The following is a 121,896-nucleotide window of genomic DNA, read 5'->3' as shown; positions in this document are numbered from 1 at the left end:
TTTACAATTCAAGGAGTTTGCGACGATAATTTAAATATTTGTAAGGTACTGATTATTTTAAGCCTTAGATTATGTTATCTGATAAAAAGTAAAGTTAGTTGAACTACCACTAAAATTATATTAAACGGTAAGAATTTAAAAATAGGCTAAGTTGTTAAGTTAAGTTAAGTATATGTTTAAGTTTGTCCAAAAAGTCATTAAGTAGGATTAGCACTTAATCTAGAAACCAAAATCGTGGTACCATTATAAATAATAAGTAGCTCCCAAGGTGCAAAGAGGTTTTACTCTACACCTCTCACCTATATTTCTAACTGCATATACTGCACAATGCTGGAATATCGGTTTACGTCAGTATATTGTCAACGCGGCGTGGCATCGGTCGTGCTGTGAATCGTTTTCGCGCCTTTTTACGAACTTTTTACGGAACTATTGAACTTTCGTGTTGTGTGCATTTTGACTTTTGTGAATTGTGATGGATTATTGTATGTAAATTTAGGTATGTTTTAAATGATTGTAAATTACGTTATATTTTATATTCTTTAATATCACTATAATACTGAATTAAGAAGGAAATATTTTTTACTTACATAAGTAATAATTAAATTATAATCGAATTTTTTTTGGTTATGTTTTTTATTACGACATAATATGTGAACGGTGCATATCATTTATTTTTATAACTTAAATATAACATTTATATTTTATCTTAAAAATTCTTCTTAAAAACTTGATTGTACAACTGTCGATTAAGAGTTATTTCATTAGCATTCAATTGGGATATTTGAAAATAACGGTTTCATCAATATTTTTTTTATTTCTATATTAACTTCTCTGGTACAACTTTGTATGTATATGTATTTAGACTTTTCTCAAAGCCTGCAATAGATGGCGTTGTATGTCGGGTTTCATATTAACTTAAAATTTTAAAATTGGTTAAAAGATCGAATTTTTTGTCTTTATTTAAATAAAAGATAACTGAAGATGAAATTGCTAAAAACATTATTAGATATGCGAAAAACATAATTTGATTTTTTGTTCCTTTTTCTTTTTATTTTCTTATGCTAATAAATCTTGTTTTTATTATACGAAGTATTAAAAGTAGCAAGTAGTGAACTTCGATATAATTATTTTTACAGTGATTTATTGATGTATGGTTGTGGTTGGTAATATACGTGAAATGTATTTTTAATATAACGTTTCAAACCCTTTCTATATGAGAAATATTTTCATCGGAACTTGTAAGACGGATTCAATTTCCGTTTCTGCACTATTTCTATTTTAGGTTTCAGAATATTGAAACGTATGTTGCCCTTATGTACCTCAGTTGTCCATTGGCTGTAAGTCACGTTAAAATCTATTTTTAACTTCCATATCTGTGTATAATATTCAAAGGAATTTTTAAAGTCAATTCTATTCCAATTAGCTAAGCTTTTGAATTTTTATTCTAATGCGTTAATACAGTCAACGAGGGATGATATAGGCTTCCTTAGTACAAGTGATTCTTCCCAGTATCGTCGCACTGTCTACTATTAAGCGTGATTAGTACAAATGTCTTTAAGATAATATATATCTTTCACCTAGCGCTATAAACCATCATCAGTCAGGGGAACATCACTTCAGATGTCATTAAATACAAGAAAAAGAAGCCTAACGTTTAAATCGTTGTATTTTTTAGATAAGAATTTTTGCAAGTATTGGTGTCTAACTAACTCTGCGCTGTCATTTTTCTAAATGTAAGATTTAATAATTAGTCTTGTTATTCAATAGATCAAATAAATAAAATATAAGATGACATTTGCATGCCTATTCATATGTGGCGGATTTTTGTAATTTATGTAACTTCAAAAAAAATAAATACGTGTCTAAATTATAATCTGCTGTCACGTTTAAGAGGGTTGTGGGTTGGTTGTAATCGTGATTATCATATGACAAAAATGTATTGAATACTTGACGCAATGTGTCGACTATGAATGTTCCCCTCCATCTGTTGTCACTGTCAAAGTCTTAGGCTACGCTAAAAGGGTTTTAGTTTGTATAATTTTCATGACAACAGTAAGATTCCAGACTTAATTGCTAACAACAGCTTTGTATACAAGACTCTACTGAACCTGAACAATTTTCATACTCTTAATAATAATTGATATTTGGTTTTATTTATTTGAGTTACCCATCAAGAATCTGGCTGCAGCGGTTGGTACTTAACTTCATCAATATAAAAATAGTTTTATTTTTTATTTTTATAAGAAACTGACATGAGTTCACCTGATGACAAGTGATACAACCACCCATTGACACTCAATGCTAGAGTGCGATGCCGGACTTTTAGGAATCGGTACGCTGTTTTCTTAAGACTAAATTAAATTGGTTGGAAACACTTCAACAGCTGTTACCCCGTGGTGGTGCGCGACAAAAACTGCCTTAAAAGACGCTTCGTTGTAGAACGACGGACGTCGAGGTAATACGGGTAGAATTTCGTATTCTGCCTCGACGTCCGATGGTGAAACTACTAACTTCATCAAGTTTAAATTTTGCATATAAGTGCGAATTCATATTAATAGAAAACGCTGAATAGGTTTATTTTCCAAGTAATTAAATTAATTATGCATCTAATCGGCTTAACTATTCATCGTCCTAGTCAACTTAGGGTTGTCACAAGGTATTTAAGTTCAGAACGTAAGTAGTGTGGTAAAGCATGTATCTAAATAAATAAATATGAAACACCAAGACGGCTTGACAAAACTTTTTATTAATTTATTCAACTCTGTGGTAGGTTTATATGCCGAGAAAATTTTGTAGAATAAAGTCTTTGTAGTAGAGACCTACTACAAAGACTTTATTCTACAACTAGACAGTTAAACAATATATTGGACTACTAACATATTGGACATGATATGTAACATATCATGTCCAATATGTTAGTATGTAGATACTAGAGAGGCTGGCTACGACTAAAAAAATATATTAAGGCGAAACAAACTTCGCGCAGCCAATAGTTTTTAAATAGAAACGATAAATATTTATATTTGATGTTTATAATACAAATACGAAACGAGCCTTCAAAAAGTTTATGAAATATTGTATAAACAGTCAGAATCAATTGACAATTGACTGAGCACGACTTTAATAATATTATTTTAGGTATTTTTCTTAACTTTCAAAGCAGTCAAAATCTGTACATTTTACTCAGAATTTTATTCCGACCGTGACTTTGACTGAATATACTTTTTACTGAAAAGGTTTTTTTAATAAATGCAATATTAAAAATTAACTGTTGACAACCATACCTAACATGTAATAATTTAATTAATTTACCCCAAGTGCGCACTTTATTAAAAATTCTAAATTACTTAATTGGTTTTCCTTGATATTTGAAAAATAATGTGAGCTTTTACTTATTTCGTATACTTATTCTTCTTAGACGAATTTACAATTAAATTACTTTTGTGACGCTCATTTTACTAAGACTTCGATATAAATTAGAGACTAATTATTGTAAAATTTACAAATAGAAGTGATCTAGGAACATAGCTGGCCTAGTGGCTTAGGCGTGAGCGTCATCCCTGAGATCGTAGGTTGTGTGCATCAATGGACTTAAGTTTATATTTGACACTCACCATGCGTTATGTTTAGGGGCCGTTACTATAGGCGGGAGGGGGGTTTTATTATTTTCTTTTATGGGATTACGTCAAGAGTACTTATTTAGTTTTTTTACACATTTTACTTGTACATTGATCTATACTTATAAACGTAGTAATTATTATAAATTTATACGTCTATGTACGTATTGTATTTTGATATGCGGAACGGCAGCAGAAGATCTCGATTTTTCATTCAGGTGGGTTGGTAAACGAAGAGTGGAGGGCAGTGTGATAATATGTTTACTAGCTGTTTACTCGTGTATAAACCCACCATAAATTCGTGCGTTGTTTAATTTATTTTTGCGAAGTTTATAACTACGGTATCTCCTAAGGTATTAATTGAAATCAATTCAAGGGCAAGACTGTGAAAAATCTCACTAAAAAGAGTTTTGATGCTTTTAATGTTGTTAATGTGATATACAATCTACCTACATTCATTATTTTGATTGAGAGTAAATTTCTTTAATCAAAAGTTATAGAGTTCATTATTTTATATTTCTTAATGGTAAGATATATTATATATAGAATATTTGTAATTCTTATTAATGTAATTTTGTAGTACATATAGTGCGTATTTTTACGTTTTTACATTTAAAATTTATTGTTTAAACTCCACTTCATTTGTGTATCAAAGAAATATAATTCACATTCTAAGATTAAAGACAAGGACAGATTCATATTCTTCATGGGACAAGATCGAGCAGGTGTTTAAAACTCGTTTGATCCGAGATAAAAAGTAACCGAGTATGTTTAATGTGGAATCAGACTTAGATTACAATTTTTGTATCAAAATAGAGAAATACATTCATCAAAAGTATCTTTCTTAGTTAAGTTGCGGAAACTTTTAAAATAAAGATGGGGATGACATAATAATAATAATATTTTTTTCTTAATATGTCTGTAATCTATGAGTCCCATAGGTTTGTACAGTCGGAAGGGGTCTTGAAATGAATACAGGCCAATTATATATTATAGAAATTAATTGGTTTTATATGCAACAAAATATATGTAGTTTTGACACAAAGTTTTCTGCCAGTACTACTAATTACGGTTTATCTATTTATTAAATTACAAATATAGGAATATACAAGTTAAAAACGTATTGAGCTTTAATATCCAGGGTCACCACTGCTTAAGCAAAACATAGTTAAACGTGTATTGTTTAAATTTAGCTCGTTGTTTTACCATTGTTATCTGTTACTGTAACTCAAACCCTCTCGTATCGTTTTCCATAAACAATTTTGATGATTCGAATATGACACTTCGTCTCTTTGTTTCATTTGATACGTCTAATTATCTGCTACAGTGTGCACACATGCAAAAATCACAGTCAAAATAAAAGTAATAGTCCTTAGAAGTTGTCAGTGATTATCTATCGGTCTCAATAATAAAAATATAGTTCATTATGCGTCTTGGTCTTAGAGTTCTTCATTTTCATTCGTAATGTTTCTTTATATGGTTTGGAAAGTAGATCAGCGTTCTGTGACTTATACTTACGTCTTCGATTAGTGAGATTGCTTTGTCTTATGTCTCAAGTTCAAACGCACGATATCAGGATTCAAAGCCGCGCGATTAACCACATAACGAATGGGCGTGACTCTACTCTTAAAGTATAACCGTTACATAATACATTAGTATACAGTACCTGGATGACCGAGCCTAGCACGGTATTTTTTTTTATAAATTGTGTTTTTTGGAAATTATATTTAAATACGAATAACATACTTATAAAATTATGAAATATAATATAATTATTGAATAAAGATTATATTGATATTTAAGTTTTTATTTGACTGACATCTTTAGACGAGCAATTCTATGTTTAAGTTGATAAAACACGAATAAAATAACATTTTCTAGAAATGATTCCTAGCTAGATCGATTTCTCGTTTAAAGATATAAGATAAGATATATGTCATACATAGCTTTCAAAATTCAAAAATCTTAGGCAACCAAATGTAAACTTCAAAAAATAAATTTAAATGAAATGCTTCTAATTTACATTTACTGCCAGTTCTCAAATCAAGGGCGTAGAACGGAAGAGAACAACTGACAATAAACTCTCCGCCACTCTTTGATATAATGTAATAAATTAACATTATCAAACTATAAAATAAACATTACTTTAAAATCAAACGCCTCCGAAGCAAAATACTGTCTTAATAAGAATCAAGTAAAAACTCGTAAGACGAGATGAAACCAGCAAAGTTTGATTCCGTTCTAATTTTAAATTAACTCCATAAACAACCTTAGCTACTTGTTATAAAGGCGTGGCGTTTTATTAGAAGCGCAGGTAAATTATATTGTTTTTGTATGAGCAAGTTCTGATAGTTGATACGTTGGGGTACCGTAATTGGAGCAGGTGGCCGATAGACTTGATATACAGGGTTTGATTGTGGTTAACTAAAAACTTGGAAGATATTTTAAGACAGTACCGATATAATTATCGTATAATACAGTATACTAGTTAATGGTTTTGCTACGGCTATACTTGAGTGCACATAAGTTTCATCTATACTGGTGCTTAAGTATGATTCTGTGTTCTCCCAATTAATAACAATTAAAATAATATACCTAAAATAAAAATATGTATTGCTTTGTATGCGGATTTTGTTCAGTAAAATCTCAACGGCTTAATTACAAAACGACTATTAAAGTTGCCATAATGAGCAGTGTTGGCCTAGTGGCTCCAGCGTCTCTCATACCTGAGGTCGTAGGCTCGATCCCCGGCTGTGCACCAATGGACTTTCTTAACATTTGCTCGAACGGTGAAGGAAAACATCGTGAGGAAACCGACATGTCTTAGTCCTTAGACCTATAAAGTCGACGACGTGTGTCAGACACTGGAGGCTGATCACCTACTTGCCTTTAAAAATAGATCATGAAACAGATTCAGAAATCTGAGGCCAAGACCTAAAAGAGTTTGTAGTGCCACTGATTTTTTGTAAGCTGTGTTACCATGGTAACCATGTTATTATTACTATATGAAAATTATACCATGGAATCTAACGTGGTACTCTAATCAACCTTTTAAGACCAGGTATATAGTAGCGCAGACAGCAGTAACGATTCGCGGTTTCAGGGTATTTTAGTTCGTGGCATATTTTTTTTATCTGCTTTTAGTAAACGTGTAAACAGCCACACGGCTTTGACAGATTTAGATCGGCCGATGCACGCAGTCCCTTCAAATAAAAGTCCGAAAAATTCGGCCACACCAAAAAATGTTTTATTTGAAACAAAAACGAAAAAGCTCCAAACATCGAAACATCGCATGTTTGTCCAAATTCGACATTTTCTCTATTTCCAACTTTTCACGATGGATATTTTGATTTGATTGGTTTCATATAACTTCATTTTGCTGATACGCGATTTAATAAATCAAATTTCGATGTTCTATCAACAATATTTAATTTTCAGAATTCTTTATTTCAATCGAACTCGTGATTTTTGACATAGCTTTTTTTAAATGTAAGTTAAATCGTATCGTATGTATTTTATAAACGCATATTGCGATATATATATATGTGTGTGTTGCTTTAATAATTAATAATTAGATGATTATTTCTATTAAAGATTCGGCTAAAGTAGGAGTACTAATACAATGGGAAGAATCTCTTTTTTTTTATTGAACAAACAACAAACAAATAGGCATGAGGCTCCATTGACTTTTTGGTCGTGGTGACAAGCCGGTTTCCTAACGATGTATTCTGTCCATTAGTGCACAGCCGGGAATCGAACGCACGACCTCAGGGAGTCGCACGCTGAAGCCACTGGCTATTCTTAACCTACAGTTATTAAATAATTTAAAATGTATATTTGACGATTGTTGTGGATATCGTATATATTGAATAATATATGTTTTTTAAATTTCATTTAAAAATAACCACTTATCATTAAAATTTTCAAAAAGACGATCGCTAAATCCAACCGAAATTACCAATTTAAACCTTAACCATAAATATTTTTAGACAATAGACAAACTGTGACTGGTTGTTAAGAATCGTAAAACCGATAATTGATTATACTCAACGTAACACAGATTATAAAAACCCCATAATTGCACGGCGGTATTCTTGCTAAATTCGACTTTATAACTTGCTAATTAGGGTATAAAATAACAATATTTGTTAACAACCTACGCAAATTCGAAAATTACAAAAGAATGCGTCGTTATAGACACGACATGCATCCAATTTATTGTGACCCCAGTTGTTCTATCAATTTGTGTATCTCTCTTGAACAATAGAGGTCTTTTTGGTTGGTAATTGGACAGCTATTGTGAATAAAAATTGAGAAACGCGTATTGATTTTTGCGGAATTCAATAGTAAAGTTAACAAGAGTGCAAAACTGGGACAAATTAATATTTATCTTTGTTCAATCCGATAAAAGAGCTTTTTTGATTCTCTTTATGCATTAAAAAATATTTAATTTAAAATAAAATTATCTATATCAAACATTACCAAACCACATCTTTTCTATAATAGGATAAATGCAAGATAGACCATCGGTTCAATTGCCCCACACAATTCTTTCCCAGATCATCTGTTCGTTCAGTGAATTCTTCACTCACGGCAATTAGGTATGGCTTTCGACATGTCCGCGACAATCATTAATATGGACAATTAAACTGTATGGACGAATGTCGAAAACATGATTCACGTTAATCAACCTTTCCGCAGCGGACGTGTTAATATCGTTCAGTTTAGCTCTCATTTTTTAGGTCCTTTTCGATGTATTGTTTCGTTCATCCCAATTCTGAGCAAAATGTAAATGCGCACAATTTGATTTTCTACTTCGCAATCAACTGAACTAGCGTTGTACTCAGTCAAGTAGCAAGAACCTCAATAGCAATTGCTTTATCTAAATTTCTATATCGATTTTTATAGCAGCCTATGGTTTTATTACTTTCAAAAGAACTTATAGAAAATTAAGTATCACATACGCGTTTTCAATGTATTTACTTTTCAGTAGCCGTCCAAACCAAAACCAAACCCAAAGGATGCCGGTTTCCTCGCGATGTGTTTCTACGTGAGCGAGTGTTATTTTTTATTAAGACCGTTATAAAACTGTGGTGGGCTACGTCAAAAATATTAATGGTATAACGCAATTATTATAAACAGTAAAATTAAATGATTTTTTTTAAGTAATCGTTGTGTAGTGATTTATATAATAATTCTTTGAAAAACTTTGTGTTACTAGAACCAATTGCAAACGCGGTTTAGTATAGGTTAAGTAAGTATGATAGTAGATATATTAATAATTTATTTTGATTTCATTTAAAACCGGTTGCAACAAAATTTATAGGTGCATATTAGCAGGGTAATTGTTTAGCTAAGAAGCCGTAGACAGCTTACACTGGTCAAGTCTAGACTAATCCCTAGATAATTACATGAATTAAATTAGCTTATGAGAGAACAGTAATTGTCATCTATCCAAAATGTACTTTCATGTATCTAGTCATAGACGACATATTATTTAGAAAACTTAATATTAATAAACATATTTATTATATTATTTAGGTAGAATATATAATTAATAGTATTATTTTGAGTAATATAGTATTTAACACACACACATACGGGTGTATGTGTGTGTGTTAAACTCTCACCTTACTCACTTGAACACTTCACACCATACAATTACTACCACAATATATTTAGTTGTAAAATAGATAGTAAATTATAACATATAAGTTTCGCCAATGAGTACTTAATACAAGAGTTTTTGTCTGATATATTTGAGGGGTATATATGTATTTTCTCTGTATGCTGAAATACAGGTTCACACCTAGTTCAGCGTCAGATAAACCTGACTAATTTTATTTATATAACTAGCGCAATTAGATATAAGTTTTTCCAGTGAAACAAACTTTAAATAAATTATTATTAAGACCCTGCTCACTGATATGTATATTGGTTTAAGAAAAATAAAATGAAAAGTACTTACAGGCAAACATAACATAAAGTAATAATAAAATAATAACAAAGAAAAAATTATAAAACTAAACGAAATTCAATTTTCAAGTGTACGTACGTATACTTGGTAGTACGTACTCGTCTATCCAAACGTTGGATATCTGTAAGTTTTGACCAAAATGAGTTCTTCAGAAAGGGATAAAGACAATAAATTTTGTCTCTAATGGGATGCTTAGGAACTCAAATAACGAAAACATTTTATTTTTGGTCCTATGGCCAACACCAATCGGTCACAAAAAGCTCAAAATCATTAGCTTGCCTGGAGCTTTTTGCATAAGCTTATTTCGATAACCCCAAGTTCAAAGTTATTTTATAGGCAAGTTGTTCAACTAATTTAATTTTTTTTATTTAACTCATTAATTATTTACATTTGAATTATAAAATCACATAATTTTATTTAATAAATAACCACCAGCTTTCTTAACTCGTAATTAAAAATTGCGAAATATTGTGCGCAAAAAAGAAAAATATCAGCGCTAACATATAGATAGAATACATTCTTCTAAACACGTTTGAGTGGAATTCAAATGTATTGGAACCGGAAATCCTTGTTTTAAGTTATTTGCTGATCATAAAATTGTGAATGCAAAATGACATTTAATTGAATCATTTGTATCTGATTTAAACACAAATCTAAATATGAATTGTCGTGACCGTTATATTGTTAAACGCAGTTTTTCTTTTTCATTTATTTTCATTTATGAATACAGAAAATATACTTTATAAATCACATATTAACAATAAACATAGAAATCATACATACCTCTATTGTATTAAATAACGGTTTTACGTAATTAGTTCTGAACTTAATTGAACATTTTACATAATTGCACCTTCGTATTCGCAGCTTACTAACTTGGATAGTATTAAGGCTAGCACATACATTATGAATTTGACCAAACTATCATTAAAGTTTCATTACACCACTACAACGTTTTTAGATCAGACTTCTCTTTATGTTTCATGATCTTTTTTTAATTCTTATAGGTAAATACCTACTTGCCTAAAGATCAGTCTCCTGTGCCATGCCGTCGATTTTTTGGGTCTAAGTCAAGCCAGTTTCTTACAATGATTTAATTCACCGTTCGTACAAATGTTAAATGCACACATAGAATGAAAGTCACACAGCCGGGAATCGAGCCGCGAATCGAACGACTTCCGAAGACTTTCGCACGCTTAAGCCACTAAACACTGTTCAATTGCTAGGTTACAAGAGAAAAATAGGATAAAATATACAAGGCGTGGAACATATTGTATGTATAAGTGATACCATTACGATCCTATGTTCCAAAATAAACGTATTTTAATGTTCTACAACGCTGTGCTAGGAAAGCGAACACTAAGCGGAACTTATTATATTTTTTATTGGCGACAATGTCACCTTGAAATGTAGCCTATTTTATGGCACGAGGAGATCACACTTACCAGGAGATGCGTTTTTAACCGCTGCTTAAATGAACCCATTATACTGTTTAGGAATTATGGAATGGGCCAGGAGCACTCCTTTCCTGATTTTATAAGAAATGACGAACCTAATCTAGCTTTATATATATTATTTAAACTGGGCCCCTGATGCGCCTCGCTACTACGAAGTGCGAGATAACCTTACCTAGAAGGACCACTCATTCTGACGCATTTAACATCAGCTCAAACGATAAAGTAACGTGAGGATACCGGCTTGCTTTAGACCCAAAAAAATTCGATGGCGTGTGGCAGGCACAAGAGGTTGATCACCTACTTGCCTATTACGATAATTTATATGAAACTTTAAATAAATCTGAGGCCCACACCTAAAAAGGTCGTAGAGCCTTTTTTTTTTCTTTTTTATAGAACAGGGGGCAAACGGGCAGGAGGCTCACCTGATGTTAAGTGATACCGCCGCCCATGGACACCCTCAATGCCAGAGGGCTCGCGAGTGCGTTGCCGGCCTTTTAAGAATTGGTACGCTCTTTTCTTGAAGGATCCTAAGTCAAATTGGTTCAGAAATACTTCAGTTGGCAGCTGGTTCCACAGAGTGGCGGTGCGTGCCTCTGGTAACCTATTCATTGTAGTCACAGCTTAACGCATCAAAAGTTCCCACGGGGCGTGCACAAATCGATTATACGTTAAACTGTCTTACACTACACCTCACGTGCCATTATCCATTAAGTTTTATCAATGTTTGCTTTATCGCATTTTTGCATATACTATTAATTAATCTGTCCATATAGCAGACAACGGACGATAATTTACATAATATAGCGCGGTGTAGTAATTAGTTAATTAATTTAATTGAAACTGCAGTGGCTTACACGTGTGACTTGTGTGGGATAGAGTACGATTCTCAGCGAAAGGAATTGTTTATTAAAAAGGCTGATGCAACAGCATATATATATAGGTCTTATTGCGAATCTTGGCATGACTCTTAGGCTACAAAATACTGACACAGCAAATCCTTTAACAACTATCAAATACATGTGCACCCACACCCACACACTTACACACTCTCACATTCACGAGTACTAAATGTCTTATAAGACTTGTTTTTAACTAGTTGTAATACTAAATTACTATTTAAAACATGTATCATATATAATGTACCAGACGCCCGATTTGAACGGGACTGTCCCATTTTCCAATAACGAGTCCCAGTGTCCCCGAAATGATGGACGCAACATTGTCCCGTTTTCAGAAACCGCGCGAAAATTTAAGACCCAGTATATTAAAATAATCGTGCCAAGAGGTGCATTCTTATTTTAAATCATCACCAGCTACTGGTATATTAAAATGAATTTGTTCTTCTGATAAATATAACTAACATTTACAATACAATACATTTTGGGTACCTATATTTTCTGATTCGTAACTTTTAAGCCAACTAACTTTTTCCAAATATATATAATCTACTATAAATACCTTTAAGAAAGTGTTTTTAAATTAAACCAATGTCACGTTTTGAGCCACATAATAAATGCTCATTTAAACCACTTATAATTGCTATCTACTTACCCACAACACAGGGGCTCTCTCCAGTGAAGGACCTAGATAGATGAATTTTGTCACGGCCTATTTTTCATCAATATATTATATTTTTATTATTAAAAATATACATAAGTTTGGCCCATTCCACTGTACGTTATATTTTTAATCAATCTAATAAGTACTTATCATAAGTAAGTAATATAAGTTACACAAATTACAGTCAAAGTATATTACCAACTTAAATGCAAAATGCTTAATTACTAACAGGTGCATTCTAATACGTCGAAAATTTTGAACTAAATACTCTGGGAGAAAATAATTTATCTAAAAGAACCAGTTTTGTAGCCACCGGCTGCGAATGTATGGCTTCGTTTCACCTTAATAAGATTTTACACTATGGCTTCTTGAAGATGTAATTTGATTCGAAGAGCTCGCTCCTGGAAACTTGCACTATTTAGGAATTTAAAAGGCTTAAGAATTACTTTTTGACGCCTCAATTGCACTTAAGACTTTAAATCGATTTCTAATTGATTATTGCAATGACATTGCTTGTCCTTTATTCATTCTTTTGTTTGTCCCAAAACCACCCAGTTCATGTATATGAATCGCTTCATTTCGTCTAAATAGTATAAACTATTTTAATGATAAGCTAACATTTGGCCGCTTGCTACTATTTGTTTTAAATGGTTATGTAGTTTTTTTCTGTGTGATCAATATATTTTATTTATTTATTGTATACATAATCTTAAATAGAATGTAGTTGGTGTGGTGAAAACACAAACTGGACACAGTTTTTCTGTCCACCAGGACGTCGAACATATTTAAATATGTAATTAACTTTATATAAGTTAATTATTTAAATATACATACATACTAAGGCCAGTGACATAATATACATAGATATATAATATAAATACAAAGAAACAGTATTTTTACTTACCTAACTGCGAAAATGTATTTACGACAGTGTTTTATTTTTGAAAAGAGATATTTTTTTCAAATCCATGGGCGTTATTCGTTAGAAAAAGTATAAATTGATAAGGAAAATTTTAAATTAATAATTCGACATAGGGTACTTCAAGAAAAGAGCGTACCAATTCTTAAAAGGCCGGCAACGCAATCGCGAGCCGGGTGAACTGGGCGGCGGTATCACTTAACATCAGGTGAGCCTCCTGCCCGTTTGCATAAAAAAAAATACAGGCGTTACAATAATAAATAACATATGTAAACAAGGTCAATATCACTACCGGAACGGCATTATATTACTTGACAATAGCAGCTGTTAAACAAAACTTAAAGTCCATTGTAACCTTATTAATCTATTTCATTTAGAAATAAATGCTTCACAGCATATGCATGGTAAAAAGCCTTTAACGCTATTTGCATAGATACGTTCGCAAGAAAGCCCCACTTGTGTAGGTTGGCATTTAGTGGCTTCTGTTAATCTTAGTATAGTTCTTGCTAGCATATCTTTACGTATAATATTGAATTACATTATAAGGAAGGAGGTTTAATCCGTGCAATATTATAAATAGGAAAATTCCGTCACCATTGGAATGCAATGCACCTGAGTAAAATAAAAGTAGCTTTTGGCAGCAATATTACCAATGCCAGAGAGCTCGCGAGTGCGTTGCCGGCCTTTTAAGAATTATTATTATTTATTAAATTTTATTTAATACTAGTACCTACATGATTTCTGAAAGAGTGAAGAACATCTAAAAATTATTCAGTAGTCCCTCATCACGCTAGTATTTACTAATCGTTCATCGCTATCTCTTTTATTTTATCTTCCCTTTTTCTTTCTCTGGGATGGCCCGAGCAAAGACCATTTGGATCCACCACAAACGCGGGCCATCCCGAAACGAATTTATAAAATATAGAGTAATCATAATAAAGATTATCGTTACAATCCTACAACTAGTAATCTTCGATTAGATAGAAAAGGTTTAAAAAATATGTTAATCTTATCAACACATCTTCAAACGGCCACAACTCAAGTGTTTTCTATGTAAAATAAGAAAGTTGAAAAATCTAATAGATATCGATGAATTGACGTGTTTTAAAAATAAACAAGATGAAAAATAAATTCTTAAAAAGTTTTTTTTTTAGAAAAGGCGGTAAACGGGCAGGAGGCTCACCTGATGTTAAGAAATACCGCCGCCCATGGACACTCTCAATCCCAGAGGGCACGCGAGTGCCTTGCCGGCCTTTTAACGCTCTTTTCTTGAAGGACCCTAAGTCGAATTGGTTTTGAAATACTTCAGTGGGCAGCTGGTTCCACAAAGTAAAAGATTTCTTTGAGACCTCTTCGACAATCTGGGTACAACTAAAAATCTATAAGCCTATTGACGGCCAGGATTCAAACACACGAACTTCCGAGTCCAGAGTGGTCCGCTTAGCCACTTAACCTTTAAATTTATGATTAAAATTGGGTAATTATTGATATTTATACTTAGTAAGGCGCCATATAAATCTTACAATTAATTAATATTCAAAATAGTACTCGTATGTAATAAATTAGAAACAGTTGTGTATCCTGTCCTAGAACCTAATTAAAATTCTTTGCTAGAATAAAATAGAATTTGAATATCGCAATTCTATTTATTGATGTCAAAATAGTAATCTGGAAAAACGTTATAAAAATCTGCGTGGGATTAAGTTTATATATTTAAAAAAAAATGTTTTATTATTAATATACTGTGTTAGGAATAAATAGCATACTAAAATTTTTCATTGTCTGTTGAGTAAACAGGCAAAAGTTCTATTATTTATTAGTGCCAATAGTAGTTAGTTAATTTCTTGTATTTAATTATGTAATGTTGTTTTTCCTAATTAATTTCATATGATTTTTTTGTTTCGTCTTGAAATTTTATTCACTTATTGTTCAGTCTTGTCAATTTAGGGTCACCTGTTTAGGCAGGAGTGTTTTTATACATAAATAAAAAAATCTCATTGCTATCTTATTTTTTATTATTTATTTATTTATTACAGAAATACATACATTATCCTTACAGACTATGCCAATACGATAATGTCGAGAATCATTTAATAAAATATAATAAAGTGCATATATAATATTTAACACATGTTATACACAATATCGCTACTGTGAATTCACTCTGCGAACATACAAATATGTCAATAGTGTCGGAGATATGTGTTGTATATGTATATAAATTATTGAAATAAAAAGATTCTTACCTAATCATTACACATTAAACAACTAATACCAAACTGTAAGCAATCGTTATACAGGATATTATATTTTGCAGTTTTTAGTGTTCTCCCCGGTCGCACCTGCATTTCTGGACGAATACAATAAATTCAAATATCGATAGTCTATTCCAGTTCAGTTTTCATCTAAAGATATCGCCAGGAAGTTCTTTAGAAAACTCTAGATCTATTCATTATACATATGTAAATGTATATAGCAATTATTGTTAGAAAGGTCGCAAAAATCTTCCTCAATCGCGCAAAGCCAGCGAAATTGACCGACACTGTAGAAATCTGAAGTTAAAATTCACGATCTTAATTAATTTCCTTGCCGAAGCTGGATCCTAGCTGAACTCAGCAGGATATTTATGTAAGTACTAACTACTAGTTATTGTAAATATGGTCAAAGCCTTAAGTGGCTTCAGCCGGTTTTTGAGCAAAAAATGTTTGGAATTTGGATTTTCAAGTACCTGTTACGATCTCAAATAGTTTTTGTCGTTTCATTTCTGCGAGTGTTGATGCTCATCTTATAGATTAATCTATAACGGACATTTAAAAGTGCCACTTTTAATTATGCCTAATATATAATATATGTTGATTTGATGTAAAATATTTAGATTTATTTTCTATCTATTATCGAGTTTACGGCTACAAAAGAAACATATGTTTTATATTATTTTAAATACAATCTACGCTTAAGTTGAAGTTTTTTTCATGCTAACGAGCAGTATAATAACTATTGGATAGCATTGAATATTCGTCCTGGATATTTCATTTATGATACATCAAGCCAAGCCGCTGGAATGGCATTAATTTTCGTCTCAGACCGCGCCGTCGTACGCAAGTTAGAGATCAAGAGAATTACCAACCCCCATATGCAGCCCAACAAAAAAGGCATGGTCAGTAACCAAAGGATGGCAGAGAACAGATGACGATGCAAATACGTTGATGCGTATTCACTGATGTTACTGACCCGAGAGAGATGAGAGAATCCTTAAAAATCTCAAGACAATATATCTCTCGAGCCCTCTGGCATTGAGAGTGTCCATGGGCGGCGGTATCACTTAACATCAGGTGAGCCTCCTGTTCTGTAATAATAAAAAAATCTGGCATCGTAAACAAATATAAATTGTCAGAAACACTGAGAAGTGTCCGATATCGCAGTAAAAACTTGTATTTAAGTTATAGAAAATGAGACTCAATTATAAAACGGGTTATCGATCCAGTTCTGAGAATATTACAGTACCAATTATATTAAGTTGACAAGACTTTAACAGAAATGTTTGATTTGTTGACGCGTTGGCAAGTGTTTTTTTACCAGATTCTTTATTCAAAATATCTTAATTACAAATGGTTTATTTGCAGTATAGGGTCTGTTACACAATGTCCGGATAAGTTCCAAATAAGCTATTTATTACTTATTGATAGGATAAACACTAATGTTGCGTTTCACGACTGTCAGATAGTTCGTCATGAAACGCGAAGTTTCTTATTCGGAACTTTTATCTTCCGTATGCATTGCATAGCTATTTGGTACTTTATCCATACATTGTGAATTCCCTTAGTGTACAAATTTTAACTGGTATATAAAAGTTTGTGGAAGTAATACTTGATTCTAGAGAAAATTTGGTACACACACACAATACGTATTGTCCCAGTCCCGCGATATTGACATAATTTTTTAATATTTTGGAAATAAAAAGCTCATGTTAGACATATGGATAAATTAGCATTCTAATGGCGTGTTCTTAACATTGTTTAAGTGTTGAAAAAACTTAAAGTAGCTTTTTTCTTCACAATCGTTTAAAACAAATTATTCTCAATAATATTAGTATAAAGTAGCTTTGCATGAATGGCCATATTAATAATATTTTAGATGTTCAAGATCAGCTATTCCATCTTTGAGCTGTTGCGTTCTTTATTATTTCCATGCCGTTACACTAAAAGCGCTAAGAGAATTTTATGTTTGTTCCTGCCATTATTGTGACTAAAATACACTGAATTTTAAAGTGTCACGCGTTATGATTCTCGACACATTTTTTAACGATAATTACACTTGCAATCAGGCTCCCTTCCATCAAATTATGCGAAAATCGCAGTTATTATGGTAACAACGTGTCATTTTGACGTTTATATATTCGAAAATATAATATAATGTAGGAAAGTTTTGATTTGGATCTGACAAAATTTTATTTTTCTTATATTTTTACACAGGCGATTTTTTCTAGTATTATTATTTTCCTTTTTGGTGTCTGAGGCCCAAAGTAATTGTTGTAGTCTCTGGCAGATTAAGCGCTGTGAAACACGTCTGCTTTACAGCATAATGCTGAGCCTGGGTCATCACTGCAACACACACAATATTTTTTTCTTGATTTTTTTATTTTGATTATTATTATTATTATTATTTTGTATCTTTCTGTGTGGGTGTTGCGTTAGTTAACTATGTGATATAGACATACTATATTTAGTATTATTTATGTTTTACACGAACATTGTTCTTATAGCTTACAGTTTTCAATCCAGAAGTCATATGTCATATCGTAGGTCGGAAGAAGAATACACTTCTTTCTCTCCACAAATTAGTATTTTTATTTATGGATATATATATATATATTATATATATATAGATATATATATATATATTAATTAGTAAATCTTTACTTTAATCTCCATAGATTCAAGTTAAAATTTACGTGAGAAATTATGAATACTGCAAATATAATTTTGATTTTCATATCTACTTTTGCAAATAATTATGTAGGACTTTTCATAATAATTATTTAAAATTATGCATTATGTTTAAATTACAAATTATTGAAATCACTAAAGCTTACGTCCATTAACTAACATAATCAGTTGAATCAATTAGTCCTTTATCTGTTCCAAATTAGCATTAATTATTATTAATTCACATTCCGTGTTAGCTTTATTAAACATATATGTAATAACAATTTTAGAAAAAAAACTTTGTCGTATTAAAACGTTTTATTGCGTAGAGATGTTGGATCTCTTGTTAACATCTTTTACCGCATTGAACAGGGAGAGTGTTGAGAGGAGTTGTTCGGAACCTGCAGATGAGTTTCATCACCGGAAGTCGAGGCAGAAAACGAAATTCCACCTGTAACATCTCGATGTCCGTCGTTCCACAGTTTTTCCGCGCAACACTTCAATATGGAACCAGCTGCCCACTGAAGTATGTTTACACCAATTCGACGTAGGGTCCTTCCAGATTAGAGCGTACCAATTCTCAAAAGGCAACGCATTCGGGAGACCTCTGGCATTGAGAGTCCAAGGACGGCGGTATCACTTAACAACAACAGAGTTGCTATTGAGGTGGACCTATTTGTTTGTACACTGGCTAAGTTCACAAGAGTTGCTAGCTATATTGTTAGTTATGGATAGATAGATTTAGGAATATAAGTTTAATTTTTTAATGTTTTTATCTAGAATAGTTGGTGTGGGATTTTGGAATTCTATCGTATTAGTAATTACTGTTAAGATAGAAAAATGTAGTGATAAATAAATAAATAAAAATAAAAAAAACATCAGGTGAGCGTCCTGCCTGTTTCTCTATAATAAAAAAGGCGATTTTTGTCGCATTTATTAATTTTATTAGTCATTATATTGTCGAACAAAGAGAATATAACATTTGTGATATTTATGTGCTGTCATTTTGGCATTCTTATGTTTTTTGTTTGACATTACAAGGTTCATTAAAAGTCGAACTGTTTTGTTAATGATCAAAAGTTAAAAGCGAACGTATGTAGTGAGCAATTTTGCATTCTAATTTTTTTTTTCTTTGTAGAATCTTCCTTGTCTGAGATGTGCTATTAACTAGTATCACTAACATCAGGTTGACCGTCCTGGCTGTTTGACTCCTGTAACATAAAAAAGTCCCATCTTATTCAAGCAACTGCTGTTTTACACTCAATAATAAAAGTAACTCATTTAAATATTTAAAGACATTTTCTCATCGCCAAAAAAGAAACATAGGGGGAAATCCGAAACAGCATTCAGGCGGTTCTTTCAAAAATAACCCCCGCAGACAGGCTATTTTAGTTCCTGATCTTTAAACAGCTGTCCCAATATGATACAATGTCTGGGTATCTAATATTTATTGGTCGTCGGATGTTTATGTGTTTAATCGGGATTAAGTTATACAGGATGTGATGATTCAAATGGTGCATCTAAAGTTATGTTTACGAAATAATAAAAATAAGTTCTTGAAGTTCTTATTTTGTGATAAAAATAATACCATTAAACAGAGCCAAAAATTCAGCATACCGTGAACAAATCGAAAATTAAATAATTAATTATCATGTATTATATTTAAAGATTATTATTTTTATATATTATTGGGCAAATGAGCCTACGGGACGCCCAAAAAGGGCAGTCATCGCATCCCATAGACACCCAGTTTTTGTGGGTGCGTTGCCGGCCTTTAAGGGAGAAGTACGCTCAAATTTTGAATACATACTTTAAATTAATCTGCAATATTGGATATTTTCTTCATCGTACGTCGAGATAGAATACAACCCGTACCACCTCGAAGTCCATCGTTCCACATCTGAGTACCAGCAGCCCTCTAAAGTATTTCCAACATCATCAGATGAACCTCCTGATGCCTGTGGTACATGAGAACGCCGCGAGCAACACATCATTTGGGTTTTTTGAACCATTTCTTATTGAATTTGCCATACGCAACTCATACTTACCTCATAATGACGACTACGTATTCTTATCCTGGCCTCTGGTTTACTATTTTTATAATTAATGATAATAAAACTCAAAAATCATAATAGTTTCACCAAATAGATAAATAGAATTCATTTTCACATTTAGAGATCTAATATTAATGACCGTGATTGTAATTTCAATTATGTTATAATTAATATTACTCGCGAAAAGTGGTATTGAATTTTAATGATTTATATTAACGCCTGTGTTTCGAGTATTGAATAAATGTAGTTCTACATTACTGTTCATTACAATCAAAACTATTAATTTATTAGAAAAAATCATTAAAAAGTCAAATAATATTATACATACCGTACGATATCGGATGTAATTTTACCTTATATTTATATTGAATTTTGTAAGTTTTGCATAAGATTTCACATACACATTTAATAATAAGTAATACAATTTTACAAACAGTTTGAAACTATAATAAGGCATTTTTGAAGTCTTTTACAATATTGTATATGACCTTGTTTAAATAATATCTTAGGCAGGTTTGTGAAAGTAGGCAAACATGTCGCCTGCACTCATTAAATTTGATAATGTGTATTATTTGCGTAGAACCCGTTTAAAATACGGTTATAATATAATACTTAAAGTTTCAATTTATAAAACTGTTATATTCATCTTTATGTTAAGAGAAATGCTTGTTAAAAACTAGTATTACTCACAGGATAGAACACAATATTTAAAATTTCGTAAGTATTCTATAATAAAAATGAATTGGCCCATGTGACAAGATATTAATTTAATAAATATTTAATATTTTTCATTATGTTATTTTAATATTGTTTATATTTTCTCTCTGGTCTGGGACCATAGGTCTGGGTATCCATTGTAGCACACATCACACATTTAAATCGATTGTTGTAATATTATTTTTATTTATTAGTAATTTTTTTATATGTTTAATGTTTGTTTTGTCTAATATTTGTATGATCTCTAATAATATTTGTATCATGGTTATTTTACCAATGTAAATGCGCCGAGTGTTGGCAATCTTTTATTTTATTTTATTTTATTTATTTAAGATTAATAATTTTTTTTAAGATTTATAAATTAAAAAATGATTTCAGTAATTATAGGCGTCATAGCAAGTTTTTCCAACTGTATATCCAACTGTTCTAAGAGTCTCAATACAGCTACATAGAATTCATTCAAATGTGTTAATAGACGAGTACTAATTTTGCATTTACACCATGTATTTAGATTTAAGCTGAACAAAATAGTTCGCCACTGCACGAATAAGACGAAATTGACAGGCATTAAATTTAAACCATAAAGTCAGGAGCAAAATTAAATGCTTAACGAAATTGCGCCCAAAGGGATCACTTGAACAATTCGTTAGACGTTTCCGTTAACGTAATGTCGCCGTTATAACGAGGTACCGTAGAGTCGTTATTGCCGTTGAAAATCAAAAATGGAATGCTTTAGTACTTTGGACTTAAGTGTACTAAATGAGAGTTCAGTTTTGGGTGGACTTTGAGAGTCTAGATAAAAAAGAATAGGGACAAATTTAGCAGACACTATGCAAGTCCGCAAAATATAAGCCCAGACGTTCGCACCCTTTTTTGAGAGTACATTAAAATATTAACGCTATGCTTATGCTATTTTTTGCAATGTTTTCAGAATTGAGGTAAATCGGATGTCTATACAGCTGAATAGCGGATATAAATAAAGTTAAATGCACTTTTACTCCCAATTAGAAAAATATTTGTAAATAAATATTTGAACATAAATGCTTGCGGCCGAGTCTATTTATTATATATGTATTTGTAAAAGTCCATACTGTTTTTCTGCATAAAAATATGCGTGCGATATTTTTTTTGTATTTAGGAAATTTTTAAATAAAAGATACATGTGCAAGTAATTATTTTACTCACAATATCAAGATCTAGATAGATATAACCGAAGTACAATTTTGAATGTACAAAATGTAATTTTGCAAAAATTCATCTTAATGAGAGTTTCTCTTATAACGACAAATGGACAAATATTTTGTAATCTTTCCAATAAACAGGAAAATACAATTTGATGCGCCTTCAAAAATATTCTTAGCATTGTTTGGACAGGCTTCAAAGCTATCTTACTCTCTATTATCTACTAATATAAGCTTATTTAAAAAAATAAATCAACGACGACCTAACCTTTTAAATTTGGGCTTCAGATCTCTGGATCTGTTTTATGATAATTTGTTAAGTGATCCTTTTGTGCCTGACGCACGCCTAGAACTTTTTGGTACTAAGGCAAGCCGGTTTTCTTACGATGTTTTCCTTCACTTTTCGAACGAATGTTAAATGCGCACATAGAAAGAAAGTCCATTGGTGGACAGCCGGGATCGAACCTCCGACCTCAGGGATGAGAGTCGCACGCTGAAACCACTAAGCCAACGCTGCTCAACACTTACGAGAGTACTTTATTAAAAATATTAATTATTGGTTAAATATAAAGATATATATATAGATCCTGCTCGTCTTTTAAGTGTTATTACGATAGGTAAATTCAAAATAATTTATATGATTTCATGTTTAATTTGATTCTAATAATAATTTAAAGAAAAGTAACGCAGAGTAGGGTAAAACCGGGATAGATGCCCCGCTGGGATAGATGCCTCGTTTCTAAAAAATCAACTTCCAGAGAACGAAACAGCAAATTCGTTGTTTACATACACGCCACATGCACTGACCATCTCGGTGATGCAAGAGTTATTGTGCTAGAGTGACGTTTCTCCCTTGTGTGTCGAATTACATTTGCAGGGGACGCGACGAACGCTTCAAAATTTCAAACGTAAGTATTCACTATTCCATATCTTTATAAACAGTTAAATTATTACATTTTATTTGAATAGTTTTAATACATTGGTTCTTTGAGAACACATTTAAGAGTCAATCACTGATGTTTGCATTTATTTTATTTATAAAATATTGAAAGGCATCTATCCCTAGTGAAAAGGATAGTTGCCCCGAGTTTACAAGGGATAGTTGACTTTAGGGGCATCTATCCCTCTATACTGCAAAAGCCTTATCAAAGTATTTAAAAGTCATAGTCGTGAATATTTTGGTATTTCCTAATAGTAGAATATTAGAAAACACAAAAAAAATGTATCCATCTTTAATTTCATACTTCGAATGTAATGAAATGAGTGTAGACACAGTGTTTTATTTATACTTACTTTGCTTATTGTAGGTGAGCCATGCCAAGGAAATACAAAAGAAAGGAGGGCGTATGAGCTCGAGTAGTTTCTTGGACAACAGAGCAGCTACAGTCAGCTTTTCATGAATTGGATAAAAAAGAATTGGGGATCAATGAAATATCCAGGCAATTTGGGATTCCATCCAGAATATTGCAAAGGCGTTACGCTATTAAAAACTAAACTAAGTTGACTTTGGGAAAACATCCTGTCCTGGGTTTTAAACACGAAAAAAGGTTGGTAGCGCACATTTTGAAGCTTAGCGACGCGGTATTTCCCCCAGATAGACGTTCTATGCGTACGTTAGCATACCAATTTGCCGAAAAGCTGCAGATTCAACACAATTTTGATAATGAAAACCAGATAGCTGGGAATGAATGGTTCGAAAGCTTTATTGAGCGAAATCCAGAATTGTCTATTAGGCAAGCAGAAGGTTTATCTGTCGCTAGGGCTAAAGGTCTTAGCAGAGAAGAAGTGACTCTAGATAACGAAAAAAAAGAAACATCTACATTTTTAGTCGAAGCATCACCAATATCACAAATTCCTCTGACTTTAGCAAGGAGAGCTAAACAATCGGCAGATATTCTCAATTCTAGAGAAAAAATAAAAGAAAAAAGGGATATTGCTGGCAAGAAAAAGAAACAAATAGAATCTAAGATAAACAAGACTGAAGCTATGTTAATAATAAGAATATGTTAAGATATAAATAATATGTAATAAGAATATGTTGATTTTTATAATTGTTAAATAATTATTTCTACGTTAAAACGGGAATGTTTCGTTTGAGATGATTCTATATGATAACTTTAATATGTTATCGCTTAAACAGTTTTTTTGCGTTTTTTGTTAAAGACATGCATAAATATAATTATGGTTAAGCATTTTATATTACCTACACATGAAGATAATAAATAAATATTACATTTTGATTATGTATTCTTGTCGATTATTTAAAAAGGCATCTATCCCGCATCACAGGCATCTATCCTCCTAAGTGATTTTATAGTGGGGCATCTATCCATATAGGTAGGCATCTATCCCCAAAAAATGTGTTTCGCAAGAATTACATTTTTACAAAACCAGTAATGGTTAGGTAATTAAATACAGTTTCTAAAGCTTTATGAATGATTAAACTAACTATATTACAGGGTCAATCTAAGCAAATATGTTTGGTATTCAAATAATGAAACAGTTTCGAAAAGTGGGGCATCTATCCCGGTTTTACCCTATATTGCCAAATCTTCGCGTCCGTTCTACGTTCGATCTTATTTTGAAAATTGGCAGTAAATATAAATTTAGAAGCATTTTTTGTGCACATTATGTCACAAAAAATGATTCTAAATTTACTTCACATTATGTCAATAACTGATATTTTGATATTGATCCAAATATTAGTAGATGTTTTTAGCTCTTATCAATAAATGATTTTTAATCATCTCCAACAAATACAGGCCAAACTAACGCCTGTAGGTATGTGACATTGTTGAATTTGATTTTTCGTGTTTTATATCATCGTGTCATAAGCACATGTGCACAAGTCACATAATAATCAGAAAATAAAAATTCAAATCAGTTCAATAGGTTTCGAGACCACGCCCAGTTAAATAATTATAAAATCTATCTCACTATTTTACGTTTATTAGTCATTCCCGATACTTTACAATATTACACCATATTTAAACATGTAAAGTCATGTTCTATATTCATAATAGCGTGAGAACATTCAAAGCATGTGTTTGTTAATTATTTTAATTTACACATCTTAATATGAAGTTCAAGGGATGTTTGTATGTCCGCTACTTTGACTAGAATAACAAGACTTAGGGTCTGTTTCACAATGTCTTACTTACTTATTTGTAGGATAAACAGTATTTTTGCGTTTCAAGACTCTCAGATAGCACTATTTGTCATGAAATGCGAAGTATCTTATTCGGAATCTTTCGAATAATTTATGTGTTGCATAGCTATTTGGCACTTTATCCATACATTGTGAAACAGGCCCTACAATTTTTTTTTTGTTTGTTTGTACATTTAATACTCTGTTAAGGAAATCATTCGTAAGGTAGCCAGCCTTAGATTCAAAAACTCGAAGCCGTATGAAGCTGAAGGCCGATTATACCTATTTAAAAAAAACAAAGTCTGAAGCCCCGACCTATAAAGTTGCAAGTGTTTTTACGTATAACATTTTTCTGTTCTGCAAATGGAAGTGTTTTTTAAATTCAGTTTTCTTGAATGTTTCTTTTAAACATATTCTTTGATGTTTCTGTTATGTGCTAAAAATACTTCCATCAGTACTCTGGCCGATGGGCCAAATTTTCGTGAATGTACAACATGCTTTACGATTTGTAATATATCACTTTGTGTAAGTATATTTATTATAAAATAAATATTGTACTAAAAATAACACTAATAAAATAAATGTTGTGCAAGAGATGGAAATAGGTTTAGCACTATTTTATGTTTTATATTTCTAATAATTCTGTTTCCTAAAACGTGTACTCTAGTGTCTAGTATGAGACTGGGCGTTGGGCATTACTTTATGATAACGATATTCCTGATTGTTATTACACAAAAATAACGTATCGTTTCGGTCCAGACATCCACATATGTCCAGCTTCCCTTCATCCTTTTTGAGATATTTAGAATAACCCCCCGTTCCTTCACCCTCAGCGGAAACTGTCCACGTGGTTTCAGTGTTCTTCTGAAAGCATTCAGGGGGCGTATTCTAAAAATACACGACACAGAATAATCTAAACGTACACCCAGTCGGGTTAGTCACGTCGCGTCGCGCGGCCCGAGCCGATTCGAATTCCAAATTCAAATTTTGAAATGTTCGAAATGTGAGTGGACCTACAGTGGACCTTGTGACTTTGAGCCAGGTGACGTTTATTTTGTTAGTTAAAAAAATATTCTAAAATTCGTTGGCTATTGTTTATGACGTGTTATTTTTGTTATTGAGGGCAGAGTGGGCATAGTCATAATATAAATACGCGAGAATTAGAATTTATATTATAGTTCTAGATTTTTTTGGTATATTTAGAGATATTCAAATGATTATAGTAAAAGTTTAATTGAAAATCGAGTTTGAACTTGAGATATAGAGCAAATATCTTTCAGCATGAGCAAGTCATACTGTACTTGCATACCAAAAAATTTACATCATCATTTATATTTGTGCACAACGTTAATATTGTACAAAATAAACTCTCTATATATTTTTTACCTGTTCATTAACTACTACAGCTTTGGTATGACACAAACTAACTGTTGCGGTATCTGGCAGAATTACCAACGCTGTGAAACACGTCTGCTTCACAGCATAATGCGCCAGTGCTTACTACCTCAACACACAATGTACCTTATTTTTCTTTCTTTCCACAATTTTTGCTGTTTTTTCTGATATTAGTAATACTGTTATTTTGTCTGTTTCGTAAGTATTAAATGTTATTTACTAAATATACAAATTTCATCACATTTCATATAAAATGCCGATGGTGTAATGATGAAGCATCGAACGTCAGAGATAAATGATCAATGTGGTCGGAACTGAAACTATAAAATTCGGCATTCGTAAACATTGTGAGTCAAAAAACGAAAATGTGCCTAAAATATAAACTTTTCTGGCATTGATGGATCGTGTGTTTTGTGACTCACTTTAAGTATTGAGGATTTAAATTGGATTCATTTATACTTATATTATGTTATGTATGTGATAATTAAAACATATTATACGTTTGAAGTTGGTTAAAGAACTTAATTACAAGGATAAAAAAGTTAAAACCTCAGTGCTATTCAAAGACATCTTTTAGAACATATATTATACATTTTAAAGTCAAAAGCAAAATCTGTATTATTTAGTGTAGAATGTAAATTTAGGTTTATAATATAAAATTGTTCAATTTTATAAACTTTCTTAATTTATTGGCAATTCTTATAAAGATTAAACAGTAGTAGGTAATCTACATAGTATTAATAAAATAAAAATAATTAAAAAGCAATACAAAGAATATTAAAAACATTTTAAAAATTTTGTTCCCTGTGTACCTTTAACGCTGGCAGTATTTCTCGTATTGCGGTATTTATATACAAGAGTAAAGAGATTATAAATTAAGATGAAAACCTTATACCATATATTTACCATGTATTACCATTTAGTGTTTATATTAAAAAAAGGTTTGTTAGGATAAAACCATGCTGGTGTAACAAAAAAAAAAAATTTTTTTGGTTCATTTCACATGAGCACTTTAAACGATTGAATGCAGTCAATAAATACAATCACTTTCCATTAGACATAGTGCTGACATATTTCACAAAGGAATCTCTAACGATATTCCCCTGGGTTCAACGTTCGTGTAAATATAGATAGATTGGGAAACAAAAGTAAAATAAACCTTGAAATGTGGTGTCCTATTCTAAAGTCATGCGACTGCAGAAGGATATTCAAGCGCTGCGGTTAATTCTAAGCGTTATAAGAGTCACGCTGAATATAGTAACTAGTTTTTTTTAATAGACTACAGTAACTACTTTTTTTATAGAATATAGTAACTAGTTTTTTTATAGAACTGGGGGGAAAGTGTTAAAAACTATTAATACCTCGTGGAAAGTATACCGTTTAGGTAATTTATATCATTAGGTTTTATATTTTTTTGTTGAGCAGAGGACAAACGGGCAGATACCGCCGCCCATAGACACTCTCGCGTGCCGGCCTTCAAGAATTAGTACGCTTTTGTTTTGTATGATCTAAAGTCGAATTCATTCGGAAATACTTTAGTGGGCAGATAATTCCATATAGTTGAGTTGCGTGGCAAAAACTACTTTAAAACGCTCAGCTATGGAACGACGCATGTCGAGGTGATACGGGTGGAATTTCGTATTCTGTCTCGACGTTCGATGATGAAACTCAGCTGCAGGTATTATTCCTAACAACTAGTTGCTATATATCTCTTATTTTATTCACGGAAACCCCACGGAAGAGAATCTTTCCCCATATGATTGACATCCATTAAAATACTGGCGAGAATAATAGTTTTAAAACAGTCTAAGAATATCGCTTATATAAGAATAGGGACCGGGTCTATTTCGGCTCTAATGTCTTTGAATATTAGGATAATTACAGTTTCCTGGTTTGCTTGTGCGCATTAAAATGAAAGCTCGAGGAATTAATTGTTTAAAATAATACGCATTCGCAAGCCCTCTGGCATTGTGTCCATGGGCGGCGGTATCACTTAATATCAGGTGAGCCTCCTGACCGTTTGCCCCCTGTTTTATAAAATTAAATCTTAACCAAAGACTGGAATGTCTGTTTTTGGGACCAGAACATGTTTTCCCATAATTTCCTAATCTTTGTGATAAGAGATAAAACTGATATTTCAATAATTGTCTGTCTTTTTTTGATTTGAGTAGAAGTGAGTAAAGATCTTATGTTCTCATTTTGATAACAATGTTTTTTATGTTTTAAGTTCCTAAATCTGGGCCTGGGCTATTATAACAAGTTTATATATTTAAGTACATAAAAATTTATGGAAATTCCGCAGTTATTTATATAATTGTGTTTAAAAGATGAAAGTAACATTATAATTTCTTAAGGAAAGGACGAAATTCGTTTCGCATAACACGATTTTTACGTAGTTTATCTTTTTAGTAACTAAATACCAACATATGGAACATTTTGCTATGCTACTCCATACTGCATATGCTTTACCGGAATTAAAACACAAGTAATTAATCTAATTTTCTTATATTATTCAAATTATCCTCAAATATAAATAAAATGAATAAAAAAAATTGTCGAAATAGTCCAGCCGATTGATTATCAAATAAATTTAAAAAACGACCTGCATTTGCCGAGCCCTATAGAGATAATTCTCAGAAAGCAAAAACCATCGCAATCTCCATTCTGTCAAAACACTTAAACTGATGACACTTAGCAAAAGATAAAACAGCACATGTTTTACCAGGAATCGATTAGCTCGACGAATTGCTCTGACATTTGATACATTTGCAATACGGCCACACGTGAGTTTATGGGCGTATACGATTTATATATCCAAACCTTCGCATCGCTTTACAATTTACATAGTTCCTCCGTTCTCATTGAGATACGCTGCAAAAAGGTATCATATTTGTTTATAATACGCAAGTGTTAACAGCCTTGTTGGTTGAGCCTACGCATCTCAAAGGTGGGTCACTTGCCCATGAAACAAACAATAATATCACAGAGATATCTGATAGAAAAATGAGAGATAAAAGATGGAGTAAAGTCTCTAGACAATATGTTAGAGGAGTAGGAAGTCCTATATGTATTAAAGAAAAACCCAGGAAGTAAGTTTAAATCAATGTTCATCTAAGACTAATAAATAAGAGATATATTGTGTATAAAATTGAGGGTGTCCATGGGCGGCGGTATCACTTAACATCAGGTGAGCCTCCTGCCCGTTTGCCCCCTGTTCTATAAAAAAAATAAAATAAATAAAAATAAATGGTATGACGATTACAGAATTGATCGCGATAAAAATGTAGTATCGGAAATATTTTCGTTTATTTAAATCTTCTTTTGATGTCTCTCAATTACTGAAGGTTCGCCGTCAGTCTTCTAAAGCGTGTCTTCTCCTATGCCAGATGCAGCAACTCTTCCGCAGTTGCAATACGCGTCCACTCTCTTACGTAACGAAGTCATGATTTTTTCGTTCTGCCAACACGCTGACACCCTGGATTAATTTAAGGAGGTGAAAGCGCTCATGCCGCAACACTTGGCCCAATAACGCAATTTTTCCTTTTGCATTGAAACGATTTAGAACTTTCTGGAACCAACCTATACGAAACATGTGACCATTCATTAAACTCGCTTTTAATATTTTTCTATTAATTAGCACTTGTTTTAACATTACATTTGGCCCTGTCAAACAGGCAAATGGGCAGTTTATGTGAAAAGGTGAATCGAGCTGCCACTGCTCATGCCGGTGCAATTACTATTGTTGCGGGAAAAACCGTAGTGTGTAAGAAGTATTTATGACAGTAGTGCTAGAAACAGAATCAGTAGCAAGCGTGTAGATGAATATTAACAATTTATTAGATATACTAATAAGAAGAATTTATACAGAAATATATTTACGCTTGCGATACTCGTTATTATAATGATGTCATTAAAAATGATATACCTTCAATAAAAACTTCGTAAAAATACATTTTAAAAAGTCTCTGAATAAATTTCTGATGTGTAGATATCTAGTGCGATCGATTATAATACTTGTGATACAATGCCTTTTGTATATAAATAATAATAATAATACTTTATTCATGACAGATATAAATCAATAAATTATGAGTGATGTTTTGATTTTCCTTTTTGGTGATTAGTGAACACTACATATTTACTTTTTTACACATATTACCCACACATTGTCTATGATTGATACGTTTAAATTAAACATTAATACGTTTATGAACTATCTGTTATATCTGTATATATGTTTATTTTTCAAAGCTATGCTTACTTTTTCTGACAAGAGGAGTGGGGGAGGGATAACAAACTTGAACGGCTTGAGATGATTAAAACTAAATACTGGGGTGTATTGAATAAAATTATACAAATCACTTGTAATTAACATCAAAAACCAATAATAATATAGCAATTAATTTAGCAATATTAATACACACGTTTTATTAAAATTATGCCTAATTAATAATTGGATAGAAAAATCATTAATATCGGCTTCGTTTTCAATAATTCTTTGAAAACTCGTTTGCAGCGTTATTATTCATTTTGTTGGTAATCAATATAATTGATCTTGATCTATTTCAAAGAGGCACATTAAAATATTTTTATATATAAAACCTTTTCGATTGATGAGAACTCATTAAATTCTTGAAAAGATTTGAATCTTTTTTGTTTGGAGATCGAGCTAACGACAACGTAATTTAAAGGCTACGTACATATTAATAACCAATAAAAATGTTTGAATTGGGATACCTTTGCTTTTGGTTAACCCATATAACGAATATTGTTTATGAGAAAATTGTTATTTCTATTTTAGGCTTCCGTGGCTTAGTGGTTGCATTAGTACAACTCCGAAGGGGTTTAACCAAGACAGTTGGTTGGAATTAGTATACAAATCAGTCCTGTCACTAAAACTGGTACATAGTAATTATAATATATAATTACCTAATCTGAAGAAAAAGTCTTGTAATTAGTGAATATTAACTTCTCTAAAACTTAGAGGAGGTAAGTTAAAAATAATTATCCTACCATAAAGTTAATTTAATAAACTATAAACAAACCAAAAAATCATGGGAAAGTGAGCGCATCTTGGCCACAGACGTTAATTAACTAAAGTGCGTACAATTATAAAAAGTAGGCGTTAAAATAATATTTGTTGCGGCCATATGGTGGTCTATGTCCGCTATAGATACCTAGAAGTGACTATTTAGGTAAATAAAACTTATTTATGGCTAGAACAATGTGGTAAGTAGGCTACATTCGAAAAGCGCTGAACAATAAAAAGATATAGATAAATCTGTAAATAATCTAAAATATATTTAGGTTCATGTGCCCTGAAAAAAAAATCATTCAGCATCGTATACAAACCTTATATTAAATGTATTAGTAAGTTTTGCTCCTGTATGTCAAAAGCATATTGGACTGCAGAGATATAGGAGTCATAGGTCGTGCGATTCTCGATTTTTTCACTTCAGTTTTAGCCACGCACCACCACTATGTAGAACCAGCTACCCACAGAACTATATCCGAACCAAGAAAAAAGCGTACAATTTCATAGCGGGCAAGACAACCCGAGCCATCTGGTTGTGTGAGTCTCAATGGACGACTGCATTACTTAAAATCAGACGAGTTACCTTCTGCCCTGTGTTAATTAAAAAAAAACTCAATACTTAGATTTGTCACTTTGAAAGATACATTTATAATATTTATTTAATATTATTATAATTTCGTTTATTTATTAATTGTTTAACACTTCGATGCAAGTATTGACAAAAAAGTAGAGGTAATAATTAAATGAAAATTTAATTATTACCTCTACTTTAATTTAATTGGCGGTCAAATGGCGGAAAAATATCGCTTTCCAGCTATTTTTTCCAGACAACCACAAAAAAACTAAATAAGATAAGGTGGTCTACATAAGACATATAATTATTTAAACAAAACAAAACAAATGTAGCAATAATTACCAATTACAACAGTTCAAGGGTACATTAATTCTTTTCAATATTATCCATTAGAAACAGGAATTTGACTCATCATATCTAGCAACTATATTTCTGTGTTTCATTGATAAAGTTTGTCGCCACATGGCTAAGCATGTGCTACACACAACGCATAATCATACTAAAATAGATTAAAAGAAATTAAATCCATATTTTAAACCGGACGCACATTAGTACTTGGTTTTATTACACTTAGTTTTTGTTATTCCTGAAAGAATTTTAATGTAAGTTTTTCGATAAACCATAACTAGTGTTATTATGTTTTTAATATTAGTAAGTAGGTATGGAAATTGTAAATACTGTATATTTTATTGTTTTAGTATATGCAGCCTATGTTGGCTGTAGGAGTACGAATTCTTTTCCAATCCCGTACAACAGATTTCTTTTACTTAAATACAAAACATTTATTTTAGATAAATCTTTTTTTATATTTAATATTATTCAAATAAATAAATTGAAAGGTTATTTCACGGATAACTCAAGATCATTATTTTATCATGTTTAGCTTAGTGATAATATTAACAATAAACTTGTAAAAATCATGGTACAACTAGCAGCAATATCGCTACTAAGCGATCCCTTCCAGACAACTGTAAGGAACAGAAAAAAAATTATTGTTAAGTGAAAGAGTGTAGTACTTAATTTATAGTACAAAAAAATAATTATAATACAAAAAATCTATGAAATCTTAATATTAATAAAGACAACCAAAACAACCAAATGTGTTTTAAAGAATTATACGATAAACGTTATTGATAATTTATCAACTCCCATTATTATTCTAAATTATTGTAAGTGGTGGGCCCATAATTATGAAAATATCTTAAATTTAATTTCGGTTCAAAGATTTATTATCTCAAAGAAGAACTTTTAATTTGTCATCCGAAGAAAGCTTATATTAGCTGTTTATTTTTAGTACAAAGCTTAGAAATGTATGCGGTGGCGCCAGAGACACGTGTCATACATCCGCCTAAATTAACACATACTAATTTATCTTTCTTTTTTCCAGATAATGTCATTAACTAGATGATAAGAGTGTTCAAATGTCTCAAATTGTGGACCACGATGCGCCGAAGTAAAACAAAATGGCGCTAATCGAATGTGAGTTACGAGAAAAGCGCGCGCGGGATGATTCAAAACTCAAAAATAGAACATCCATCGCAAAACGGAAATGGGGGACGGATGTTTGGTTCCTGTTAGTGATCTTTGTTAGCGGTTGCCATGGTTACGAGGAACAGAGGTTCGCGATGGAGCCACAAGATCAGGTAATCTATTTTTCTCGTTATTTCCTTTGTGCAGAATGAAGAATTGCTTCTTAGGAAAATCATATCAATAAAATAAAAGTTCAATGTTATTGGTAAGAGAGGTTTAATGGTACTATAGCTTTATTTTCGGAAAATGTTTTCCTTAACTTTTATCGTGTCGAATGGAAATAAATACATATTTATATATTACATATTTTATCTAGGACTTTTAAAATCAGGTTATAAAATGTATTTATATGGTATCCAGAAAAACAATTTTATATTCCTTATGTATATTGATCATATCATAGTCCTCTTCATTTTAGGTTTTTGTCTTTGAATACATATTTGAAATATGACATATTCACCTGTTTCATTGAATATTCGCTTACCAACGAGGTAGGTCAGTATCTAATAGACAAAACTGAAAAATGCTCTATCTTTCAAACTCTTTAATTTCTCTATTCTTTTGTTTCACCGGGAAAAAATATATAAAATATATAGCAAACTATATTAGAAAATGTTTTCTCATCACAAACACATCATCAGCAAACGCTCTATAAAGCTTCCACGAGTTTTATATGAAACTCATAAAATAACACGTCCGCTGATAAATAAATAACGATCCTAAAACAGTTATAAAATTAAGTTTTATTACGGTATTAACTTATGCTCATAAGATATTAGGACCCAGGAGGTCATTGACCTATAAGCTTTGGCAAATGATAGCTTACTTTAGACTGTTTAAAATATACCTTCCTTAAATTGACGTTGATTGACTTGATGGATTTTAAAAAGCTGGCAACGTACTCCCAAACGTCGCTACTATAAGAAAATTAAATTTGTTTATATACTTGAGTCAGCTGTTGTTGAACTTGTTTATCACAAGTAATCCGCTCTAGAAGTTTTATTATTGGACCATTTATTATTAATTGTGATGGGCATAGTTTTTTATATGTACGAAGAAACATGTATCTACCATAAAAAAAATTGTTTATAAAAAAAAATTGTTTTCGAAAAACATTATTCAACAAAATTATTCAGAAGTGCCCCATTTGTTTTTTCTTGGTCCGAATTCGTGGCGCGAGTCCCTTGTGGGGAACTCCCAACAAAAAGCCTACGGTGCCACTTAGCCGTAGCAGGACACGGTAACAATAGCCTTGTCCATACATGTCCCATGCCCCATCAATTTTTTTTTTTTTTTTTTTTGAATGGAATCTCGCTGTTGGCCTTTGCCCCATCAAGTTGTGGGGCCTTAAACATGCGAAACCCGTTTTCTACTACACGTAACACGTTCGATCAATTTATGCAAATAATGTAATTACTTTCATACATCGTAACAATAAATCATAGTACGGGCGTATTAAAATCAGATTGATATATTAAATTTGAATAAATTACACGAAATAGACCGCGATAATGAATATTCATTAGTAAATAACGGTTCTACGATAAAAAATTTACGTTTATTTAATAGCCGTAGTTTCCATTTGGCAATTTTTCTTTAGTTTTTTTTTTATCCTTTACGTCGTATATAGGAGACATCTTTGCGTCTGATACATTTGCCGGCAACGCTTACGCGAGCTCTCTCTTGAGATAAGAGAGTGAGTTACCATGGGCATAACACTTAACATCAGGTGTCTTGCCCATTTCCTTATTGCCAAAAATTAAGACGTGAAGACACGACTACTTTTTAAGGGTAAAATTTTAAGAAGTCATAGTTTGTATCCTACTCTGAATCTGACCCACACTGCACAATACGAGAGTCTAGTCCAGCTAAGTCTTGTTTAATATTGTTAACTGTTCTTCAAGTCATCATAATTATAGGTTCTTTAATTCAATAAAAAAAAAAATCATTATTATTAGATTACAAACACACTCATACCTATCGTTTATGTCTGAACATTAAATAAATAATGGACTCTAAAAAAACTACAAAAACAACTCGTGAAAGTATATAAATATTAATTAGAAAGATTGCATCGGTTTTAATATGTATGAGATTAGCGAAAAGCTTGATGGATTTTGATCAATATGGAATTTCTAATACCGGTTACGTTTTTTGTGACAAAGTGACAAACTGTGAGCGTGTAAGATTGTCTTTTGTTTTGTCTGAATTTCTACAAAGGTAAGCTATATATAACAATATATAAACGTTCGAAGGTAAATTTTTTCTACGAAACTAAAAGTAGGCTCATCTGATGTTTCTTCTTCTTTTTCTTTCTCCATTACTAGAGGTTGGCCGTCAGTCTTTTGAAGCGTGTCTTGTCCTGCGCCAGATGCAGCAACTCTTCCGCATTTGCAATACCCGTCCACTTCCTAAACGTTTCGAAGACATGATTTCTTCCTTCTACCTCTCGCGAGTTCGTTGCCGGCCTTTTAAAAAGTATCAATGAACGTCAATTTATAAAAATGTAAAGTCGTGTACGTAAACGTGACTTTAATATAATTTAAATATAAATACTTTCAATAATATATCGGTTAATTAATCTAGGTGGCTGTGACTTAAACGGTATATTTTAAAAACTAAATATATTAACTTTGCACAACACAAATATTTGTTAAAATCTTGACATCCACAACTTGTGGCAAACTTAACGTCGAATACTCATTACAATTCTAACAATTAACATACCTATGTCGTTCTGTTTACTGGTCTTATCGCCTATTATAATTAACAGGTTTTGACATAAAACACGAAGCCATATCCATAAAAACTGAGATCTAAATCTATTCGTAGAACTAATAAGGTTCATAAAGGTTACATTGATTTCATTACTTGATTATGAGACAGATGTTCAGATGAAAGATACAAAGACACTATTCGGATGAGTATTTTAGGGTCTCATATTGTAGGAATATTAAAAAAAATATTTGAAGGCTTAGTTTAGCCTGCCAATATCTAAAAATATATATTTTTTCATTTAAGAAAACGATTCTTGTTTATGTGCTATTATATTATCTAAAGTCAGGTTTAAAACTGGCAGTCATTATAATAGCATCAGCAGTTAGGAAATAGGAAAACGAGTAAAATGGACCCCCAAACATAGTTTCCTTTTCGTTAAAAGGCCTTTTAATTTCATGGCCTTTATGAAACGAAAATAGTTGAATGATAAATTATATGTACAAATGCAATAACATATTGGGGACTTATATGCAATAGACGTCTTAATGTAGTCTAATTACATCGTTTGTTTATTTTTTAAGGCTTTAAAGCCTGTTATATTAAATGTCCTGTCTGATATGAACACTGTTGGCTTAATAGCTTCAGCGTGCTACTCTCATCTCTGTGGTCGTAGGTTTGAACCCAGTATTTAACATTCGCTATTTCGATCAAGGAAAACATTGTTAAGAAACCGGCATGTATCAGGCATAGGAGGCTGAAAATTTTCAAATTAGATAGTAGATCGACAAATGATCATGAAAAAAATACAGAAATCTGAGGCCCAAACCTAAAAAAGGTTGTAGTGCCACCAATTTATTATTTTTTATTTTTATTTTTTTTTATTTAGCATACGATACAGTATAAACACGGGACTTCACCCAGCTTATAGTGATTAATACGGCAAATATATAGCCTTATACGATACGATTGATTATACATATATTAATATACAAGGAAAAAAATCTTTATTTTTCCTGTCTGATACACATAGATCAACGACCTAAATGACAATCGTGACACTCTGATTGGTAATATGACTGTGACGTGACATATAATTTATCAAGAAATCAAGTTCTTACAACACATTTCAAGTGTTAATTGGGACGGTACGATAATAATATAACTTGTTTCAGTACTCGGTACTTTTATTTGAAACGCAAATAAAGCTATTGTTAAAAAATAGATGTAGATCTTTAGATTTTTAGCTGATTTGAAATCTACAAACAGTTTTTTAATAAATATGATAAGTTTTATGTTTAAACTTATTTTAAATTCTTAGTCATAACAGTCGAATTAACTTTAATTGAAGTTTTCTACTTAATATGCCATTAGAGTACTTTCGTACTATTGAATTTTCGTTGTTATGAAAATATACAATGTTACCTCATATTTATATATAACAATCTACGAGAAAGCCATGTAAATTCACGTTTATATAATAATATATCAATAAAAATGACTGCGTATTATCTGTATAAAAAAATTACCCCTAAAAATAAATATGTATTTGCATATGCATGGGTATATGGAAACAAAACTGTTTATTAATGTAATAATACAATGAAAAGTTTTATATTTTTGATTATATTATTATCATTGTACTGAAACAATTGAAGAATATATTTGCTACTGCATTATATATGTAACGTATCAGGATTTTACGGTTTTAGCCAAGTGTCGTTTCGTAGCAGCCCTTAGCGATAAATTGATATGTTCTAGCAATTTAAGTTAAACCAAACTCTTTTTTCAGAGCGCGATCGTTGGCTCCCGCGTTACGCTACCATGTCGAGTTGAACATAAGGCTGGGACCCTTCAATGGACCAAAGATGACTTTGGCCTCGGAACCCATAGGAATTTGAGCGGTTACGAACGATACTCCATGATTGGGAGTGATGAGGAAGGTAATTTAATAATGTCAATATAATGTTTGTGGTTTCAATTGTGTATACTATGCCTTTGTTTCGGTAATATCAAAACAAATAATGTTTGGAATTGGTTCAAATATAACAAATATATAATCATCTCTTAGCACGAGACCCTAAATCAATATGCAAATCTAATAAAAATGTATATATTTAAAAACTAATAAATTAATCTAAAGAATATTTATGAAATTAATCATAACTAATTATTTATTATAGGTGCTTACAATTTTTTTTTTCTGATCTGTCAACGTACAATAATAATGGTCCGGTAAATGTAATTCGTTGACTGACACAATACATACGTCGAATAATATGTAAATTCTGTTGTGTTTGGTGGTTTTGATTCGGTGAATTCTGTTTTTCAAATAATAGTAGGTACAATTGGTAGTTCAAATATACTAAATGATTTATAGACATTCGATTCTCAAATAAATACATAGCAGACATATTAAATGTTTTAAATAATGAAATATATTTTATTGTTTAACATAACTTTTACGCATTTAAAGAAAACACTTTTTTAACGGATTTAAGCTATGTAAACTTATAATTATTTTACAAAATGTTATTTTTTCTCGACGTTTCGTTTGCTTTACAGCGTGCATGGTCACGGTGACTGCAGACAAAAGGTGTTGAATGTCAAAAAGTATCATAGCTGAATTATCTGTATTTATTTCCCCGGGGGAACTTTTCTTTTAGAGTCATTATTTAACTCGATATAGTTTTCGTAATAACATAAAAGTCAATTGGAATATTTACACTGGATTTCTTAGTTGTTTTATAATACGTGACCTCAAAAGTTACACACAGAATTAGCACATAGTAAAAACGAGTAAACTACATTACGTCGAATTTATTTTGGGAAGTAATTTCTGCCCACCGAACTGTTTTTGTCTGTCGACGCGCCACGGCTAGTTTGAATTTTTAGGCGGAAGCATTTGTGTCTCATTGTTTACAAGAAATACTTAACGTAACTTAAAAAAAACAAAAGAGTAATAAGTAAAATAAATGCTATTTTTAAAGAAAACTTTGAAAAAACAAATCAGTGGTGCTACAACCTCTTGGCCTCAGATTAATGAATCTGTTTCATGATCATTTTTAAATCTAATAGGCAAGTAGGTGATCAGCCTCCATTGCCTGACACTCGTCGTCGACTTTTTGGGTCTAAGGCATGTCGGTTTCCTCACGATGTTTTCCTTCACCGATCGAGCAAATGTTAAATGCGCACATAAAAAGAAAGTCCATTGGTGCACAGCCGGGGTTCGAACCTACGACCTCAGGTATGAGAGTCGCACGCTGAAGCCACTAGGCAAACACTGATCTTTATTTACAAATTATTAAAATAAAAATGGTTTCGTTGAAGCTTTTAATAAAATATTCCAAATACTAAATGAGATTAGTAGCGTAAAATGTTTGTATGAAAATAAATTATGTACAATATATATTACGGTAGGAATAAAGTTAATCCGTTTTAGATTTAAATGTGTACCAGTTTTTTATAACCTAAATACTTCTAAATTCCAGTTTTAGAACTATCCAACAATATGACCGTGTTTTTACAACTATTCCCGCTAAAAGTATGGAAATTACAAACAAACAGAGTTGTTTGCTCCCGAACCCTTGCAAAAACTCGCAAAACCCACTCTGGAGAGGTCAAACGAAACTTAACCATCTGAAATATTCAATGAAATGTACCCTCTTTAATCTAACTATTAAAACTTTCGAGGGCCTAATCTATAACATTTTATCGAATAAGCAATATTAAAGTTGCTCTTTCTGCGTAGGTACAGTCCATACTTTGAGGTGTGTTTTAAATCAATATTAAGAAATGGATTTCAACTGTATGGATTATATGAATATAATCCATTATATTATTATAATTCTTTGTTTGGGTCTGCCAAACAGGACATAAGCACTCGTATTTGATCATAGACCGAAATTTCTAAGTTGCCGAGAGAAAGAGTTTATTGCCAGTTCTTCTCTTTCGTTCTACGCCCTTGATTTGAGAACTGGCAGTAATTCTAAAATTAGAAGCATTTAATGTATTCTATGTATATGTATCTTTCGTTCATATTATTTATGTTTTTTTGTTTGTTTGTTTGTTAGTTTGCACGGTACTTAACATTAGCTACGAACAAACAAATATTAGGTTAGAAAGTGTGAATCGCGTGCTTAACTAGACTAGCCCATTTTTTTATATAACAGGGGCAAACGGGCAGGAGGCTAACCTGATGTTAAGTGATACCGCCGCCCATGGACGCTCTCAATGCCAGAGGGCTCTGCATTGCCGGCCCTTTAAGAATTGGTACACTCTTTTCTTGAAGGACCCTAAGCTCATGCTGAAGGATAATATAAAAATAATTTATGTATCCGTGGCAACAAAATATGAAATACTGTAATATGAACGACCTTGGAGGGATGCGTCAAGCAATATTTTTCGCAACTCCATAGTGCAATAACCTCTAGCGTAATACCTAATAATATATTCTATTTGAAATGAGCTTTAGCTCTTGAAATGAAATACTTTGAATATATAAATAGGGTTTGTCCGCGGATTTGCTTAAGTCCGCGGTTAGTGACCTTTGAGTTTTTCAGTTTTCAGCTTCATACTGTATTAAGGCCTGTATTCACTTTGATTAGTGGAAGTGATTAGTAATCGATGATGATTAGTGCAGTTGTGCAGTCCAATTCTTGTTTAGTGACTCTGTTAAGTAAATCCGATGCTCAACCGTAAAATGACATGTTTTGACAGGCACAAATAAAATAGAACACGTTTCTAATCACGTACTACGCAGCCAACTAATCACCTTCACTAATCACTAATCAAAGTAAATACAGGCCTTTATAATGAAAAGTTTTGCCATACATGTAACCTTGTAATCATAACCGTATGATCTGGTAGATCGGAATTTAAAGGACCCTGGGAATTTGTGAAGTAACAATAATTTAGAGTAATAGTTTGCAAGAAATTATCACTAACCTCTTTTGGTTTAGTATTCGTAGAATAATCTAGAAGTTTTTCGAATTCACTATTAAAGAAAAATTAATCCTTAACTGATTCTTAACTTGATCAATAACTTATTATTTTAAATATCAGACATACAGAGCTGATACAACTTATTATACTTGAAACTCACTGATTTATTCAAGTTTAAAATAATATGACTATAAATTGGTACTTCACGACGACCTTACAAGTAAAGATTTTAATTTAAACATAGTTGATATAACTAGTTAAATCAGCCATGTTATTTATTCTCTTACAAAAGCCTTCTAACGATCGACACACTGATACATTCATGCATAAAGAAAAATAAAATACAAGATCCAATATGACCATTACAGGCAAACATTACTAACACTTAGAGAAAAAATATATCGATTCATAAATTGAAATGGAAATTTGATTTGAACTATTTATATGTTGTGATATATCACACTTGGACAGCTACGTCTTCGATAATATACTAATTAGAAAATTAAATCGATTGATGTGACGCGATTGATCTCAATAAACCATCAATCATTGATTTAAAGACCGATCTGCGTTGTATTTCATTACCTGATTGAAGAAATTTATCCAGATTTGAGTGACATCTAATAGTTTTAAGGGACTCTGTTTTATCTCGGATTGATGACTTTCTGTAATTGAATGGGCACCGCCAGAGATTCTTAATACTTAGGCTCTGTTTCAAAATGTATGGATAAAGTAGCAAATAGCTACACACACACACATAACACATAAATTATTCGGAAGATAAAAGTTCCGAATGGTTGTAGCTCCTTACAAACATTATGTAAAAAAAACTTTGGCGATTAAAAAGAGTGGCGGACAGTTTATTGCCAGTTCTTCTCTTCCGTTCTACGCCCTTGATTTGAGAACTGGCAGTAAATGTAAAATTAGAGTCATTTAATTAATATTTCTTTTTTTTTGACGTTCTTAAGTGTACATTATGTTACCTATATGAATAAATTATTTTTGTTTGTTTATTTGTTTGTTTGAATAAGAAACTTTATGAAACAGACCCTTACACTTATCGAAAATATTACTTATAAAAAAACGTCTCGCAACGCAGTTCTATCGTAAAAATTTGTGAGCTCCAATACCAAGTTTAGTTCCTACTTATAAGACCTTCTGTCTTAAGTTATTTTGTAATTAGCTAACCTAACAATATCTTATACTGACAAAATCAAAATGAGTAATCTTTGTTTTAAAATATGTAAATTTATTTGGCAATCGCACTACAACTTCTTGTGAGATACATTGGTTGCCGTGACCCGAGTTTAAAAATCGTATTTTATTTTTGTTTTCAGGTGACTATTCTTTGGATATTCGCGACCTGACTTTAGAAGACGATGGCAATTATCAGTGTCAAGTCAGTTCGGGACTTAATGGTAATTTATAATTTTACTCGTTTGTTGATAATGTTCAATTTTAAAGTTACTTTTCTTTTTTTGCATTTTGTTAAAGCTGTCGACAGCGATACTTTAATTATATAGAGCTGAACACTATGATATAGTTTTGATTAAATATAAAACTCTTCCTTCTCTAATAGACTTCCTGTTCCAGTACTATTAGTGTTTAAACAAATAACAGTATTGGAGCAACAGCACTAAGTAAATATTATAAATAATAAAAATAAAAATTGAAAAATATTTCAAAAACTAATATTTTGAAAAATTCCACTTTTCTGTCAATATCAGAATCTCATCATCATCTTTTATGGATTGGTTTCTTTTAGGTGTTCCAGCAATTAGGTCAAGATACGCTCACCTCACAGTATTAGTGGCACCAGATCCTCCAAGGATACTTCAGGGAGCTTTTATAGATGCGACAGAGGATCAGCCAGTCGACATCGAATGTGTGTCTGAAGGTGGAAAACCAGCTGCTGAGGTATATTATATAATTGTTATGTGTTATATTTATATATACGTTTTATTATTGAATATTATTAATGATTTCTTTTTCTACTATCAAGCTGACTTATGTTAACTATATTTGTCATGAGACACATCAAAAATCTTTTACAAATTTAAAATTTATACTAGCAGAGAATTATTTTATATCCATATCTTCAATTGTTCAAGCGAGGAATTTCTAATTTCATATATATAACATTTCTTTGTAAAAAAATACGAAGGGTTTAGATAATAACATAAATTATATATCATGGTCTTATAATGTGGAACACTTGCAGATAACATGGGTTGATGGTAACCAGAATGTAATCAGGAACGGCGTCGAAAATAAGGTCGAACAGCTGCCAGACGAACACACATATAGGACAAGGTATGTGTTTTGGTGTAAGCAGGATTAGTCTAGTGGTAGAGGTCATAGATTCGACCCCTGGCTAGGCACCAATAGACTTTGAAAACATCGTTGGGAAACCGGTTTACCTCAGACTCAAAAAGTCGACGGCGTGTGACAGGCACAGGAGGCTGATCACTTCATTACCTATTAGATTGACAAATGATCATGAAACAGATACCGAAATCTGAGGCCAAGACTTAAGAAGGTTGTGACACCTCTGATTTTTTTCTATGTATTTTGATAGAAAGTATAACCAATCTTTTAACATTAAAAGCAATTGTTTCTCTTATTCTTATAAAAAAATGTTCGAGCTTGTCTACTCAATGTTTCTGTGTCATTATCAATCATTAAGATAGTTATTACTTTGACAATTCGGAGCATACACTAAGAACTGCAAGGTGTACGCAATGCTCGATATGTAGATTGGGTACAGTTGAAACAATTTTCCCAGCGCATCATTTACCGTTGTTGAGACATTCGCTCTGTTTCAACTGTAGCCCGTTTCAACCGTACTCATCTATATACGAGTTTATTAATATCATTAACAGAAATATACAACGACAGAATAATTAATAATTTCTTATTACTTGTCATCGCACTCAATTGTTAGTTATGTGTAATGACTGTTCGTCTATTGCAGGTCCCTATTGCGGTTGATACCGAGTATAGCCCACCACAATCAAACATTGACTTGCCAAGCTCAGAATACAGCAGACCGAGCGTACCGAATGGCCACTGTACATATTGAAGTAAGTATATTATTGGAACGAATTCGTTATCGCGCGTTGCGGAAGACGGAAAAATTAGGACCAAAAGTTGTAACGACACTTTCTGCTACAGTTCCAAGACGTGCGGCGTGCGCGTGTTTCTCTGTCTGTCTCTCTCTCTCTCATAGAAATCAACTTCAACAGCCAAACACAGCTAGCTTGCTTTATAACTATTGCTGACAGATATCTTACAAATTACATGTTATTTAAAAAGCGAGTTACAAACGATACATTATTAAAATGTTGCAAAAGATTACTATTCAAAACGATCTGTAACAGAATTTTATCCTTTTCATTTTTAACGTGGAGCAAGCGGACAGGAAACTCATCTGTTGTTAAGTGATATCCCGCCCATGGACACTCAAATTGCCAGAAGACTCGCATGCATTGCTGCCTTTTTAAAAATGTATACTCTCTTTTCTTGAAGCACTCCAATTCGCGATGGAAAGAATCATATTCAAATATTTAAAAAAACGTTTATAGAGAATAATGAATTTTATATAGATACAATTTTTTAGGTTAACTCGCTGTCTTTATGTGGCAGGTATGTAGATGACGAATGCATAATTGTCAACAAAATCTAGAGTACTTAGGCTCCTTACATCATGCCAAAACATTTAAATGATAAAATATTAATTAACAAATTCAAATTTATATTTGTTGTCGATACAAGCGATAATATTTTGTTAAATTATTTCGTTCCATACTCAATAATTAATTAAATTCCTGGAACTCGGATAAATATTCAAATTATCAAGTACAGGATTTTTTAATCAAACAAGAATTTGTTACAATTTTTAAGCATAGTATATAATATATTATATATTTTTTGGATTTACCTAATTTGACTCGAAAAAGTCGACGACGTGTGTCAGGCACTGGAGGCTGATCACCTACTTGCCTATTAGATATAAAAATTGATCATGAAACAGATTCAGAAATCTGAGGCTAAGACCTAAAAGAGGTCTGCCACTGATTTTTTTATATATTTTGGAATAACATTGTATTGTCCTTTAATTGACGCTGAACTTGCGCCATCATATCCCTGATGCTTTTAGAAAGAAGTAAATATGGTTATATTTCTTTCTTTCTAAAGGACTTATTTATTTATAAATATTTATAGAAAAACAAGAAATTTAAGAAAACACATCATAAGTCAGATAAGGAACAACTTGCCAAAACAAACGTAGAAATTAATATTGTATAATTAGGAGACATAATTCATATAAACTATTTATATACTACTGCATTACATTAATTTGATATTAACATGAACATTCTTTCCAGGTGAAATACGCACCAAAAATAAACGTTAGCATTAAGTATGGTGCTGTGAATGGCAAATTTCCAGAAGGTTCCGAGGCCAGATTTCGTTGTCTGGCTGATGCGAACCCAGCTGCCCAGGTGTATCGCTGGTACATCAACAACAATCCTGTTATTGGGGACTATGCTGATGAAATGGTAAGCATTCGTTATCTTATATCTTTAAACGAGCAATTCTTGTGTATATATATGTAATTGGAATCGCGGAATCGGTTCCAAGGATTTTAATGAAATTTAGTATACGGGGGGTTTTGGGGGCGATAAATCGATCTAGCTAGGAATCATTTCTAGAAAATTTCATTTTATTCGTGTTCTATCACACTCATGACTTTTTCTTTAAATTAATAACAAGTTCAATTTTTTTTATTATTCTGTCAGTAAGCTCGAAAATTATTATTCATATTTCATCATTTTATTAGTATTTAATTCGTACTAAAATATAATTTACAAAAAATTATAATTTATAAAAATAAAAAATACCGAGCATAGCTCGGTCATCCAGGTCCTATTGATAAAACACACACCAAACTGATGCAACATCCTGCAGTTTAAAGTTTATTTAATTAACAAAATTAATTTACCTAATTTGAACTTCGTTTATACCTGCCACGTTCCCGGATATTGTAAAAGCTTTTCACATTAATTTGTACTTTGAAGTGATTTTCCCTGACCTGCAACTGTCCATCACTGGTAACATTGTTTTATACGTCACGTTTTATGATAAGGATGCCGCAGCCAACTAGGTTTATAAGTCGTTTAATTAACAGCCTAGCCGTTTAACTAAACGGCGACGTTTAACTGACGGCCTGAAAGATATTCAGACGTAGCGTTTGTTAGAACATTTAATAAGCTGCCACTTAGGCCATTCGTACGATGGAGTAATTATTTGGCAGAAATAAAAAGATGAAACATATGATATAAAAAATATTTTGAAGTTAAATTGCTTCAGTCAAATTCACATTATTATTGTCACTACACTCTTCCAGTGTACTTGTTATTTTTCATGTAAGTTTGGAAAACACCATAAAAATTATGGTTTGCTGACGCCGTATTGTCAGAATAGTTTCGTTTCGGGTTTGAGAGTGGCAGTAAGTGAAATGTTTAAATTAATAGGCAACATGCTAATCAAGAAATCAAACGTCACCGATTCAAGTCATTTGCCTAGCTGTTTGATCAACTGGCTGAACATCTTTCAGGCAGTTAGTTTAACCACGCCGTATAGTTGGCTAGGACAGACTATATACGATCAAACACTATTTACTTTACATTTGGACAACATTACTGATCAAAATCCACCATAAAGACCTTCAAGAAAAGAGCGTACCAAATCTTAAGACGCCGGCGTTGCGAGCCTTCTAGCTCACCATGGGTGGCAGCATCACTTAACATCAGATGATCCTCCTGCCCGCTTAACCCCAGTTATACAAAACAAAAATCACTCATCAATCAGTCAGCTCTCACTTACATTGTGTACATTGTGTACTTTGAGTGATTCTCAACTTATCCTTTATACATATTTCCTTATGCAAAATACTTTGAAACAATTTTGAAAGTCGTCCTGTCGGAGGTGTTTTTACAAACTCATATGCAAACTGTCAGATAAGAAAAACATAAGGGTTCGTTTTTAGTAGCTACTTATACTGATATATATACTATGTTGACTCTGAGAGTCAGAAATTTCTGCGACCCATTTAAAACCCAATCTTGGTTGTTAAAAGTCGGTTTCTTTTTTAAGGTATATGTCTTATTTATTTATCAAGGAAAGTAAATATATACGTCTCTATACAGCAAAAAAATAAGACAAAAAATAAATAATTACATTTTTAGCCCAAAACTGATACGTATTAACTTATCTATAGAAGGTTGGATTTTGTCGGAAAATATCGTACACTGGTTGTATTAATTATGAATTTAAAAATTAGTCCCAACAAAGTATCTTGTTTTAAAATTGTAACGTTTCCACTCGATGAGTTCCAACTAACAATGTTTGTACTTGTAGAAAAATTAAAATGGTCCAAACCCACTATTACAAAAAGTAATATTTGACTGCAATGATCTGTACGTGTTATCAGCATTACAAATTGCGTAGCCTTTTTACATTTGGCTTAATAATTTTTCACGATAAACATTCATTTAGCGCCCAGTACACAGTTGAAAGCTGATGAACGATTTTTTTGTTTCTCCATTGCATATTATAATTTTTGAAAAAGGTACTATATAATCTGTCATTTTGACTGGAAATGTTTATAATCTATAATAAATAACATTTGTATTATGTAGTACTGTTATTTATCATGTGAACGATACTCCAGAACGACAAAACAGCTTGACTTTGAAACCCTAGACACAAGGGAATTTCACATATTCTTAAGGTCATCTATTCAGTTGCTAAAAAGCTTTTTCTCTGCCCTCAGTTTTTAAAAGCCGTGTTATTACCATTTCCAAATTCAAAGTATCGAAAAAAAGAATGGCTGAAAATAAAAACTAAAGTCAAACAGAACTTTTTGAAGTCGTTAAAAATGGAAATTGGCCATTTAGGCCACCTTTAATTTGAATTTGGAATAGCTACGAATGTGTAGCTCGAGGATTAGCCGTGTAATCTTCGCTCGCTGCATTAAAGTGAATTTTTCAGGAGATCACTTCATATGTTATGCAAGCCTGGTACTTTAATGAAATTCACGTAAATTCTTACTCCATCTTGTTTGCTAAAACTTTTTCTTTATAGTCTAACCATGTTTGTTAGTAAAAAACAAAAAAATATATTTAATTTTTTTAGCCAGAGAAATAATTTAATAATATATGAATTATTTCTCTGGGATAACTTTTTGTTATGTATTGTCAAGACAGCAGATACATGTTTGCAGCTATGTTACAGATTATTATAAACATGCACTAGAGAGTTCGGTGCATTACTTAACAGTAACTTTTTCTTGTTTGTGAAAAATAGAACCATGTTATGTATGTCTCTGTGGGATTCCGTCAGACACCTACGTAGTAGACGCCTATTCACTAATAAGGCTATATTAAGACCCGCTGTTTTATAGCAAATGGAAATAGTATAGTTTATTTTTATGCTGTCTATAAATTGTGTGTATGTCATAAAGTTGATCGGTTTACTGTTTTAGTGCGGTTGATAAAATAAATTAATAAAAAAATATACCTGAATAAAATTGGCTATACAAACCCATATAAAGAGACGATTAAACTCAGTTAAATATATAGTTAAATATTTTGTTATCTTAAAATGGAGACAATTTTAACTGTTAGTGCAACACAACACTGGACGATAATGGCCATAAGACAGGCGAGGACAAAGTACCGAATGGAAGGTTTTCAATTTGTCAGAGTGTGTATTTTAAGACTTAGTACTAAATATCAATAAAACTGTCAGAAATTTCGTAAATTCTTTCAAAATAAATTAAAAGGATAAACTGTTAAATATGAGGTCTTGAATGTGTGACGTCGCTTATCACAGTCTGTTTATTTATTACATTTTTTTTAATACAAAATATTTGTTTCAGATAATTTTCAACGTGTCCCGAAAGCATAATAAGGCGGTTGTAAAATGTGAAGTTAGCAATTCCGTCGGGAAAAATGAGGCTTCGCTGAGTTTAAATGTCACTTGTAAGTCTTCCGTTTGCTATTTTAAAAATGTTCACTTGAATTTCGAACTGAATAAAAAGTTTGTATTTGACCGGCGAAATGGTTAGGTTTTATTTTCGTGCTTTGATATGCAAATACGGTCAGTGTAGCAATGTAACAGAGTATCTTCAATTTTATCAGCTTTATTAATTCTAATACTGCTTCTATATGATACAGTATTAATTTCATTCAATACATTCATTATATTCTGTGAATTGTATTTAGTAGTATTTACACTACGAACCGACTAGATCTAAATTAACTTTGAAGATTCGATTCTTTTAGATCCCCCATCATTTAGGACACGGCCAAACAACATGGAAGCAGAGATTGGTTCGAGTGTAACCCTGAGCTGTGACGTAGATGGGCAGCCTCAACCGGAAATCCGTTGGCTGTTTCATGAACCAGCGCGCATCGGGGTAAGTGAATACCATATTTATTGTTTTAATATGAAGAATGGGTTTGTGTTAGTATAAACTTTCATTTCGTTATTTTAGAATAAATCAAATCAAAAATCAAAAAATATCTCTGACAAATTTCTCATCATTCCTTATTTGTCTGTGGCTACAATGACACACATACATTTTACGTACATTTTGTTATTAAAAATCAAAGTAAACTTGTCCTTATTGAGCAATTTAAGTAAAATTGTTATTGAAAATTTAACTAGGTGGCAACACTATATATGAAGGTTATTGTAACTAAGTGTTCTTGCTGTCATTCATCTTCCTACCAAATAAAAGTTATATTTGTGCTAATTACTATCGTTTCTTTGATAAACGACCCATAATCCTTCAGGTTATGGGCCCAGTAGATTCTGCAATTGAAAGTTTTAAGAAAAATAGCAAAGAAAAAGTTACAATCGTATTGTGAAGAAATTGACAAAATAACCTCAAAATGGATTCAATGCGGTCAATAAACTTAGAAAAATTTGATGGAAATAACTTTAGGCAATGGAAATTCCAGATAAAGTGTGCCCTAAAAGCAAAAGGGATTGATATTTCAGTGCCTAAACCGGCTGGAAATAATGTTGAATGGACAAAGAATGATGGCATGGCCATGTTTATTATAACATCTTCGATGGACTTTAAACAAATAACTTTAATAGAAAATTGTGAAACTGCTAAGGAAATAATGACAAAACTTGAATCAATATACGAACAGAAGAGTGAATTATGTAAAATGTTGATCCATGAAAAGTTTTATCAGTATAAAATGTCTACAAATGACAGTGTAGCTCAACACATTTCTAAAGTGGAATCATTGGCCAAGCAGTTAAAAGAAAGTGGCGAAAGTATTAGTGAAATGGCTGTGATAACAAAAATACTTGGAACACTGCCTCATAAGTATAGATCACTCCGTCAAGCGTGGATGTCTTTGGATCCAGAGCAACAGACTCTTGTCAATCTCACTGCTCGTTTGTTAGATGAAGAAGCTAGTTTACAGTGTGAAGAAGAACAAGAAACCGCTCTTCTTGTGGCTAAGAAAGGATGGAAAAATAGCCCAAAACAAAGTGAGCTGAATAGAAATGCTAGTAATTCAAATCAAAATAAAAACAGTAAACACAGATTTGAATGTTATAATTGTGGGAAACGAGGACATTTTTCTCGAGAATGTCGTGCTCCAAAGAAATCCAAGTATAGAAAACCTCAACAGGAAGGTGCAGACTTGTTAGCGTTTAATGTAGAAACCAAATTCCATGAAGCTGAAGACAATGTGTGGATTTTAGACAGTGGTGCCTCTGCACATATGACCTATAGAAAGGAGTTCTTTGTAGAACTATTGGAATGTAACCAGAAATCATTGACATTAGGAAACAAACAATCAGTGGAAGTGGCTGGCATTGGCAAGGTGTTAATAAAGAGATGTGTCAATGGACAGTGGGAGAACAGTGAACTACATGATGTATTGTATGTTCCGAATTTGCGACGAAATCTGTTCTCAGAAGGTGTGATAATGCGTAAATCATATATCATTATCAAGAAAGACTCTGGTGCATTCATTTACAAAGGAAATGACTTGGTAATGTGTGCAACAATAACAGAAAATAATTTATACGAATTGAAAATTAAAGCTGTGGTCTCAGATACATGTAACTTAGTTCAAAGTGATCAAAATAACATTAAAATGTGGCATGAAAGACTGGGACATGTTAACCTAAAACAAATCAAGAGTATGAGTGCTGATAATGTGGTAGAAGGCTTGAAACTGAATAACAGTGATAAAACTGATTTTGTTTGTGAAGCATGTGCATATGGAAAGCAGTGCAGATTTCCATTTCACAAATCTATACGAGGAGAACTACAGCCAGGTGACCTTGTATATAGTGATGTCTGTGGACCTATGAGTCATACATCTATCCAAGGTATGAGATACTTTATATTATTTAAGGATGCTGCTACAAGTTACAGGCATGTATATTTTGTCAAACATAAAAGTGATGTGATGGACATATTCATGAAATACAATGCTTTGATCAAAAATAAGTACATGCATAGTGTCAGAATATTGCATACTGATAATGGAAGAGAGTATGTGAATAAAACCTTCAATGACTATCTCAGCAAAGAAGGTATAATTCATGAGTGTACTGCGCCATATACACCAGAACAAAATGGGCGTGCTGAAAGAGAGAACCGTACCATTGTGGAGAGTGCACGTTCAATGTTGTACGCAAGGGATGTGTCACTGGAATTATGGGCTGAGGCTGTGAATTGTGCAGTATATTTATTAAACCGGACTTCCTCCAGCCAAACTCCTAAGAAAACACCATTTGAATTATGGAACGGCATCAAACCTCATATAGGCCATGTGAAGGTGTTTGGAAGTATTGGATATGTCCATATTCCTAATCAGCTAAGAACTAAACTTGACAAAAAGAGTGAGAAAATGATACTAATTGGGTATGATAATAACAATTACAGGATGTTCAATCCAGAAACCAAAAAGGTTAAAATATCAAGAAATGTAATTTTTGAAGAACATAATGTTCCAGAGATAAGGAAGAATATTACACAAATATACATTGACGATGAAGTGAAGACATTAGGACAACAAAATCAAATGCAAGAAACAAATGTAGAGGATACTCTTGTGGAAACTTCATCATCAGAGAATGAAGATAGCATGTTGAGTTGTTGGAATAGAAGATTCACTGAGTTTTTAATAAAATATGGTTTTGTGCAATCCCAGGCTGACAGTTGTGTTTATGTAGGTATTTTCAATGGGGTGAAAGTATTCATAATAATTTATGTTGATGATGCACTTGTAGTCTCTTCCAGTTCCTCAATGATTAAAAGAGTTATAGAATATTTGAAACAAACATTTAAAATAAAAGAATTAAAATTGAAATATTTTGTGGGAATGGAAATAGAGAGAGTAAATAATTGTATCTGTATTAATCAAAGAGATTACATTGAAAAATTAATAGAGAAGTTTTGTATGAGTGATTCAAATCCTGCCAGTACCCCTGCAGATGTAAATGTTGTTATTTCAAAGAAAATGGATGAAAATATTATTAATTTTCCATACAGAGAAGCTATAGGGTCCTTGTTATTTTTGAGCTCTGTTTCAAGGCCTGACATTTCTTTTGCTGTAAATGTTTTGAGTAGATATGTAAACGATCCAAGTCAACAACATGTAAATGCCATTAAACGTGTTTTTAGATACCTAATAAATACTAAAGATTTATGTATATGTTATGGAGAAAGTAGTGATCTCACTGGCTATTCGGATTCAGATTTTGCAGGTGATGTAGACACGCGTAAGTCTACTACAGGTTATATTTTTAATATGAATGGGGGACCTATAACATGGTGTAGCCAGAAACAGAAGACTACTGCTCTCTCCACAACTGAAGCAGAATTTGTAGCTGCTTGTGAAGCTGCAAAAGAGATATTATGGTTACAGCAATTATTATTAGATTTAGGTGAAAATATTACATCTGTTCCATTGTATGTTGATAATCAGAGTGCAATTAAGTTAATTAGCAATCCTGTTTATCATAAGAAAACCAAACACATAGATGTGAAATTTAATTTTATAAGGGAAAAGGTTGAGTTGGGTGTAATTAAACTAAATTATATTCCTAGTAACAGTCAATTAGCAGATATGTTAACTAAAGCGTTACCAACTCAAGCTTTTATCTATTTAAGAGATCACATTTTGTTTTTCTTTTCACAACTCTAATTTCAGTAGGAGTTTATTTTTTTTTATATTTGTACCTAGTTTAAATTTTAGTGGGAGTATTGAGCAATTTAAGTAAAATTGTTATTGAAAATTTAACTAGGTGGCAACACTATATATGAAGGTTATTGTAACTAAGTGTTCTTGCTGTCATTCATCTTCCTACCAAATAAAAGTTATATTTGTGCTAATTACTATCGTTTCTTTGATAAACGACCCATAATCCTTCAGTCCTGAAAGTTAGGAAATTGACCAACTAAAATGAGTGACGATCGGCCATGATTGTTCTTATTGGAAGCCCCGTAGACTCGTTTGCCTCCCTATGCTATAGAAATATGGGCAGAACTATTTAGCTGACTATTTTATTTTGCATTTCATTTTTACATTATATTTTTTGTTCTTATATATATCTGAATAGTATACATAATATTTTTATGCAAAACGGATCAAAATTTGAGTCTAGTTGCGGAAATTGAGCCCACCTGCCATACCATACCATATACATAATATTAGTTACGACTAATTTTATAACAAAAACAAAGTTCAAGAGCCAATATAAATGAAAATAGTCATAGCAATAAATAAAAATGCCCTTTCACCTCAATTATGCCACCGTCTTAAAACTTGTATAGCCCAAAAGATCTAGTTCGTACAAATTAAATATTCAAGTTGGGCCGTAATAAAACATTTTATTACACAGGAGAAAATAAAAATAAAAATGCCCAAATATGAGTAACAAGACAGCATTGTTACATTGCGTCAGTGGCTTTGAGATTACTTTGGGAGAACAGTAGTAATTGGGGTATGAGAATGCATATTTAACTTGTATGGCTCCGGTATTATATGTACCTAAATATAGTTATTCAGTTTTTTGGCTTCACCACCGCTAGTGAAATAATGATAATGCCATGCCATTCAAGCGTCTAGCATCGCTCAGTCTTTGCACCTTAAGTTATTAATGTTACAATATACGTAAGTTTTTATATGAAAATTCTTGGTATTGCGTAACCAATGAACACTTCAATTTTTTTTAATGGCTTTAATTTGTGCCAACTGGGCACAAGGTACTTCGCCAGTGTCGTGTAGATGAAGAAGGCACGAAGGAGATTAATCGGTAAAAATAATTAAAACCTAAAAAAAATAGTTGGAATTTGATTGCTAGTTTAAAGACAGCACAGACAACACAAATATGAGTAAACACTTCTATTTTAAGGTTTGACGTATGTAGTGAGTTACCGTTGTGTACTTATTTTGTCAAATTGGTACAGTTGACGTCTTTTTGCGATGCAAAGGTGTGTTATAAGTTTGACGTTTCTACGGAATCTTAACTCCTTATCGGTAATTCGGTTTTTAGTTAGATTATATGATTCTTAATTTTAATTTATGAAGGACTGTTCAGACGATTCAAGGCAATCCGGTTATTTTAACTGACACAACTCACATAACATTAATTTGCAAACATTTGTATGCTACTATCACAGAGCTACTGCGATGAAGATTAACGGGGCTTATTTGTCTTTATCTAATATATAAAATTCTCGTGTCGCGGTGTTTGTAGTTAAACTTCTACGAAACGGCTTGACCGATTCTCATGAAATTTTGTGTGCATATTGGGTATGTCTGAGAATCGGACATCTATTTTTCATCCCCCTAAATGTTAAGGGTAGTCCACCCCCTTAATAATTTTTAAATTTTAAATTTTGTTATGATACAACATTCGTTAAAATACATACAACCCCTAATTTTCACCCCTCTACGATCAACCCCCTGATGAGTTGTCTGCTCGTTGTATCCTATGTTAACCAAATACGACACAATTCTAATACTGTCTTATCATATCAGTCAAACCCATTTGTATGAAATGCAAAAATGTCATGTGAAGATTTTTAAATGGTCATATATTTCCAGCAGGTTAAAGGGAAAGCTCCCAACTTAAAGGTGTTTGTGGAGGAGGCAACAGCTGGGCGCTACATCTGCAAAGCCAGCGTAGAAGGTTACCCTGAAATTGAAAGCGAAGCTACTATATTTATTAAAGGTATATTTTCTTACTTATTAAAAAAAAAGGCCGAGAAAAAAAGGCGTAAAAAACTCTCGGTACTCTTTTTAAAAAAAAGCAAATCATCAAACAATTCCACAATATTTAAAACAAATATAGCAAATTAATTAGAAGTAGCTTGCCCAGCACTAGTCCCAGGTCCTTTTATCAACTAGATAATCAATAACTAACTTATTATTATACAGTTCTTCCGTTTCAAAAATTTCAAGGATATTGACATCTCAACGATAAATTGTAAAATAAATTTGCGGAAATATATGTCATTAATAAGGCAAATAAATCTGGATTTTAAGATTTTTTATTGAATTGTTTAGTATGTATGAATATTCTGTGTTCTAACACTAAAAAACTGAAATTATTGTTTTAATAAAAGTAATAGTTCAGGATAGTGTCGTTCATGGTTTGCGTATTAAATAAGTCTTTTAGTACAAAAATATTTTAAATGATTATAGACTTAATTATTTTACTTAGTTTGGAAACCAGTCTTCCGATACCGCCACAACTGTAATCTTATTTATTGTTGTAATTGTTATATGGGAGAAAACTATATAAATTATTATTATTATTTGTTTTGTCTTTAGGTCAACCAAAGATATTATCGAACAGGACTCAAGTAGGGTCTGAGGGCGAGACAGTGTCTATAGAATGTGAAGCCCTCTCAGTTCCCAAGCCAGATGACATAAGATGGTACTTTGAAGGGAAGGAGATTAATTTCATTCAAGACCCCGTAAGTCTGAACTGTCTAACAACTACGTATAAAGAAATAAACTAACACTAGTAGTTTATTTCTTTATACGAATATAAAATAACAGATGACATTGCTAAACAAAATATATGGAATAAAAATCCTATAATATCAATAAAGTACCTACATAAATAAATTACTTTTACTACTACTAAGTACTAGAATAGATACTGAAATTAAACATTAAAAAAAACGTGTGTGTACTGTTCTTTGGCATAACAATATAAATGTTTATTTAATGCGTAAAAGGTTTTATACTTAATACATGGAAATAACTTTTTATTTAATTAAAGTTTTATTGTAACGCATTATCTACTTAAATACAGTTTATTTCAATATCACAAAAAAACTAAAATGTTGACTTTAGCTAACATCAGGATGTCAGTTTTTTGTGACGGTGTACCCGCAAATTGTAAATATTACTCTCACTTTTCCCTAACGCGCCAAAGAAGTATAACTTCAAAAACAAGAAAACGTTTCTTCTACTTCCTCTCAATTATATTTCTCACATCCTCTTTGGTAAACAAGGTCAACATTTCCACGTACGTAAAATTAATGTCTAAATACTTCCAAATTTAAGGATTACGCAACGAAACTAGACGAATCATCGGACGGAGTAGTAAAGTCGAGTTTAGTGATTCGACAGAGCCAGTCCAAACACTATGGAATGTACAATTGCAGTGTCACTAACGAATACGGCAATGCTAATGCCGCTATAACACTAAAACCACTCAGTGAGTATTGACTTGATGTACGAATGAACGATGAACGTATGCGACCGAAAATTTCATCTTTTGTTTATGAAACAACGGTTGTTAAAGAATATTAAGTTAATGCATTTGTACTTTTGAAAGTAAAAACATTTGATAAGTGGAAAAAGGCAAGGCAAATTTTGTTGTCTTTATTTTGATAATATTTATCTAGCGTGACTAAATTATATTTTTAATATATTACAAGACAATATATTATACACGTTCAATAGCAACTTGATACTTATAAAGAGTATTATAAATATTTGAGAGTAAAATCATTTAGTCATAAATCGGATTAGAGACGACGTTTTGTAGTATCTTTATTTTGATAATAACAAATTTTATATGTTCTGGCAAAATTATATTAATGACTCTATTGCCTAGTTAACTTCTGTGTGTAGTAATAGCGACTTCATAAAGAATAAATATTAAGAGCAATTTTTTTTTCAGAAACATTACCTCTATTCATAATAATAACGGGAGTGACATCAGGTATCATATTCTTCTCTGCTTTCATTGTGCTCGTAGTACTTTGCCACAGACGAAGAAGACAGAAGACACAGATAAACGAAAAACCAGATGTGACAGTGACTGGTGATCCATATAACAAAGAAAGTGATAGAAGCTCTAATATCAGTGACTTGAAATTACAATTGCCTCAGGGAGACAGTTATGATTTGGTATGTGTTTTATTAAACAAAACAATCTATGACTTAAGCCTTTTGCTTAATTTGAATAAATAGAATATCAGAAATAAATGGCTCGCACTACAACCTGTGTAGTGGGTTTTACTTTAGTTCTGGGCATCATATTTCTATCTAATAGGCAAGTAGGGGATCAGTCGTCTGTGCCTGACACACACTGTCGACTTTTTTGGGTATAAGGCAAGCCCAGCCGGTTTCTTCACGATGTTTTCCTAAATAATTTTAAATGCGCACATAGGAAGAAAGCCCATTTATGTACAGCCGGGGATCGAACCTACAGCCTCAGGAATCATAGTTGCACGCTGTAGCCACTATGCATACACACTAATTACAGATTATAATTACTGATATAAAGTCAAATTCTGTCTAATTGAAAATATTTATTATTATTTTGTTCTCACTATAGGCTTTGGTATATTGTTACTATATCTGAAATAATAAATAAATACTATTGAGTTATTATTCTTACTGTATATTTCAATTGTTTTGAAGACTTGAAACTAATTTGCTAACAACACATAATTTTATATTACTAGGAGTATACGAGTTCAGATCGTTCGGATTCAAAGAATCCCAACGGTTTGCCGCTGGCTGGACCAGTCGCACTCCCGACGATACGACACGATGATCCGATGTTGCAATTCCGTTATAGCAACGATTACTCTGATCAAAGTTACGGAGATCATTACTTTAAAGTGAGTATCAGTTTGGAGATGAATAAAAAAAAAACGAGTGCTGTTACAACATTTTTGGCTTCATATTTATGTATGTGTTTTATGATAATTAGTGTAAAAGTAGGTGATCAGTCTCCAGTGCCTGACATACGTCGTCCACTTTTGTATTCTTTTATTTATATTCTTTTAGAAACGCTCAATGAAAAAATACATGTCCACACGTCATAAAACTCTGAGTGACATCTGTTCTCTTCTTTTCTTAGTGTCCTGTATTAAGTTGCCACATACATCACAATATTATAGAATATACTACACAATATGGTATATACATTTTTCGTGTGTATCTACGATAAGCTACATGCTCGTTTGAAAAAGATTAATATAATAAAAAAACGCAAGTCGCTTGACGATGAACATAATTGAATATAAAAAATGAATTGCTCTTCGTTTGTCTTGCTAAAACTCAAGAATAGCAGAAACGATTCATTTAGTTATGATCTTAAAATAATTGCGGAAGTTCAGAGAAGGTGTAAACTGTAGGAAACATAAATAATAAGTAAAGAAAAGGACTAAAAATAACTTTAAATTTTCCAATCTAAACTAGCTGCGAAATATTAGATGTCTTTTTAGAAATAAAAATTTCAATAACTTGGTTCAGACATATTTATTTATCCTTCAGAAATTTGTGTTTTATAGCTGTAGTTTGGGGTCCGATGTCCTTGGTCTGTTTTAAAAAAAAACACGAACGTCATATGTGAAGTTCACCGGATCATCTAGTTAATAATAAATAATTAAATGTATAGAATTAAAAATATTTTTTTACAGAACCCAGGTGCTTACGTATACGACTACCCGCAAGGATATGTGCCGCCTTCACATTTGAGAGTACAATCGCCACCACAACTTGATGTGCCATCGTCGAGGTAAGATGTGTGCATTATTTTGTTTACTCAATACAATACAAAATCATTTCGAGATGTGTGTCAAATTTAAATGTTAATTTAAGGCGCTTTATAAAATGATTATTAAAATTTGCTATAGATGCTGTTTTGGTTACAATTTTTTTCTTTTTGTTCAAAATTTCTATACTAAGCTATATAGTATATACCTTACATAAATAATTAATATTTTTTAACTATGTGGCTAACAAAAATGCAAAATAATATTTTCTTAACATTATATACAATCGACTCTCGTTAATTTTTTTCGCTGCTTTGAAAAATTCTTTTCTACTGTCAATTCTTGTACTTAATTATTAATACGAATTATAACATACAAATAGTAAATCACGATTTTTGATTAAACTTTTATATACTTTGATTCTCGTCGTTATTTGAAATTTATATCCTATAGGTCCATTGCCTATTTTTTCTAATACACCTTTTTTATACAGGTCTCTACAAGGCTCGCTGACGCGCAGCATCGACACGGCATCAACGTTGCCGCTGTCAAACGGCAACGGATCGCAGAATAATTCATTGCAACGTCCTAAACCGGAAGTAACGGACGCTATCAATAATTTAGGACTACCCGTCGGCGGGGAAGGTATGTTTTTCCCGTTCCATTTTTGAATTTCATATGTAGAATTTTTTCTTGTCAAATTTTGTTTAAAATTGGGCCGGCAAATTTCTATACAAGTATTTAAGAATTATATTGGATTTAGAAGATCAGTTTATAACCTAAAGATCGCAGCGGATTATACTTCCTTATAAACTTTTTTCTTAAAGTTTTTTTTTTACGTATTGCAAGACGATACTAACGTTAACTTGTCTATTATGGATTTTCCGTAGTATAAGTTTAGCACAGACCACATTATATATGTTTGATACTTCAAAGTACTATACAATAATCATATTACTATTAGTAATATACAAAACTTTTGATTATTTATAAAAAAAATATCTGTGCTAATAATATGATTTTTGATCATTGCTAGTCTTAATCCCATATGTTTAAGTCGTCTTCAAGAATACATACAATTTCGTAACATGTATAAATTTACTTCACGGTATCAATGTTAATATTGTATTTATAGGTCCGCAAGTGCCAGTGCCCCCACAGACGGGTAAAACCGGGGTAGATTTGCGGTACGCCGCCACTTACGGCAACCCGTATCTTAGAAATAGTTCACTTGGTAAGGAATCTTAAACTTACATACTTTTGTACTTATGTTGTATTTATAATTATATGGTATATCTTGAGTTTATTTTTCTTTATTAATTACTTCTTTTACTTTATGCTCTGTAAGTGTTTCTTTTATTGTTGCATATTAGGATTGCTTGGAAGAAATCGCTAGTTAAGGATATGCCCACTTACGTAACCTGTTATTTAATTTTTATATGTATAATTAAATTATATGAAAATACGCGTTGGAGTTTGTTGGGTTATTGTCTTTTCTCTTTAAATGACAAACATGTGCTCGGCGAATCACAGCTTACATACTTTACATATAATATTAAAGAATCATCTATCTGGGGAGTATGTTTTGTGGACTCATTTCCCTCTTCGTGCGCACCTTACTCTACTACTGACTAATTTAGCCAGACTACCTCCTTCCATTGGCTTCACGGACACAACCTCACTTATTATCTGCAGTCATATATATATATAATTACATAGCGGCTTTATACTATCTGTTTTTTTATGTAGAGAAGTATATTTAACCGCCTATGTCTGATGCAATGTCGAACATGTTAATACTAAAAAATTCTGGTTTATCATTTGTTTTTTTTCTAATAGGCTTATCTATTTTTTCTAATAGTAGGTAATAGGTCTTCTTCATCCAATGAGCAAGCTATGCGCAAAAATATATACTAGGTCAAGGCTACTCAGTGTCCTCGCATTTTTAAAATTAATGGATAACATTATAATTATTACGTAGGTTACCCCGTACATACAGCAAAGCCTGGATCGACGCCTGCGCCGCCGCCTTATTCAGCAATAAGAAATTCCCAGCACATGCCGTCAGGTACATAATGGGTACATAATAGGTGAATACATTATGCATATATGCATGCGTTTTGGGAATGGCTAATCTTATTTTCTTGAACAAAAATTTTCCAATTGAATTAACACATTTGGACTTTTTATTATATCCTCTTTTATATGTAAAACTAATATTATAAAAAAATATATTACATTTATCGATTAATAATTTTGAATTTAGAATTTCTGAATAATGTCTTAACTGCCTTGTTTTGACTGAAATCTATAAATCTGTTTGTTTATTGTGTTCAATGAACGAAAGTTTCCAATAGTTATATTCTCTAAAAGTGCATGTGATCCAATTGCAATTATTATTAATGAATGCCTATGTCGACAGACAACCTGACCAAAGCGGTTGAGAATAAATTATTATTTTTGCTATATAATTAGAAATAAGAATATTTCTGTTTGATAAGAATAGCATTTAAGGTAAATGGTCAGCGAATAAAGGGCTTTTATTATTATTATTAATAAGAATGAAATCTAAATGCTTCAATCACAGCATTTCAATAATTATTACATTTGAAACGTGTACATAATTTCATAACTCCTGGATAAACGCATACCTCACATCCTTAAGATAATATCTTAAATATAATTTAATAAATATTATATGACTTTTGGTTCTGGGATTCTAATCCGGGTGATAATGATAACACTGCCACTACAAATAAATATCAGTGGTACGACCTATTTATGGTTTGTGCCTCACATTTCTGTATCTGTTTCATAATGATTTCTTAATCAAATATAGGTGTTCAACTTACTGTGCCTGACACGCCGTCGACTTTTTCCTTCACCGTCCGAGTGAATATTAAATGCGGATACATATACCAGACATTAAAATTTGTAGCTGACTTGTACCATTCATAAATACCTATTGTAACTTTAATTTAATTGATGTCTCTGAGGAAGGTTAATAGTTGTAAAGATGTATATAATATCAATTGTAAATGGATTAATTAATGTTTTGTTTCAGGTGATGTACACCAAGCGACGCATGTATAGCAGGAAAGCCGTTTAGTGTAGAAGTGACACAAGTGAAAAGTGATAGTGACTTTGACAGTTCTTTATTAAAAAAAACGCTTGAACTTTTACTGGCGGATGCGCTACCATAAAGGTTATATTCAGCTTGTTTTAAAGTTAACGAAACTGAAGGGTACCATTGATCAGTCTGTATTTTCAATATGTTGTTGTTGAATTAAAGGCCGGAAACGCACTTGCAAGCCCTATGGTTTGCCACTGAACAAACAGGTTATATAAAAACGCCGATTACCGAAGATTTATTTAAAAAAACTCTAAAAATAATCTCTCAAATTCTCAAAACTTTAATTTAAGATTTACCATTTGCGACTATTTAAGAAAAATTTGATTCAAAAATTGCGCGGAAAACAGCGTTATAAATCTAGCGCCAAAATTAGAATCTATACGACATTTCGATTCAATTAAATTGAATAGTAGCTTTTTGTAATATATTATGTTCCTAAATGCGACTGAATGTAAATATTAGTGTAAGTGTATAAAATGTATAAAACCGGTTCGTGCATGCTTTAATTACAGTAGATACATATTGACGCTTAAGAGACGAATCTAAGTTGACGAACTAGACCATGATTGGATTCGTTTCTTAGCGACGCCAGTTATAATATCGTTTTATAGTTTTTTTATCATACCAATTGTATAAGCCATTTGCTAGTTAATTAATTTAATAAATGTATCAACTAGACCACTTTTCATATGAGATTAAATCAGAATTATTGATTAGCTATTCTGAAATAGTAAAGAATCTTTCACGCATTTATTGCTCAAATATGTCTTCAAAGATGCATTTAATGAAAATAATTGTCTAATTTTCTTGCGCAATCAACGAACGAACGAAAATCAAATACTGTGATAAAATTAGATAAAATTATTTCGAATTATGGTCAGTTTAATTTTTTTTATTATGTATGTTAAAAGTGATTAAAATGCATGTTAGATATTGCATGCAGTTTTGACATTTCTTTGTTTTTCAATAAATACGATGACACCATCTAGTCTTATCTATTATGTCCTGAATTTCCCCAACAACCTTTAATAAATAGAACCATCGTTAAAAACAGCTCCCAGACAAAAGAAACAAATCCCAGATCGCTACAACCATTGATCTTCACCTCAGACATCTTCTAAATCTGTTTTGTAGATTATTTTCTTTCATAGGTAAGGTAATTAGTGTGCTGGATCTAATCTGGTGTGCTAATTCACGCCAATTTTAAGTTCTACGTCCAAGATGAAGTATTGTTAGCTTTGGAATCGAAATAGCCGGGCACCGCTACGTACTTACGTACGTTAGCTTATTTTGTCTTGTTTAAAGAAAAACCCAGAAACTCATTTTGGATGATATATCCTGGATATTATACCCTTAGGTATACCCCATAGGTCTGCACTTGTTGTGTCAAGTATCATCACAAACCAATAATGACGGGAAGCGGATAAGGCTTTTGCCGCATTCCAACTAAAGGGTTTGTTGGTGGCGTCTAGGGGTTTTAGTGGGTATGCACATTAGCGAGTCCCACATAAGCCCCCCGCACCAAGCATTCGCGCCGCGGTATGCGCAATGTATTTAGACAAGTAAAAAAAACGGTCTTTGACTCACTATGGAGGCCTTAATCTGAACTCTACACTAAAATAAAGAATTTGTTCTTTTTTTTATTAAGACTAGAATGTGATCGGTAAGAGTGTAAATTTTATGACATTGGTAATCACCTCATACGTCCTAATTTACTGCATTTTTATCGGCGGAATTTGAGGTTTAATTTTTCTCCATCAAAGCAGCAGAATAAATTGAACTTTCTTCATTTTACTGTCTGCTTAAAGCTCGTATTGACGTACCAATTTCACCTGGCTTCCTAATAGCGGTACTTTACAAAGTTCAATCATTAAAGAGCAATCAAGGCGCCATTCTAGTTTTTCCTTCGTCGGAAACATTAGCGCTAGATAAAGTGATCAAACAACGCTTAGGGCTTAGATCACTAATAAGATTCTTAAGGTGAAAACAACTTAGGAAAAATGGACTGGGAACCAATTTTTCTTTAACTCACATATTTTTACACATACTAATATGCAACAAAACAGACTGCCTAGAAGGCAGTTTTTGCCGCGCACCACCACTTTGTGGAACCATCTGCCCACTAAAGTATTTCCAAACCAATTCGACTTAGGGTCCTTCAAGAAAAGAGCGTATCAATTTTTTAAAGGCCGGCGAGCCCTCTGGCATTGAGAGTGTCTATGGGTAGCGGTATCACTCAACATCAGGTGAGCCTCCTGCCCATTTGCCCCCTGTTCTATAAAAAAAAATTGTTTTTTTTTTAAAGAACAATTTGGAGATTCTTGACCCACCCCCCTCATACGTAATACTTAAACGTAACACTTAACAATAACATGCACTAACACTAATTTAAATGATTCAGTAAAACCAACATTAATTTAAATAATATTTTATTTCACAAAATATTCCAATACAATAACATAAAATATATGAAATCTGCGTAGTATATAGCAGTATTTCTTACTGGTGACAACGTGTAAATGACAAATTTCTTAATATGTAACGAAACATTACGCAGATATATCTAAAACTATCGGTTGGATTGTCGGACACAAGTATTTCTCGTATTGAAGCTGTATAAAAAGAAATGCCTCTGCCTACATTGCTTGTATTTTTTACCGCAATTGACTTGACAGCCAGCATTACTCCATGGCTGCGGTCAATCCTTTATATCGGGTTGAAGTATTCAATGCGTGTTAGCGGATACACGCAATGAGGAAATGCTTTTGAATTAAAAAAAGTATATTCTGCGCTTAAAGCATTGGTGTTTTTAATCTTAATCTAATACGTATTATTTGTAAGTTTGTTACGAATAATCGCAAACACCACTGGAGCACCACTTTCTTGCACTTTTCACCTTTCATCATTGTTGACGAATTATGCTTTTTACATAGGTTATATTTATTTCCAAAATATTTAAAAATGTAGATGTGCGGGGCCGGCACAGGCTTGCCTGTAAAGTTTTAATTTGGATTATATTAATGGTTACCGCATTTAATATATTATAACTGAAATGAATAATGGTTTATATCATCGTTCAAGCGTCTCTATTGTCGCGAGCCTTGGGAGGTCGAGTTTATTTTAAAAGGGTTGCAGTATGTTGAAAAATAAAAATAAAAAGAGTGTGTGTAGTACGCTCCTAAACAAGGCTGCTATGGTTACAATAATAAAAACCAAAACGGTTTTCTAATGTAACATATTGTAATATATATTATTTTGTAAAATAAAGAAGAAAAAAAAAACTTATGTACACGCGTTAGAAGTTATACATACTTCTTTGGCGTATGGAAAAAAATAACTAACATCCGTAGTGATTAACGATAAATATTAAAATTAATCAAAAAGATTTTATTTAAAAAAATAATTATTAGTAAATACTATCACCGTCGTATACGAAATTGATTTAAAAACACAAAAATAATATTGATTTATTCACACTGTTTAATTGTACTGTTACGAAACACGTGTTCTAAATATAAAAATACTAGAATATAGAAACTTGAACATAGTTATTGATTTACATGCCACCTAGACCTAACTTTAAGATGTCGAATTTAGGTGTTGGTGTGCGCGTGCACCGAAAAAAATCACTCTCATCATTTTCTCCATCGCGCCAAAAGAAGTATAACTTCAAAAAATACGAACTACGTACAAAAGATTTGTTGAAATTTATTTGTTTTCTTGGGTCGCGACATAAAAACGGTTGAGAAACAATGGTTTAGGTATATAAAATGAAACAATGATAATGAGTCAATATTGGGAAAACTAATAATACGTATTTAAAAAATAATTTTTCTCACGTTGTGTTATCTTTTCCTCGGCTGTGGTTTCCTCTCTAATAGCTTGATATAAATTAAATTAAAATTAATTTAATATATTTTTAAACACTGTATGTTAAATTTTGGTTACCGACGTTAATCAATTCATTTTTTTTCAACTTCAGTCAAAAATAATCTGTTGTGAATTATTATTATAATATATTACTATGTAATATGACGAAACTAAATTGATATATATATGATAATATATATTTATGATATGAGAATATTCAGTTTAAACTGATAATTATTTATTATATTTATATTAACATTTTAATTAATAAATAATCTTTGCAATATGAATTATAAAAGAATATTCGTGTTCATGTGTTTTTCGATTATTTTGCACTCAAAACTTCACTTAGTTTAAGTTAGAAAAACTATTTAGTAATATATAGTCATTGATATTATATCAATAATACATATTATTGATATAATACACATACATAATAAAATAGTTAATATCACATTTGCCTATTTATTAAAAATTATACCAGACATTTCTCCTTACGATTAAAAATTTGATTAGTCTGGTTAAACAATTTGACCTAAAATCCTGTTTGTTTGTCAAATAACATGGAAAGTTTAGGCGTAAAACTTTTATAAACCTCTAATATTAAGTAGGAATTATGTGCCTCTTTGTAAGAGCACCATTTGTAATTTCGCAAATTTTAAATGCATTTTTGATCATACTGTATGAGAAAACCTACCACAAACATTGATAGCGTTTCCTTCGTTATCGTATCATTGCAATATATATACATGAAATATGCAAATAATTACTAAGTTTTATTCTACTAATGTGTAAAATAAGTAATAAAAAGTTGCACAGTGGATTCTAAATAAATTGTCGGTAAGTACTCACACAAGTAAAAATCTAATTTAATATAAATTAAAGTCGTTTTAAAGACGTAAGTAGATAAAAATAATAGGTTATTATAATTTTTTATCATTGAATATTAATACTTACCCATCGAAACATTTTATAGAATCTTCTCCCTTTTTTTTATAGAACAGGGGGCAAACGGGCAGGAGGCTCAACTGATGTTAAGTGATACCGCCGCCCATGGACACTCAATGCCAGAGGGCTCGTTAAAAACAACTTGAATTATTTTACTTATTTATGTAGAGCAGTGTTGTCCCAGTGGCTTCAGAGTGTGACTCTCATTAATAAGGTCGTATGTTCGATCCCCAGCTGTGCACCAAAATACTTTTATTCTATGTGCGCATTTAATATTCGCTCGAACGGTGAAGGAAAATATCGTGGGGAAACCGGCTTGCCTTAGACTCAAAAGTCCGTGTGTGTCCGGCACAAGAGTGCCTGCCACACGCCGTTCTGTGTTCGTTCGGCTGTTCACCTACTTGTCTATAAGATTGAGAGATGATCATGAAACAGATATAGAAATTTGAGAGCACACCTAAAAGGTTTTAGCGCCATTGATATATTTATTTTACTCTACTTTTTAATTAGAATAATAATGATAGAAAAACATCTTTCACGTATGGGAGGAAGTTTAGAAGTTTAATTAGGTTTATAATCTTTTATTAATTTTAATTTATATGTACTAATTAAACCTTAAACATACAAAAGTCCAACATTGATTTTCTGCCTCTTGGAGGAGAGAATATTAGGATTTGGATTTCTATTACACATGCGCTAATTAAAGAGATAAGTTGGGTCCTGGTAAATACTGCCAGCTTAAATTGCCACAAGGACCTCATTTTTTTTATAGAACTGGGGGCAAAGGGGCAGGAGGCTCAGTTCTATTTATTTAATTTTTATTATGAATAGCTACAGTTAGCTTAAGAATTTATTATAATCTTATTGTTACCGTTACTTTAACTGAAATAAACATTTATTAGTAAACATTATACAAAATATATTTTCAAATTATATGATTGATATTACATTAATTCTAGGTTATGGGATCAGATAATTGCAAAAAGCATCTGTCTTCCTTAGCGGAACACCTTACTAAATTTGAACAAGCACCCAAAGAAATTAAAGGCCGGCGTCCTAACGCCTGGTTGCTTATTGGAGAAGATATTTTTAAGGAATTGTTTGAAACTGGGCGCAGCATTAATTGGAATTACTCCGAAATAAGAAAATTTGACGTAATATCCAATATCTGCTTGCAAATTGAAAGAAACGCTGATTGGATAGAAAGTTTTATATCGCTTTATCCAAATTATCGAATTGATTTTGACTTTGTCGGGTCTGCTGACGATATTTGCCAAGTAAGATCCGGTATTGACGTTCTTTTCAAAGGATTTAAAGGAATAAATAGTGATTTTGATAAAGTATTGCAAGACTTAAACAAAGCAGAAGGAGTTGACGAGTTTGATAGGTGTCTAAAACTGTGGATAGAGACAGGACATCGACCTGATTTTATTTCAATAAGCTCAAATTTATCATCAGAACACTGGTGGTGGTTCTAACGATCAAATTCATATTTTGATATAGATATTAATTGTTGAAAATGGACGTTACTGAATATAATTGGGTTTCCAAAGCTACGGATAATATTGACAAGTACCTACACAGGGGAGGAGATGGTAAAGGAAATGAACCTCAACTTCTTGGAGGTACAGACCTTGCTAATACAATAGGTATAGCGTTGGGATTACCTCTTAGCGATCCAACTACTTGGTCGGAATCTGAATTACAACAGGCAGAAAGTGCGAATTTCTGCTTTTTCAAAGGAACTGCTCGCGAAGCCATAAACATTATTATAGAAACTATTAAAGATTGTTGCAATGGTGATGAGGCCAATTTTATCACTGTGATTCCTATTGAGCTCTATTTTAACGACAAACTATATGAACTGCCGATATTTAAAGTGCAACGCTATCGAAACTCAACTATTTACTATGTTGACAATATAGGAAGATATTACAGAGACGTCTATGATTGGGACCACAATAATAAACTACCACCATGTAAAATAATATACCCCAAAGAACTCGAGTTAGTATCTAATGGAAATCATGCTGCTGTTACACCACCTAATGATACACCCGTTGCTAGAGTAGATCATCAAGTTATAGAAGGCGTTGATATTGCAGCTGGAGTGATAGGAATCGGCTCAGCCGTGGGACTCTTAATCTTATCTGGTCCATTTGCACCAGTTTTAGCTGTAGCGGGTGGAGCAAGTGCTATATGGGGCACTACCAGAGCAGTTTCTGAATTAGTTGATAGAGGCGATCATGGACAAACGATTGATCCCTTTCAGGATGAAACAGCTAGAATGTTATGGTTAGGTATTGCCGCTAATATAGCTGGTTTTGGGGCTATGGGTGTCAGTATGAGAGTTTCAGCGGTCGCAACTCGTGGAATACAGCTATCAAACGCGCTAAAAGTTTTCACAAATATAGTTAATGGCGTTAGCTTAACACTTAACTCTGTAGCCATTGTTAATAACACAGTTTACTTAATTCAGCATATTAAGGAAATGAGCACAGGTGAAATTTTACTAAATCTAGCCCTTTTAGCATTCTGGACCAAGGGAACCTTTACATTTAAAAGAGCAAGTGTTATAATAAAAGAGGCTCATAATCAAGCGTTCGCTCGTATAACCCAAGAATTACCTCCAAGCGCACGAGCTGAATTTGCAGAAATTAGAAGTAGAGTGCAGAATGACGAAAATCTACTTCATTTATTTCATACTGCTCACAGGTCAAATATTTCTACAAGTGAATTCTCTCGTCTAATGATAGATGGTATGCATTACTATGATAACGTAGCGAGACTTAATCCTGAACAAATTGAGGCCTTTTTAAGTTTGCGTAATTATCTTCAAGACGATTTGCGACTCCTTTCTGGTTTACAGCGGTTTTCTCAAGCATCTAATTTAGACAGGGAAAGCACACTTGAGTTAGTTTTGACACTGTGGCAAAGGTATACCAGTTCACCTTCTCGGGGCAATACTAAATTAATCGATAACAGTATTGTACTAGGTAACGCTCCACCTATCAAAATAACAGATATGCCTCAATTGTCGTCGTCCCTAATTAGATTTGTGGGTGAAAATTTAAGTAAAGTAGATACAAGCTCCATGGATCAGTGGTCTATTCGGGAGTTGATAACGTTTCAGGATCATGGGTTATTTACTGTATGTCCAGTAACTGCAATCAGTAAAACAGGCCATTCAACAATTGCATTAAATGGTAAATTACATATTAGTTTAAGAAAGCTACAGTCAATACCTACCGACTCCCGTGAATTGATGTTCAAAATGATAGGTGAGCTAAAACCAGAGCAAACCATCACTAGCTCCAAATTACCTACCGACGTTGTAAAATTATGTGTCCGTCAATACAGATTACGTTTTGAGGTCCATAGAAAAGAAAGTTTAGAATGGGCCCGCGGATCAGTTACTCAAGAAAATTTAATAAATATACTCAAAGAAAATCTTTTACCACACGAAAAAGACAGATTGTACACATTTAAAACTGAAGTAAATATGATGAAAGCTGACTTGTATATGAATGACATGATGAAGTTTGTATCTGAGATGAACCCTAAAAATGTAAGTGAAATGGTGGCATACAGTGAATTTGCAATGACATACGTTGATGAAACTTCCGCAAACATTGAAGTAAGCCTTCGAAATGGCACCACAAAATTACCGCACAATGCGAAGAAGGCTGTCTGGTTGCGTATGTATTCACCTTTATTTATATTTTCCATTATGTCAATATGAACTACATAACTCATATCTTTTTAGTGATATAAAAATAGACGAAATCAGGTAGATTTATTTTAATGTATATGTACAATTTTCCTTTTAATCAATATTTTCAGGTCAACAAGCAAAGGAGAAAACATTTCATAACACAACAGAGCTGAAGCAAAAGTTGAATGATTTCATGAATATAGTAGATGACAATGATATGGTTGGAGTGCAAGTTGTACCAAAGGGACTACCTGATGAGAAACTAGTTGAAGAAATTCGTTCATTAAACATAAAATTTGGTGGAAGAGCTTCCGCTGCCTATCATATCTATAAACATAGTACCGAGCCACTTACTGCTTATGTAGACCAAGCTAATAGCACTATTAGGTCGCCTTCAAGTAGCTATGCGGTATCGATTGGCCAAGAAGGTGATTCAAGAATAATAGCATTTACAGATGCCAATGGCAGTGGCATAGTACTTGAGAAAGATGGACGTGTTTTACTAGCAAGTTTCAGAGCTAGTCATAGAAAATGATTCATTGTGCATAGCATATCAAATGCACAATTAATACAATGAAATAGTTAGTGTGAAGTATTTAATGTGGCACTAAGTTTCTTGCCGATTCTTCTTAGTAGCTCTTTTTCCGAATCGGTAGTAGATTTATACAACTTTAGAATTTATATATTTTTTAAATCTTAGCTTTAAGAAAATGTATTAACTTAAACGTGGAAAGCGTAAAAAATAATGTCGTTTATATTTATAAAAAAAAAATTGCGTCAATATATTTTGTATCTACTTCGAGTTTCGTGAGTGTTATTATTGTACATGATTTTCGTTACTGTTTGCTTTCCTTTTTATTTATATTCAATAAATGTTTAATCACATCTCTGTCTTTTGTTTTTCCTAAATTATGTAAGGCACTCGTTATATCTGACATATTTGCCAACAACTGAACTGAGCGTCTTATTTCATTTATGAGAACTTTTTTACTTCCATTGGTAACTTTATCTGAAACTTACTTATTATTGCATTATTTTTGTATTTAAGTTTATTTATTTATATATATTATAGTATTTATTACAAAATATAAAGCGAATTAATGTAAATGTTTATTTAGTATTGTAAAGTACATATTGTGTATTCATTTATTGCACACATTTTTATTATATCACGAAAATGGTTATAATAGTATGCCAGAAACTGTCAAGTCATCTTATATATAAAATTCTCGTGTCGCGGTGTTTGTGGTTAAACTCTTCCGAAACGGCTTTCCCGATTCTCATGAAATTTTGTGTGCATATTGGATAGGTCTGAGAATCGGACAACATCTATTTTTCATCCCCCTAAATGTTAAGGGAAATCCACCCCTAATTTTTTTTAATTATAGATAAAAAAATGTTTTTTTTTTTAATTTTTATGATGCAGCATTAGTAAAGACATATAACCGTGAATTTTCAACCCTTTACAATCAACCTCTATTTTTTATTTCATTATTAAAAACTTATGTTGTGAACTTTGAGGTTTATACAGAGAAAAATTCACAGAACAACCTAAAAATATTTCATTTCGGAAAAACAAACAGTCTCTGGGATAGCATAGCAAATGTTCCATGTATGTATGTACTAAACAGGTAGGCTCAGTAAAATCTCATTAAGGAGAAACGAAGTTCGCGGGGGCGAGCTAGTGTCGTTATGTTTATCCGTCTGTTTGTCCAACATTAAGTTTATGGTATTTTTTATTGGCCAGACGTTTGCGTCGAGTTCTATGAGAGCTTCATAAAATAATATGACGTCATGGGCTATAAAACCACATCGTGTTGCACAAATAATATTCGGGATTAATCACGTATAAATAGTGTTTGAAACTTTTTATGAAAATCATTTGTTTGAATACGATATGATTTTACACGTGATTTTTTTTTGAGATCAATGCCAGGCCGGCTTCACGATGTATTTACCGATTGGGAAACTTTTATGCGTATCGTACAAAAGCCTGGGCTTGAACTCACGGCCTCAGAACTACCTCACATCATCAAACGCAAAATGCCAGCGCTGAGTGATCGTTGAGAACTGCCAACTACTAGTTTTCAAATGACTGCATCATATGAATGCCACCCTTAAGTTGGTAATAATCCTAGAAATATATATCTATACATATATATCCGTAGAAATCGAGCAGATGGCTAACCTGATGTTAAGTGCCCATGGACACTCTTATGCCCGAATCCAATAATTAATCCACAATCTCAGATTGACAACAATCTGGTATCAGACCCGGACAGTCGATCGATCCCTAACTACATCCCAATAACCGAACCCTAGGAAGACAATCCATTTTTGGCGACGAATAGAATGCAATCTCTTCGTTCTTGATACTCATATTTAATAATAATCATTATCAACCAAATAAAGTACAACCAAACAACCAAATAAAATAAAACTGTACATATATTATTAAAATATACATTGTCAATGTTAAAAGATTTTTTAATTATTTTAAAAACTGGTGTAAATTAAAATCTTAAGATAGGATACTGGCACAGTTGAACTGTCATTTTCAAAAAAAGGTCTATCCATATACACCGATCCTACCATGGATAGACTTGTATCGACAGATGGCTAATACAATCTGTCGATTGGTTATGTGCACACTTTTATCAATATTTGGATTAAGAGGCCTATCTCGGTTGGTCAAAAATGGATTGAGATAGGTTATTTTTTTTTGATAGAAAACTCGCGAGTGCATTGCTTTTTAAGGATCGTATTGAACTTAAGTCGAAGTGGTTCGGAAATACTTCACTACTACTACTGCCCACTGGGGCAGCTGGTTCCTCATAGATTATACAACTTTCCGTTGTTTAACTACTGAGTATTATGAGGCAATGGCACTCCCTGACTAAACAATGACCCTACTAATTTGTCACTGTGTCGCTAATTGGAACTGTGTTATCTAAAAGGGAGACAGTTATGTACATATTTAATATCACACAATATTTTATTTCATTGTCTCAAACATCAGATCAGATCAGAAGTACCCAAATAAGAAACAAAACAAAGGATGCACTATCCCACTGAAAAAATTTAAGTGTAAATTGGCGGGCATACCGATCAAATGAAAAATGGCAGACGGAGAAAGAGGTTTATAAAGTGGAAAGGGTCAGGAATCAGGAAAAAGAAAGCGAGGTCATCCTCTTGCACGATTGACGTTGGGCTGTTGAAAGTTGGTGGAGAGGATTGGGAGAAAAATGATCAAAACTATATTTTTTTTAAACAATTTTTGATTAGCAATAGCCTATATTCAATAAAAAGTCCTTTAAAAAAAATATATATTTAAATAAAACTATTTTTCACCGGATTGAAGCTATGTATTATTGTAAACTTATAATTATTGAACATAATTTTTAAATTATTCGACGTTCCGCGTGCTTTACAGCGTGCGTGGTCACGGCGATGATTATAAATAAATATTTTTATTACTATCTAAATAAAATATATTCTTCTGGCATCCATGGAAGATATGGAAGAACGGTTCCAAAGACTCAAGCTATAAAGTACGAACATAGGCCTCGCAGTGAACAGAACAAAAACTAAACTGATGTTAGTGGATCGAGCCAGTAAGCTTCCACGTGTCACTTGTAACATTCCTGGAATTAATATCGTAGACCGCTTTACATATCTTGGATCCCAGATCTCCAACGACGGCAGTTCTGTCACCGAAATAAAAAGGCGAATCGGCATGGCTAAGGATGCCATGACACGTTAAGGCAACATCTGGAAGAAAAGAGGAATTGGTATCAAAACTAAAATAGGACTGATACGGGCTCTAGTTTTCCCTATCTTCCTGTATGGAGTAGAAAAGTGGACCATCCTGGTTCGAGAACGACAAAAGATCGATGCCTTTGAGATGTGGTGCTGGCGGTGAATGCTCAGAATACCGTAGACTGTGAAGCGCACCAACACATCAATACTGACTCAACTTCGCATAGCAACAGCGAATCGTATCGTATTTCAGCCATACAATGCGCTAAGTCTATGAGAACTTGGAGAAGCTGATCGTAATTGGTAACACAGAAGGCAAAAGATCACGGGGCCATTCACCAACCAGATGGACCGATCAAGTATCATCATCTTCAAAGCTATAAAGTGTCATAAGAGAAGCGCTGGACAGAAACCGGTTGAAGCAGATAGTCCGCTCTAGATATTTCGTTACTGACCACGACGCTCAGACATGAGCTGCCGACTAAAGAGAGAGAAAATATATGTATGATCTACCTTATTGGAAAAAAGGCCAGAGTAAAAATATTTAATTCACTCATGCAGTGTTAATACAATTTATAGTTACTGAATAAGGCTATCCATGTTTTAATTGATGCTAACATACCGTCCTCGGGGATCTCAAGAAGTATAAACTATCTATATAAGTTAAAATCGACACTTACTCATAAGTATTTTTTTTTATTCATTAGTATGTATAGTATTACTTTATCTAAATGCTAAGATTGCGATTATCTACTATTAGGTTATGAATCCAAGCCTTGATATTAACAGTGAACAGATAAAATTAGAGGCCTACATTTGTTACTGGGGATTCGGTAGACAGTGACTGAATAAATTGTCATTGTATTCGGTGAAGCTCACAAGTTTTTATTGTGTACTAACTGCGATTTGAGACTTGGTTTTTTAAAGTTATGATTTTGATAACATTGTGTCAAGTGCGGCAATTACTACATAGTATAAAATAAAGTCGCTTTCTCCCTATGTATGCTTAAATCTTTAAAACTGCACCACGGATTTTGATGGAGTTTTAATAGATAGAGTGATTGAAGAGGATGATTTATATGTATTACATCCATTAAATAGTAGAGATATACTTTTATTTATTTATTTATTTCATTTATTTTTTGAGGTTTCTAATATGATGTCGTAAATAATTACATTTTTTCCGCTTACCTTGCAAACGCAGGCTGAACCCTCCGAGATTTATCGTAATGTACTAAACATTATATACATTGAGAATGTCTACAAAAAATTCCGCGATGGTATAAGTCTATCTCTTATGGATATCCCACAATAACATATTTTTTGTCTTTTACTTTTTACGACAAGTAATGGCTAATTTTTGAAGCGATTTTAACCAATACAGCAATAATCCTTATCCAATTAAATACCTCAAATACATTGTTGATTTAATATAGATCTATATAAAATTACTGGATCGATTATAATATTTTTTCAGTGAGTGATAAGGCTATAATTATATTATTTATACCCGTACGAAGGCTGAGCGGGTCGCTAGTTATAAATAAAATAAAATTTTATAATTCTATGTTTAAATCAAAATCACATGTTATATACGGAATATTCAGTTTGAACCAATTGCATAGGGACATGTATTTAGGTAATACTACAAATAACTACTAACAGATTAATATATACATAGAGCATTCAAGCAATGAACTCTGAACTGGATGTATACATTCAGTATTCACATAGGAATTAGAACAGTATCTATGTATTACGTAACCTGTGTTGGCCAGTGCGACCTCTGGATTAGACAATATTACTGTTTCATTATATAGGATGCGCATATCTGCCATCGGAGCGAGAAGACAGATCAACAATACAAAGGTGTTTGGATAGTTATTTTGTCATGACATATAGCTTTGATAGTAAATTGTCTTATACTGTGAGGATGCACTGAGTCTATTGCAATATTGGTTCCGAAATAATTGAACAGAAGTAATTGTTTGGTTTATATTATATCTCTTCGTGTATGTCAACATTGCCTATAAGTACTTTTCACATTAAAAATAGTATTTTGTAATTTTTTTTACCGATGCAACAGTGTGCCGAGCGTTGGCAAGCTTTTTATCTTCGAAAAAAGAACAAGAAATCGTATAGAAAATACCAGTATATTAATATATATACAATACTAGCGGATCCGACAGACGTTGTCCTGTCTATACGTCTTTAATTTGAAAATTTCAAACTTTTTTTAATAAGCTAAAACATTCTGGACCATTTTGATGAAAATTATTATTCAAATGTTATGACAATATCTAACGATCCAGCACATGGTCTACAATAACACAATGATAACAAAACTTTTTTTTAATTTGATCGCAGCGCTAACTGTCGGGACAGACTAAACTTAAAATTCGAATATTATTTAAAATTTGACAGTGCGATGGTAGCGCCGTCTGTCGGATCCATTGTAAAACATTCCAAAATCAACAACTACTAATTAATTAAAAAAAACATTGTCCAGCGGACAAAATTGTGAATCTAAACCATTCTCGAATATCCACGAACACACACAAAAATTTTCATCAAAATTGGTCCAGTCGTTTAGGAGGAGTTCAGTCACCTACACACGCACACAAGAAATATATATATTAAGATAAAAATATATACTAAATACGAAATACCATCCGTATCACCTATCCGTACCAACGATGTCTGTAACACAAAATGGCTACAGAAATCAGAAACCTTAAAGGGTTGTAGTGCCAGTGTTTTATCAATTTCAAACGTAGTGACAGCTTTAGTGAGCGCGGGAAATGAGGGCCCGTGGAAAATCTTTTATAATTTCAGCGAGGCGGTCATGAAAATAAAAGAAGAGGCGGAAAGGATTAGGGACCTTTGTCCCGATGCCCATCCGCGACGGCGAAGGAAACCGCAGGCCCGTCGCGTAAACGCGCGACGCGCTCACTAAATCCTCGTCAGCTAAAAAGTGCCTAAGCGGGGAGCAGGGGTCCATGCGTTTAAAAGAAGCGATGATGATCCCGGCAAGTACTGGACCCGATCTCCCCTAGCTTATTGTAAATGCGTATGGCCCGGTCTGTGAAAGATGTCTTGCTGCGTCAAGCATCCCCACAAACCAACAATAGGCGTGAAGAGGCGGACGCAACCGCCGCATCGCATGTCGGGAAGCGGATAAGGCTCTGCTGTTACCGCATCCCGATTAAGGCGATTGTTGGTGGCACCTTGGGGTTTTGGTGGGTATGCACATAGCGAGTCCCACATAACCCTTCTGCACCAAGCAGTCGCGCCGCGGAAAGGTATGCGCAATGCATTTTCCCAAGTAAAAAAAAGTGTTTTATCAATAGTTATAATTACCTACTGCCGCCGCCGCTTAGTTTCCAACAGAAATATATCTATATATAATTTACAGACGTGGGAAAGCGAGCTTCTAAATAAAAATCATTTATTAAATAATCAATTGCTCTTTCTGTAAAATCATTCTTGAATTATTTGTATATTTCTATAAAATATCTTTGTAGCACCCTGTATACAGCATGCAGGTAATCCTAATTGCTTGGATTTGAACCTGGAGTCCGTCCAACTCACCCCGTCATCACATCCCTAACCATTTATTATCATTTATATATAGGCGCTTCGCTATATTAAATCAGTTTCAGTTATAATATAATTTGTTTAAGATCTTTATATTAGATTCAACGAAAAAAGGTTATGTATATCACTTCATTTTCCTATTCATTAAAAGAGAGAGTATGAGATGAGAGTAAATTTTCTGTCTATGCATTTAACACTCGCTACTATGAAAAAAAAAGGACAGTAAGAAATGCATTGGCAAAGGAACTGGCATGCCTTAAACCTAAAAAGTCGACTATGTATTTTATTTTAATGTAAAATACAAGTACATGCCAATTAGAAAAAAAGAAATGATCACGAGAATGTTCTAATGAGACTATTTTTATAAAACAGAAGGCTTGGTCCATCTAATGTTAAGATTAACCCTCTGGCATTGAGGGTGTCCATGGGCGGCGGTATCACTTAACATCAGGTGAGCCTCCTGCCCGTTTGCCCCCTGTTCTATAAAAAAAAAAAAAAAAGAAAGTTTGAGAATTGATACACAATTTTCTTGAAAAATCTTTAGTTGAATTGGTATGGTACTTCGGTAGGCAGGTGGCGCCACGTGGTTCGCGGCAGGAAAATCTTTTTAGCAATGCACTTGTATACATAGTAATGTAAGCTAAAGGAAAAATAACTGAAAATGTTCTCTTATCAACGTTATTGTAAATTACTTTTTAGCCAACTGCTTTAAGGAATTTGATATTCATACAATTTATTTAATCTGATTTTTACTTCGTTATTACTTAAAATATAAAACTGTGTGCAAAAACGCCTAGTGTGTAATTGTATCGTTTGTAACGTCAGGTTAATATTGAAAGATTCGAATCTAAGATTTGGATTCAGGGCCTGTTTCACAATGTCCGGATAAATTCCAAATAATCTATTTATTACTTATTGGTAGGATAAACAGTATTTTTGCGTTTCACGACTGTCAGATTAGACTGTCATGAAACGCGAAGTACCTTATTTTATGTGTTGCATAGCTTACTTGGAACTTATCCGGACATTGTGAAACATACCCTCAGAGTCGATAACTTGTAGTAGCTCTAGTCTCCACTGAATGATATCCTTAATCTTGTTCTTATTTTCGCAACAAAAAGTTAAATCACTTATTCATGATACTTTTATTCATATTATAGTTTCAAGAACTGGTTTAATAAACTACCGGCTTTGCATTAAAGCAACACGCCATTTGATAACATTGCAAATATTTATGTTAAAAAATGAATTTAAACATTGTTTGCATTTTAAATAGTTCAGATAGACCTTCAAACCATGTTCGTAACGTTATCGTTAAACGAGACAATTTGCGTTTATTTCTCATACTAACACAGGTATGGTAATTTTTACATCAAAGGCACTTCATTTATAAATTCATAAAGACAGTGTTAGTACAAAAGTTAATTGAAAATATCTTAACGTTGTAGAACGGTAACTTTTCAACAAAGCATCCTTACTTATGGAGTCTTCATTTCAATATAATTTTTTAAATATTCTTTGTACATAATTGTTTTTCGGTTTTACTGATCCATCAAAATTATATCCAATGGTAGATTAATCATAATGAACCTCAACGCAACGAAAATTAATTCCAGATTATTTTACCACTCATTTAAAAATAGAACGTTATTAGATTTTTAATTTTTAAATCATTCATCTTTTTTCGACTAATGATGTGACCTTTAAACTGCGAACTAAATATTTATTCCTAACCAAATATGTATAGGTACGCGTTATTAGTAGAAATATTAAATTCCAAATATCATAATTTATCGCTGGAATGGCGGTAATTAAAAAAGTTGAAAACATCGTTTACGTGGGGATGAAATAAAAAATCTCTAACGGAGATAAAAATATATGTAAAAAATTCACCAGCGTGATTAAATATATGAGTTTTTAAAGATCGTCCGATGTTTTTAGGATTCGCAATATTACTATAAGGCTTTTATATTTTTTGTATTTTTGTTGACGCAGTTTCGAATACAGGCAGTCATGGTCAGAGAACTTATATCTATTATATATTTGTCATATTAACATTTTAGCTTTTGACTGAGTGACGCTACGTATTTTATTTACGAATCAAAACCGCCGTTCAACAACTGCGCGTTTTTCAAGGCAGTTTTTGCCGCGCATCAACACTTTGAAGAAAGAGATTAACTCGTATCTTCCCAGGCGTGTTCTGTAGTAGCATCTACATTTGATACCGTGTTGTTATAAAATAAATAAGAACAATTCTAATATTAGTATATACGGAACCTAAGTTATAAGCATTTCACGCTTAGCCATTTACAAATGGACGTGTCGCAATATGCGGCGGATGTCAGGAATCGAAACGATTTAGCATTTAAAGCGAACCCTAAAAATTAAAATAAGCGAAAACTGGATAACGTATCAATGTTATACACAAATTATTTTTGCCGAATCCCGAATGACCTTAGCGGTAAGAAACGCATAATTTGTTATTAATTTAATAAAGATTATAATGAAGTAATGAGCTTAATTAATTGAAATTGTGCTTTGAGTATTAACGTATTTAACTTCGTTCGATTTGTTTAGACGTCATTGAGGCACAATTTTTTAAATGTTTGCAACATAACCGTGCTTTTAAAAATGTAAATTATAGAAAATATTCTATTAACGAAATCATTCTATCTACTCGGTCAAATTAGATTAAATTGTTTCAAAACCACTCAATGCAAGATTGTATGCTCTAGTTATTTGCTTAGGAATTCCATTTAGAAGTGTGAATTAACAACTTAATTACAATTGAAGTGGAATATACTATTACTCAATTAAATTATTTAAAATAATACAAGACAATAACTGCCTGCCGAATACTAAAAAAATAAAGTGTTTTATAGAACATTATAAATGTATTTACTTGAATTACGAATGGTATAAATGCTTTTATTATTTATTCATGTGGGTAACATAATGTACACTTATAAACGTCAAAAAAATAATTAAATAATATTGAGATGGTCTACTTTCGACTTTAAGTTTCTGAGAGATTTATGGACTAACATACACTTAAGAAAATTTTCCTACGTGCATTCATCAGTGGTACCACGAACCTCTAGGTCTGACATTCAGATTTAACATTTAAGTATGTGTAACATTTTGGGCTTAAGGTCGATTTGTTTCCTTACTATATTTTTCTTCACTCCATGAACGAGTGTTACATGTGCATAGAGACAGAAAGTCTATTGGTACACAGCAGTGCATCGAACGTACGATCTGAGGGATGAGAGTCGTACTCTGGTAGCCAAGACTGCATGAATAAATAAATCAGTGGCGCTACAACCTCTTTAGGTCTTGGCCTAAGATTTCTGAATCTGTTTCATGATCAATTTTTAAATCGAATAGGCAAGTAGGTGATCAGCCTACAGTACCTGACGTCGTCGACTTTTTGGGTCTAAGACATGTCGGTTTCGAGCAAATGTTCGGTGCACTGCCGGGGATTGAACCTACGACCTCAGGTATGAGAGTCGCATTCTGGAGCCACTAGGCCAACACTGCTCTGACTGCCTGAATATATACTAAAATATATCGTATCGTGTTTCGGTTGCCATAATGATAGGCAGTTTAAAGTCAAATTAGTTCTTATCATAAGACCTATAAATTAACAGATTATTCGATAGTCTGTAGTCATTTAATAGTCTTTATTGTATATGTTATAGCAATGGTGTTAGTATCAGCTGCCATTCTTCCGACATATCTAACTCCAAGAATGTCTCATACCTACTAAACTACCAACCATTTATTGCAGTCGGTAAATAAATAAAATGTTATAAAATTTATATTTCCTTTACCAATACTATTTTAAAATGTTAAACAGCCCTATATCAATACAAAACGCTCTGAGATGAAAAATTTCGTATCTCGATTACAAATTTAAAAGTACGCAGATGGGCAAAGAAATTGAATAATTTAATTTTTTCCCTTTTGACTGTGAGGGTCGATGTTATGATGATTTATTAAGTACTCTCATTTACTTGTGAACTTTTAGAATACAATTTAAACTTCCTGCTTTTGAAGTATCTCTGTTCTAAATGTTTTGTTTATAAGTTTAAAGAATTGCTAAATTGAAATGATTCCCAACTTGGGGTTAGGTTTAGGTCAAGACCTAGATTTAGGGTCTATTTCACAATGTACGGGTAAGATCCAAATGAGTTACTTATTATTTATTGGTAGAATAAACACTATTGCTGAGTTTCACCACTGTCAGATAGTTCGTCATGAATCGTTCCGAATAATTTATGAGTTGCATAGCTATATGGTAGTTTATCCATACATTGTGAAACAGACCCTTAATTAGTCAAAGATTGTCTTATAATTAGTATATTGTATGTGTTATTGTCATGCAATTTACTTGTGAAGTTGTGATGAAAGAAAAGCAACTGCCTTTCTTTTACCGTTAACAGTAAATGCAAGCCTCAAGCTAGAATTTTCCAGGACAGTTGAATAATTTTCAATGATTAGCAAATCTGTATAACCAAGATTCAAACTATTGTGTAAACAAAAAATTTAAAAGTATGTTCGTCAAAAGCAAGTTCACTGTCAGTTATTCAATGGTGGCAATTTCAAAAAAAGAATGTAAAGCCGAGCCTGATATATTTCAATATATTTAAGTGCTCGTACCTACGCTTCACTCAATCATGATATTGATATTGACAATACATGTGTTATTCATAAAACAATAGCATATTATACATTGGTATTTTTGTTACTTTTAAAAATCGAACAAAGATTTTTCTTTACTTTCAGATTTCAACTTTGGTTGAAAGTGCTGACCTTTTGACAAATCATGCATCATTTTGGATTGTGTTATATGGGCTAACCACATATAATAGGCCGCAGAACATCAGTGTTTCTGTCATAAATAGTTAAAGTAACTCTTACATATAGTTTATAAAGGATATTGTTTAATGAACTTCAATTTCGTAACAAAAAATATATTTTTATTTACATAAGAAACTTAATATATATACATATCGCCATCAGCCGTCCTTTATTCTACTAGGCTCATTCTGATATGAATCTTTAATGCCCTTTTGGTTACAAATAGGCCTATGATATATTATATTGATGTATCAGTCTTTCTAAAATATTGTTTTTAGTGCTTCACTAGTGACTTCCATATAACAGAACGTGGTTAGATTTCAAGAAAAAGATTTAACACGTCCACTTGTATTGGAACTAATCGTATTAGTGTTACAAAAATATTTACATCTTATAGATAAAAAACACATTTATAGATAGTCAAAAGGATAACACCAATAACAGAATACATCAAAACTATAACTGACGTGTGACGTTTAGACGATAATACACTACTTCTCCCAAAATACTAATTTTAAATATTTTAAGTGTTTGTTGTTGTTATTACTTGTTATTAATCTCTTATTTATACATAAGTTAGTGTGTTAAGTATATAGTTGCAAAGTATTACAGTGATATTGTGATTTTTAAGTGTATTAAATTGAGTCAGTGACAGCTGTATACTAGGTAACGTACTTAACACAAATCGTTGTCCTTCCATCCAAATTCGAAAATTTGTGTTTATCTTTTTTTAATACCTAAGGAAAACAAATAATCTCGCGAGCATACATTTACACTGCCCCTTTGTACCTATTCTAGCTTTATCAATCTTTTCTTGTTAGTCAAGTTCTGTAATTTACATCATAAATAATGACTACTCGCAGTGCCAAGAGTCGCCAGTTGGAAAGCCAACTCCAACTCGCGCTCCAAGAACTCAAAAAGTACAAGGAGCAGTGTGAACAACTAATTGTGGAAAGGAATGACAACGAAATTGAGACTTTGAAGGTCATTGATAGAAATACTTTACTTAAAGCTGAGATGACACAGCTTCACACTCTATGCTTGGAGGCACGGGAGGAAAGAGACCGGCTTAAAAGACAAACAGGCAACTTTGACCGCTGTGCCATTGAATATGAAGAGAATTTAAGAACCATGTCTGAGCTGCAGTCTCAACTCTCTTGTGCCTACAAAACAATTGAACAGCTCAAACTTAAAATTAATAAATTAGAATCTACTCATACTCAAAGTCTGTATGAAGAACTGGTTATTTTAAATAATGGTAAAGACTGTATCGGATCCACTACAACAATTGATTTGACTGGTGATGACTCTGTATCACATACACCAACTCAATTCAATTGTAACAGCAAAAATAAATTAAAGAAATATATTAAATTGCATAAATTCATTAAAAAAACCAAAAGATTAATAAAAGGAGATAATATTTACAAGAATCACATAAATTTAACAAAAAAATATAGAAATATAATTAATCAATGTAAAATGTTTTCAAGTGAGGTTGATTCTGTAAAAAATAAATATGAAGCTGACATTCTTGCATTGAATTCGAGGATTGCAAGTCTTCATAATTCTCTTGAAGAGATGACTGATAAATACAGTTGTGCCCAGCAACAAATAGGGGAGCACATATCGGCCATGAATGAGGTTCTGCTGCTGTCTCAATACAATGAACAACGCTTTCTGTCTTTGACCAACAATTGCCAGTGTCATTTTAATGAGACAAATGCTGAACCACCATTGTTATCATGTGAGCCTAGTGTACAGAGTGACAGTTTCATAGAAAAAGTGAACTTTAGAAATAAAAGTGAAATTTTGTTATTTAGTGATGATATAGGGAAAAATATTGGCACTAAATTATATCAGTCCTCCGGCAAAACTGTAACTAATTATTGTATGCCCGGAGCCACCCCTGTTAACATTTTAAACAAAGTGCTGTGTGGAAACTATACAAGTAACACAACCATAATATTGCTTTTTGGGAGAAGGGGAAATGTAGGACAAAATGAACTGTTGTCATATATTGATAAATTAAAATCACTTAATGTAAAGAATATTATCTTGTTTACATTTCCTTACATCAAAGATGCACCTAGGGAAAATAAAATTAGACATAAGTTGAACATGCTATTGCACAATAGTTTAACAACTAATAATATACAATTAAATTGTGACTTAGGTACACTACCTAATTTAATTGACTTAAATTGTATATTTAAATATAACTATTTATTGACAAAGGATAGGTTCCACCTACCTAATTATTATTTACAACAGATAGCTAATATGCTATCTTACTTTTTATTTACAACTAAAGCTAAACACTTAGCTTTTCAGACAACTGCTTCTATTGAGCAGTTTAGTTTCTTAAAAGGATGTAGTGATACTTGTAGTAACACTTCATGTATTAATAATAATTTAAATTAGATAGTGTGACAATAGAGGCGACCTCTAGCAATAATTTTTTACAACTCGGCTCAACACAAACATGTAATACTACTAACAACAATTGTTTAAACTTGATGCATCAAAACATGCAAGGTATGTTGGGCAAAGAGTTAGAATTAGAGTTATTTTTAAAATCAGGTAAAATTGATGTCCTATGCATTACCGAACATTGGCTTAAAAAATGCCAAATCATCTTTAACTTTGATCAGCACCAAGTTGCAAGTTCGTTTTGCAGATTGTCGGCGATTCATGGGGGCTCTTTGATTATTGTTAATAAAAATTTGAAGTATAAAGAGCGTAATGACATCGTGCGTCTATCTGTTGAACACTCTTTGGAGGTAGCCTGTGTAGAACTTGAGAATTGCATTCTTTTAAGTGTTTACAGACCACCAAGTGCATCCTACGATTTTTTTGAAGAAAAGTTGGAGGAAATATTGTGTAAAGTTAGTTTTAAGAACAATAAGTATATTATTGTATGTGGTGACTTCAATATAAATTTATTAGAAAATACCTCCATTAGTAAAAAATTCAATATTTTATTAAAATCTTACAATCTTGTAAACTTGTTTCTCGAGCCCACTAGAATTACAAGTTCCACTGCTACATGTATAGATAATGTATTTACAGATGCAGAGGCAATGCAAACCTCAATTACAACAAATCTTAGCTCAGATCACTGTGGACAGTTAGTGGCGCTAAAATGTAAAGTGGTGAAACAAGTAAAAAAGAGCAGTGTGTTTGTTCCAGTAAATAAAAAGCGAATGGTGAGATTTAGACATAATATAGGTAAACACCTACCTCTATTACCGGTAGGTACTACCGTTGATACACAATACAACAATCTAAGTGATTGTATAAATAAGGAGTTCAAAACCATCTTTACCCCAAAGAAAGTCTCTGATTCGCAGTGTAAATCGTTCAGTGATTGGGCGACAGCGGGAATTTATAAAAGTAGACAACGGTTGTTTGACCTTTACGCTGAAAAGTCATACAATCATAATGAAGAATTTACTCTCTATGTTAGAAATTATTCTAAATTATTTAAAAAAGTTTGTTACGCGGCCAAGTCCTTATATATAAAAAACAAGATTGAAAATAGTACAAATAAAACTAAAATGACTTGGAAGATAATTGATAGTGAAACTGGAAGAGTCAAAGATCGCAATCGTGACATCGAACTATGTGTCGGTAACACTATAATCAAATCTAACGAAGAGATAGCGACTGTTTTTGATAAGTACTTTTCTGACATTCCAATTTCGACTACCAAGTCTCTTAAATCGTCTCCCGCTCTCGCTGAATCGCTGCTCAAAGATAATGTAAACGAGTGCAAGGTCAGTTTTACATTCCGACCCATTGGTGCCGACGATATAGTTAGAATATTTAGAACTATTGATATTAAGAACACTACCGATCTTTGGGGTATTTCTGTAAAAATAATTAGTAGCATAATTGATATAATTGCCCCCCATCTAGCTATAATTTTCAACAATTGTATCGAAAGTGGGGAGTTTCCCGATCTTATGAAACATAGTAAAGTAATTCCTTTATTTAAAGCAGGTAATATGTCCGACCCCAGTAACTTTAGACCTATTTCCGTACTACCTACCTGTAGTAAAATCTTTGAAAAAACTATATTAAATCAACTTGTAAGTCATTTTAACGCAAACAAATTATTACACAATAATCAGTTCGGTTTTACCAAGGGTCGCTCGACAGCCGATGCCGGCGTTGAGTTATATAGATATATAGTTAAGGCTTGGGAGGAGTCGCATGACGCCTTAGGTGTTTTCTGCGACTTATCCAAAGCATTTGATTGTGTCCAACACGAGACCTTAATCGGGAAACTCCGCCACTATGGCATCAAGAATACCGCGCTGAATCTTCTGACTTCGTACTTACATGGTAGAACTCAGAAGGTCGAAGTGAATGGTAAGAGGTCCTCTGGGTCGGCAGTGGATATGGGGGTACCACAGGGCTCAATTCTTGGCCCTTTCCTCTTTCTTGTTTATATAAATGATCTACCTTTCATGGTAGAGAAAAAACATCAGATAGTTTTGTTTGCAGATGATACGTCCTTGATTTTTAAAATCAAAAGACAAATAACCAATTTTGACGATGTGAACAACTCTCTCTCTTCGATTGTCCATTGGTTTAGTATGAATAACCTTCTGCTTAATGCTAAAAAAACGAAATGCATTAAATTTTGTGCAAGAAATGCGAGGGTTATGGGTACTAGACCAATTATAAATAATGAGGAATTGAATCTGGATGATACAACTGTATTTCTTGGGATCACCTTGGATTCAAAACTTCAGTGGTCCCCTCATATCAACGGATTGGCGAAGAGACTTAGTTCTGCAGCTTACGCGGTTAAAAAAATTCGCTCACTGACTGATGTCGATACAGCTAAACTTGTTTATTTTAGTTACTTTCACAGCTTAATGACTTATGGCTTATTGTTATGGGGTCACGCTGCTGATGTCGAATCTGTTTTCATTCTGCAGAAGAGGGCTATTCGTGCAATCTATAATTTAAAATGTAGGGAATCTCTCAGAGATAAATTCAAGGAAATTAATATACTTACCTTTCCCTCGCAATATATTTATGAAAATATTATGTTTGTATACAAAAATAGTGATAAATATACTAGATTAGAACATACGCACAATGTCAATACTCGGAACAAACGCAGGCTGCAATTTCCCCGTACTAGACTATGTAAAGTTAGTAATTCTTTTTTGGGGAAAGGGATACTCTTCTTTAATAAAATCCCAGAGGCTCTTTTATCTCTGCCTTTTAATAAATTTAAGAAATGTATTAAAGAAAAGCTGTGTAAAAAGGCTTACTATAAAGTTATTGATTATCTAGTTGATAAAAGGGCCTGGGACTAGTGCTGGGCAGGCTGCCTCCAATTAATTTGATATATTTGTTTTAAATTTTGTTTGATGATTTGCTTTTTTAAAAGAGTACCGAGAGTTTTTTACGCCGGCTTTTTCTCTCGGCCTACACCCTCTGTCTTTGCCGATGAGTAGGGATGCCTACAAGGAATTGATTGACGTGGAATAAGTGATACCTAGAAGATCTTATGTTCCAAAATAAACGTATTTTATTTTATTTTATTTTATAAAGGAAGTAACAAAACTGGGCCTTAGCAATCTTTTGATATTAGGCTCAAGTGGAGTACACCGTTAGAGAAGCTACCAAGTGAATACTGTGGGTCCATCGATGTACATTTTATCGAAATGAAACAAAAGACGAAACGATTGGGAAAATGAAATCACAATTGAACGCAAGGTTTCGACTTGCGCCATTCATTTTACATTCTCACCAACTTGGTGACGTATTTAATTTTTTTTGGTGCGGTGAACACAAGTGCATTTTTTCTTGGTAATTTGTACATATCGATATAAAATCGTTTCAGTACAGGTAAAAAATGTGAACTAATTCTTCGTTAAAAGCACATTTGTGCAAAGAATGTTAAGAAAATCGTCCTAATTAACAATCCTATTAGCGTACAAACGAGCCATAATCCGAAACCTAGGTAATTACGGACTATTTTTGTTACGGACGCAATAAATAGTCGATAATGCCGTGAAATGTATGTGGTTGGGAATTAGTACCGAATTAATACTGGGTGCGGTTAAAAACTTATGTCTTAGGCCCGAAATAGACTGGCGACTCAATTGCCATTAGTATAGATATTATTATAACTGAAATTTCTGTTTTAAATTTATCGAACAATATAAAGTATAAAATAAGCTTATAATAAAGAGACAAATTAACATATTATTTATTAGTTAATTAATTATAAAACCTCCTTCGGGATTGGTTAAAACATGAATTGTAATGTTCTTGACGTCCTAATGTTTATGAAAACAAGGTTTTTGGCTTAAGCCACAGTTAAAATGCCCTCCATAGATTAGCAAACCATGGAGGTGCCGGCTTTAATTCCTGAACAAATTTCTGTTTTGAAGCTATAATATAATTCACCGTTTTACTCGTTACACAAAGACCTTGAGTATTTTAGCTACTGTGCATTGGTTTTTTACAAGTCGTTTTATGAATCATTTTTTGTACAAATGCCTGGTAAACGTTCTTCAATCGCAGCGCTATATAACCCCTTATACGGTAATTCTCTGTGAACAATTATTTTGTGGTCCGAACAAATACGATTCTTTTGGAGAATTTTATTACACAATTATATGTATCAAGATAATAACACTTTATGTTTGAAATTGAAGATATATCTTGAATAAGGTTTTTATGCAAATATTGAAATGGTTGCAGTGACTTTCCAGCCACAATTTTATCATTATAGATATTTTGGTTTTTATACCACATGAGGCAAGTGAGCTTAAATAATCTGCTAACCGCCGCCCATGGACATCTGAAACGCCAGGGGATTACGGGCGTATTGCTGGCGGTTCAATGGTACGCTTTTATATATTATAGAACAGAAGGGAAGGAGGATCACCTCAGGAGAAGATATCATGTGATTCCGTTGGATACTCTCAATTCCAGAAGGATCTAAAATCGGCTTGGAAATACCTCCAGTGAGAACTGCTTCCAAAAGCAGGTAGTTCACTGGATAAAGTGTACCACCAGGCATACTGCCGGCGTACAGTAGCAGTTAATTTAAAATAACCAAAATCGTAAGCTAAGGTAACTTTGTTATGCTTTTAAACATATAACAAAATCCAAGCAAACAATTATGAAATTTGCAAAACAAAATATTAAATATGAAAATGATATGAACTTACGCATCAAGTAAAGTCTAACCAGATCCATGCACCACCACCAGAGGAACCAGCTGCCCACTGAAGTATTTCCGAACCAATTCGACTTAGGGTCCTTCAAGAAAAGAGCGTTCAAATTCTTAAAAGGCCGGCAACGCATGGGCGGCGGTATCACATAATATCAGGTGACTCCTGCCTGTTTACTCCCTGTTCTAAAAAAAATGCCGGACTGTCGACATTGTGCCCTCAATGTTTTCCGGAAAACGTAATGTAACTTCCTCGTAGAATTTTTAAACCTAGTTAACAGGGTATTCATTTCAATATCCTGTATTTAAAAAAAAAGATTCGTTTTATTATAGAAACTTAACATCAAGCTTTTCAAAAATTCTCAATTCAATTTGTAAGGTATCGTACGTATTCGACATTTGCATATTAAAATGAGTTCATGCTTAGAAGAGGTTATTTGGAAGCGTGAATATGAATTTTCTTAATAAGATGAATATAAGACGGAGAATTTGTTTAGAGGGGTGTGAAAGTGAGCAATTATGAGTCAAGGTAATTGTAAATTTTAAACGCACATTAAAATTTACAATTACCTTAGCATTACGTACTTTTTTATCTTTATCAGTGGTAAAAAAATATTTATTTATTTATAACTGTAACATGATCAATTCAATTGTGATTTCCATTTACCTGCTTCACTATATCAATTATAAAAAAATTATTATATAAAATTAAAATTTTCTTTTGAAAATTGCAATCATTCCATCAGTATTTTCTTATGACGTCACGTTCAACTATCGTGAGCAAACCGACTTATAGACAACCGATTTGTGAGTGTTAGCCTTGTAGCTACACTTTGATGTCGTACGTTCTATTCCCGGTTCCACTAATGGATTTTATATGTGGGCATGCGATGTCGCTGGCATATCTTAAAGGAACGTGGTAATACACGCTGCCTGCCCGCACAGAACACAGGCTAACCTAATATATCTTTTAATAAAAATTATCACGAAAAGATACCAGTGGTTTATAAACAATGTAATATCGTGTTCCAATGTTTCAGAAATTTATTTACGCGCGTTTATAATAATTTAAACTAATTCCTACATGCAATCCTAACTAAGCCCATTTAATATTTTTTTTATTTCGCTTTAATATTTAATTAAAAATAACCGACGCATAGTGTAACTTTAAAGCTTTTATAACTCAGATATTATGATAAGATTTTCTGGAATGATCTTTTGCTAAGATGCGAGTTTCTTCGACAATTTCTTTAGACTACCTAACCTGGACTAACTTTACATCCACCATCGGTCTAAGTGAAGAACAGTCTATTAAAATAAAATGTTAGATGAGCTGGTTTTAAGAATTCCTTTGTTCGTTTTTCGTAAATAATTTTTACGTTCTAAAATAATTTTAAATTTGGAATATTATATTTTTCTTACTAAGCACCGGTATTTTTTAAAAACTTAGTAAATTGTCGTGTTAAAAGGCTAAACATGGTGTACTAGTGGTAGCTATTCGAAATTCTAAGTATTGGTTTTGAGAGGCAACGATCGACTGATTACCAAAGAAATATATATTTTTTGTTTTTAACCAGACAATAAAAATAGGAAAATCCAACAATATTAAAGATGCTTCAAGTCCTTTCTTGCTTTAAAATGTCGCATTTCACTCTTTACTAGACTGCATTGTCTGCAGAGAATCTGTTAAAATATTTAAATAAAATACTTGTATATTTTTATGTTCCTTATTTAAAAATATCTCAACAGAAAGCCTTGATGAAAGTTATTTTAAAAAGTAATACACATCGGCACTCAAAATTCCTCAGTGATTTATAAAGCGCCATTGCTGTCCCCGATTCTCAAACTTTGCTATCGGGTTATGTGAGAAATTTCTTTATACTTGTTCTTTGTAACCCCTCATCTAAGATTTTTCCCAAAGTTTTTCCAAGTTTCCCTTTGTAAGCCGATATTTCAGGACTTAGGGAATATAAGAATTTTTAATAAACAACTTTGCGGATAATTTTTCATTTTTTTAAGAGTGGAGGTCGTAAAAGATGCTTTAATTATGTATTTGGTGAACCCTTCTGGGTTTTGTTTCCTAGGCCAGTACTCATTTGAAGTTTAGAATTTTTAAAGGAATAATTTTATCTCTAAAGAGTCGTAAAAGATGCGTTTATTATGTATTTGGCGAAGTTTTTTGTATTCACCGTTGGTAGGGCACGATAGAACAATTTTAAAGGAATAAAGTAAACATGTATAAGTTTAAGTAAGTTTTTTATTGGGGTTTTTGAATAAACTAAAATATTTACGCTAAGAAGATATCTAATCTAACAATGTTATAAATTTTCTCTTAGGTCTCCTATGGGGCAAGAGGCAGACTGCATCTTTTTTATTAATAATTTTTATTTATATTTCAGAAGCGTAGGACCAGAGTCTTATCCCTGAAGTCGTAGGTTCGATAGCTGACAATGCACCAATGAACTTTCTTTCTAAGAGCGCATCTAACTTTCTTTTATAGAAAGTAAGTGAAACAAAACATTGGGAGGAAAGCTATAAATTCCATGGCTTGCGTCAGGCACAGAAGGCTGATCATCTACTTGACAATTATAGTGACGAATGATCATGAAACAGATATAGAAATCTGAGGCCCAGAACTAAAAAGGCTGTACCGCCATTGTTTTTTTTTATGTATTTCAATTCGGTGTAGTTCTTTCTTTATTGTAATGTCTGTATTTTTTATGATTGAACAGTATATTACGACTCATTTATACACAATTTGTTTATAAGCGAAAACCAAATTTTTAACGTTAATTGAAATCCATTAGTAAGCGAACACTGGAAAAGTAGTAACGGAATAAGGATTGTAGTTCACTTAAACAACGCAAATACGGACTAGCGCACACTGAACCGGTTGGATCAAGCGGGCTTCAGGAAATTAAAAACCTTACTGTACTGGGATTGCCGCTTGAAATATAGACGAATATAGCTTAAGAGATACTGACCAAAATGAATCGACAAAATTATCAAAAATCATATATAAAACATTTGGTAATGCTCTTCTAAGGTAACATCCTGAGTAATATAGGCTGTTCTTAGTCGCAAGTTGTGAGTTGTGTGTCTACGCTTGTCGGGTCTGTTAGACTGTGTCAGACCGTCATCAACAAATTTTTATTAATTAGTTATTTAAGGCTACAAATGTGTTAATTATTAAACAACTAGGATCTATAACATCAATTAATTAAACTTATTTATTGCTTTAATAAAATAAAAGATAAAACATTTGTTTTTTATTATAACAATGAATTATAATTTGGAAACCCTTTAAGTAAAAAAAAAACAATACAATGCCAGCTCTTACATAATAATTTTAAAAGTTAATTCTTTACTTATTTATACAGTAATTAAATTATTTTTAATAAAGCATTTCAACAATTTCACATCTCAAGGATTAAAAAAGATTATATAATACTTTAACCAGATATCGTTAATAAACCACCATTATAAGTTAGCTCTTACACTATAACAACTGTGGAACTTAAAACACTAGTAGAGTCGTTACGAGATTTAGGAAAAGTTTATGTGGACCGTTGACAAAGCTCTAGTGCGTATGAGATTAAAGAAAAATATGTTTTTCAAATTTTCCTTTACACAAGCGAGCTTTCGTTAACTATAATATCCTTTGGTACAAGACCATATTTTTAGTACAATTGAACAATTTGTTGTTTTAATCTGTGAATATGACTAATATATTATGTTTTAAATATTTATCTCTATCACTTTTAACTCAAGATCGGCTGGACCGATGTTAGTTATCTCTTTTTAGGTGGATTCTTCTCGACTCCGAATAGTCATCGGCAATCGGCAGTTAACGAATAACATTAAATAATGCAAACGGTATGTGGTGCCATCTGTTGACAAAATTCCTATCATTACATGGAATTCGTGTCTGTTCAAGGAATTCCGATTTTGAGGTGAATGACAAGATGTATAACCAGGCTTTGATCTTGATCGAAAAGATGTGCTTCCTCATCAAAAACGTTGTATATCAGAACGTGCTTTGACATGCAGTATCGCAATAAAAGACAAAGTTAGTCGGGTCAGCTCTAAGGAATAGCACGTAAAGAACTTATTTGTTAGGACCTCTTCATAAGCAAAGGGCTGGACGAAATAAATCATATGTTACATTGGATACTAAAAAAATTTCTTAATAGAATCTCGCTATTGGCCTTAAGGGCCTTTAGAGCTCAGTTCGGACTGTATTGGTAACCTAAGATCTGATTGTGACCGTTATATATCGGACCACTTTTAAGTTGTCATTATCTACGGTGATTGGATCATCCGGATCCATTCGGACACATCGATGCCTTTTTTGTCAGAAAATGAGCATATTACACACAATCTCCAGGTATTGCAGGTGTCAATAAGTTGCTAGAACATTATTAAAAGTGCCTGCTCGTCCCATAATAATCATAATAAAACTTTAATAACTCTGAAATGTTCTCGGTAAAATCGCCTATAACTCAGACTGTATTGGAAGATTCGAAACAAGTTCGAACAAACAGATAATATCAAAGCAACTAATATTGAATATTAAAGTTTGTGTTAGAACGAACTATACATAAAGTTTCTAATCCGGAGTTTCATTTCCTACTTAGCGGGCGCCTGTCACACCGTCGCGTAAGATCGATGGTGTTTGCGCTGAGTTTTTATTAAAAGATTTGTACGTTAATGGAAACTTCACTGCTTGTGCGGCAATTGTTCTGATTTGAAATACACCATTTGGATATTAGTAATATGATGTCAAACTACCTATAATCGATTTTCGTGGGTTTTCGTAAACAAATAATAATAATTGATGTTAACTTTTCATTTTACAAAATCAAAAATCATTTATTCATTCACGTACACTTATGAACGTCAAAAAAGAAATATACATTGAATTCTTTTAATTTTACATTTACTGCCAGTTCTCAAAACAAGGGCGTATAACGGACGGGAAGAACTGGCAATACACTGTCTGCCACTCTTTTTAATCGCCAAGTTTTTTTTCTTTTACACAACGTTTGTCAGGAGCTGAAACCATAATACTATGACATTTCGAGTAATAAATAATAATAAAATAAATTAAAAACAAAGATTTGTCCTCCAAAAAGCATGGTGAAATAGGAGCACGCACTTACATTCTCGTGGGAATAACACGCAAATTCATAGTAGAAACAAATAATATTCAGATATGGACTCAGAAACCTCAACAACCTCGAAAGAACCGCTAACCAATGAAATTTCTAGAAGCCTCCGCCATATTCCCCATTACGAATGTATGGGCTCTAATATACTGTATTGTTTTGATGTCTCTAATCGTTTAGCTGGTAATTTCCATATATACCGCAGGAAATTTAATTACAGTGTCATTCGACGACAAAACGTGCTCTTATAAAATTAGTGATCTATAAATATTTATTACCCAACGGTGTATTAAGCGTGCTCTCTAATATAATCTGATTCCACTTCTAAATGAGTACTAATTACTTTGTATCATTACTCAAAAGCTTTACCGGTATTCAACCTATTTGGAATTGCAACAACTAGAGAATAACTATATCACGATATATTGGCGTGATTTGTTTGACACAATCTGTATTTATAATTTCGCATTATTTGTATAATGAATTCAATCTAAAGCATTTGTCTACAGTGAGAGTATGTTTAGACAGGAAGCCGTTCAAGTATACGTAGTAAGCACTATATCACCCATAACCCCTATATTTGATTTTTGTGTTTGATGATTACGTCAACATTAATAACTTTTTTTTCACTTACCCACACATTGTCAAAACGAAATGCATTTTCGAAGATTCCTACATAAAATTATTACGTTTATGTACTATTATTTTTGAGAGCTTTGCCTACTTTTGCTGACAAGAGTAAGGGATAAATTGTTGTAAATCTGCTTACGTATTACTAGTTGTACGGCCCCTTTTTTAGCTTTGTTTTAAACGCTGGAGTTTATACAAAAATAATTTTAAAAAGTTTTGATTTTTTTTATACAAAACTTTCTTTTTTTACGTGAATTCATATGCTTTTATTTACTTTTATTTAGCGCTTCCAAGTGTTTCAGTGAGTTCTCTTTTAGCTTTAGCCTAAATATTTGTTTTAAAATTGCTAAGAAGCGATTAGTCTATTGGTTGCAATCGGCCCTTAAATTTATTTATGTAGTGTAGATCAATGTTACACGTATGCATATTACAGTTCTTTAAAACACTCGATTATTAATTTTTATATATATTAAATAGTAATATTGTTTTGTATAAATGCTACCTACTTATATAAGTAGTATATATACCTATATATTTATATTTACATTGCCGTCTCTCGGTTAAATTTGTATAAACAAGATCTTGCGATCCTTGTTGTACGTAAAAATAATTTTATTCTCATGTCGTATTTGAGTATCGAAAAAATATCTGGAATAAGGAAAAGTGAAAAGTAATAAATATTAAAACCTTATGAATTATTCTTCGAATAATGGAAGTGTCACCGGTGTTAAGCAAAAGTAACATTATGGTAATAAAAATTTTATATTATTCTGTGGGAATTTTAACATGTAATACAAGAGAAATAAAGCCTCAGTTCAATAAGGCTTTTAAGTTCATTCGGCTCCCTCTGTTTTGCATTAGGAGCAATCTGTTTTGGATTAGTACACACATAACCTAATTAAATCAAAGTAATATAATATGTAGTAATATTTTGTAATTTTGTACCTAGTATTGTCATTTATTAACATAACTTTTACACATTTAAAGAAAACAATTTTTTACGGATTATAGTTATGTAATAGTATTTAAACTTATAATTATTAAGTCATAATTTGAGTCACCGCACGCTGTAAAGCACGCGAAATGTCGGTTTAAATTTAAAATTATGACTAAATAATTATAAGTTTAAATACAATAATACATAACTATAATCCGTAAAAAAGTGTTTTCTTTAAATTTTGTACCTATTGCATTTATAACTCAGATGAGCGCGTGTGGCAATGATTTGCTGGCGGTCATAAGAGCTAAATTGCCCTGTCCTTAAAAGGGTCATTGAAAGACGCATGGGCAATGTTGCATGCTAATGATCGTGCGTCTTGCGTTGGTCATTTAAAACACTTAATTATTAATAAAAGGTAATTAAATAAATGCCGTAAAAATAAATTATCAAAAAATTTACTTAGTTTCTTCGTTGGTTAAATGCACAATGCTTTAAAGAAAAACAATATTTTTTTGCTCTCGTCATTAGTCGTATTATTCATTATTTAAAGTCGTGTCATTATAAGGAGCCAGCTACACTGCTGGTGATCCATTGGCTGCGCGCAGCGAGTCGAACCTATGTCTCCACGCGCGCAGCCCTTACCAAGGGCTGTACTGACCGCCTCCATACCACCCTGTATCAATAGGGTGATAATATACAATAGAAAGTGATAAAAGACAATACCACGCGAAGGGGGCATATGCCCCGAACGGGCCTAAACATCCCCCTCGCGAGGGAGGATGTAGTATTAGCAACGACGGTGGTGATATCTCTGATTGTTTCGGTCTATATCTTCCCTTAACGCTGTTATGGTGAGACAAGTGAGAATCGTGACTGATCAAGTCATGATTCTCTCACTCTCACTTGTCCCAAAACTATGTTGGCGATCTGCCCCGCGGCGTTTTGCCCTCCACCATGCCCACGAAAACCAGCTTGTAGAAATCTTCTATAGCATGTTGTTGAGAGCCTAGTACGAACTCTGCTCTGCATCGTAATTAGAATTATTTATTAATATAATTTCTTAACAAAATATAATTAAATTACCATTGTTAAAGTACTTACATTTTACATTAAAGGTATGTAATCTTTTTATTTCGCTGTACTGTAGTAATTAAAAGGACATTAATTAACAGCAAGTAATATACTTTAATAGACTTCCACACGTAATAATTAAATATTTATAAACACCCAAAATACTCATTAGTTAGTTTAAGAGACGCTGTTTGTTATGTATGTTATTTTTTCGCTCTAACCTAAAAATGCTTCCAATTCTTACGGTCCGCTGGAACATTCTTTGTGGTAGGAAAAGCAAATTAGTCCGTATTTTTTGTGAATATTAAATATTTGCCAGTTTATATATCTTATATTATATTTATGTATAAGGGGGATAGGTTAAAGCTTTCTTCTGATTTTTTTAATGTATATTCGAAAAATGAGGCCACTTACATAAGCTCAGATTATACAACACTTAATATTCATTAGAACAATTAAAAGACATTCCTATATGTTTCCTATCTCAGGAAAAACGAGGAGATCGAGGACGTGATGAAGTAAAGACTTTGTTGGATTATCTTGAGTGAACAGAAGATTGGAGTGTTTCTAATTATAAAAGAGCGTAACTCGTTATACAGAACGACACATATCCCGTCTTCAGTCAGATATCGCTGCAATGATGTCCTGGGGAGCTCCTCTTGGCCAGTTGGCGAAGATGGTTCTTTAGTTTCGGCCAATGCTCACTTGTCATTTTGTTAGATTAAGTATTTTTTCTTATCATTATAATAATATCACAGCATAATATCAACAATAGCTCTTTGACTATTAACGTAGTCTTGAATTAATCATTTTTGTATCATTATACACAAAATTGTTCCAAATTAACAAACCCGTTAAAGTGAAACTCCACAGCTCAAAGCTGAAATCTTTAGAGAGAGGTCAGAATGTGACCTGTGAATGACCTATGAAAGATAAATAATTTATCATCTCTTCTTCAATTGGCAGCTTATTTTTTCTTAGCTTAGCCGTTTCACCGTCGTGGTCGGCAAGGAAGCATCTGGAGCGGACTATCTGTTTTCACCGGCTCTCTTATGTGTAAAGTTTTGAGGAGTATTTCACTTGATGGGTCTGTGAAGGGCCAAGTGATCTTTTGCCTTGTGTGCCAACCATGACCAGTTTATCCAAGTTCCCGTAACCCTTTAGGAGGCTGTTGGTACTGCGCTTTGCTTGCCCAAGCTCATACTGATGACTTCGGGTGATCCGTCGGAAAAGAACAAAAATTGAAGAAGAAGAAAGAAGGATTGCAGGATGTGTGACTCCCTTTAGTACTGCTGTACTCCATCGAAAAATGATGTTGAATTACTGACCACTGTAATTACCATCCTCGGCCTAAACCGTATTGCTACGTTCTAAACCTACACAGTTTCCTTTCTATAGTTAGATGCCCTCTGCATACTATAGACATTCAACCATGCCCACCACGTACGGTTTAAGCACTCGCCCGGTACCGTACAACCCTACCAAAGGCCGAGAATAAATTGAAAACTTATCCTCGAACCGGGAATCGAACCCAGTACCCCTCACCATAGCGGCCACATACAAAGACCGCTAGGCTATGAGGCCCTATCGAAAAATGATAGGCAGGTGTACGCTGGTTGGCTCTGGGTGGCAAGTGTACGAGTGCGCTCTTTATTTATTTTAATATTTATTGTTGATGTTAGTACTAAAAATAGTTTTTTATTTGTACTTACATTTAGAATATTTTAGTATGCAAAATGGATTTGTGCTATCTAAATAAAACAAAGTCACATCATTTTCATGGAACCTCAAAATATCCATTATATCCTGGTCGCTCCCTCCACCTTTGATTAACTATGCATAGATTTTATTAGTAGATCAATATAACGCGGAAGTAATTAGGAACCTGTTAATAAGTAGGTATCAACATACAATGAAAATTAATTAATCACTAATTGATTAACGATAAGAAAGGTGTAAAGCTTATCATATCAATTGATATAAATTACCCTTCTTTTATTTTAAAAAGTCTAACGCTGGCCTAGACGGACGGCTATATCATTTAAAAAATAGTATGGATCTGATCATACTATTGTCATATGTCCGTGGCAACATACAAAAAAAACAATATTTAAGTTTATTTAAATAATGTAAGTAATGCATGTTTAAAATTATCAAAATTCATTATAGTGTATAAAGAGGCATATTCTCTGTAGTTAGTTTCTTTTAAAATCCCTCCTGCGTATGCGACAAGATACTCAAAATTCAGTGTGTACGAAGTCGAATTACCTACATATTTCGCCAATGTTTCGGGTTTTATCGAACTATGACATCCATTATCAAGATATTGATCTTTTCCACCTCAAAAAAAACAGATGTAGTAGTTTTAAATTCTAAGTATTATTTGTTGTTTTTAGATGTTAAATTTCAGTTTACTTAGTTTTTTTTTGTTTTTCTTTAAATGTATCTTTATCTGTTAATGCATTTGCTTGTTTTCTGTTTTATATATATAAATTGTTTATCTATGTAATCTGTTTCTTCTGTATTGTCTTAGGGTTTTGTATTATAATATGTATAAGTATAAGCTGTTAGATTACTTATAATTAAATAAATACATATTTTGGCATTATGTACCTTACTAGATATATGTTTAAAGAATAGCCTAAAGCCTTTAAATAAATGACTGGAATTAAGCGTTAATCCAAACTAGAGTGACTTAATAACCTTTGTGGTTATCGCTACCTGAAGGTCTTATCTTTTACCCTTCTCAAACTGACGTTATTATATAACCTAAATTTAGAAGATAAATCCAATAGAAGTTAAAACTAGTTCACTCGGCTTAGTTTGTAGTAAATTAAATAATTATTAAATGTAATAAAATATATACGCGTTTCTATGTGTGACTGAAACATACTTAAATACAGAATTAAGACTTTACAATAACCCCACAGCTGACAAGCCGTACTGTTTGTAAAATGTTTGAAAACATAAAAAAAAACTTTAGTAATATTATAAAGAAGAAAGATTTGTTTGTAACTATATTTGTAACGAATTGGCTGAAATACTGGACTGATTTATAAAAAAATATGTCACCGTTTGAATGCTTCTGCTATTTAATGCTACTGCACCGCCATAAAATATTTTAGTTGTATTATAATATATATATTAAAAAAACAGTGACGGAAAGTTTTTTGCCAGTTCTTCTTGTCTACGATCTTGACTAACGAAGTGGTAGTAAATGTAAATTTACATTTAATTTAATTTTTTTTTGACGTTCATAAATGTACTTGTTTACTTATATGAATAAAAATACTGTTAGGATGGAATAAAATTAATAACTAAAATAGTTGTTAATTTTAGAGATCAAACTTAATCCAGTCCACGGTTCACTAGTCTGAGTGTATCAACTAGCAAAAAAATAAACAGATGTTTACAAATGTGACAGACGAGTATTTAAATAATGTGTCGCATTAACCCTCCGAAATTGTAAATTCTGAAACCCATTAATTAAGCAGAGTGATAAAATTGAAACCAATACAGGTAATATGTAAATAGGCACAATTTCAGCGCTATGCTCACAATAATTGTATACCACCGCAATCATTAACCATCCTATTTGCCCTAATTTTATCACTAAATTATACTCATATAAATTTATGAAACTGTTTACTATATTTCATGTATATTATCGTGCTAAAATATAATTATATTCCTCTCATATATAGTTTCTTGGATTAAAAATGTGTGGCACTCGGGGACTGCCGCGGTTAAACATAGCATTTTATATCAACTTATGCAATTGAAATTATATATTTATTTTTTATTTATGTAGTATCTTTTTTCTGTGACATTAATTCAACCTACCACTCCACCATACTCAGTCTAACAAGCCTATATAGTCTGTCTCACTCTAACGCGTACCGGCCGCGCTTACGCAACATCACCGATATTGTCAGAAAGATGTGAGACGCAATATGCGTTCTCTCCTGCTCTAATGCGTATTGGCCATTCCATTACGGAATTTCTTGATTCGGTCGCCGCGCTCAAAGTCTGCGAGAAAATCTATGCATCTTTTTGTGGTCTACATTTAAATTCATACATTTAAGACGTTAGGATAAAACTATTAATTTTCCCATCACCTGCCAAATGACATTTAGTCTAACCTAAGATCAAAAGGTTTCAAAAATCATGATAATTACGAGTCTCAAAAGGCTGAAAACGTTTGTAAAGGTTTAATCCGGAAAGGGCCGAAATTAAATCTGTACGAAGTAACGGCGAGTTGTCACCCCGTAAATGAGATAATTAGTGAAGAATTCCGGGGCTGAAATTAACCCTCGTTTGGTTAAGGCATTATAAGAATAAATAATGGGTAAATTATAATTACTGTTTTATTTGCAGTCCCATAGCGTGATGTAAAGTATTTTTCTTTTGGAAAGAAATTGCATTTTCTCCATGGACTCGTTTATTTTCTGTTATTTGTTCCTACATCAACTGCGACAAGGTGATTGTGCAGTCATAGGTTAGTTGCAGAATTCTCCTGGGCCCTTTAACCAGACTGGAACTTTAAACTACGCTAAACTTAAAGCTCCCTACTGAAGTGTTTTCAAATCTTCCCACCTAGAGTTCGTCAAGACAAGAGCGTACGAATTCTTAAAAGGCCAGCAACGCACTCGCGAAACTCTGGCAGTGAGTATGTATATACAAAAACCGGCACGATATTCACAATCTGCGTAAATCGTCAATGTATAAAGTTACACATGTATCTAGACATTTACCACCTTACTCAAGAGGACGTGAACAGTAGTACCGATTTAATATTTCTTTAAAATATTAAGTTGAATAAAAATATATATATTATGTGTAGCTGTTAGATAACTTATAAACAAATATAAAACATAATTTATAGTAATTGATCTTCTGTAACATAACATTACTAAGATTTTTTAGTAATAATTTTTTGTGCTTATTTGTATTGTATCAAAAATATATACCCTCCAAACTATGAAAAAGTCAATATTTGTATAGAGGAGATGTTCGTAAAGCCTAAAACGCCTAACTCTGAATGTGAACTTAAATAAAATAAACCGTGGCAGACCTGTGTAATTAATGCGTCTTGTTTGTTTAGCCTTAATGATCCTTTTGTGGGTATCTTTTTTGCTTTTCAACGTTTTCGCATACATTTATTAAATGGTTAATTAAATGGGGACTAAATTTTCAACAAATGCCAAACATGACAATAAATGACTTTTGGATGTCAAAATAAATATAAACTACTATCATATATATTTAGAAACAAAATAATGTATTAAAATAAATTATTTTAAATAAAAAATATTATTATATAACTTATCATAAATTATCCGAGTGGAGGGAGATCATAGTATCGGTGCTGCCCACTCGAATCCGTGCGAGCGTTCCGTTCATATTTTTAAACCTGTGCCATCCCTTGCCCTCGGATCCGAGTATCCAGCACCCAATGTGCTGTATGTCGAGCGCTCGGATCCGAAAAAATATTTTTTAATAAAAGTAACATTTTAACAACATTCATAATTACTTTTGAAAAATCGCCATTATAGGTTTTGGTTTCCGGTTATTACTTTGTATACATTGTTAAAGCATTCAATGTGTTAAATAAAAATTAATAAATTGCACCCTGAAAGCTTTATGATTGCAAATAAAATACAAAGCTCTATTGGAAATCAGCGTGAAGGCGGTAAAAATCTGTACGAATCGATAATGTCAATCTCATACATCTAAACCGTTGGCGCTGTGCCATTGAATTGTATCAGCTTAAATACAAGTTTATTTTTTATAAATAAAGCAGAAATTCTTTCGTTTTAAATATAATTAGATTTCATCTAATTTATGAAATTTATTGTTTTAATGAAACACTTATCATTTTTCATTTGTATCATTTGTTTAATAAAAAAAGCTTTAGTTTTTAAAGTTTTTTTTTTAAAGTTCCAATATATATTATGATTTCCGTGGCACGCCTAATTTATTATTCCAGTTTCTATATCTCATAGTTAGCTATTATTGTAATAAAATGATATATCTATTGGACCACAACTGAGATTCTAACATACGACCGATAACGAGGAGAAGGAAAAAAATAAATTATATATGAAATTAACACTTTTATTTCTAGCTTCAATATTCACTTCTTTCACTTCACTAAACGTGATACTAATAATGAGATTACGCATGTGACACATCCAGGTTCTGACTTCTCCAAATTGACCACCCTGACGTTGATGAAAGAATGAGTAAGTACAATGCTTATATATATTACGTTGAAATTCTTCAGAATACTTATATATATTTTATTATATATATTAATATTATATTTAATTATACAGTTAGGTAAGCGAACAGCTAAGTCTGTTCTCTTTCACTTTTCACACAAACACAATATTCAAAAGCTTTTATTCATATAGGTAATACAATGTACATTTATGAATGTCAAAGAAGAAATACATATTAAATGTTTCAAATTATACATTTACTTCCAGTTCTATAATCAAGGGCGTACAAGGGAGAAGAACTGGCAATAAACTCTCCACCACTCTTTTTTATCGCCAAGTTTTTTGTCTTATACAACGTTTTTAAGCTGCAACCATTTCACCATGTTCCACATGACATCTTAACTTATGAATAATAATAAATTAAATTTTTAAAGAAAGATTTTAATCTCTCAGAAGGAGGTATGGTGAAATAGGAGCATGCACTTACATTCTCGTGGGAACAACACGCAAATATATAGTCGATAAAAGTAATATAACTGATTAATAAACAATCTCTTGAATAACACATGTACTGCGATGTTTGGTCTATGTAAACAAAGTATTTTTTTTTATAGAACAGGGGGCAAACGGGCAGGAGGCTCACCTGATGTTTAGTGAAACCGCCGGACATGGACAATCTCGATGCCAGAGGGCTTGCGAGTGCGTTACCGGCCTTTTAAAAATTTGTACGCTCTTTTCTTAAAGGACCCTAAGTCGAACTGATTCGGAAATACTTCAGTGGGCAGCTGGTTCCACAAAGTGGCGGTGCGCGGCAAAAACTGCCTTGAAAAACGCGCAGTTGTTAAGTCCGTTACTTACCTCTTACATTCACAGCTTAAGTGCGTAAACAACTCCACTTAGAAAGAGTTATGACCTAGCTTTGGTGCGGTTCAAAAATCGCGAATAAATCAATGCTCACACCACAATAGGACACCATAAAGCTGTAAAAAGCAGTACAATCGATCGATAACGTCACTTTTCAAGTGTCTAAACCGAGCTTGGCGCGATGCCATGGCTCACAATGATCCGCTATGGCGCGCGATAAGTCATTCCTTTCGATATTCAATTCGTTCAGTATTTGCCTCAAAATGTATTACAGAGACTAATGGTAATGATTGGGGTGTCCATGATGTTTGAGCGATAAAAACCTCTGTGTCACCTCAATCCTGCGTCACCTTGACCATCGCCGTTCCACTATGAAGAATTTACAAAGCAATTGGACTAAGGGTCCTTCAATGAAAGAGCGTACCAATTCTTAAAAGGCCGGCAACGCACTCGCCAGCTCTCATACATTTATGGGCGGTATCACTTAAACTGAGATGAGCCCCCTGCCCGTTTGCCGAGTTATTCTACTATGGCCTACAGTGCTTACAGTGCTTCGTCATTGCAATCTGTCCTGAGCTCGTCGTAGTGTCTTTGAAAAATCTCTGCCCCTGGAAGACGAGCTACTGTATTCTGGCTTTTTATTGCATGAATGTGGTTCGCCTTACGATATATGAAGCCGAAACGATTATTGCTTCGCTGGTAATCGAACTCAGGACAGGATACGCCGAAATTAAGGAATTAAAAAACGCTGATAAATTTAAATAAATACTGTTGTTACAACACTTAATGGTAAGACTTTCTTTGTGATATGCTTGTCAAAAGGTAAAGTTGCTTCGTCTTATTTTGATTTCTGTGTTTAAAGAAATATATGTTTATCATACTAGTCACCAACAACAAAGAACATGAATGTAAAAAACCAAAGAAATAAAATAGTTTACATAATAATAGTTTTAATTATTTGAAGTGCTAAAAGGGTTGGCAAAGATTAAATATATCATAGCCACCCTATTAATGACGAAAGCTATTCATTGGCGTTTGATTAAATATCCCCCACTCAAGTACTGCAAATTGTATAAACTCCTATTTCTATAGAAATAAGGTCGATTATTCAACACAACAGTTGTAACTATCTCAACGTAATCTACACTAATGAATGGTAACGTGCAATAACTTCTAGTTTGTGCTAAGCCACCGATTTGGATAGACGTTAGATCAGAAATCAAGCTAAATCTGGCTTAGTGTTGGGGCTTACTAGGCCTTTTCTCTCTGATATGATTGGTATACATTAGAAATTAGATTGACTTTTTTTAATTTAATCACACAAATCGACACGGCAATTAAAACGTGGAAAAAGATGTCACTACAACCTTGTAGATCTTAGATTTATGTACCTCTTTCATCATCATTTGTAAATCTTATAGACAAGTAGCCTCCCGACTCTGATACGCCGTCGCTGGTTTCCTCACGATGTTTTCCTTCACTGAGCGAATGTTAAATGCGCACATAAAAAGAAAGTCCATTGGTGCACAGCCGGGGATCGAACCTACGACCTTAGGGATGAGAGTCACACGCTGAAGCTACTAGGCCATCACTGCTCTGAATTAAAATTAGCTGTTTCCACTTCAATGCAGTTTCTATTAAAATTAATTTAGTTACTACAAAGTTCATTTTAATACCGAATTAAACATCAAGTTGTAATATAAACCGTATAACTGCAAAAAAAATATATAAGCTTTCATCAATATTAATATTAATTCATTTAATGGTTTCAGAAATATTATTAGTAGTACCATAAAGCTCTATGTACTTAGCTATTTTAGTTTTATTAACTGTGAGAAACTTATTACAAGCCTGAAAGATTAAAAGCAATAAAATCACTCGTTGTACACGTAAAATATGATGGTTTTGTTACAATATGCAAAAATAGTAGTAATAAAATAAATCAAAGTGCAATTTCATTAAATGTAAACTCGCATAAAAAAGTAATTCTTATACATTCTACGTCTCGGCAAAATTGAGTACAATTTTCTCTATGACCTCTTAAATCATAGTAAATTCTTAGTGTATTCCAGAAAGCGAGAATACGTGTATCAGAAATCGTTTTAAATCCAGCATAATAGCCTATAATATTTAAAATTTATCGTCAATTCTTGTTATAGATTGCCTCGTAAAAGTTTAGTTTTAATATCGAAGTAGTGAACAAATACATTTGTACAATGATATACGTCATATCAAAGTCAAATATCTGTACAATGAATTATAATCGATTCATGATATTCCACTAGAGATGTTGTCACTTTCTTAGTAAAGAGTTCGAAGCTCAGAAAGAAAGGTTCTCCTTCTTATCTTCTAATAAAACCGATGGTGCTATAACCTCTGGTGTAGGATTTCTGTATCAGTTTTTTAATCATATGTTAATCTAATGGGCAAGTAGGAGATCTTTCTTTCCTTTAGCATACGAGAGTATTCAGTCACCACTGTTCTCTTCTCTTACTCTTCTTAATATTTGTTGTTATCTAACGACAAGTAAATATGGAAGCTCAGACGTTGTTAAACAATTATAAATTGATCTTTTAAACACATAAATCACTTTCAATATTTTACTAGACGGGTTCAGAATTAAATGCCTTATCAAGACTTTTCTTTATCACTAATTCAGGAAACTTATACGCAGAAATAACGATACGCATAGCTCGTCGAAGATCCAATGGCCATTGGGGAAAAGATCCAGCAATGGAGACCGATCAGTTATTAGATCAGTAGTTAGATCGGTAGAGCGTGAACTCTAGTTGGACGGATAACCTGTTAGGGCTGGAAGTATTAGAAACTGGTCGTAGTGGCAGCTAAGGGAAGCATATATCTAGCTGTGGACGTTAGATTAAACAGTTAATAATAAAACACTGGAGACGCGATATACATACAAGCATATATAAAGTGGTATCATAAAGTGCAAATGGCTTCCGCAGCTAATATCAACATCGTAATGTTTGTAATGTTTATTGCATGTGTTTGTTTTGTTCCCAGTTTCTATTTCGAAACCGCCATATTCGTTATTATGCCTTTACTCGCGTTTGTTTGCAGTCCAACTATTGTCATAATGGTGATGAAATATTACAGTTCATAATACAACGACTCAAAGATACAAACACAGTTAATAAATATAATAAACCAACTAAGTGAGTGAGTTAGTGTGGAGTTTTTTATGCCCATTCTTATCAACACGAAACTACCTTTTGGAAGGGGCAACTAGAATCATCTTCATATTTTATTTAACGTTCAAACACTTTTGATGTAATTGCAATAAATGATTTGCCGTTTTTACCAAGGCGAATGAGACTCGATGGATCAAGGGCGGATTAGATCGGCTAAGGACCATTAAGTAACTAATAATTAATATTTTGTTTTTTGAATTCTACTGACGTAGCTTATATGAAATAATTGTTACAAGACATTCATGGACTGTATCGTCTAATGATATTATTGCTATTAATCCCAAAGGAATATTGGTGAGCCACGCCAGATTCAGTGAAGAGGGGGGGGGGGGGGGCTGGGGAGGGGTAGACTGCGCTATTATCACGTCATGGATAGGGCGAGTGTCGGTGGTAATAATAAGTATACTGTAATATTTTTAATGTTACTTAATCCTGCCTTACAGTTTTAATGTTACTTAATCCTGCCTTAAACTGTTTTTTTTTAACCAATTAACTCTTGCTTTTCGCCGAAGGAAAATGTCGCGAATACTGCGATAATAAAATTTATCGGGTTTGAACTAGTAAAAGTTGTAGCTATTTTTAAATGTAAATAATATTGTACACAAAAGAAAATTAATTTATCAGTTATTTTTGACGTAACAGGATATTGATTAATTATTTATTTTATGCACCCATTAGTAACATTGCAGAATACTTTCTCTGACACACATAGTTAATTTCGTATTCAAGTATTTGCAATCACATAACATCCCTCAAACAATTTGCGCTTCATAATAATTATCAACATTCTGAAGTTGGTAAAGTAACTTGTCGGAACATTAAACTTTCACATAGAACCTTATACAACTGAAATGGCGTCATATCGCGCACAATCGGAGGGTTGCAGACAAAGAGATCAGGAAATGGAATTTTCAAGTAGGGACTAGCGGTCTAGACTTCTAGATTATCCCTACTCATTCATACCTACCTGGTACTTGGGTTTTAGTAGGGCAGCTAGCTAGCCTAGATACACAGTACATGTTAGAAAATATTCGTTAAACTATTTAATAATTACAGCCTTTTATCGGACATGACAGACATAGATTTTTTTTCGTAAATACTAAATAAAACAAAAATAATAATAATAATCTTTATTTTCTCACAAAACTTCATACATAAGTTACAACTATTTATTAATGTATGTAAATAATTGTCATTCTTCTTTTAAAGGAAAATTATTGACTATGTGAGACTGATGCCTGTTAGAGCACCTGTGTGTGTCATCATGCCTCCACCACTTCGGATCGACAAAAGATAATAAATAATAGAAAATAGACAATTATGGTTATAGTAGGTTGTAACGTTAACAAAGAAGAAAATATATACATATCTATAATAGTATACACATAAGGAAAGGGGTATGTATATGTTGTGTTTCTGTGTGTGTGTCTATGTATGTGTGTGTACTAAATTATTGACGTAATAATCTTACACAATTATACTCTACATAATTGTTAACTAACATTTAACATAAAATTTGTGTCAAATTTATATGCAAATATTTAATTCCAAAAAAATCCATTAAAAAAATCACAACATATTAACGTTACCTGACATTAAACATTAATTAACCCGACACCCATGTATCAAACAATAAACCTGTTGCGAAATTGTACGGAGAGCAAATTTGCAAATTAACTAAATTTTCACACAAAGCCTTTCTGAACGCACAGAAAATTGCCAGACCGATAAGGATTTGCATAGAAATAAGCGTGGAATAACTTTTCTATATTTATTAGGGAATGTGGGATTTCATCGGGTTTTTTTTTTCGTGTGATTCTTTCATGCATTATTAATGTGATAGTTTGATACCCTTTATATATGTATAGTAATGGTTAGAGGGGTTAGCTATATTTAATCGTTACTTAGTGTTTTACACATTATGTAACTAATACTAGATAATGTTAAAATACCCTTAAGGGTAACTTCTAACAGTCTATATGGTATGAAAAAAAGGGTTTCCACGCTGGTTTTCTGGCATACATGATTGATTTTTCGATTGCTTTTACTATTTTAGTAAATCGAAAATGTATGTAATAATGTGGTTTTAATTTATGTTAGATTTTCTGTTTCCCAAAATATGGAAAATAAAAACATGCCGAAGAGAAGGTGGAAAGACAAAATTCGTACCACGCTTCTGACTAGAGTCTGACAGAACACAGGTGAGGTCAATTATAAAAATGTCCGACAGATTTAAGAAATGTATTCTCATTATACTCATCTCATAATTATAAACATACATGTCACTTTCATCAGAAAAACTTTAAATGTCGCGTCATACATTATTTCTTCTAACTTGTTCCATATTTGGCACCACCTGAATTTGGTCCAGTTAACCGCATATTTTTTCGTCATATTTATTCGCCGTTCATGTGTTATTATTATTTTATTTATCATCATAAATTATAAATGAGATAAAATGAGGTAAAATTCAGATGAAACCTATCTATAAGCCAGAAGAATTGCGAGAGCGCACTTGGAATCTTCGAGGTTTAGGTTTAAAGACTTTATTTATCAAGAAAGAAAAATATCACTTATATATTACTTCAGGTAAACATCACATTAGTTGTTACCAAAATAATCACAGCACGATAGCCGCACATGCAATAAACTTAAAAGTAAAAGTAACTAAAGACATAAATACTAGTAGCAGTGAAATGTATTTTTTGTTTGTTGAAAAAAAAAAACATCGTGAGATATATAAAGTCCCTGGACACGATGGCAGAGGAGTAGAGTAAAATATTTAAAAAAAAAAGACAAATAGAAATAAATTATAAGAAATTAAATTAAAAGTTTTATTTAACATATTCACTAAGCTTCGATTTAAATGTATTGAAAGAAGTGATATTTTTTTATAATTGTGGGTAAATAAACTTATCATACAGCTGTTCGCCTGCGTAAGTAAACATTTTTTTGCCGTAACTCGTGCGTATTTTAGATAATGCAAGATAGCTTGTTCGCATACTTCTATGACTCAAACGTTGTGGTTTGGAGAAAGTTAGACTAGTGTACATCTTATGCTTTATGCAAAGCTCATAACGTATTGATGTAGCGGAGTCCCCGACATCTATTTTGCATTACGAAAATTAAACACCTAACACATTAACGGAACATCACTAAATGAGTTTTTGTAATGAAATGGCAGTGATGTACTTCAATAATCATTCCTATGATATACATGAGTTGTGTCTGTTAATTTACTTGACAAAAGCTGTAAAGTTTTGGCTTTTTGTTTAAATGTAATCGGGGGCTAAAAGATCGCGAGGAAGTATCTGGATCTTCACGAAAAAACATGAAGCACGTTACCTCGCACTTGATGCATGCGGCGTTACCTCCGTTAAGTTTTATTATTATTTTTAATTTTACTTATTTTGGCGCGATAGCGAAGTTTTTTCTACAGACGTAGAATAAGACGAGACACAATTTTTATCTTGTTAGGCCTTAGAAGTATTACTTCTAACGCGTGTACTTATGTACACACACGTGTTTGAGTAGTACACAATCAAGTTTAGTACATGATTTTAGGCCCCCTCGTTCAAATGTCTCTGATCGACGCCACTATTGTCCAATCCCCGCTATACCTTTTATTCCATCTTCCAATGTTTCTGGGGGTCCTCTCTTTTTTCTTCCCACTGGGTTATTCCAAGTATTTTTTCGATCTGTTATCAAAAAACATATGACCGGCCTATTTCCACCTTAACATTTTTGAATGTGTAACGACGTCTATGTTCGGAACCCTTTTTAACTTTGCCTGTAAGTTTTAACCGAGGAATAGAAAGCTCCATAGATTAGACAATAAGGTTTAATAAATAAACACTTACTGAACAGAATCAATTGTTTACGAGATTATAAAAATATACCGCAGTTAGCGCTTTATATTACAAGCGAATGCGACGCGTACGACATCCCCTACAAATGTATGCGCATTTATTACTGTTCTAGCAATGGATGCTAAAATGACGCTTAGATAAAGTCTATATAGATAATTTTTTGGTATACTTACCTGACTGCATATGATTACTCTTATATTGAAAAGCGCGTTCATCGGCTGTATGTCACCCCTGCTATGCGTCGTTCAAAAAAAATGATTGAAAAAGCAACGTAAAGTTTAAGTAAGTTAAAAAATCCAACAATACATACGTTATGTTATCACCTGACCCTTTGATGGTAAACCAAGTAGGGTTTTTTTTTTAATGGAGCTGCGAACCCACCCCTGACTTTTGCTTATCAGGGTCCTTTTTTGCTGTATTTATTTTGTTCATTCAATTTTTTATTTTTATTTTAATATTGTTATGTTATATTATATTGTGTTTCTTACAGCAGCTTTATGCATTCACATTTACTTAGCATTTTACATTTCCTAGTATAGTGTAGTAGTTTTCTTTATTTAAATTGTATATTTATTTTCTTTGTTTATTTACATTCACTTTACATACTTTCATAAAAATTTAGCATTTTGGTCATTTTGAATTAATTACAGGGCGTAGCAATATTCCGGGCGCCGTTGAATATTCGCGTCCTCCGCAGAATCCGCTCGCAAAATTTTTCCAGGGCCGTCCTGTGCCCCGCAAGGATGTCGGGCAGCACATTGCGTGTCATCCGCATCCCCACGGTCTGCTCCAGATCGTGCCTTTGAATGGCGAATATGGGGCACCCCACTAGGAGATGCTCCACCGTTTGTATTGTGTTTTCGTCGCATTCACATGCGGGACTCGTTTTTATTTTGAAACGGTGGAGGTATTCCGCGAAGGCTCCATGCCCTGTCAAAATTTGGGTCATTATAGGGTTAAACCCTTTGGTCCTTGCGATTTTGTACGCAGCTTCTGGGTCGGGCAAGAACATCCTAGTTGTCGCCCCGGTTGTTTCTTCGGACTGTCTCTTGACCCATTCCCGCACCGTGCCTGCGCGTATTAATTTTTTAATGTATGATAGCGGGCAGCGGTCGTAGACTGGCCTCCGCTTTGTGTTAGTGGCTTCTTTGGCCAACTGGTCCGCTCTTTCGTTCCCTCTTCTCCCCGCGTGTGCAACCAAGTAGGGTTTAAAGCCTCTTAATTATTTATTTATTTATTAACACTTCGTTACATTTCAATATTAAAATTCAACATAATTAAATGAAAAGCTACTGGCGGCCTTTTCGCTTTCGAGCGATTTCTTCCTGGCAGCCGCTAATTACGTTGAAATTTACTTGATAAGTAAAGATGTATGGGACTACACTTTGCTGATGTATCCTGTAGTACTGCACAAGGTTTTCGATAATATTTAATAATTTAAAGTATTTTAAAATAAATAAAACACAACGAAACTACTTCAGCCTACCATCATATTTTTTTTGTTCTGATGTTTAATATTAAGAGTAAAACCAGAAATTGTATTGAAATGTTTATTTATATACAATCTGAAAGTAACACCGATACTAAATGTTGTTTACCTATCCATAACAATTAAATACTTGTGTTTATTTGAAAGAACAGTCTTAATAATAATACTTTCAATAAATACTAAAATTTTAAATACATTTCATAACGGTACAATCGAGCACAAGTAAACAGTCGTAATAAGTCTTAAATATAGTGAAGAAGAAAAAGCCATTATAGTCTAAAATAGCAATTAATAAAACAAAAGCGTCGTTTTAGACGTAATGTGGGTCATGTCGATAGGCCTCCGATCATGAATACGACCGCGCTACTATTTACTGGTTTTTGCACGAACCCACGGAAAATGTGTAAAATTTGAATATTTGTATGACCAATTTATAAACTATGTAATGTCTATGTGTAAGTGATGGCCTCCTAGGTAAAGCCTCAAAAGCCACATGTTCACTAATTTATTTATATATATATATATATATACATTCCATTACAATATGTATGTATAAAAAATACAGAAAATATGACATCACATATTTAACACACATACACAACTAAGGTGGTGGTGAGGCTATCTTTCACTCAGGTCTCCTGTAGCAGTCCCTCACACACACTTCAAAATGTCTTAGTTCAATCATAAGAAGATTGTATGTTTATGTGAGAAAAGAAATTAAGATTATTTATTATGATTATTAATGACATTAAAACATAAGGAATATATCAAAGGAAAAAACAAACACTAATATAAAAAACAAACATTAATAATAACCTAAACTGAATAAAAACTTAAACCTTATTAAGAGCACGATAAACAAGATAACACAAGGTTAAAACATATCAATATTTTCTTCGACGTTTGTAATTAAGTTGTAAGAGAGAGATATCTTATTCACTATACCATTAAAAGCAGCAGATAAGCGAGCCGTAGGTACGTATAAATCATATCATATTATATATATTATATTTATAATTTATAATGACCTTTTTTTGTTTATATCGCTGAATGTAAAGGAAAACATTCTGTAGAATGTTTTATATCTAAATCAAAAATCCGAACATTTCATACTTGTTTTGTAAATACAGACGTTTTGACGAAATTTCAACTTTTCAATGTAAATGTTTGACTGGATTAACTACTGTTTCGATCCGAAATAATATATTCGTACTTAAGCAACCTACAATACTGAAATAAAGTAACTTGCCATTAGGTCACCCTAATGAAACAAGTATTTACAAATCACTACAAAATATCCAACAAAAATACATTTATGAAAAATTAATTAACATTTTTACTGATGTTATACTCGCTTGTAAACACTGAAAACGTTTGTTTTTTCTGAATATCCAATGGATAAATCATAAACATAATATTTTTATTATCTTTGTATTAAATCCCGGAATTAATAGCGTACCCCGATTCTCGATACATAACTCAAGTAAGATGAATTTTGGGAGCAAATTGAATTTCCTGTTACTGAACAAACACTGGTATTGTTTCAACAATTATTAAATTTGGCTTTACTGGGTTTTATTTAAAATTTCATTCCATTTTTAAATATATATATTCATTTGTGTTATCAATAATGTTCGATCAAGAGGGTTGTTCATACATACGCAGTTTAATATATTATGAGGTCATTAAATAAGGATATGTAGGTGACCAAATTAGCTGTTTACGTTATGTCGTTTGATACGCGAATAAATTGTTCTGATGTTTCAGGTTGTCGTTTTGATATTTCTTCTCGTTGTCGTTTTGATTCAGGCTATTTGATTGTTTTTGTGGTTCTGTTGCACTCGATGTGGTTTGCTTGTTGTCGTTACTTGGTATTGTATTAGTAGGCATATTTTGCTCGGCGATAGTGTAGGTAGGTTTGAGTCTGTCGATAGATATATTCATTTCTCGGTTAGGCAATTGTAGTGTGAATATCTTGTTGTCTCGTTTAAGTACGCGGTAGGGTCCGTCGTAAGGTGCTTGTAATGGCTTTTTTACGGCGTCTATGCGTATGAATACGTATTCACATGTTTGTAGGTCTCTGTGTATAAATATCGGCAAGTTATTAGGGAGTTTTATTTTATCTACAACCAAATTATTCCTAAAGTACGAACATCTACCTAAAGATATGTTGCCTGGATATTTTGTAAATATTTTTTATATTTAAATAAATTAAACTAAAACAGTAACAGTTTACAAACCAGTTTTAAAACCTGTATTAGTGGCGTAAGATATTATAATATAAGATAGAATATAGAGATATATTTTAGATTCCGGCTTTTTGTTAACAGCTGGGAACATAATATCTTTTAATAGTGCTACCAATCATAGTTATTGTAATGCATACACACATTATATAATATACACAATTTTAATATATTTTAATTCATAGGTCGGAGAACGAAGATTTTTTTGTAAAAAAGTTTTAAACACATGCATTTGCGGATTTTTCTTTTGGCTGTTTCAATACCAGTAACTGTTTTTCACTATCTAACGTTGATAAATTATTAGAACTATATTTATAATCTACAAATTGACTATAAGCATACTATTTGGTTTAGAAACGTACACAGTTTGAATTTATAAAAATCGAACCGTAATATCGCGAAAGCCTTAATCTTTCTAAAGTAAAATATAGGGAAGTTTTCCTACTAACTCCGACTGGCCTGCCGCCAAGTTCCGACTAAAAAGCTGTGTAATAGATAATAATGTTCTGGCAAATGTCCCCATGAAATTACTGTTTACGATCTATTGAATTTTGACATTAATGAATTTCATAGTTCATAATATTTAAAAAAACATTGTGGTCGAACAATGAAAATTGTAATAACTTACTACTACAAATTTTGACTATTTATAATTTAAAATCCGTAGGATAAGGTTATCGACTCAGAATATATTTTATAGTGAACACTATCTATCAATATATAAATTGTATATACTCAGATGATATGAAAGACATTTATATACATACATTAGTATGTTACTGCCTCTACTTGCTAATACACGCTATGTATTTTAGTAGACAGTAGTTTATACATAAGTCTCGTTTAACAACAGCCAAACTGTTACAAACCTTCTTTAGCGATATTCATTTAATTTCTTATGTGTCTAAGAAAAGGCCCTACTTATACTATTTTTATACATCTAAGTGATAAATGCCACCCAAAGGTACTTTTTTCTCCCATGTATACATTGATAATGCCAGAACAATTTTGCTGGTTATTTTTCAGTTAAATTAACGTTTAGTTTTATGAGATGTACAATAACAAGAATAACCTAACTCAGTTAAACATTTAACAAACAGCGTTAGCCGTTTCACTTCTCTTAATAGACGCAAATGATTCGAATATTTCGTTGCCATTAGGAAAATAATTACAAGTAGCATTCTGTTTACCACAGTTTACTTACGAAACTTGTCCGAAACGTCACAAAAGTTTAAAGAAGTTTCGGGAATGTTCGACGGCTGGTCTGTATTGGTCGAAATAGCTATGGGTAAAAGCTATATAGACATACACCTTAGATGTTTTGCACGTTAAATATCTTAGGCTTTGGAGTATTTATACGGAAGGCATTAAAACTGTTGCTTGGATAAAACTCCTGACTTCCCTTCAAGAGATTTTAACCTTAATAACTATAAGTCATTAAAAAGCGAAACGGTTTATATATTTGAAATTACCTAGTCCGATTTTGAATTATTTAACTATTAGCACTTTATGACGTTATGACGTGTGCAGTTGGGATAGATATTTGTAAGCAACAAAAGATTTTTCTTAATTTGATCTTATTATGGTACATTTATGTTAAATTAAGCGTTTAAAAAGAGTGGCGGAAAGTTTCTTGCCAGTTCTTCTTGCCCGCTCTACGCCCTTAACTTGCGAAGTAGAGGCGTATTGAATGTAAAATTTAAACCTTCTCTCCTGTTCTTTGTTATATTATGTTAACGCGGCCACTTATAATTAAATAAATAAATCATAAAATTACCACTAAATAAACTTAAAGCTTTCGTGAAACGTAAATTAATCAATAAAGTAAATTAATTTAAAATATGCTAGATATTGATCTGCTTTGGTTAAAACAATTTATGTAACTCAAAATTTAGCGATTAAAAAAATCGGCGGAAAGTTTGTTGCCAGTTCTTCTTGCCCGCTCTACGCCCTTGACTTTCGAACTGGTAGTAAATGTGAATTTACAATTCTTTTAACTTCTTTTCTGATGTTCATAAGTGTGCTTATATTTACGTATATTAATAAAGTTATTTAGACTCATAATATTTACTTCATACCACTGAAAGTTATATTAACTGCGGAGCGAACCACTGCCCACTAATACAACAAAAGTAGTTTCGTGAGTTGAGCTTGTGCTTTGTCAAAAAGCGATGTATAGCTTTGAAAACTTGTATGTGGGATTTCGGACGAGCAACTTTTAGTATGACCGCATTTTACGTATATTATACAAGCTGGTATAGTCGTTTATATGACGAAGTCAGGTTACAGTTTAAACAGCGAACAACTGAATGTCTACAGCTTGTAATGCCCTAATAAAATATAAATATATAGCAGACTCGGCCAAGCGTTACTGTGGCTAAGGTTTTTGTTATATTACATAGTAGTAAATTATTCGAGAGAAACGATGGTACTTTTAACACAGCGCCATCTGTTAGAATTGTATCAAATAATAAACAAATAATTTACGATAAAATAAAATTGCCACTATAATTAAAGATCTAAGCTATCCTATCTCTTAAGTTGGACCAGACTGCTCTCGGTGTGCCAATTTAATTTAAAATCGGTTAAGTAGTTTAGGAGTCCATCGCGGACAAACATCGTGACAGGAGATTTATATATATTAAGATTTACATACAAAACCCGCCGCCCGTGACCTTTGACCCTTGCATCTGCTTCCTTGAACCCTTATGGAAGGCAGTACCATAATGCAGATGCTTACAAAAATTGTACGAATTTGAGAACTGACAGTAAATGAAAATTTAAAAAGTATTTTTTTCCTAAATTCATAAGTAGTGAGACTTACATTTTAACTTGACATAATGCGTGTATATTATCATAAAAAATATTATGACATTTGCATGCCTATTTATATATGGCGGCGGATTATGCGGATTTTTATAATTAATCTATCTAATTGCACCACTATCTTAGCAAAAAAAGATTTCATTTTATTTATATCAGCTTTATTTATCTCACAAACGATTTCTGGACTTAACTTCGATGTTTAAGGAGTAACTATTTTTAACAGGAATAAATAATTTCCATAACATATATATTGCAATTGCATAACTAAGAGTAATGGTCAGAGGTCAAGCCACCTTTTTAAAATTTACTATGAGACACAGAACCCTACTTTTATAAAACAAGGCTTATTTTGGCCTTTGGGGAATCAAAAGGTAAGGCAAACCTTTCTTTGAGTTACTATGGGGCCACAAAACTTGCTGTAAACAGGTCAGAAATGCATTATATAGTATATACTACGCGTATATGTAATATTTATATACATAGTTTAAGATTTCATTTTTATACCGTACCTTTAGTACATCAGTTATTTCGATAAATTAATCTTATTTTTAACTCATAATAATAATATTTCATTCACATCGATTAATTCACCCTCATTTGTAAAGATCTGGGTAGGTCGGCTACAATGCTAAGAAGAATGCGTGAATATTTCTTTTTCTTTGGACGTGTGAACCCATGTTCTCCCGCTGAAGCGTCTGCCTACCCAGGATTGCACAAGGCATACGGTGGTCAAGTTGCAGCTTCTATTCAACGTTTAATTCATAACGGATAAGCCTTCTCCCGTATCACTACAATTGCTCGTTGTTCCACAACTGAGTGTGTTTTTAGGCAGTTTTTGTAGCGTGCCATCAGTATGTGGAACCAGTTCCCCATTAAAGTATTTCCGAACCAAGTCAACTTAGGGTCCTTCAAGAAAAGAGCGTACCAATTCTTAAAAGGCTGGCAACGCACTTCCGAGCCCTCTGGAATTGAGAGTGTCCATGGGCGGGCGGTATCACTTAACATCAGGTGAGCCTCCTGCCCGTTTACCCCTGTTCTAATAAAAAAAAGTATAACCTACAGGCCTATAGAATTATTTCCCAGCTTATGGCCCTTAGGTTACTCTTATGAATTTTAATCCCAAGGTCCGCCCAACTGGGACCCGATCACGATCGGAGCGCAATGTTTTGGAAACATTTTTTCCTTTGATTTTTTACCTACAATTGTATTTTTACGTTCTGTGAGAATTATTTTTATGTTAGTTATATTTATTACGCTTTTTCTACTTGTTTAAACGTTATAACACACACACACACACACATATATATATATGTGTGTGTGTGTGTATTATTAAATACAACATCAGGTATCAGGGTGTAATAAGTGCCTTATTTCCAGTGGGCGGCTTAGCAGATCGAGGTGCTTATAATGAACGGGTTGAATATCCGGCAATTTTAACAGATAAATATAATATATGATCATAAAACTTGTAAGGACCTGTTGATAATTGAACAATACTGATATTAGGCATATATAATGTTAGTTATACTAGCCGTAGGGAGGACGCGAAGCATCGGCAAAAAAAACTTTTTTTGACACTTCAGCTGGGGCTGTTTTGGCGAGCATAGCTTCAGGTTTTTCCCGCGACTAACGCTTGGTGCCACGAGCTTGTTGCAACCTAGTATATAATATAGAGACTACGCGGTTCTGTGTGAAACAATAGGATAGTTCAAGGCGACGTCCATAACGCAACGTTCTTAACTGCTGTGTTAACATAATTGAGTCAAACTATACGTTAACTGATTATTTACAATCAGCTACTTTTATTACAACAATATTATACAATAATGCTGACTTTATATTATATTACACTTTTTGTATTATTAGAAAATGAGTTCAGTATAAGTGGTAGAACTTTATCACATCAATCCGCAAATAAACAAAATAACCTTCTCTTTGTATGGTCAGCATGTACCTGTAATGGTTATGCCATTAGCCTGACAATGATAAATTTATAATCATACCAGAGTTATGTTTCTCTCTTCGTATTTACCATGAATAATCCGAACGTTATAAAAAGGTTCATATAAATTTCCTTTCACGCTAAAATATTATGGCTGTCCTTTTGCCCTGTACCAAAATTTAATGTCATTTTCACGATCTCCTCTGGAGAGATACGACATAAAACTTTTGCCAACCGCTGAATTGATAATCGAGGGACATCGCGATAACGCCGCCATTTTGGAATAGTTTCCGGTTTCCGGCAATCACTGACAAATGGCTACAAAACAGATGGCGTTGTTTTATGACAGATTCATTATTCAAATTTCGAGTTTAGAACCTTTTTTTTATATGGCGGCTGGTGTCTTTTACAGGTTAAATATGTAGCAGTAATAACCATAGTCTCCTATTCAATATAAAAAAAATAACAAACATAAAAATACACTTACTAT

At 32.6% G+C, this 121,896-nt stretch overlaps 2 protein-coding genes across 6 annotated transcripts; both read left to right on the top strand.

The window, feature by feature from the left end:
• Nucleotides 1-369: 369 nt before the first annotated feature.
• Nucleotides 370-62,989, top strand: LOC110993849 (irregular chiasm C-roughest protein). 5 transcript variants are annotated; one of them, XM_022260215.2, is made up of 20 exons: nucleotides 370-496; nucleotides 33,947-34,202; nucleotides 38,597-38,747; nucleotides 43,086-43,166; nucleotides 43,514-43,665; nucleotides 43,970-44,061; nucleotides 44,723-44,831; nucleotides 46,137-46,310; nucleotides 49,694-49,796; nucleotides 50,100-50,233; nucleotides 55,908-56,034; nucleotides 56,637-56,782; nucleotides 57,381-57,534; nucleotides 58,003-58,232; nucleotides 58,793-58,951; nucleotides 59,756-59,853; nucleotides 60,324-60,475; nucleotides 60,966-61,064; nucleotides 61,812-61,898; nucleotides 62,895-62,989. In XM_022260215.2, the coding sequence occupies exons 2-20, from the start codon at nucleotides 34,023-34,025 to the stop codon at nucleotides 62,921-62,923; spliced, it is 2,457 nt and encodes an 818-aa protein (XP_022115907.2). In that variant the 5' UTR covers nucleotides 370-496; nucleotides 33,947-34,022; the 3' UTR covers nucleotides 62,924-62,989. The 5 variants fall into 5 exon arrangements, with proteins under 5 accessions (XP_022115907.2, XP_022115910.2, XP_022115906.2 ...); XM_022260218.2 differs by lacking the exon at nucleotides 370-496 and adding an exon at nucleotides 26,475-26,597 and having other exon boundaries at nucleotides 55,911-56,034; XM_022260214.2 differs by lacking the exon at nucleotides 370-496 and adding an exon at nucleotides 26,475-26,597.
• Nucleotides 62,990-67,617: 4,628 nt separating this feature from the next.
• LOC110993850 lies at nucleotides 67,618-72,381 on the top strand. The gene is made up of 3 exons (XM_022260220.2): nucleotides 67,618-67,673; nucleotides 68,741-71,479; nucleotides 71,625-72,381. Exons 2-3 carry the CDS (start codon nucleotides 69,301-69,303, stop codon nucleotides 72,029-72,031), a joined length of 2,586 nt encoding a protein of 861 aa, XP_022115912.2. The 5' UTR covers nucleotides 67,618-67,673; nucleotides 68,741-69,300; the 3' UTR covers nucleotides 72,032-72,381.
• The last annotated feature ends 49,515 nt before the right edge of the window (nucleotides 72,382-121,896 follow it).

This window comes from Pieris rapae, chromosome 9 (assembly GCF_905147795.1).
Source record: "Pieris rapae chromosome 9, ilPieRapa1.1, whole genome shotgun sequence".
NCBI lineage: Eukaryota > Metazoa > Arthropoda > Insecta > Lepidoptera > Pieridae > Pieris > Pieris rapae.
The sequence above is the reverse complement of the archived record's forward strand: the minus strand, read 5'-3'. Positions and strand labels throughout refer to the sequence as shown.

What these genes read in the sequence shown, in the direction of transcription:
- LOC110993849 (XM_022260215.2), top strand. Translation starts at nt 34,023, where the DNA reads ATGGCGCTAATCGAATGTGAGTTACGAGAAAAGCGCGCGCGGGATGAT. An exon ending in TTAATTTCATTCAAGACCCC is followed by an intron (nt 56,783 to 57,380) that starts GTAAGTCTGAAC and finishes TCCAAATTTAAG; the next exon opens with GATTACGCAACGAAACTAGA. An exon ending in TTCCCAGCACATGCCGTCAG is followed by an intron (nt 61,899 to 62,894) that starts GTACATAATGGG and finishes GTTTTGTTTCAG; the next exon opens with GTGATGTACACCAAGCGACG.
- LOC110993850 (XM_022260220.2), top strand. Translation starts at nt 69,301, where the DNA reads ATGGACGTTACTGAATATAATTGGGTTTCCAAAGCTACGGATAATATT. An exon ending in GAAGAAGGCTGTCTGGTTGC is followed by an intron (nt 71,480 to 71,624) that starts GTATGTATTCAC and finishes CAATATTTTCAG; the next exon opens with GTCAACAAGCAAAGGAGAAA.